At 33.3% G+C, this 135,665-nt stretch overlaps 7 protein-coding genes and 2 pseudogenes across 10 annotated transcripts; 4 read left to right on the forward strand and 5 right to left on the reverse strand.

The window, feature by feature from the left end:
• The first annotated feature begins 1,473 nt into the window (after window positions 1-1,473).
• On the forward strand, window positions 1,474-4,457 carry LOC120161909. Its single transcript, XM_039172116.1, has 3 exons — window positions 1,474-1,778; window positions 3,058-3,319; window positions 4,262-4,457. The coding sequence occupies exons 1-3, from the start codon at window positions 1,626-1,628 to the stop codon at window positions 4,327-4,329; spliced, it is 483 nt and encodes a 160-aa protein (XP_039028047.1). The 5' UTR covers window positions 1,474-1,625; the 3' UTR covers window positions 4,330-4,457.
• Window positions 4,458-4,658: 201 nt separating this feature from the next.
• On the reverse strand, window positions 4,659-7,865 carry LOC120161930 (annotated as a pseudogene).
• Window positions 7,866-8,395: 530 nt separating this feature from the next.
• On the forward strand, window positions 8,396-25,334 carry LOC120162369 (transcription factor IIIB 90 kDa subunit-like). The gene is made up of 20 exons (XM_039172527.1): window positions 8,396-8,538; window positions 8,743-8,807; window positions 8,906-8,987; window positions 9,359-9,431; window positions 9,693-9,781; window positions 9,878-9,954; window positions 11,226-11,282; window positions 11,404-11,516; window positions 11,625-11,704; window positions 11,797-11,883; window positions 20,061-20,141; window positions 20,610-20,771; window positions 20,889-20,993; window positions 21,372-21,423; window positions 21,527-21,645; window positions 22,518-22,598; window positions 22,928-23,065; window positions 23,508-23,597; window positions 24,428-24,481; window positions 24,854-25,334. The coding sequence occupies exons 2-20, from the start codon at window positions 8,746-8,748 to the stop codon at window positions 24,977-24,979; spliced, it is 1,728 nt and encodes a 575-aa protein (XP_039028458.1). The 5' UTR covers window positions 8,396-8,538; window positions 8,743-8,745; the 3' UTR covers window positions 24,980-25,334.
• Window positions 25,335-28,625: 3,291 nt separating this feature from the next.
• LOC120162372 (transcription factor MYB54-like) lies at window positions 28,626-29,977 on the reverse strand. Its single transcript, XM_039172529.1, has 4 exons — window positions 29,494-29,977; window positions 29,258-29,390; window positions 28,976-29,193; window positions 28,626-28,858 (listed from the first exon to the last, which is right to left on the reverse strand). Exons 1-4 carry the CDS (start codon window positions 29,828-29,830, stop codon window positions 28,626-28,628), a joined length of 921 nt encoding a protein of 306 aa, XP_039028460.1. The 5' UTR covers window positions 29,831-29,977.
• A 3,311-nt stretch (window positions 29,978-33,288) lies between these two features.
• Window positions 33,289-34,825, forward strand: LOC120162489 (probable arabinosyltransferase ARAD1). Its single transcript, XM_039172627.1, has 2 exons — window positions 33,289-34,200; window positions 34,301-34,825. Exons 1-2 carry the CDS (start codon window positions 33,289-33,291, stop codon window positions 34,823-34,825), a joined length of 1,437 nt encoding a protein of 478 aa, XP_039028558.1.
• A 12,384-nt stretch (window positions 34,826-47,209) lies between these two features.
• LOC120162370 (transcription factor MYB60-like) lies at window positions 47,210-48,555 on the reverse strand. The gene is made up of 3 exons (XM_039172528.1): window positions 48,337-48,555; window positions 48,111-48,240; window positions 47,210-48,013 (listed from the first exon to the last, which is right to left on the reverse strand). The coding sequence occupies exons 1-3, from the start codon at window positions 48,467-48,469 to the stop codon at window positions 47,371-47,373; spliced, it is 906 nt and encodes a 301-aa protein (XP_039028459.1). The 5' UTR covers window positions 48,470-48,555; the 3' UTR covers window positions 47,210-47,370.
• A 16,295-nt stretch (window positions 48,556-64,850) lies between these two features.
• On the reverse strand, window positions 64,851-68,820 carry LOC120161912 (annotated as a pseudogene).
• A 1,768-nt stretch (window positions 68,821-70,588) lies between these two features.
• Window positions 70,589-94,820, reverse strand: LOC120162569 (TATA-binding protein-associated factor BTAF1-like). 2 transcript variants are annotated; one of them, XM_039172708.1, is made up of 27 exons: window positions 94,499-94,820; window positions 94,279-94,373; window positions 93,119-93,336; window positions 92,921-92,975; window positions 92,658-92,739; window positions 88,717-89,054; window positions 82,577-82,679; window positions 81,886-82,492; window positions 81,570-81,713; window positions 81,401-81,464; window positions 80,689-80,900; window positions 79,063-79,303; window positions 78,639-78,812; window positions 78,052-78,477; window positions 77,531-77,971; window positions 77,320-77,439; window positions 76,771-77,238; window positions 75,354-75,892; window positions 73,763-74,255; window positions 73,608-73,676; window positions 73,061-73,396; window positions 72,698-72,961; window positions 72,553-72,602; window positions 71,754-71,863; window positions 71,600-71,682; window positions 71,073-71,285; window positions 70,589-70,923 (listed from the first exon to the last, which is right to left on the reverse strand). In XM_039172708.1, the coding sequence occupies exons 1-27, from the start codon at window positions 94,548-94,550 to the stop codon at window positions 70,753-70,755; spliced, it is 6,168 nt and encodes a 2,055-aa protein (XP_039028639.1). In that variant the 5' UTR covers window positions 94,551-94,820; the 3' UTR covers window positions 70,589-70,752. The 2 variants fall into 2 exon arrangements, with proteins under 2 accessions (XP_039028639.1, XP_039028640.1); XM_039172709.1 differs by having other exon boundaries at window positions 70,753-70,923; window positions 81,401-81,469; window positions 81,581-81,713; window positions 94,499-94,550.
• A 6,672-nt stretch (window positions 94,821-101,492) lies between these two features.
• On the forward strand, window positions 101,493-108,091 carry LOC120162265. 3 transcript variants are annotated; one of them, XM_039172435.1, is made up of 4 exons: window positions 101,495-104,908; window positions 105,595-106,772; window positions 107,184-107,295; window positions 107,675-107,719. In XM_039172435.1, the coding sequence occupies exons 1-4, from the start codon at window positions 101,567-101,569 to the stop codon at window positions 107,675-107,677; spliced, it is 4,635 nt and encodes a 1,544-aa protein (XP_039028366.1). In that variant the 5' UTR covers window positions 101,495-101,566; the 3' UTR covers window positions 107,678-107,719. The 3 variants fall into 3 exon arrangements, with proteins under 3 accessions (XP_039028365.1, XP_039028366.1, XP_039028367.1); XM_039172434.1 differs by having other exon boundaries at window positions 101,493-104,908; window positions 107,184-108,091; XM_039172436.1 differs by lacking the exons at window positions 107,184-107,295; window positions 107,675-107,719 and adding an exon at window positions 107,561-107,590 and having other exon boundaries at window positions 105,595-106,771.
• The last annotated feature ends 27,574 nt before the right edge of the window (window positions 108,092-135,665 follow it).

Raw genomic sequence — 135,665 nt, forward strand, 5'->3', positions numbered from 1 at the left:
AAAACCGGAAAGTCAATTATTGTTCAACAATTACGAACAAATTAAAGGGATTCTAATTACAATAAAACTGAAAGCGATTCTTAAGAAATTGGATAAAATAATCAATCCGATAAACTCTAAACTTGGTCGATTGAATTAAATGATTTAATAATGAGAAAAAAAAACCTAAACGTAAATACATATGAAATATGATAAATATTCGATGGGCTAATACCGTATGCATTTAAGTAAATTATATGATTTTTAATAAGTATAATGTTTAATTTCTCTTTTAATATTTGATGTTGTGGTTATTTTAATACTCATTTTTTAATCTTTAACAATTTAATTTTGGTCAAAGATCTAAATATTGAATTATTAAGGAAGACGGTCTTTAAGTTGAAGTTTTGATGAAGTCATTTGTAACCATAATATTGGATGTGAAGCTTTATAAAATATATTATACATCTAATAAAGATGCCGCGACTTGTTAATAAAAAAATGAGATGATTGAACATGCCCAAAGAGAAAAATATGAATTAAACAAAACGTGTTTTATAGTTCAGATTCAACCTGGACCGATTGAGTTTTCCATTTGAACGAAAGGCTGGACAAGAGCCCACTTCATTAAGGCGAACGATGTGGAATAGTCCAAATTTACCGGACCATACCCCAATTATAATAACGAAAAAGTTGTGGGGCTAATGAAAACTTTGGTTTTCCACTTGGTTAACAAATTGGATAATGCACGATGTCGTTTATGCTTAATATGAAGCATTTGTATCTGAATTTTATTTTTTAATACGATATTTTATTTTTAAATTTAAAATTTATTTTGACATTTGAATCAATAGATTTTTAATGTTGTATCGTAATTTTTTGGTTCGATTTGGATTCTTCAAAGAAATCTCGTAAAAAGGTTTTGTTTAATTTTAAACTAGTCCTATTAAACATATTTTAAACGGTTGATCATTTGTTTACAAACTTGACAAACATATTGTGTTGGATTGTTTAATAATAAACTTTAAATTTTTGTTCTAAACTAGAAACTGAATGTTGATGGCTTCGTACCGATTGATTTGGCATAAGAAATGAACATGAGATAGGAATACCAGTTTAGGTGAGATAAAGATCGGATTTAAACTTAAACAATCTTAAATAAGGTGATTTAAAAATTTAGGAGTCCAACAATCATTGATGATGATGATTAAAATATAAAATTAATGTCTATGTGGGTAAAATATTAATAAAAAAATCAAATATACGATTGAGTGACGAGAGCAAAAACAATTTAAAAGTTGGATGATATAATTAATTTTTTTTAAAGTTTAGTGATCAAAATTGGTAAGATAAGAAAATTTAGTGGTAAATTTATGTAAATTACCTGTTTTGAATTAACCCGATATCCGACCCATATAGGAAAAACGGATAAATCCAACTTCTTTCCCCACCAAACTTCGTTTACGACGAGATTTACCAAAGAAACCCTCGATTCTTCGAAGCTCTCTTTAAAAAATATATATAATTTACTTCAGAAACCCAAATCTCCGGTTCGCCAGTTTTCTTCAAAGAAACTCACTTTGTGTTTTCTTACTAACAATAATAATTATTTGTTGTTTAAATTTTGGGACATAATGTAGTCTGCCATGAAAGTTTCATCTCCAATAATATTTCCCATAAATTCAACACCAAAATTGAAAAAACTTAACAAAATTTCTTATGGTTTGGGATCCAATGAATACAACTCGATCTCTAAAATCTGCACTGTTTCATCTTCTTCTTCTTCTTCTTCTCATGAGGTTAGTTTTGCTACATTTCTTTTCTTTTACCCTTTTATTTCATAATATTTATGTATATTCATATTAAATGTGATATGTTCACTTAATTTTCTTAATCGAGAAATTTTACAATGAAAAGGGAACCCTTCTCTGTTAATTTTAATTTCAGCCATTTTTTTCTGTTAAAAAACCAGTATTTTTTTGCTATTTTAATTACAGTGAATATATCATTGTCAGGACAGGACTGCTACTATTATATGTGAATTCATTTACTAAGTTTTTTTCCCCTTGTCTGGTTCGTTTTTATTTGAGCTAGTTATACTCGTAAAGTGTTGAACTTTAAATTTCTCCTTTTTTATGCATTAAGAATTTAAGAAGTATAATGGTTCTCTTATTTACTCTTCATTAATCTTTAGGAACACTTTTACTATGGCAATTGTAGTGTACCTGAGCGACCAGCCAGTGAAAATTTTTATAAACTTATGAACGGTTTGGAGCTCTCATTTGATACTTGTTTTCTATTTCCGGAGTAAAACCTATGTTGCTTTGAATCTTTCAATTTTTCTTGACATACCCACGTCTGATACCGCGTTGGATGAATATTCGGAAAAAGGTACTCTGGTTATGTGGCACTTTCAAGGGTTTCTTTTATATACATGGTAAATGTTGGCATATTCGAACTTAGGTACCTTGGGAGATATGACCCTTTCAAAGGTTTTTCAAAATACATGAACTTTGAAAATTTAAACAAAACCGTTTCAGACTTGTATCAATATATGACACTCACACTCTAGTTTGAGTTACAAGGTTAAAAACAAAGGTACACTTTGCATACAGAAGCAAACAATATGCTTAAACGGTTAACTGGTTAAGAAATCCAATAGAAAAGTTATTTTTCTTTACTTTTGTATAGAACTATGTTAGAAATGATGTTACCTTTTAGTATTTGTTAATTTTAATCAACTTTTGAAATTTATTTGGACTGCTTTCCTTTTATTTCTAGAAGCTTTTACGAAGAATAAAACGTGAATAGTAGCAAAATGCAAGTAGCAATCACACTCACACCTATCAAACAAACCCTCGATTGTTTGGAAAGCCTTGTTGATTTTGTTTTTATCACGGTGGCTCGATTAGGTTTATTGAAAATCATTATCAGATTGCTTTCTTGTAATTGCTTTGATATCGGTACTGTTAAGATAATTTTTCTGTCAGGTTGTCGGACTAATTATGATTATTATACACCTTCAAAATAGGTTTGCTACGGTGTGTGTTATTTGAAAAGGTGAATTTGATGTTACAGGCTGAGTCAAGGGCAGTGGGAGATGCACACAGACGACGGAGCAGTCTTGAATCTTTATTTTGTTATGATAAACCTATTCCCGAGGAAAGAATCGAAGAACCAGTTGGGGTACATCTGGCTGAAAAAATAGTTGGAGATAATCCCTGTTGCATTGATTGTCAGGCCAAAGGTGTTGTCCTTTGTTCCACTTGCTCTGGTTGCGGATTATATGTGGACTCGATATTAGAAAGCCAGGGTATCATTGTCAAAGTTCGCTGCCTAGGTAAAGTTAATGCTTATTTTTATGTTCCTAAAAGTATTTTTATGCTGTCAATTTCCTACACCTGTTATGTATGATATAGACCCGATTCTGCATGGCAAACAGATGGAGGTCTAAATACGACCCTTATAACCTGTTTATGATGTGAAGAATCCTTTATGAAGTGATTAGTTTAGGGGTTTCCATAGCTTGCTCTCGTGCAATGCAAATATCATGATTTTTAGTGCCTCTTGCTGAAATGCATTAGGGTTTTACATTATCAAATCGAACAGAGTGACATATTATAGTCGATGCATATGAATTGGCTAGACTACTCTACCTATCAACACTGTGATTGTGATTCATGTTCTGTATTTTTGTCCAACCACGAAAGACATTTGTAGAATACAATTAATTGTCAAAAACTTCGTTTGTCATTGCTATCGCGTTGAAGGACACTCCAGTATTCTAAACTCTTAACATCACGAGTCCTAAGATTTTTATTTTTGCAACAACTGATTCGACGGCTTGGGAATAAGGCAAGAGATTGATGATTTTGGATTTGAACCCCAAAAATATGTTAGAAGTCATCTCTTAAAGATAGCTACTTGAATTAATTGGACAAAGCTCGGGGTTATATTTTTTAAAACGAAGGAGATTAAAGTCCGGAAATATGGGAAGGGATCACACACGTTGGATACAAACTCCACATTTAGTAGACATGACTTCGAAAAGGTGACAGCATGGTTCAACTGGACTAAGGTTCGGGTCCCATGTGATTTTTTTCTCTCAAAGATCACACAGTTTGGGAGTTTGGGAAGGGATTGAATACATGGAATTGAATCCTAGATTTTTGGATTAAGCTTTGGATTTCAGGTGTCCGATTTTGCTCTTAGTATGGTTTTGCTGTTATGTTTATATGCGGCTGATATGTTGTAATAAAGTATGGATTTTGTTGCTGTTCAGGTTGTGGAGGAACCGGCAATGTTATGTGCTCGGAGTGCGGTGGCCGAGGTCATCTAGGACCGAAATAATTTGACGTCGGCCTCTTTACCTCAGTAAATTTGTTTTGGCCTTTATATGTAGCATTTACACATTGGAATTTCATTTCTTCTAGTCATGTAGTTCATGATAAAAGAAAATTAATGATTTAGTTTGATTCGTGTCATTTTCTAATGATGTATGCTTTCGTTTCAAAATCTGTCGGTTACATTTACATGTCGGTTCACAATCGTTTATAAATATATTTATACCTTTATATTGAACTTACGTATATTATATAATGAAGATAATTGAAATGATCAAAGTAACAACCGTAATATCATATTTTAATTATTTTGAAAGAAAATGATTGACAAAGAGTCTACATGATTTGATTGGAAAGCGACGGTAGTCGCCAAACGAAGTTGATAGGAAGTGATGGCATGTCACCTCGGAACCTAGGGTGCCGGATGCAGTAAAATCCCAGCCCCAACACAAACAACTTGAATGGTACAAGGTAGAAAAACAATGAAGCAAATAGGCAAAACACCACAAAAATGCCACTAGCTCTTGGATCCCTCCAACTAAACAAGGACTCTAAACGCTCCCCTTGGACTGCGACATCACCCATCAGTGTTTGAGCTCGGACAGCGACTGCTCCTAAACGATCATATCGTATTCGTACGGAATCCGGTGATCTTGTGGTTGGAAATTCATCAAATTCTTCATCGAGCTCATCAAGACTTACACCATACACACGAGAGTTTCAAGTCCACATTGTATTGGATCTGTCGACGATAATCAGATCTTAACTTTAAGATTAAAAAGGCGTACAAGAACACGGTGGGGAGCATTAGATGCGGACATATCACCATGGCTATGAGCAACCCGTGAACCAAAATCGTAATAGTAGGGCGGGTCCATGTGCGAATCTCGTCTATCCAACGTGCCAAGCACCTCACAACCCTGAACCAATTTGCCTTGCTCCTCCTCATGCTCCACACGTGTGTATCATTGTCTAATATGAATTGAACTACTTTTCCGAAAACTGCCTCGGACCTGGCTAACCTAGTCGTCACTATGCGCATAACCGTGTGGCCCAGTGTTTCCTGTTGGACCGGACCCAATCGGCTAACATGGTGCATTCTTGGTAACATTGGACTCCCATAAGCTTGCACTAGGCTTAGCCATGATGAGCAACAAAATCTAACAGCTACTTCAATCTCACCCATTTTCTTAGCCCCATTGGGTGTCAATACGGTGAGGGTATATGAATTTTAATATACCGTATTCGTATCCAATGTCGATAACCGTATACATATTTTACCAAGACATACATCTTTCTCACCCTTGTACCGTCCATTATCGAATACACCTATGGTAAGTATCGTACATGGATCGTATATGTCCCACGTATATTGCTCGTTCCATCATAGATTAAACCGATCGAAAATAGCACGTGTACGGATCCACTTGGGCCCGTATTTGGCAACCACATAAGCATACGTCGTTCCACATGTACCATCCCTGGTCTTGACAGGTAACAAATTATTCGCCTCTCGGATCCCAACATCGAGCGACCCAATGGGAGGCTTAGCTAGCTGCTTAACCGTGGCTCGAACATTGCTAGTCACGTGAGCAGCTTCATCAAGCACGTGATACCCACCTTCTAAGCAGACTCTGACGTGGATTCTCCCTGCGTAAGGCTTATTTTCACCTCCATTCAAATTGAACCACCTTGATTTTACCTCCGTTTTATCATCTGTCCTCCTATCAATGCTTGACACGTGGATTTTAACCTCACCCACTACCTGCCCATTACTGGCATCTTCAACGCCGACCAACAAAAATGGCTCAAATGACTCAGCCGCCACTAATATCAAATCCTCGTTCCAAGCTGACCCAATTTGAGTCCTACTAGTTTTGAAAACTTGAGCGCCGAGCTGAGCCTTGACATAAATTTCGGGACTCCGAACCTTAGCAGCAACAACAACAATAACAAAATTATATTCTCATATGCAATGAGGTAAATGAATATATGGTAGTAGGCTGTCCTCAACACTAGGTTGAGAACAACTTTTGTGAAAGACCTTCGACAGTCAGAAAATTAAAAATAAAAATAAAATGCAATGCATGCATATATAAATAAATAGTTGAACAGTCTTCATATGTAGTCTTCATATGCGTATCTATAATGAGAAGTAATACCTATAAATAAATTATTAGGTAAAAATCTTAGTAGTCTTCATATGCATATCATAAAAATCTCTGTATATAGACAAAAATATTAGTCTTGGGTTTGGCAAACCGTTAGTATCAAATACCAAAGCTTTGTAGAGAGAGAAATCTTAGCTCGGGTCTCGAGTATCATCCCACCCGAATCCGATTGCCAAGCTTCCTGGAAGATCGTCTTCCTGAGTCCCGAACCAGACAGCAATCATCACATCATTTCCGGCTGACTTATCGGATTCAAGACTGTACCATTGAGGAGCTAACGGACTATCTGGCGGAACCCTTTTCGGCACTTCTTGCAAATCAAACGACACCGTTCCTAATCATGAAGAAGCTTCTTCTTTTTGTTCTTCGTTTTTGTCTTCTTCAATCCAAACTGAAACTTCTAAAGTGTTTGAGCTCAGTCCTTCTCTGTCGAATGCGAAAACTTGGTCCCAGTCTTTGTTGATTTGGGTTTTGGTTTTGATATTGTGAGTGGTAATGACTAGCTTTGCATGGAGGGGACAAGTCGCCAATTCTTTGTTGGCTAGTTTTGCTTTTACGAGTCTGACGTATAAAAATGGCATACGGTCTACGAGATCGTACCCGACACGGTTGTGATCACCTGAGAGTGATCGGATTTCTAGGTCGTTGATGATAAGTTCAGTGATTTTTCTTGTTTCAGCCTTGTCTTTATCTGTCTCTACCGGCGGCTCTTCTTTATTTGCCACTGATCGGTTCTCCATCTCTGCCGGCGCTGAATTTTCTATGGAGTGAAATTTGTGGCGGTCTCTTGTGGTTGTTGGTTACTTGTCTCCGCTGGTTTCTCTTCTTCTTTGGGTGCTTCTTCTTTCGGCTTTTCTTCTTCTACTTTCTTTTCCTCTTCTGGCTTTTCATTTTTGGGTGGCTTCTCCTCCACTGTCTCTTCTTTCTCATCCATGGCAGTCTCTGCGGACACCGGAGCCGCTTCCTCGTCAACATAATAAACTTTAACACCAATCTCACCTTTAACCTGGGAAAAAAACACTCCTTTTCTCCAACGGATAATAAACAAGACTTTCAGCTCCGGATTTCACAAAAGACTGCAAGACAACTTGATTTTCCCAAGAAAATTGCTTCGTTTCACAGTTTTCTTATCATTGTACAGATTGATCTCCAACATCTTCGACGCCATTGATTCAATATCATGAACCAGAAACTCCAGCTTCTCATCCCAGACAGGATTCAGATCCCTGAACTTGGTCTTGGTTCTCCTTCTTTGCCCATCGAAATCAACTATGGCATAAGAACTGGCTGTTCCTTGCCCATCTTTCGGCATCAGGTTATTGGCGTTGCAGATTTCAAGTATCAGCTTCCTGGTGCCATTTTCAGCTGCCATTCTTGTTCGTTAAACACTATAAAGAGACAAGTTCCGATCTGAGTTTGAAGAGATTGAGGAAATAAAGCAATAAGAGTGAGAGTGTGAGGAGAGATCTGTTGAGTAAAAGTGGAGGAGACATGGCGGTGGTGGGTTTTTTTTTAATAAAGGAATGCATTGAAAATTGAAAGCGAGTGGAGCGTGGAGGCTATAGGGACGATAAATGAACCGTATTGAATTGTGTTCTTCATTTAATTTAGAATTAAATAAAATAATAAATAATGACTACTGAATATAAAAAAAACCCTCCAAATAACCAAATTTCGTTAATAATTTACTGACTACTCAACAACCCAACAAAAATTAGAAAATTATTTAAAAAAATTACGGAAAAAATTCATTAATATTATATTAACACTAATTATTATTTTAAAAATAAAATTTTAAATTCATGATTTATATAGTTAGGATAAAAGTGCAATGCATAGATATCTTTTCGTGCGCTCAAATTCGTACTTCCGATTACACTATTAGCACAAAAAAGTAGTAAAACCCAACTTCTTTCTCCCACTTCCTCGGTGTTTACTGCTCCAAAAATCAGAAAAAATTAGTAATTTCCTTTTCTTAAGAAAATTACTTTCCTCCTATGGCCTAAACCCTAACGCCATCCCCTTAACCGTTCCCCTGATTCCCAACTTAGTCACTCACTTCCCCCTTTGCTTCTCAACCTCCGACATCTTCGTATTTTCTTCTTAAAGTTGTTCTTCTAAGTATTATTACTAACTTGTAAATTATTACTAACTTGATTTCATATTTGAAATTTGAAAACTTCATTTCGTTACTTACAAAAGGAAGAAGAAAAAATCGAGCTATTTTTTTTAAAAACTCGTAATTACGGAGGATGGTTTTCTGTTCTAGTTGTTCCAGAAACGTTGCTGGAGAACGCTTCAATGAAGGTGTTCTGTAAGTGATTTTCTTGCTCATAAACAGTGTTTATTTTTCCGGAGAGAATTTTGATTCTTTGTTTCATTATTTATTTTATTGATTGATTTTTTGTGTAGGTGTTGTAATTTTTGCGGGAAGGTATTGGAAGAATACAATTATGCAACCGAACCTCAATTTGTTAAAGATTCAGCTGGCCAGGTAATCTTTCTTTCTTTACATGTAAAATTTAATTTTGGGACTACTTTCTGCGATAATTTAGTGGAATAGAAGTGATATAGGTTTAAGCAAGTTGATATGTATTGTTTTGTAAATTTTGTGCAAAATCCATTGTTTTTAGCTATTTGTAGTATCCTAACCATGAGATTGGCTGGCCGAATATGCAATTAAACAAAAGAAGAAATTGTTTGGCTAATCTTATTGTCGGGTGTGTTTTAATTGTTTGAAGTGTGTTGAATAGGGGAGTTCAAGTTTCATTACCCTTAGTTCCGTTTGTTGATCATTTGATATGTGCTTTCATGTTTCGACTTGCATTTCTATTGATTTCTTTTGCTAATTTCATTTTGTTCCAGAGCAAACTGTCTGGAAATTTTGTAAAGTCCGTTCAAGATATTTCAGATTCACGTAGACGTACATTGGATAAAGGTATGCTTTGTTAAGTTGCATATATGCTATGGAAGATATGTTTCCAACTTTTGATAAAGGATCACCGATCATTTCACCAAATTCACTCTTCGTTGGTGCTCTGATTTCAAAAATTTTGACATTTATTATTACGGGTTCAACTTGAATTTTAAATGCTATTTCATTTTATTTTCATGGTTTATATTGTGATAGCATTTAAGCTCTTATTGCAATCTGACTTACAAATGTTTTGTTTCTGGTTTTAATTTCATCGTGATACAGCTTTTGATAATATAAACAGTCTGAGGATTTCATTACATATTGACGATTATAGTGATGAAGTTGTTGGAATTGCGAGACGCTTTTATGAAGTATGTTTTCTTCTGCCTAAGTTTCATTTAAATGCTTGGCATTTTTTTGCCTTTTCCCCCTCAATATTTTGAGCTATTCTTATCTGCATTGTGAAGATTGGCCTTGAACGGAATTTCACTAGGGGGCGCAGATCAGAGCTAGTAGAGGCCACATGTCTTTATCTTGCTTGTCGGTGAGGAATCTGTTCCTTCTTAAATTTGTAATTTGGTTACATGGAAATACCATTGCCTGAATTTGAAAATGGTTTGTTGTCTAAACATAAAATGTGATGATTCAGCTGTTTATATGTTAGTTTAATAACACAAACATTTAGGTGTCTGCTGATTACATTTGTAAGCACTTGCAAAAAAATAAAAAAATAAATTCCACACATGCTACTTGTTATCTCAGATAGGTATTTTATGTATTTTAGTTAGTTTTTGCAAACTCCTCGATTTTCTTGTCTGAAATTTGTTACTCTGCATATTTTTTACTAAAATATAGGGTCATGTAGATGGTGGTAATTTTTTTAGTACTTCAAATCTCACATTCTCATTTGTAAAATACCAAGGGTGATTCTTTACCATCTATCCTTTTTTCTTTGTACGGGAAGTGTTTGATCTTTGTTCCTTTCAAGTCTTAGTTTTTGAATTTTTTGTGGTATTGGCTACTTCCTCTGCAAAACACAATAACTTGCAAGTTGCAACTCTTTCCTTCATCTTCTTGTATGATAAATGATATTTTCTTTGGGATAGATTTATGCCTTTAGTTTGTCATGTCCTCATGTATGCTTTTTGTTTAGAAATTGCTTTTTGGTCCTGTAATTTGTGTTATTTAGGCTAAAGAAAAGGAGGGTAATTACATAATTCATATAGGTTTTTTGTTGGCTAGGATTTCTTGTACCAAGAACGAGGTAAGACTATTTTAGGGTTCAATATTGGTCAAATGGATGTATTGGCAGCTAGGGTTTGAATGCTGAAAGGTTATTGCTGGTTTTGGAATTTTGATAGAAAAAACTTTGGACGTGACCTCTTTCAGCTGGTTATTCACAACTTAGAAAACACCAAAGGTTCATGCTGTGTTTTTGAGAGTCACATCAAATTCAAATTAGCTCCACACTGTCTTGAACATTATATCAATGCAGAGATATATAAATCATTTAGTGTATGGAAGAGTCAGAGAAAGTTGCTGTAGAGCAGGGAGGGGAAGAGAGAAGAGGGAGGTATTATGAACAATATGATCCATTGTTATTTTAAACTATAGTTTGTAAGGGGCATGCAATTGAATTTACTTTATTGTGACAAAAAATGTGTTCTATTTCATCGTTTTTGTGGTGGCTAAATGTGGCATCAAAGGTATATATTAATGCCACGCTTGAATAATTTACCCTCCTTTTTATCACTTTTTTATTCCTTGAACTGTTGAAATATCTCACTCCTTAACCATATAAGTTATGGATTGCAGGCAAAGGAGAAAGCCGTTCCTTCTTATTGATTTTTCAAATTCTATAAATGTAAACGTGTAAGGAATTTCTTCCTTTTTACCCCTTGTAAACAAAATTAATTAGCTTGATAATCCTGTGTCTGTCTTGCATGGCCAGTTTCTTTTTTGTTTTGATCAAGTTCTGTTGTTTCTTCTTCAGTTATGAGCTTGGATCTGTATATCTCCAGCTTTGCTATGTGCTGTACCTTGCTGACATGAAAGATCTTCCTAAACTAGTTGATCCTTCAATTTTTATTCATAAATTTACAAATAGTAAGTTGCTTAATCAATTTCCATTCGCTGAGATTCTTTAATTGATTGTATGTTCCTGGTGTTTATGCTTTGATCTCAGACATGCATAATAACCAACATGCTTTGCAGCTTTGATTCCAGAAGGGAATGAAGAAGTTGTTAAAACAGTACGGGACATTTTAGCTAGTATGAAACGGGACTGGATGCAGGTGTGATTTTGTTCAAAGTTATTTATTTTGATTCTTTGTATTATTATGGATAATTTTTAGAGTTAAAATCTTACTGTAACACAAATTTACAGACAGGGAGAAAACCCAGTGGTTTATGTGGTGCAGCACTGTACGTTTCTGCACTTTCACATGGTGTGAAGGTTTCTAAGTCAAAAATTGTAAGTTATTGCTGAACTTTTCTTTGTTTCTTGGCCTCTTTAATAATCATGATTCATAGGTGTTTTTCCTTTTGCTCGAAAATCTTTTAAGTTTAAACTATTTATTTTTATCATCTGGCTGACAAACTTTGCAATTTTAAATTCATGAGTATGGCTTGATTAGATGTTTTAACTTCCAGCCATGCCATGATTGTGCTAGCAAAGATGCATGCTAAATAAGGTCCTAACTTATATTACGTGGTTTTAGAATAGGTTCATGTCTGGACCTAAGCTAGAGTAGTGATAGTTTGTATTGAAAGTAGAGCAATTCTTTATTATTTTCAATATATTAAAAACATGTTACACAATCCCTATATATATAGATGCTGAAACACCTAATTTCTAGGGATATATGCAACTTACCTAGAATAGGATCAAATCTATCTAAAACAAAAAGAAATAAACAGGAAATAAATATATACGGATATGGTAACAAGCTACCAGCATCCCCTAAAATATGGAACTGAATACTGATCTGTTTAACTCTAGATTTCCTTAATTTCGGCCCTCTAACACGCAGACAGATATGCATTCAAACTAAACTCCAAATAATTCTACACTCCCCCTCAAGCTGGATGGTAATGTTAATTAACCCCAGCTTGGAACTTAGATCATCAAAAGTCTTTCTTGGTAGAACCTTAGTAAGAATGTCGGCTATTTGAAGACATGTGGGTACATATAGCATTTTGATCATCCCTTCCTCTATCTTCTCCTTTATGAAGTGTCGATCAATCTCCACATGCTTAGTTCTGTCATGATGGACAGGATTCTTGGCAATGCTGATTGGTTATCACATAACATCTTCATAGGTTCTTCACTAGAAATTCTTAATTCCTCTAGTACCCTTCTTAGCCATATTCCCTCACAAATACCATGGGCCATTGCCCGGAATTCAGCTTTTGCACTGCTCCTTGACAGCACTGATTGCTTCTTACTTCTCCATGTGACTAGATTTCCCCACACATAAGTACAATACCCTTCGGTCTTGAACTGATCCTGCCCAATCTGCATCACTGAACACCTCTATGTCTCTTCTTTGATTCTTCTCAAAAAATAATCCTTTCCCTGGTGTTAGCTTCAGATACCTTAGGATTCTATACACCGCCTCCATATGTTCTTCATTTGGATTGTTCATAAACTGACTTACCATGCTGATAGAAAAACCAATGTCTGGTCGTGTGTGAGAAAGGTAGATTAGTTTACCCACTAGCCTTTGGTATCTTCCTTTATCCACCGGTGCACAACTTTCTTTAGTGCCTAATTTTGTTGTTGAATCCATAGGTGTGTCTACTGGCTTACATCCAAGCATCCCAGTTTCTTTTAATAGATCCAGTACGTATTTTCTTTGGGAAACACAGATTCCCTTTCTTGACCTTGCAATTTCCATGCCTAGGAAGTATTTGAGCTGTCCAAGGTCCTTGATTTCAAATTCCTTAGCTAGAAGACCTTTGGTAGTATTGATTTCTTCCTCATAATCTCCTGTTAGGATAATGTCATCCACATATACAATGAGGATAGCCAGTTTTCCTGCAAATGAGTGTTTGACAAACAAGGTGTGATATGATTAACATTGAGAATAGCCATGATTCTTTATTACCTTGGTAGATCTCTCAAACCAAGCTCTTGGTGATTGCTTGAGCCCGTATAATGATCTTTTAAGTTTGCAAACTTTGTTGTCAGTTTTCGGTGTCTCAAATCCTGGAGGGATTTCCATGTAAACTTCCTCAGCTAAGTCCTCATTTAGAAAGGCATTCTTGACATCTAGTTGGTGAAGGGGCCAATCAAGATTTGCAGCTAGTGATAGGAGAACCCGAACTGTGTTTAACTTGGCTACTGGGGCAAATGTTTCCTCATAGTCGATTCCATACGATTGAGTGAATCCTTTTGCAACTAGTCGTGCCTTGAAACGATTAACACTTCCATCTTCATTGTACTTGATTGAGAATATCCATTTGCATCCTACTGGCCTTTTTCCCGATGGTAATTCTGATATTTCCCAGGTGCCTTTCTTTTCCAGTGCATTTATTTCTTCATGCACAACAGCTTTCCACTCAGGAGATCCAAGAGCTTCTTGTATGTTATTTGGGACCTGAGTGTTGTCGAGGTTGGCAACAAACGACTTGAATTTTGGTGACAGGCCTTCATATGATATAAAGGTGTATATAGGATGTTTTGTGCAAGTTCTAACTGTAACATCCTCCATGCCGGGTTAGTGATTAATTTGTAAAGTTTCAGCATTTGGTGATTTAAGTAAAATGATGGAAGAGTTCAATGACCTATTTGAGTTATTTGGTGTAGGATTGAATTATAAAGAAGGAAAATTAAGAGGGCAAAAGAGTATTTTAGTAAGAGTAATAATTAAATATTCCTTGAGATGATTTTATAAATCACGTGGAAAGCATTTGAGATAAACAAGGTTCCAGACATTTCTCTTCTTCTTCTTCTTCTCCAACCGTGAAGCTTGCAAGCAAAGATGAGTTGTCTTCTTTTGGATTAATTCTTATGAGTTAAGCATGGGTTTGGTTAATGAAGATTTAGGAAATATGATGGAGAGAAACAAGGTCCTAGAAACTCAAAGAATTGTAAGTTAAGGGAGATTAAAGGTTGGGAGCCATTGAATGAAATCTTAGATTAAAGGTCATAATAAGAATTAGAAGCTGGATTTGACTTGTCATCAAGCTAATTAAGAAGTATGAGGTGATAGAATTAAAATTAGAACAAGTTGGGATTTGAGTAAGATTCTTAAATTCTATATAGAGGATTATTTTTTTTTAGTTTTAGAGGTATTGAATGGATAATAATTAGTTTAAGTAAGTGTATGAAAGTTAAAAGTATTAAAGGGAGTGAAATATGAATGTTTGAGCTGAAATGAGATGATTTTCGAGCTCAAAATAGGATTTCTAGGCTAGGGGAATCGGTACCCATTCAAGGGGAATCGATACCCCCTCAACGAATATGAATTTCCAAAATGCTAGAGGGGAATCGATACCCCCAGGGGGAACCGATTCCCCCACAATGAAAAAAAGAAAGAAGAAAGAAGAGAGACTAAACTATTAATCCCTTAAATTGGTAGGCAATTAGAGGTTAATTTCAAGACTTAGGCATCTGATAATCATCTTGAAAATTTTGCTTATGTAGATATTGAGCCTAATCGAGTTCCGGAACCATCGACAAGTAGGATCAATCGAGGGAAAAACAAAGAAATCTAGGTGAGTGCGTATGCATAGCTTGAATATATATTTTATTCAGTTCTAGACTTGTGATAAGTCTAGATTCAATATTTTGATACATGATCGTAGTTCATATGATGATACATGACATGAATCCATACCATATGCATTATGGGACATGAATATGAAAGAAAAGTTATATGAGTTATATGATAAAGGTATGGAAATAATATGTTTACGTGATATGAATTAGATAAATTGTGAAAGCCCATGTTATGTAAATGAGAACTATAGGTATAGTTGGCATGCCAAGAGTAGAGGGTCTATGTGGTCCTTCGGGATATATATGTATTCTTTGGAACATGTGTGAAGTCTGGTGAGACACATACTTGATCCTTGGCATATGTATATGATTCTTAAGGAATGATATGTTGTCCTTCGGGATATATATGTATTCTTTGGAACATGTGTGAAGTCTGGTGAGACACATACTTGATCCTTGGTATATGTATATGATTCTTAAGGAATGATATGTGGTCCTTCGGGACATATATGTATTCTTTGGAACATGTGTGAAGTCTGGTGAGACACGTACTTGATCCTTGGCATATGTATATGATTCTTAAGGAATGATATGTGGTCCTTATGGACATTATTATATGGCACTACGGTGCAATTCTACGCGGCACTCCGGTGCAATTCTACGTGGCACTTAGGTGCAATTATATGAGCTGTGGTGACAGCATAATGCACAACCTCACAATACTCACATACCTTAGGTTCTCTGTATGGTACCATGGGCTAATGAACTTACTAAGGCAAACTTATGAATGTGAATTTGATAAGTATATGTGTAAGAAACATGATTTTGGTTATTGCATTGGTTACATATATCTTATTATTGCAACCCATCTTATTTTGGCAATTACTTTATGTTTGTTGATATTATTATTATATTATTGCCTCACTAAGTCGGTGACTTAGCGTGTGAGTGTTTCACACGTAGGATCCGATAAAGTAGACGATCGAGGTTAAGCAGCTGGACAACATTACTCCTGCAACTATCAGATCAAAAGCAACTTAATCAGTAGGTCATTTTGTTATGAAAATGGATGTTGGCATGTAATTAAAGAGTTAAGTTGTGTATGCTCTGAATATTTTGGTAAACTTATATTACCATATGTATATTATTGTATTTTTCGTAATATAAGTTCAAGTATTTTACTATTATTTGTAATGAGTTGTGTTTTAAAAGTCAATGTAATATCTCTGACTCGTATCCGGGTTGGGATACGGGTTGGGGGTGTTACACTAACCCCTTTCCTCACGGTAATAGGATAGTCACTGTCATCACCAGTTATTTCACTCTGTGAGGGCACAGGATTAGGATTACCTAAAGGATCTTCACAAGATCTTGGACTAGGATCAGATTCTTGGTTTTGCTGCAGAGGTGCTGGTGGTTCCATCTCCTTTTGGTTCTTCCTCCTCCGTGAATAGGTAATCAACTCATTATTAGTTGTTGATTTACTAGTGACCAGATTTTGGTAAGAAGATTCTAGGGAGCGATGTTGTTGAGGAGAAATAGAGTTAGAATTTGGTAATGGGTGAGATTGGTCAGGATTTGGAGAGAGCTGAACTGATTCATCAATATCCCAAATTTGATATTCCTAGGTAAAATTGGTCTCCCCCTGAATATCAGATTTGGGGTAGTAGGGCTGGTGCTCAAAAAAGGTAACATCCATGGAGTGGTAGTACTTTTTAGTGACCGGTGAGTAGCACTTATACCCCTTTTGAGTTAGAGAGTACCCAAGGAAGATACACTTAAGTGCTCTAGGATCAAGTTTATCCCTTTTATGTTGATGGACATTAACAAAGGCTGAACACCCGAAAACCTTGAAGGGAATAGTGGAGACGAGTCGTGTATTTGGGAAAAACTGAAGTAAGGTTTTACAAGGACTTTGAAAGTTGAGAATCCTAGATGGCATCCGGTTTATGAGGTATGCCGCAGTGAGAATAGCTTCACCCCAAAAATGTTTCGGTACATGAGTAGAAAACATAAGAGATCTTGCAACATCTAGAAGGTGCTGATTTTTCCTTTCAGCAATTCCATTTTGCTGAGGGGTGTTGACACATGAGCTTTGATGAATGCTGCCATGACTCAAGAGATAATCATTGAGTATGAATTTGAAGTATTCTTTGGCATTGTCATTTTTCAGAATTTGGATTTTTGCTTGGAATTGAGTTTGTATCATGGTGTTGAAGTTTTTGAAAATCTGACCTGCCTCTGATTTTTCTTTCATGAGAAAGACCCATATAAGCCGAGTGTGATCATCAATAAATGTAATGAACCAACGGGAACCAGTCACATTTTTTAGTTGAGATGGCCCCTAAACATCGCTGTGAATCATTGAAAAAGGATGGGATTCTTTGTAAGATTGGTTGGGATAAGAATTACGGACGTGTTTAGAGAATTGACAAATTTCACACTTGAACTCATTTGGATTTTTATTATGAAATAGAGAAGGAAACAACTTCTCAAGATACAAGAAATTCAGATGGCCTAATCTATAGTGCCATAACATGATTGCACTATCATTATTAGAACAACTGACAGAAAAAGAAGTAGGATTACCAGACACTAGACAATCGGACTGATAAGTTGTGCCTTGAGGAGGATTTGTAACCTCGAGAAGATAGAGTCCTGAGCACATTTTAGCACTGTCAATCGTCTTCCCCGAGTCCAAGACCTGAAATTAACACATGGTTGAACCAAATTTAGTCACACAATTCAGGTCTCGAGTAAGTTTACTAATGGACAACAAATTGCAATTCAAATTTGGCACAAGAAGGACTGATTCAAGTGTAATATTCTCTGATACTTTAATAGAACCTGTACCAACCACTTTTGAGAGTGAACCATCGGCTATTCTGACCGTTAAGTGTTTATCACATGGACTGTAAGTAGAAAATAGGTCCTCATTTCCAGTCATATGTTTTGAAGCTCCAGAATCTATAATCCATGGATTTGACGTCTCTTTTTTAACATTGAGAGCACTTAAAAAATTACCTTTTTGGGCTAAGGACCCAGTACCAACCACAGTGGAGGTTTGGGCATGCAAAGGCTGGTTGAACAGCTTCTGTAGAACCTCTAATTGTTCCTTGCTGAATTGAGTGGGTTCAAATTGAAGGTTTGTCATCCATTGAGACACAATTGCCTCGCCCCTCTTTGTCGTTGGTAGACCGGGAAGACTTCTAATCTGCAGGCTTACCATGAATTTTCCAGCAAGTGTCCCTGGTGTGACCAGGTCGGCGGCAGTGATCACACCAAGGGCGTCCTTTCTTTGGTTTGGTGTCATTGGTGTTGTAGGAGTTCCCTCTAACAGCAAGGGCCGAGCTCTCAAGACTTGTCATTGGTTCTTGAGAGCCCATCATGATTTTCTTTCGACTCTCCTCTCTCCGGACTTCAGAAAAAGCCTCCCGGATATTAAGTAGAGGTTTGGATCCCAAGATTCTTCCTTTTACTTCATCTAGATTTTTATTTAATCCAATCAGAAATTTATATATTCTCTTCCGTTCAATGATCTGTCTATACCTGATTCCATAATTTAGATAGCTCCAATTGTGTTCCTCGAACAAGTCCAGCTGTTGCCAATAGCGGTTGAGTGTATTGAAGTACTGGGTTACTGTTAAATCTCCTTGACGAAAGTCATGGAGAACACTCTCCACTTCAAACAACTCAGATGTATTCTCATTGTTGGAATACGTCTCCTTTGCAGCCTCCCAGATTTCCCTTGCTGTTCTGTAGAGTAGGAAGTTCTCTCCGATTTCATTTGTCATGGAATTGATGAGCCATGACATGACCATATTATTCTCGGAATTTAAGATTTTGAACTTCTCATCATCCTGCCTGGGCTTGGCAGTCACTCCTTTGAGATAATCATCCTTTCCTCTTCTGCATATGAACATCATAACAGAGTGGGACCATTGGAGATGATTGTTCCCATTCCGTTTGTGTCCTGTAATGGGCATGAGATTGCTATCTCCACTACTATTACTGGAGGCCATGGCTACCTAGTTGGAGGTGATTTGGGACACGGAAGCAGTTGAATCACTTCTCCCGTATTTGGTCATATGAGGGATTTAGGGTTCAGAGAATGCTCTGATACCATATTGAAAGTAGAGGAATTCTTTATTATTTTCAATATATTAAAAACAGGTTACACGTTCCCTATATATATAGATGCTGAAACACCTAATTTCTAGGGATATATGCAACTTACCTAGAATAAGATCAAATCTATCTAAAACAGAAAGAAATAAACATGAAATAAATATATACGGATATGGTAACAAGCTATCATAATCCCCTAAAATATGGAACTAAATACTTATCTGTTTAACTCTAGATTTCCTTATTTTCGGCCCTCTAACACGCAGACAGATATGCATTCAAACTAAACTCCAAATAATTCTACAGTTTGAGATGCCTCACTGCCCTGGCTAAGATCCTCTGCAACCTGCCATTGTAGTAATATGCCTAAGTCCTTGATGCTATTTTTTATTTTTTTTATTTTTATTCTTTTTCCTTAAAGAAAACTTTAGCTTGATCGTACTAAAACTTGAGGCATAAAATCGCTGAAGTTTAATATGAAAAAAGTGAAAATGCAATATTAAAAGAAATCCACAACAGCCTTAAGCCTTAACAAATAACAAATACTGCATATATTACAAAAAACGCATATTTAGCATTTTCTTTTCCAGTTTAATTGATCTTATTATTATTATTGTTGTTGTTGTTGTTACTATTGTTATTATGGACAGCTTATGTTGTTTTATTCTTAAATGAGATTTTCCATGTTCCAGTTTCTTCTTTACTTAGATTCATGCTGATTCTTGTTGTTTTCCCCTTTTCTTATTATAGTCTCTCTCTCTCAAATTATCTGGTTAATTAAGGTCTCTGTTTATCAGATAGAGGTTGTTCACATTTGTGAAGCAACATTGTCAAAGCGGTTGATTGAATTTGAGAATACTGATTCTGGTGCCTTAACGGTATGTATCTTTCTACTTGTTCATGATAATATAGACGAACTACATGGTGCCAGGAAACTGGTAATGGGATGAGATTGCAAATTAGTAGTAACTATGAAACAAACCATAATCTTCCCAGTTTTTGTTTATGATAAGTTTGGATCATTTTGTATTTTATTTTTATTTTTTCCTTTTGATGTTGACGCGACTTCCTATCTGCTTAGGGTCCTAAGTAGAGCCTGTAATCTAAATGGCTTGCTGCATCTCGTGGGAAAAGAAGCTTTGTTGTTGTAATTGTAACTTGTGTCAGTGCTATTATTATAACCCTTATGGTAGAATTTGATTAGTAAAACTTTACTGCTGATTTTATGAAAAATTAATGCTGATTTTTATCATTACTGCAAGCATTATGTTGAATTGTTGTATTCTGCATCTACTTTTCCTCCATTGCATTGCTTGAAAATACACTGCATTGGTATATATGACCAGATGGAGGAGTTTACAGAAAAGGAGAGGGATCTTCGAACTGGTTCATTAACTAAAAAACAGCCAATTACTGGGTCAAAAGAAACAAGCTTAGATGAAGTTCTATGTAGGCATACGGAGAGCAAACCTTTTGCCTATGGACTTTGTAATGATTGTTATGAAGAGGTAAGCACCCGTGTTCTTTTTGTAGGCTTTCTTATCTTCTTTTGTGCACTACGGTTTTACTGCTCGAAACTGTTTTATCATTGAAGCTGAAGTTCAGGCTGTTACTGGATGGTGCAGTTCATGAAGTTTTCAGGAGGGCTTGAAGGAGGATCAGATCCACCTGCATTCCAGCGTGCTGAGAAAGAGAGAATGGCTAAATTAGCTATTGAGGAAAATTCTACTGTAAGTTCTGTAATTATACCCCTCTAAATGTTTAAGGACAGTGTAATTGCTTCATTTATTTTTGATTGCATATTTATTTTTGATTGCGGGATTATGCAAAAATTATTAACTTACAATGTCCCTTCTTCCCTTCCTCATGTGCAAACGGTCTTTAAATTTGGTGTTGCCCTTCTTTTCAGTTTAAACACTTTGCAATGAGGAGTTTATTTATGGTTATGTTGTTTAATTAGGAGAGATTAACCAGTCTTAGATTCTTGTGACTGGATGCATGGATCTTTTTAGTTTATTTAGTTATGATGTTATCTTCAACATTGTTTTAACTGTCATTCTTTTGCACAATATTTCATTGTTTTGTTTTGTTTTTTTAAATAATTCCAGAGTGTATCTAGCAGCACTTTTGCGAGTGGATATGAAAAACCTCAAATTAGTGGTAAGTTTTATTGTCACGAGTAACCATGCTTTACACTGTTTAGTAATAGGATTTTTTTGACTAAATGCCCAAGATTTTTTTATTAGAAAATGTATTGTTTCAGGGCTTTTAGAGTATGCAACTAACAAGGCAACTATTGACGATGGTGACAATAATAAATTACCTGGAGTTGATGCTAGTGATGATGAACCAGATAACTTTTCTCATATTGATGATTTTGAGGTGGGGAATAATTCTGTTTTCTTGTATTTTGACATTGCATTGTCCATATGAACTTCAACAAACAAAATACTACATGCTCAAGCTCAACTAAGTGCTAAACTAATTACACTGATTATATTTCCTAGTCTAAGTGAATATTCTTGTTAAGACATAGATAGATTCAAGTTTCTTGAGCTTTGACAAGCTTAGCTGTTTTGCTTCTTTTACTTGGATCAGTTCATCTTTTTTCCCTGCATCGATAAACCATCTAAGGTGTATACCCTTGAGTTGAATTCAACCGGACAGAAATTCAGCTTTCAATTGTTGCAATGAAACTAATGCTAAACATATGGTTCGGTTGGGTGTTTTATGTAATCAACATCACTGTTGTTATATTTTCTTCTGAGCTGCTCTGGCTCTAAGTAATGATTGATCTGTAAACTCAAGTCTCCAGAAATACAAAATCGCCAATTGAAAAGGAAAAAATGTTCAAGAACTGACCAAAATTTACCTAAATTAAGCTTATTGTTCGGGCCTGTTCTTCAGCATTTAAAGTTTTTGTTCTTCATAACTTCCTTAGGAAGTTTAGTTGGTCTGGTACAGAATCAACAAAGCTGACCTGAAATTTAGTCTTATAAATAATTCTTCACTGTATACCTGTTCTCAACAGTATTGGTCATGACTTTTCAACATGCCATGTATTTATTAATTCATGCATGCATTTAATATATAAGTGCGTGTTTATTGTTTGAGTGGCATGCATTGTGTTTTAAACTTAATTTAGAAAGTGTTGTTGATTTTATGTGTATGGAACAACACTATCTGTTAAGTTGCCTTACTTGGATGCCATTTTCTTATTACACTTGGGGATTACTCAAATATTACATTTTCAGGTTGATGGTTATCTTCACAACGAGGAGGAAAAGCATTTCAAAAAGATCATTTGGGAAGAAATGAACCAGGAATATCTTGAGGTGATCTGAAACGAGACTTTGTTGAGTGCAACTTTATTTTGGCCAACTCTAGTCTATCTCACACATTAAATTTAATATTCATGCCTTGGCACGTGCTTAAGTATGGACATTGGAAGAATCACTCGGTAAATCTTTCTGGTTACAAACTTCCGGAAGAGTATGATTTATCCTAGAAAAATACAATCTGAGTATTGAAGAAACAGACTTTTAGATGGTTTTCCTCATATTCTTATCATGTGGTTAAATTGAGCCCTGATTCCATTGAAATTGTTTGATATGACTCATTTTATATACGTTACAGGAAATTAATCATGCTGCAATCTTTTCAGGAACAAGCAGCCAAGGAAGCAGCCGCAGCAGCTGCTAACGAGGCTTTAATGGCCAAGTATGGTAAATGCCCAAAGGACCTCCAAGCTGCACAGGAGCTTGCTGAAGCCGCTGCTGAAGTAGTGGTAAAATCTAGAAAGGTGATTCTTGAATATCAAGAAAAGTATTAAAGTTATATCAAGAGAAAAGCAAGGCACCACGTTACTTCTAAAATTTTAAGAAGAAAATGCAAAACAGACTATAAATGGTACCATGCATAATAGCTTTACCACATGCACTTAATTCTTTATCTCTATTTCAGCGGACTATTGCCACTCTGGTTTGATTCAAAGGTTCTTTTTACTCCCTTCTCATTATTATTATTATTATTATTATTATTATTATTATTATTATTAAATATTCACACACATTTATATATGAGCATAGTTCTAAACTTTAGCTTGGCTACAATATGTTATTCTTATGTCCATTGATGATCGTCTTTAGATTATGGTACTTATCCTCTTAAGATATGCTTCAAGAATTCTTTCTTGTATCTTAACTTTTTATTTCTATTTTTGTTGGCTTTTGTTGTATTAACAGGAGAGGCAACAAAAGCGAGCTGCTGACGAAAAAAATGCAGGTCCTCCTCAGACTGCTGCTGAAGCAACCCGGCGAATGCTGGTCAAGAAGGTATCAGATAGGTTTTCTTTTTGTTTTGGCCTAAGGTGTACCAAGTGGCAGAATAGAGAAGCTTAGTTCTTTCTGATTATGATAAAACTGCACTCCCTTCAAAATGGGAACACTGTAGTGTTAATTAAGTCACTGGAATCTCATCTAAAGTAATTTTGAGTTAATGAAACTAAACTGATACTAATCTCTCTCCAGATGACTGTAAAGGATCTTCTTTATTCTGTAAATTTAAAATAACGGGCAACCATAAAATCAAGGGATTTACATAAGATTTTGCTGTAAAGAGCTTTATCTATCTTTGAGTTGGAAGGGTATGGTTGAACAAAATAACATGAAGTTCAGATATATATATATCTTTTGCACTGTAAAACATAATAATTTGTTAATAGATCACTTTCTTGGCACTTATAAGCCATATGCAATTCAAAAAATTTAGGATGCTTGGAATTTGTTGGTTGAAATAATGTGAAAATTGGCTTCTCATTCAATTCATTACCTAATTGAAGCGGAAACCTTGAACAAGAGATTAATCTGATTTTCCTTTTCAAGACAACCTCTTCTGTATTTACAAGTTAGTAGATGAATTTGCTATGCCCCAACAACCAGTTCCCGAGTCAAAACAAAATGATCCAAAAATAAAATGCTGGTTTTGCTGGGATCTGTTGTCATAATCATGCATTTGTTTAGGTCTTGAATTTATAAGTGCTTTATGCATGCATGTATGCATGTATACGCGTGAAACTACAAATTGAGTACTGTATGTAGATTCTAATAACCTCTTTGATTAAGTTTTGCCTCGACTGTATGATACTTAAATGGCCTCTGTGCAGAGGCTAAGCTCAAAAATAAACTATGATGCATTGGAGAAACTCTTCGATGATCCGGTACGTTTGTCTAATTTGCTTTAATGTTTCAAACTAATTGATAGACTGTGGACGCAAACAAACATATACACAGATAACTTTGTACTATCTTTTGTTTCCCTTTTTGTATGCGACACGAATTCTCTCTCATTCTAGTGGTATTATACCTATGTTATTCAGATTTGGGAGTGTTGAAAACAGGTATACCAGACATTTTCCTAGTTTTTCCTTGTATTTGAGTATCATTCCCTCATACCGATGTTTGAATGTGTCGAATATAAATACTTGGGCGTAATTGAAGAGTCGGAGTAACATTGACTACTTGATAGTGATTTTTTCCCCAAAAAACAAACTTCTTGAAGTAATATTAAGATATTATTTTTGGTATCACAGGTGACTGTAGAGAAACCCAAGAAACAAAGACTTGAATCAAAGTTTGAGGAGAAGGCTTCCAAAATTGGCAAAGAAGAAGGTGATTTGGCAGATGAATATAATGGCGATGATTATGATGGATATTGAATCATTACATACTCCGAGAGATTTGAAGCCTTTGAACAAAAGATGCTTATGGCATTAGTAAAAAGGGAGTTAAAAATGTTGTAGTAAGTAGTGTTCCCTTATCGTGTATATTGTGTTTGTAGATGCTCGATTTGTCCGGGGCCAAGTCGGAGCAAGCCCGGACCAATGGATTGGTTGGTTGTAGCTGTCTAACCATGCAACTGCTTTGATGTACTGCAATCAGAGAAAAAAGGATTTTCAGCCATGTATGATAACTGGTCAGTTATCAGCAGTTAACTAAAACAATTGAGGGAGCAGTTTGTAGAGAGTGGGGGGGTTTTAATTTTGATTTAACCACCAGAAGCATAAGAAAAAAGGGACCATCGGCAGAGATGGGAAAAAAGGAGGAGACCAACGAAAAATTTAAAAGGAAAGCATTTGAGAAGAGAGGACAGGATCAACAGGCAGAGAAAAGAGAGAGTTTTACACAGGAGAGAAAAGGGAAAGAAAAGCACGAAAAGAGTAGGGGCTTCTTCATTTTTTGTTCTTTACACAATAGAGTAACAAAAGAAAAACAGTGTAGAGGGTTCTGTTATCTGATTCGAAAAAAAACAGCGTGTAAAAGAGGTTTTTTTCCCCTCCAATTCGATGATTACTACAAACAAAAGGCTCTTTCTCTTTCAAAGCAATACCAAGCAAATCCAATACGTTTTTTTCCCTCCAATTCGATGATTACTACAAACAAAAGGCTCTTTCTCTTTCAAAGCAATACCAAGCAAATCCAATACGTGTAAGATTTTCCCTTCGTGATTACTTATAGTTGCATTTTTTATTGGTTTTAATAGATTTCACAATGAAAAATAAACAGAGAATAAAAAAACAAGATGGTAGAATCTAAACAACCCGATAGCAATAACAGAGAACCATAGAACCAACATCGAATCAAAGTACTAACTATAATAATGTTTGCTAATCACAATTTTAGAAGCTAAAGCCTTACCATAAACCTGAATTTAAGGTCTTCAGTCACCGCTCCATGCTCACTGTCTCTGCCATCACAGTTGTGTCCAGTGTTTCTTCTTCCAAAATTACCGCCATTTCCTCCGTTTCAGTATAATTAAGCTTTGTTGATAGCATGCTTAGTCTCCATCGGAAGTAGTTAAACCATTAAGAGTCGTTGGTGGCTATGGTAGTGGTTAAAAAGCATTGTAAGTGTTGGTTTAGAATCGTTGGATATGTATTTATTCGGCGATCATGGAGGTCTTGAGGGCTCGACCAAGGGTGATGAGGAGATAGAGGGCAGTAGCTAAGGATTAGGTTTAGAATAAGTTTAGGGTTGGGTTAGGTTCATTTTTAGGGTTGTTAAAATATTGGCCATGTATGAGAGGAGTCAATTTACCTAGTTGAAGAGATGGTCGCCGGAGTTGAAGTCGCCGGGGTGGAGAGACTCGAACAATAGAGAATAACAATGGTCGTTTGGCTTCGGTTAACAGTCCAATAGTGGTCGGGGTTTAGTGTAGTCACCGTTGAGCGGTGGTCGTGAGGTTGGTGAAGAAGAACGATCGGAGAAGAAAGGGATAGTGAAGAGGAAACGTGAGGAGCGGCAGAGTTCAATTTAGTTTAGCTTAGGTTTAAGTTTTACTTAGGTTTTATATTAACATTTTAGGATTAATTAGTGTTTAGCCATTGTAACTTTAGATGTAAACTATCTTTAGATCCTAAGTTTAATGTTTTTGTAATTTAGTCACCTTTAGGGCTTGATTTTTGATTTTTTTTTATGTCTTAACTTAGTTATTTTCTAGTTTTTGTTTTGGTTACTATTTTGAATTATTTAAGTTTAAGTTCCTTATATTTATATTCGTTTTATTTAAGTCTCTGTTTTGATTTTTAGTCAGTATGTTTAATTTTACGTATGTTTAAATTTAGTCATTGCTTTAATATGATGTATATATTTTTTAAAATTTATAGTTTAGTATTCCATTTTTATTTTTTGTATTTGAGTCACACTTGTACATTATATGTTAATATGCATGATTTATGATTTTTTTTAATCAAAATATATGTATGTAATTTTTTGTATGTTACATTGTATGATACTTTTAATGTTGTTTAATTAATTTTGGCATGACATCTACTTTTTGCATAATTTGCATGATAGCCTTACGCTCATAACTCGACCTATTACATAATCGGACTAAGGGTAATACCCTTTTAATTTAAAATTGTTTCGAGTGGCCTGTCTTAACTGATTAGAGGGTCGTTTTGACTATTTTAAATTAAAAGTGTATTCCGAAAGTGAAACCAAAAAAATTGATTCGTCACCTAAAATTTGAGAACGAAAGAAAAGGAAAATGTTCGTTTATTTAAATTTATCGAGAAAATGTTGTTATAATTTTTAAGATCTGGTATCGATATTTATAAATAATCGAACATTCTTCATTTTTCTAAAACGACTTGGTAATTTTTAATTTAATTATTTTGAATGCTTTTGAATGTTTTTAAATTTAAATCTTTGTTTTATGGGATCAAAAATCAAATTAAATTAGAATTTGTAAAGTACATTGTAAAGACATTAATTAATCGACTAGGTACCGTTTTAGGACGTTGTGGGGGTGCTAATCCTTCCCCGCACGTAACCGACTCTCGAACTTGGATTTTGGTAACGCATACATTAATCTGTTGTTTTAATTAAAATTAATTTTTATTTATTTAAAATAACAAAACATTTTTGGGTGCCCAATCACACCCTAATCAAAGATTGGTGGCGACTCTTTGAACAATATGTTTTTAACGTAAAGAGAATTTTAAAATTTTCGAAACGAGAGGTTTTTGAATCGCATTTGTTTTTAAATTAAAAATCAATTGAAAGAGATAAGTTAAAAATCGATGTAGTTTTCAAAATCTCGCTTCTACACGTTTAAAAATCGTTTCGACAGTGTTTAATATTTAATCTGATATTATGAAGCGTTGCGAGTGATGGTAGTATTAAAACAAGGATTAAGTAACGTAAGAATAATAAAATTAATAATAATATTGAAAACAAAGGTAAGATAAGATGATAATAGCCACACGTCTGCTTTTAGTGGCTTTCGATGAAAATCGTGTTAACATAAAATATTTTAAGAAATATTTTTATAAAAGATTAATCAATAAGTTGTTATAGATAGAATAATATAGTATTTACATAAAAAAAATCATATATTGATTAATGAATAGTGTTTAATAAATTCGAGAGAGCTTAAAACAGTTAATCAATTTCATTAAATATTTTTTTAAAAAAAATATTCGATTAAGGGTTAAAGATTTAAAATATATACTAAATTTTGTTTCAAAATATATATATTTATTTAATTAATGATAGTTTGATTTAATTATTAATAAAAACAACCATTGGAACACTTGATTATACTTTTAATCTCAAAATAGAGTGATTTAACTAAAAAAACTCAAATTTACCAATTTTTCTTATGTTCAGATTTAACAAATTTTATCCCTTACCAGTACATCACACGTCTGATTGAAAAACATAATAAATATTCCAACATAGAAATAAACTAAACATAAACGTATCAAAATCAAATAAGATATATGATAATATATAAAAAATATATATATATTATTAACGTATCAATTTATTTTCATAAATTTATAGCATCGTATTAGTGTTTTAAGGAGCATCTCCAACACCAAGGATATCAATGAAGGGCATCTTATTAATCTTCCCATTTCCACAACTTTCCCCAGAAATGGAATGGTTGCTCCAATTCGTTCCCACTGACTCAGCTGCCGATACTTCCAGTTTCGAGTCTGTTGAGTTAGCCTGTCGGTCTACTCCCATCAACCCTTGTTCGTAAACCACATCCCCAGTTCTCCTGGTCACAACATAATCAAACAATGTACCTACAACACAACACAATTTCACAAAATTTAATCTATAAATTATCCGCAATATTAATAAACACGACCGCCATATCCACATTATAAGCACAGAAGAATTCAAAAGCAAAGGATGACTACATCTTGAGGAAGCTTTAGCTGATGCATCAATGTTGCCAGAAATGGTTGGTTGATCACTGCCACCGCAAACACCATTTAGACCATTCAAATCCGAGCCTTTAGAGGCAAAAGAAGAAGGGCTTTTCATTTTGCAAATTCTTGATTTCTCTCTATATTTCCTAGCCATGATCACATGCCAATGGTTCTTCACTGCATTATCAGTTCTGCCACTGAAAAGCCTAACTAGCCATGATCACATGCCAATGGTTCTTCACTGCATTATCAGTTCTGCCACTGAAAAGCCTAACAATCATTGCCCATTTGTTACCACATAGCCTATGCGCAGCCAACAAGCTTTCCTCTTCTTCCTCGGTGAAATTTCTCTTGTTAATTCTCGGATCAAGCTGGTTAAACCATCTTAATCTGCAACTCTTCCCTACCAATCATGCAAACAAAATCCAGCCTTAGCAAACAAAAATAAAAATGGTGAAATACATAAAATGGTAATATTTCTTGTTTGACATGAAAATTTGGGTTACCTGATCTTCCTTGGAGATGTTGAGCTATCAACTTCCAATTTTGAGGACCATAATAAGTTACAAGCTCCATTAGCTTCGCATCTTCAGCTGGTCTCCAATGGCCTCTTGAACAAAGCTTAATGCGTCCATTTTTGCAACCAAAAGCAGCACCAGAGTTCTTATTGTTTTCATCATCCTCGCGATATAAGTTCAATGACAGTCCCTTTTGGTCAATACTCAGAAACCCATTTTTCCCATCAGAACCAGCTGTTCTCGTAGTTACCCTATTTTCTAATGGCTCAAAGCTCAAACATTTATTAGTTTGTTCCATTAAATGGGCTGAAATCTGAAACCCCATTTGAGACTTTGTATATCATGTCAAAACTCAGGATAAACCCTGAAAATGAAACCAAGAAAATGTTATTTCAAGAAGAAAGAAGCTAGCTAGCTAGATAGCTATCTTTCTCAGCTATTTGAAGAGAGTGTTCGGGAAGAAGGAAAGGAAAAGAAAGTAGGAGGGAGAGTTAAGAGCGTTAGTTTTTCTTGGTAAACAAATGGGTCGTTAGCTCTATGCACTTCTTATATCGGACTAAACCACAAATTACATCCTTCAACTTTGATCGTGCTTCAGTTTTCATCACTAATCCTTTTTTTAAAAAAGTTAATCCTTCAAATTTTGAATTGCTGCAATTTTTTTAAAAAATAAACGACATTATGATTGAGCATATGTTTTTAAAAAATTATGAAAAGGCTCTAAAATTTTCTGTCATTATTTTATGGAAAATCTTGATTTCAAATTCCTTTTAATTTCTTGATGATCGAACATTTTCTTCCAAGCTCCAATAGTTGATAAGTGGAGTAGGAGGAGACGAATTATATATTCTAATTCCATTCTGGTCGAACGATAGAAGATGTTTCTCTTTGAGTTTTAATAGAAGTATTATGAGTTTTTAAGGAATTTATACTAAAATGATCATGATATTTAACTAATCCTAAAAACAGATGAAATTCTATTTCTGGAACGTTAAATAATGATTTGACTAATCATGAAATAACTTTGTTCTAAGAACTTAAACTTCAAGGTTTGTTGCTAATTAATTAATTAAATTAACGAGAAACGAAAACTATATGATCATAGTTTCGTACTCCATGACGTTAGCAAAGTTGATCCATGTAATTTTGGAAGATAGCTAACTCTTGTTTCGTAGCATGCATGGACCACTACCCTAAAGAGACCAACTCACAACGTGCACAAGAACAGTCTTTATCTCGATTGTTATTTGTTGTATTTTTGCTCATCGTCGGTCAGAAGAGACAAAGCTCAACGTGGCACTTGCACCGGCCCAAAAATTAAATTATTCCTTCGATTTGTATAAGTTGAAATTCCGAATAAAATATTATAAATTTAATTAGCTCTACTTATATCATTATTCAATCATTTAAAAATAAAACACATTTTATGGATGCAACCTAATTGGTAGGAGACAATGTAACCTGATATGTCCCGAAAACAAGTGTACGTGGCATTTCCTAATCCAATATGGTCTCCATCATTAAGATGTGGGTCGTTAATATCCTCCATAGTGGGGGAGGCAATCGTGCGCAGCAAATAAATTTTAATTTGGATGTAATATGTTTAATGTCTCATCTCATCTTATATGCTATGAATGTAAACTAAAAATAGGTTTTCAAAAGAAAATTAATAATTGGGATTTTGATTTACAATTAATGTAATAATATATATATATGTATATATATATATATATATATATATAGTTTTTGGGTGAATCTCTACTGTACACAAAAAGCAATCTTTATTGTATTTTTAGAGCTGGAATGAATTTAATTGACATCGGCCGATGAGATGCTAGAAGCGATTGCATTATTTGAGTATTTAAATTTTTATATAATTAAAATATTCTATTAATAATTTAATTTTATACTTTTGACATAAAATTATACGTATTTCTCGTATAAACATCTTATTTATGTTCATATCGAATTTAAATTATTCGTGGACCTACTCTAACTATTGACATAGAGATTTAACCAATCCTAATTTCAACTACAAGTAGCCTAAAAAGACTAAAGAGGGCCCTTTATTCCCTAAATGTTTGTGAAATACATTTTTGTTGAAAGATTTGTTGGAGTTGTGGACAAAAAAAAAAAAAAAACAGGAGAGTTTAGACGTTGTTGAAAATGAACGAATGTCTAAGGGGGCATACATATCACTGTTTTTGCTTCTTTATTTGACTATGTTTTACTATATGTCCAATGACAATAACTGGCACGTTTCCTTTAATAATTGGAACTCTCTCCTCCCCCATAATAAGCACGTTGCTTTATATATATATAATACTTGTATTGTGTAAAACTCTTTCTATTTTGCACAAATTAAGGATCGTTGTATGAGTGAAAATAAATAACTGAAATTAATAGTAGGAAATGAAAATATATACACTAGAGAAAAAACACAAGAAAAAGATGTTATATAAAGATATGCTATAATAAAATAAAGGAAAAAAATAATGAATAGTAGCTATCGGTGTCCAACATCAAAACTGGTGACGTCGATGATCACAAAGATAAAAAAAGAAGAAGAGATTAACAGTGTCCAAAGAAAAGAGAGAATACTAGAATAAAGAAAAATATTAAAACATTTGTTATAAAATTTAAATCTAAATCTCTATAATCTAAAATTTAAAACATTAAACTTTAAATAAAATGCATATCATTAAAAGTAAGTATATTTATATAAATTAAAGTTCATATAATTTTATTACATGATTTTCTTTATTTAAAATGAAGTTTAGAATTTAATTCAAAGCCATTAATGAATGGGTTGGCAAAATTCCTCAATTTGGTAGCTTTGTTTCGGCCGTAAGAAATATTTAGGGAAGAAATCACTAACAGAGTAGTTAACAAGCATTTGAAATTAATGACAAGAAAACATAATATAAAATGAAAATTAAAAATATAGAAATAAATCTATGTCACGATTTAATCTATTTGTTAAACCCCAATGACAAATAGAAACCCATTCGAGTTACGAAATTGGTAAAACAACGTGTGGATACGTGTAGATGTTTGTATTAATTTTATGTAAATAAATTTTAGAGTATCAAAGTTATCAGCTAATATTTTTCTTTTTCTTTTATAAGTTCAATATTCATTATGAGCAAAAACCCTTTCTCCATTCCTTTAGATAAAGAATTGTTCAAAAAAAAAATCACCTTTATTGAATAATATTATTACTAAAGTGATTTAATCGATCTAATATAAAATGCGTTTAAATATAATTAATGCAATAAGTTTAACTTTTTTTTATTAATGCAAAAAGTTTAATTATGCTTAAAATTTTAACATATTTAATAATATAATAGATAATTTTTTTAGAGTACTATCTAAGGAATGTTGTCCTTGGAAACTAAAATATTTGTATTTTATTGAAAAAATGTCTGGATCTAAAATTACGTTCTTAATAGGCAGTTAGCTAGAACACCACAAGAAGTGTAGTGCAAAGAAACCAAAAATCCGCATCTTCCGAAGGACTCTATTATCACGTTGTTACTTTCTTTGAACTCTTTTGATTGCTTACTGAATCAAACACACAAATCTCGAATTTCAAAACAACAACTACTTCACATTGTTTCCTTTTGCCACCCGATTTCTTGTGTTTCCAAAGACAAGTCTTGGTTATGAATTCATGGCCTTGCATAAGTTGATTTGAAACCCTTTTATTCACAATGGGATTCGATTAAGACGTGATCAAGATTCTCGGGAAATCGAATACGTATTTTCTTGGATTTTTTTTCCATGGCTGAAAAGAGGGGATCTCCCATCACCAGGATATCTTTCTTTTGCTTGTTTTTAACCACCACGGTGATGTTCGTGTTAACTTCAAGAAGCCATCCGGGTGTCTTTGGTCGTAAATCTATGTCAGCCGAGAAGCTTCCCCTTGTTTTCAACAATGGCGATCCTCAAACATCTAATCAAAGCAACGTCGAATCTTCAAACGGATCGAACCGAGCAATCCTCGTAGACGACCAAACAAAAGGCGTGGAAGGAGGGTTCCAAGTGAGTTGCAATGGGAATGTGAAAGAACCATTAAAGATTTACATGTACGACTTAGACCCAGAGTTTCACTTTGGGTTATTGGATTGGAAACCACAAGGATACGAAATTTGGCCTGATATTAGAATAAGAATCCCACCATATCCAGGTGCATTGAATTCACAACACAGCATAGAATACTGGCTGACATTAGACCTTTTGGCTTCAGACTTTTCCGAGAATCCAAACACCCGAGAAGCCATTAGGGTGAAAAATTCAAGTGAAGCTGATTTGATATTCGTGCCATTCTTTTCATCGCTGAGTTACAATCGGTATTCGAAGGTGATTCCCCCTCGAAAGAAGAGCAAGAACTGGGAATTGCAAGCCAAATTGGTGAAGTTTTTGAGGAATCAAAAGGAATGGAAAGTTTCAGGTGGGAGAAATCATGTGGTTTTGGCTCACCATCCCAATAGTATGCTTCATGCCAGGATGCAACTTTGGCCTGCAATTTTCGTACTTTCCGATTTCGGAAGGTATCCGATCAACATAGCAAATGTAGAAAAAGATGTGATTGCGCCTTACAAACATTTAATCAAAAGTTATGTTAATGATTCATCAGATTTCGATAGCCGGAAAACTTTGCTGTTCTTCCAAGGTGCCATACATAGGAAAGATGTAAGTGCCCCTTCTCCGAACATTTTATCTGTTCTTTGTTAACATTATCCAAACACACAGTTGCATTTTGGTTTTTAATTAATGTATTTCTTGATTGCAGGGTGGATTTGCTAGACAAGAGTTATTTTATCTTCTAAAAAATGAGAAAGATGTACATTTCTCATTTGGGAGTGTTCAACATAATGGAATTCGCAAGGCAAGCCAAGGTATGCATTCATCCAAGTTCTGCCTAAACATTGCGGGCGACACTCCATCGTCGAACCGCCTTTTTGACTCCATTGCTAGCCATTGTGTCCCGGTCATTATCAGTGACGAGATCGAACTCCCTTACGAAGATGTTCTAGACTACTCTGAATTCTGCATATTCATCCGAGCTTCGGACTCCGTGAAAAAAGGGTTCCTCATAAACCGGATCCGAAGCATCACGAAGGATGAATGGACCCGGATGTGGGAGAAATTGAAACAAGTGGAGCCATTGTTCGAGTTTCAGTATCCATCGAAGGAAGGTGACGCGGTTCAAATGATATGGCAGTCATTGGCTCACAAGGTTGCTGGTGTGAAGATGAAAATCAACAAATCTAGAAGGTACTCTCGTTTTGTTCCTCGCCAGAGAGGACACCACTAAACTTTTGGTGAATTATAGGTGCTGCTGACTGTTAAAAAATGGGGTATATGTCTAATTCGAATTTAAGTTTGTTTTTGTATATTTTGAGAATTATATTTTTGTATCTGTTTCTAGACATACATCGATATTAATATCGAACATGAATATTTTTTTAAATAAGTATAAATAGCATACGTAGACACATAACCTTTCATTTGTGGCTTGAGATAACTTATGAGAATTGATGTCGTAAATTTTTGCTAATGAACTAAGTATTTTCAATTGAATCAATTTGATCTATTTTTGTTTTAAATGTTTTAAAAACTAATTTAATATAAAATATAATGGATAACTAATAAAAAAAATCATTTTATATAATAAAAAAATGCATTTAGTTCAATGGTTTCAACTCTAATATAAAATTAATATATTAAAAAAATTATGAATTACAATTAACGTTTTAAAATATATATACATAAAAAATTGAAGGTGTATTTAGTTAACACAGTGTAATTGCTCAAAAATATAATTAATATCTTAATTTTTATATATATTTGATTGATAGAAAGTAATTATATTATAATTTATTATATCAGGTTTGATAACATAAATTGTAGTTACACATGTATAAATAATTAAAACAATACTAAATTAAAAAATTAAAAAAATATAATTACTCGTATAATTATATTAATTTTTACCTCTCTTCTATTTATCCGGATCTATATGTTACAGTAATTATCTAAATCTATCTTAACAATATAATTATATCTAAACGTTAGTTACACGATAACTTTTCAAATACGGCAAAGAGTTGTATCTGTTTTGTACAAATGTGGAAGGAAGAGTGTACGAGGGTTAATATTGGGATAGCTCGCATAATCTTGGTAGGCCCAACTAAAGGTTTCACAAAAAATTCGAGCAAGCTCACCCCAACCTGGGCTTCAGTAAGACCATTATATATATATATATATATATATATATATATATATATATGAATTAATCAATTGCATCACATATTCTCTAACTATGAATCTCATTTTAAATTAATCTTTAAACTTTTAAACATTCTAATTATATCCTTAAATTGTGACTCTCTTTCTAAATTAGTCCTTAAACTTTTAAACATTCTAATTCTATCCTTAGACTATGCCCCTCTTTCTTAATTAGTCCTTAAACTTTTGAACATTCTAATTCCATCCCTAAACTATGACCATCTTTCTAAATTAGTCCCTAATAGTCCCTAAACTCTTGAATATCCTAATTTCATCCCTAAATTCATCCAAATATGTAATTAGTTCCAATCATAGTTTAACTTGCTTTTTTAAATCATATAATAAAATAATTTGACTTAATGATTTTATTAATAAGGGATGTGGTTAGTATATACATATTATTTGAGATGAAGTCATTATGTTAAAAAAAATTGGGAACCAACTTAGAATGTAGTTCGTAATTTAGGGATGTAATTGAATTAAAAGTTTGAGAATTAATCTAGAATGATCGTCATAGTTTAGGGGTGAAATTGGAACATTTAAATGTTTAGGGACCAATTTGAAATGAGGATCATACTTTGAGGGCATGTGATGTTAGAATAATAATTCCTAACTGGATTAAGAAAAAATAGTTAGTTATCAAATTTATAAGAATTTTCTGCATTGCCATTGGAGAAGTGTTAGGGCAGGCCTGATTTGGGCCAAAAAGCAAATGGAATGTTCAATGCAATTTCATTATCCCGCCATTAATAGCTTAAATGTTGATTTTCTTAGCCCATAGAGAGATAGAACATCAACCATGTTTCTGAGGATTGGACCTTTCCCCTTCTTTTAATTATACAACTAATATGAATACAAATAAATTTCTTAAATTTATACATATTTTTGTGTTCAACTTAATTAAAATAATGCTTCAAATTAGCCAGCAGATATTCCTATAAATTATCGTTATTGTTTGTCTTAACTTTTCCAAATTGTCTAGCATGAGATTGTTTTGTATGTTTTGGAGGACTAATGTTTCTTGTGTGATTCTTTATATTTAATGTCTTATGAACTAATATTTATAAACAAAATCAACTTTACAGTAAATTGATTTACTAGACTTAACAGTTAATTGGTCTAGTGGAATAAGGTATTAGATTTTTTAAGCAACATTAGAGGTTCAAATCCTAACATTCTAAATGGAGTAAATTGGATAGAAAGAGTCGTCCTCATAATAGGCATCTACAATACCCAACATGAATTAATTGATCAATAAATTAGATACCGACGAATATAAAAAAAACCCTAATACCATTAATCAATGAAATCAGAGTTTGAGTGATTTTTATGGGCATATTATTCATGAGGATTATAACCATATGTGGTGGCTCCTATCTCACATGCCTACCTTGCAAAGTTAGGTGGAGACTATAATAGTGCTTGAAAGCGAGCTACCAACAAATTAATTAATTTGTTTTTTTAAACAAAAAAACAAAAACAAAAAAGTACTAAGCTTTTCATTTTAGTAAAAAAGTACAAACATATCATTTACTAAAAGTAGTTGAATAAATGAATAGGTTAAAATACTTAATATAAAAATAGGTGTCTAAATTATATTTAAAGTTAATTTTAGATGTTTAAGATTTTTTTGGTTAAAAATAAGTATTTAATTTTTTTCAACATTATATTTTTAGGCGTCTAGATCGTTAATACCGTTAAATTCGGCTAAGTGGCTTACGTCAGAAAAATAAAATTTTAAATATCTTTAAATTTTTATAAGCCCAACACATGTCATTTAACAGTCGAATTTAACGACAGACACTAAAAAGTGTAACGTTGAAAACATTAGATAAATATTTTTAACAATTTTTTTGAAGTACATAAAATTAATTTCGAATATAATTAGACACTTATTTTCACATTAAACTAGTATTAAATCCAAATTTTAGTAACATCCTTTCAAAAAACAGCTTTTCGTTTGAAATAATATATATGTAAAATCGCTTAGAAACAGAGATATACTGACTTTGTCTTGTCCCTGAATCCATGCAAAAATGCACTTTTTCAGTACATATAGAATTATTGCACTTTTTCAGGGAAAGAAAATTTGCATGGAACATTTTCTATAGAGAAAACAATTAATTTCATACTTTAATTTTTATTCACTCATATAATATATAAAAAATATAATATAATTAATAAAAATAAAATTACAAAATAACTACAATGAAAGTACACCATTAATATGGGGATTTAAGTTTCTAACTGTTACTGCCATTGCTACTGTTGCATTAATATTTTACTGAAAATGATCTATTATTTTCTTTTATAATTTTAAATCCATAAAATTAATATTTTCCTTTCATTTTATTCCTTTGTTTTTTATTTAAATGATTTTTTAATACCTTAAATGAGTTAATGAAACTTAAAGACTATAAAGTTTGAAAGGGGGACCACACGACTTGTGGTTTATTTGGATAGGTGGTGGACTGGTGAGGGATCTGTGAATGTTCTCTCTGACGCGGCAGGGCAAGGTAAACCCTTCCCTCTCCGTACATCAAATTTAATTCCATTATTTTTTAAATATATATTAAATTTTAATATTTATATATTAAAAATATTTTAAAATTTGACACTGGATAAATTTATATAAATTATTTTTAAAAGATGGTATCTAATAATTTTAAATTCGGATCCTATCTATAATAATTTTATATTATAAAATTATATTCTCATCTTTTTTAAAAAAAAAGAAAAAGAAATCCTTCCTATGATAATGGCAGCAGTTAAGTTCAACTTTTCACACCGAAAAAAAGGTCAATAAATTCACAAGTTTCCCCTTATCATTTCTCTAAAACAAAACCATTTAGACTTATTCACATGCAAGACTTTCGTGATGCCAATCCCATCTTTCATTCATACGTAGATATATTCATATATAAGTATTAGATTTGTCACGTTTATGGTAGAAGAAATATATTTTTCGTAATTTAATTAAAAATTATTATGATTAGAATAACAAAAAAATTATTTACAAATTCATCAAGTACACGTGAGTGAAAAAAATGATTAACGTGTTTGGACACTATAATATAATTGCATAAAAATGTAATATAATTACTATCCTAGTAAATAATAATTACATGGGAGTGTAGCTACTATAAATTATGTTTAACGAGTATTGGTACAAGTGGTTGAGATTTAAGAAGTTGAACTTATAAGGTCAAGTTCGAATCCTACCATCGTGTCTCTTGGTAGACAATCTGTAAATCCTAATTGTGTATTAGGTATACTCTGGTTCAGAATGGAGAAACCAACCCTGACCTAAACTACTATAAATTATAATTATCTAGATATGTCTGACAAAGATAATATAATTATATCTTAATTTTTAATATCATATTTGATGTTATAAATTATAAATACACATTTATGTAAATTTGAATTCTATTATGGAAAGATAATCTTAAACCTAAAAATATTATGCAATTATTTAAGTACTCTAGAATGAAAATAATAATAAAAATAAAACTATTAATGTTGAAAAAAAGATATCTATAAATATAATGTAATAAATATTTTAAAATTCTAACATATAGTAATAATAATAAATTGTTAAGTTCCCCCTCTTCTAATACTGAATCGAACAGCAGCGGGACAATGTAGCGAGGGAGTTGAAGTGTATATAAGTAAAAATATACATACATAATGTAACATCCCAAACTAGGGGTTAGTGACTAAATTGTAAAGTTTAAGAATTTGATGAATTAAGTAGAAGAATGGAATAATTCAATGATTTATTTGGAAATAATTCCTAAAAGTTGTTAGTAATTATTAAAGTAGATGAAGGGCAAAATGGTCATTGAACAAAGATAATATTAAATATTAATAATGGGTATTATAATACATGAGATGTATGATTGAAGAGATAAGTTTTAGACTTATCTTCTTCATCTTCATCTTCTCTCAAACGTGAAGAGCCAAGCTTGCAAAGGTGAGTTTCTTTGTTAGTTGGTTATTTGCTAAATTTATGGTTGGGTTTTGATCATTAGATAATAACTAAGCTTAAGGAAAGCTTAAGTTATCTTAAGATTGAAAGATAAAGAAGTTATGAAATATTAAAGAAAATGAGTTTTTAAAGGAAATTCTGGAAAAGAGTTAATAAGAGATTTTTAAGATGGAATTTGACTTGTCATCAATAAGAATAAGAGATTTATGAAGTTAGAAAAGATTTATAACAAATTTGAAAATTTAGTGTAAGATTCTTAATTTTAAGAATCTTGATGAAATATGGAAGATAAATATGATTTATATGGACATAAGTTGGTTTCAATGATGATAGTTGAGTTTAAAGACATGATAGGGGATTAAAATAGAAGAATTGAATGAAGAATTGATGAATTTCGGGCTTGAAATACAATTTCTGGACAAGGTGCATCGATGCACATTCATAAGTGCATCGATGCATTCCTTTAAAAGAAGAACATCGAATGCCTTTGATGCATCGATGCATAGCTAATGCATCGATGCATCCTTTTAAAATAATAACATCGAATGCATTTTATGCACCGATGCACAAGTAGTGCATCGATGCATACCTTCATTGAAAGAGGAAATTGGCTTTTCTCTTAGCCTAAGAAGTGACAGTTTAGAATATATCAATTGAAATATTGATATGAATCTGTGTATTGTTATGTAGAGATAGAACGTGATCTGTTTCGGGACAATTGAGGAATTAGAATCGAATCAAAGCAAAGCTAAGGTGAGTGCAATTTATTTTGTACTTATTTTATTGAATTAACATTGGCTTGCGATGAGCCAGTGATGGAGTTACTATGGTAAGAAGTAACTTCTAAATTGTTATGTGATTACCATGTATGCATTAATACATAGAAATAGATGGATGCTATGTTATATGATTTATATGCTTAAGTGAAAATGCAACATATGATATATGTTATTTGACATGACATGCATGGTTACATGAAAGAAAGCTATGTGACTACATGTATATGTGAAAGAAGCTATAAAATTATATGCACATGTGATATATGTGATATGAATTACATGAAATGATTTACGTGAATACATGTATATATAATACATGTGATATGATATGAGATATATGGTTACACATACATGTGGTATGTGACAGAAGAGAAAGAACAAGTGATACGAAATGTATAAATAAATGCCCATAGTATATGATACGAGAGCTATAGGTATAGTTGGCATGCCAAGAGTCGAGGGTTTACCTATGTTGAAAGGAATATATGGATAGTTGCCGAGGATCTTTATGACCTCTGGATAGTTACCGGGGTTCTTTGTAACCTCTGGACAGGTCCTTCGGGACGAATACTGAACGAATGTTCGGTGCCCCATGAGGGAATTTATACGAGCTGTGGTGACAGCATTAGTGCACAACCTCAATGTACTCACATACCTCTATTCTCAATAATATACATGGGCAATGAAATTGAAAGACAAATGAAAGTGAAAGTGATACAAGAAGGTAAGTTGCATGTGTGCATGACCTGATTGTATATTGTTATCATACAATAGATTCATGCATATTGATATGTCATGATTCAATGATATGAATGCACATACATGAATTATATGATGTTATGTGTGTTTCTGGGTATAGTGATATATGTGTTATATGATGAGTATATGGTAAGTGGAAAGGATTATTGATAGTGTTTGCATATGTATGTCTTTTATTTATATGAAATGATATATGGTTATATTATATGTTTTATATGCCTCACTAAGTCTATGACTTAGCGTGTAAGTGATTTACACGTAGGTACACGAAAACGAGAAGTGAAAGAATAGAAGTGGCAAAGACAATATCACTACTAAAAGATCAGATCAGAAATATTTGACAAAGTATGTATTTGGTTATGTATAAAGTGTTGGCATGTAATAAGTCATTAAGTACAAGCACTCTGATAAAGTCTGTATTTTGTTTTAAATAAAGTTTTAAATTTCCCGGGATTTTTCTTAAGAGTCAAGGTTTGAAAAGTCAATGTGACACGTCGGACTCGTATCCGGGTCGGGTACGGGTTGGGGTGTTACATTTAATGGTATCAGAGCTACGGTTTAGCCGATTCTAGGCTAAAAACGAAGTCAAAAGTGTTTTAAAAAGTATACATGCCAACGAAATAGTGAAAACTTCTGATCTGATAGAAAGTAAGTATAATGTTTTGCTAATAGAATGATATGATTGTATTTTATTAGATGTCTGGACAAGACAACTCCCGAGACGTAGCGGGAAATGATAGATTAGCTGAATGTAGTAATTCACCTGCCCTTGCCAGGCAAGGTGAAGGACAGACACTTTCTGGAATGTTTGTGCAAGACCAAGAAGTTTTCTTTAGAACGTTAGACGCGGTGTTGATGCGTTTCCAATCTCCTGCTCCTTCCACTCCGAGAAGGAATATAGCAAAAGATTTAAAAGGATTAGGAGCTCCTGAATTCAAAGGTAAAGTTGAGGAGAGTCCTGTTGAAGCGGACTTTTGGCTCAATGACGTAAAGATTATGCTAGATGGACTTCATTGTTTTGATATGGAAAAGTTAGACGGAGCAGTCTCCTTGCTTCGTGGACAAGCGAGAATATGGTGGACGAACGTTACTCTGAGAATGACAAGTGACCAAGTGACCTGGTTCTTATTTTTAGAAGAGTTCAAACACAAGTATATAGGAGACCAGTTCATCAAGCAAATGAAACAAGAATTCTTGAATCTGAAGCAATTGGATCACACTATATATGAATATGAGTGTGAATTCAATAAGTTGAGTCGTTTTGCGGCTGAGTTAGTTCCAACAGAAAAAGATGCATGCGAATGGTTTGTGGAGGGCTTACGCCCGAGATTAAAGGAGATGTTGATTGTGTTAAATCTGTCCTCGTTTCAAGAGGTAGTGAATCGTGCAAAAGCTCTTGAAAGAGCTCAGAATGAACGTTATGGGGATCAAAGAGTTTAATATTTTAAAAGAACGGGGCCTTCATCGAGTTTAGTATCACCCAAAAGAACTAGAGATTCTGGTTTTTGATCTCAAGCACGGTCAGAGTCGATGACATCCTCCGCTAGAGGATCAAGTCAGATGAGAGATAGACAAACTCAATTTATAGAGTCTGGTGATGGAAGAGCACAATTGAGACATTGTCAGAATTGTGGAAGATATCATGGTGGGATGTGTAGAATTAAATCTGGAGCTTGTTTCCGATGTGGGGAAATAGGACATTTCATGAGAGATTTCCCATTAAAGGACAGAGAGCTTGCACAATCAGAACGATATGTTTTGATGTCTCAAAGAGGTAGGGTTAGAGGTAGAGAAAGAAATCAAACAGAATCTTCTACTCAACAGGAGATGCGCTCCACTGCTAGAATATATAATCTTAATGCTAATGAAGACCGTGAGGACCCAGAATTATTAGCAGGTATCTTTCGGTTGTATAGTAAATGCGTTATGATATTGGTTGATTTAGACTAGCATAATTACATTTAAACAGTAAATTGATGAGAGAAGTACTAATTTTAGTTATAAGTTAATTGTAGTAGTTTTATTAATATAAGCCCATTAAGGTATAGTGTTCAGGTAAATAAGATTTGTGGTTACTTGAGTGGATTAAATAGCGTATGAGAACATGAGAAAATATATGGTTTAGTTATGCTATAAGGAAATCTTGATAATGAGGAATAAATAGAGAAAGAAATGAGAATGATAGAGTTTAAAGAATCAAGTAAGATAAGTGTTATAAGTTGTGTTAGATTGTTTATAGCATGAGTGAAAGAGATATGTATTGAGTAATAAAAGAGGACTGTATATAAGGATTGCTTCATATTGTTATAAAGTGAAAATTCGAGGACGAATTTTTTTAAGGAGGGGAGAATTGTAACATCCCAAACTAGGGGTTAGTGACTAAATTGTAAAGTTTAAGAATTTGATGAATTAAGTAGAAGAATGGAATAATTCAATGATTTATTTGGAAATAATTTCTAAAAGTTGTTAGTAATTATTAAAGTAGATGAAGGGCAAAATGGTCATTGAACAAAGATAATATTAAATATTAATAAATGGGTATTATAATACATGAGATGTATGATTGAAGAGATAAGTTTTAGACTTATCTTCTTCATCTTCATCTTCTCTCAAACGTGAAGAGCCAAGCTTGCAAAGGTGAGTTTCTTTGTTAGTTGGTTATTTGCTAAATTTATGGTTGGGTTTTGATCATTAGATAATAACTAAGCTTAAGGAAAGCTTAAGTTATCTTAAGATTGAAAGATAAAGAAGTTATGAAAGATTAAAGAAAATGAGTTTTTAAAGGAAATTCTGGAAAAGAGTTAATAAGAGATTTTTAAGATGGAATTTGACTTGTCATCAATAAGAATAAGAGATTTATGAAGTTAGAAAAGATTTATAACAAATTTGAAAGTTTAGTAAGATTCTTAATTTAAGAATCTTGATGAAATATGGAAGATAAATATGATTTATATGGACATAAGTTGGTTTCAATAATGATAGTTGAGTTTAAAGACATGATAGGGGATTAAAATAGAAGAATTGAATGAAGAATTGATGAATTTCGGGCTTGAAATACAATTTCTGGACAAGGTGTATCGATGCACATTCATAAGTGCATCGATGCATTCCTTTAAAAGAAGAACATTGAATGCCTTTGATGCATCGATGCATAGCTAATGCATCGATGCATCCTTTTAAAATAATAACATCGAATGCATTTTATGCACCGATGCACAAGTAGTGCATCGATGCATACCTTCATTGAAAGAGGAAATTGGCTTTTCTCTTAGCCTAAGAAGTGACAGTTTAGAATTTATCAATTGGAATATTGATATGAATCTGTGTATTGTTATGTAGAGATAGAACGTGATCCGTTTCGGGACAATTGAGGAATTAGAATCGAATCAAAGCAAAGCTAAGGTGAGTGCAATTTATTTTGTACTTATTTTATTGAATTAACATTGGCTTGCGATGAGCCAGTGATGGAGTTACTATGGTAAGAAGTAACTTCTAAATTGTTATGTGATTACCATGTATGCATTAATACATAGAAATAGATGGATGCTATGTTATATGATTTATATGCTTAAGTGAAAATGCAACATATGATATATGTTATTTGACATGACATGCATGGTTACATGAAAGAAAGCTATATGACTACATGTATATGTGAAAGAAGCTATAAGCTTATATGCACATGTGATATATGTGATATGAATTACATGAAATGATTTACGTGAATACATGTATATATAATACATGTGATATGATATGAGATATATGGTTACACATACATGTGGTATGTGACAGAAGAGAAAGAACAAGTGATACGAAATGTATAAATAAATGCCTATAGTATATGATACGAAAGCTATAGGTATAGTTGGCATGCCAAGAGTCGAGGGTTTACCTATGTTGAAAGGAACATATGGATAGTTGCCGAGGATCTTTATAACCTCTGGATAGTTATCGGGGTTCTTTGTAACCTCTGGACAGGTCCTTTGGGACGAATACTGAACGAATGTTCGGTGCCCCATGAGGGAATTTATACGAGCTGTGGTGACAGTATTAGTGCACAACCTCAATGTACTCACATACCTCTATTCTCAATAATATACATGGGCAATGAAATTGAAAGACAAATGAAAGTGAAAGTGATACAAGAAGGTAAGTTGCATGTGTGCATGACCTGATTGTATATTGTTATCATACAATAGATTCATGCATATTGATATGTCATGATTCAATGATATGAATGCACATACATGAATTATATGATGTTATGTGTGTTTCTGGGTATAGTGATATATGTGTTATATGATGAGTATATGGTAAGTGGAAAGGATTATTGATAGTGTTTGCATATGTATGTCTTTTATTTATATGAAATGATATATGGTTATATTATATGTTTTATATGCCTCACTAAGTCTATGACTTAGCGTGTAAGTGATTTACACGTAGGTACCAAGAAACGAGAAGTGAAAGAATAGAAGTGGCAAAGACAGTATCACTACTAAAAAGATCAGATCAGAAATATTTGACAAAGTATGTATTTGGTTATGTATAAAGTGTTGGCATGTAATAAGTCATTAAGTACGAGCACTCTGATAAAGTCTGTATTTTGTTTTAAATAAAGTTTTAAATTTCCCGGGATTTTTCTTAAGAGTCAAGGTTTGAAAAGTCAATGTGACACGTCGGACTCGTATCCGGGTCGGGTACGGGTTGGGGTGTTACACATAAAACTATGTTGATATTTGTTATAGGATTTTAATAATAATAATAATAAACAGTGGGATGATTAATATTCATAAATAGTTAAAGAGTGTAATTATGTAATATTAATTTTCAATCATCTCTTAATTAAAATGAGTAGACGGAAGCTTTCAAATACATAAAATTCAACTAGATTCATTAATTATGAAATTGTCTAAACGCATTATAATTATATGATCACATATTCAAATCTAATTGTAAAATAACTTTCTAAATGTGCTCTTGAAAAGAGAAAAACATTATAACAATGAATGATAAATGAACAACTTATTAACGAGAGTGAATATTTATTTAGATTAGATTTTTTTTGGGTTGTCCTCCCAGTTTCTAAGGTTTTGTCCCAATGAAGAATTTTTACATATACAAGAACTCGAATTCCAGACTTGCTTAAGCAATATCAATATGTTTACCGTTTGAATCAACCCCGTCACTATTTAAATTAGATTTTTAAGTGAAATTATCAATTAATTTTCAAATTTTATTATCAAATAAGAAATATTTTTTTAAAATTCTAAAATATATTCAATAATATTCATATGATAAAACTCAAACTGAATGTAAATTTGAATTGGCATATTCACTTATAATATTTATGTATGATGAAAACTGAACCTAGAATATTAAGGATCCTAAGACCTCACTATGCCAAGATTTCATTGGCAATATATATGTTTAAGTGTCGTATTTTATAAAATATAAAAAGGGATAAATGTGGATGATAAGTTTAAATATGAATATTGATTAAATTTGGTCATTATTTTATTTTTCCAATCGGAACCATGGTTTACGTTTTTTATTAGTTTTAGAGTGATTATAAGGTAATGTTTATTTAAAAAATTTCTTAGTCATCGACAACGCATACACAATTGTTTGAATCCATAACGTCAATGAAAATAACTCTTACTTTATTCACTTAGAATCAATTGATGGATTCATAGTCTATTTTTTAAAAAAAAAATACATTAATATGATAATATAATTAAATGAATATTTGACTTGTGATCCATGCATTTGGAAAAGAGGAAGTCATAGGATTGGTGATTAATTTTATTCAAAACTGCAAAAAGAAAAGATTAAAAATAAACTGTAGTGTTCGTAAAGGAACACTCGAGGCTAATTACGTTTTGTTAATACTAAGAGATCCCAAACTTTTCCAGAATCTCAAAAAGGAAAAATCTAAACCCTACACAAATAACACAAACTTTATTTTACATTTCCCATCTTTCCCCGGAGAAAGCTTGAAATGAGATTAAGGTAATTAAATAAAAAGAAGAAAAAATCTTAGAAAATTGAAGACAATTCCATCATTTGATTCATGTCTTCTACTTGAGCTGCAGAACTCTCATCCAAAAACCACTTCTCAAGGAATGATAATGGAGGATTGTCGTTATCGTTATCATTATCATCATTATTAAGATTTTTCAGATGACCAGCTTTGGTCTTCTTTTCTGGGTTCAACTTTTCACCATCTTGAAAAGTAGCCTTTGAAGTAGAGTTCTCCATTAATGCAACACTGTTCATGTTTTCGAACGATAGAATCGTTTCCAACTGACCGTCTCCATGAGATATCAAATCACAGTTTGCAGGAGTTGAAGAAGAACTCCCAATATTGTCACAGTTAACCTTCGGTGACGATCTCATCCAACCTTGAAGAAGGCGAGAAATATTCTCAGTGCTCGAAGCATATGAAGAAGAAGAAGAAGAAGAGCTTTGGTTTAGCTTAACAGTACTCGAACCAGATCGAGTGTCGGTACCAAAATCTAAGCTCTTCCTCTCGTCCAAAACGATCTCATCAGTAGCAGCCATTGAAGAAGGCTCCAAAGCTGACTGAAACTTCCTTAGTTTTTTCTTCAAGTGAGTGTTCCAATAGTTCTTTATGTCATTATCTGTTCTTTGCGGTAAATACGATGCTATGGCTGCCCATCTATAACCAAAATAAACAAACAAAAATCCACATTATTGAAGGAAAAACGATCAAAGCTCGAAATCCGATTAAAAAAGGGAAAAGGTATGAGAATTACTTGTTACCCAATAATGCTTGCAAATGAACAATCATCCCTTCTTCATGAGGAGTGAAGTTGCCTCTTTTGATTCCTGGTCTGAGATAATTAGTCCATCTAAGTCTGCAACTTTTGCTGCATCTCATTAACCCTTGTTTTAATACAGAAACGAAAACAGATTTGGATCAGCCAAACAAACCTAGGAAAATCCATCAAATTCTGAAACAGATGAAGTGAAAATATATACCAGTATTGGTGGGGACTGATCTCCAATTTCCAGGACCATGTTCTTGAATGTAAGACACGAGGATGATATCTTCTTCAGGAGTCCATGGACCTTTCTTGATACCTACTTTATCACAGCAGGGTGGTCTACCCATGGCTTCCCTTTGCTCCTTCTCTTTCCCTTTGGTTTTCAGTTATGGAGCTTTCAAATAGTGCCATCACCATGTGAGTGGCATATATAAAGTAGGGAGGGAGATATTAATGCATAAATAAGATATTTGTATTCCAAAATTACTTTGAGTTTCACTAAAAGAAATAATTTTATTATGTCATTTCGAGCTTAAGTTTGAATTGTCAAAGAAATTGAGTAAATTAAACTTGAATTTTTTTCTTAATTAAAAGATGCTTTGTAAATTTAAACATCTTAATACACCTTGTTTCTCTTTAATACAGTATTATATTATTTTTCATTTAATATTAGAAGTATTAGATTGAATTTGATCTCAAATAATCTAGTTAGAATTGAATTGATTGGAGACCATTTTTACTGGATATATTTTTATTATTATTTTCGGGTTCAACATGTATATGATAATATTATATTATTTTTAAAAAAAAACTATGATATGAACCTTTATCATCGTATCATCTATAATTTTAATAAATAAAAATGATTACTTTCGTTTTTTCTATATATATATATATATATATATATATATATATAAAATGAATCTTCATCAATTTTTTTAATTCGTGATCATCGTTTATAGTTTGACTGTGTTTTCTTTTTGATTTACAATCTTATCAATTTTATTATATGTTCTAAATAACTCCTAATTCAATCAATCTATTCCACGTAAAACAACTTTAAATATAAATTTGAATTTAAGCCAAACAAAAATGTAAGCTTCGAATTTTAAATTCGATTTCATTTTATATTTTCTTTTTGTTGTTTAAACTCAAGTTAATCTAAAATACTTTGAAAAAGAGATGACTATAAAAGAGGTGATAAAAAATCACATCCAAATAGTAAGAGAGTCATCGTCTCCATTATATCATAATCATCTTAACGTTGTCATATGATTTGATCTTTTTGGGAGAAGGAACACTCTAAGAATCGTCCATCACTATAAATGAAAAAAGAAATTTTTTAAGAATAAGTATATAAAAAGTCCTCAAACTTTTAGGACATTTGCATTTTGGTCACCCAACTTTTGAAACTTACAATACAATCATCGAACTTTTAGTTCGTTTTCAGTAAGGTCCTTGTTGTTACCTCCCGTTAGTTTTTGCTGACATGGTACCTAACCCTCATCAACCCCCGTTAACCCTCTTATCTTTCTTTATTTTCTTCTTCTCTCACATCTCCGGTCAGCGGTGGCTCACAACGCCATCACCATCGTCATCGGCCGACCGCACACCAACACTCGATTAATACTCTTTATCCACCGTTCATCCCAAATTCGCAAGAAGATCGTTCGAACACCCATCCCTGATCTCTGTCACCAGTGAATGTCACCGCCAGTACTAGTAAGAATGTCGCCCCATTTCGACCAAAACCCTGCTAGCCACTCGTCGAGACTCACCTCCATTCGCCGTGGAGAGAGTCCCAAATCTCGTCGAAAAATCCCAATGCCCTTTTATGTTTTCATTGATTTTTGGCCGATTGGGCCATCCGTTTGCCACATTGCCATCACCGTTGGAGTCTTCACACCCTTTTGACCAAAACCCAGTTGGTTGTGCCTCCTCGCCGTCGTCCCTCCTCCGTCCGTCGTTGGTTAAGAAGAAGGAGAAGATGAAGAAGAAAATGAAGCATGAGGAGGTTAACGGGGGTTAAGTGCCACATCAACAAAAACTAATAAGAGGTGATGACATAGACCTTACTGAAAACAAACTAAAGTTCGATGATTGTATTGTAAATTTTAAAAGTTAAGTAACCAAAATGCAAGTGCCCTAAAAGTTAGGGGACTATTTACATACTTTACCCAAAAAATAATGAGCACGACAAGTAAAAAGATAGAGTCGTTTTAGGCTTTAGTTCTAAATTCTTCTCTAAAATTAACATTAAAAATCTGTGTGGATTTACTATGTGCTTTGGTCTTAATACCTTATATAAGGTCTTTATGTGTAGGGATCTGCACATAATTTTACGTCAGAAAGAATAAACTTTATATTTAGTATATTATAAATTTAAGATACACAATTATAAATTTTTAAAAGAAAAATGTATGTTTCGATCATTTGCTCGTTATTTTTGTTTTTTTTTCTTAAGATTGAATTTGATATCACCACAACTGATCAAGACGATATTTTTTGTTATCATGTTCATCTTTCCTGCTTTGGACCCTCGGATCAAATTTGGATACGTGATTTGCATTATTATATAGTTTTCTCACGTCACTCAATTTTGCTTTGCGGTTTGTCAGTGGTCTTTCAATAGCTTGATGTAACAGCCCAACCTGTACCCGACTCGGATACGAGTCTGAGATGTCATATTGACTTTTTAAAACAATATTCTTAACAAAATACATATAATTTGGACTTATATTAAGAAAATATGATAATATATTGTTGAATTATGTTCGTTATAATCAATTTAAGAAAATATTCGTTTTATGAATAGTACTATACAATATGAACAGTACCGTGAACAATAATGAACATTACCGTAAATAGTAATAAACAATACCGTGAACAGTACCAAATGCTAAAAATTTTCCAGATTGCTGCATGGGTATCAATACCCTGCTACAATGTACAGATACCCTTGCTACAGTAATTTCGTCCACTTATAGAAAACTCATAAAATTTAAACTTCCATTACTAAACATTTACCATTTACATAAATACATTTAAAAAATTCCAAAACTCGATCAGAGCACACATACTTAATTTAACGACTTTGTTTACATGGCAAACTATTTATCACATAATAATACATACTATTTAAGTTTCTTCTGATCTGGTAGTTGTATAAGTAATGTTGTCCCAGCTGTCTAACCTTGCTTGTCTATCTTCTCAAATCCTACGTGTGAAACACTCACACGCTAAGCTATCAACTTAGTGAGGCATAATAATAATGACAATGAAATATAATGATAATGCCATCATGAGATGAAGTGTGACAAAATTACATATTTAATCCATGCAAGTTACATAACCATATATCTTACATGTAATCTCATCAAATTAACCATCATGACTTCATATAAAAAGTTCACTGGCCCATGATATAATACTGAGAACCTGAGGTATGTGAGTACTGTGAGGTTGTGCATTATGCTGTCACCACAGCTCGTATAAATTTGCACCGAAGTGCCACGTAGAAATTGTCCCGAAGGACCGCGTAGAAATGCATTGTAGTGCCATATAAGATTTGTCCATAAGGACCACATAGAAATTCCTTAAGAATCATATACATATACCAAGGATCGAGTAGATGTCTCAAAAGATCTCATACATGTTCCAAAGAATACATATATATCCCGAAGGACCGCGTAAACCCTATACTCTTGGCATGCCAACTATACCTATAGTTCTCATCTACATAACATGGGCTTTTACAATTCACATAGTTTATATCGCATAGACATATAACTTCTTACCTTATCACATGGCTCATATAAACTTTTCATGCATATTCACTTAGATCATTTTCACATAATGCATATAATATGAATTCATGTAATGTATCATAATATGAAATGTAATCATGTACCAATGATATTGGAACTAGACTTATCACAAGTCTAGAGTTTAATAGGCTATGATAACCATGCTATGCATGTGCACTCACTTATATTTCCTTGTCTTTCCCTCAATCAATCTTACTTGCCAATTGTTCCGGAACTCGTTTAGGTTTTGTATCTACATAAATATAATTTTCAAGATGATTATCAAAAGCCTAAACCTTATACTTCGATGCTATTAACTTAAACAAATTTAATGAATCAATATTCAATTTTTTTCTTTTAGGGGGTATCGATACACCCCTTGAGGTATCGGTACCCTTACCGTATTCTGTTATTTTTCGTTCAAGAGAGTATCAGTACACATACATAGGGTACATATACAATCTGCTCAAAACATGATTTTTCACCAGAAAATTCATTAACTCTTCATTGAATTTCCTCATATAAAACTCCCTTCATACCACTAAACTCATCTACAACCATTTTAACTAACTTTTATCATTCTAACTGTAACATCCTCTATACCGGGTTAGTGATTAAATTGTGAAATTTTAAAAGTTATTGATCAAAGTAGATAAATTGAAAGTTGAAGGAATTGATTGAAATATTTGGGGTAGGATCAATTAGCAAAGCATGGGGAACTAAAGGGGCAAATGGGTCTTTTGGCAAGGAAATAAATTAAATGTTTTTTAAGGATATTTAAATCCATGTGGTAAGTTTATGAGAGAAACAAGGTTCTGGATATTTCTTTCTTCTTCCTTCTCATTCTCTGCCGTGAAGCCAAGCTAAAGGTGAGTTTTTCTTGTGATCAAATTCTTGATGAATTTAAGGTTTCTTATTGATCCTTAGTTGATAACTAAGCTTAAGGAAAGCTTAGATTATCTTAAAACCATAAGATGAGGAGTGTATGAAGAATTAAAGAAAGGAAGTAAAAAAGTGAAATTTTGGAATAGGGTTCTTAATAAGAATTAGAAGTGAAATTTGACTTGTCATTAAGCTAACTAAGAGGTATGAAGTGTTAGAATTCAAATTAGAACATGTTGGAATTTGGGTTAGATTCTTAAACTCTACATGGAGAATCGGATTTCTAAGTTTTGAAAGTATGGAATGAATAATAAGTAGTTTAAGTAAGAGTATGTAAGTTAAGGATATAAAAAGAGGGGTAATATAAAGTGTTAAGTAGACTAAGAAGAGATTTCCGTGCTAAAATGACAATTCTGGGCAATGTGCATCGATGCACATTCATTGTGCACCGATGCATCAATGATAAATCCCAGAAATTATTTAAGGTGCATCGATGCACATGAAGTGCATCGATGCATTAATTTAAAAAGAAAACATCGAATGCCATCGATGCACCCCATTAAATACAAACATCGAATAAGATTTATGCATCGATGCATGGTGTAATGCATCGATGCATACCTCCATTAAAAGATGAAAATGACTTTTCTTTTAGCCTAAGAATGATAGCTTAGAATATACTAACTAGTATACTGATAAGTATCAATGAATTACTATGTAGATACCGAGCCTAAACGAGTTCTGGAACCATCGACCAGTAGGATCAATCGAGGGAAAGATAAAGAAATCTAGGTGAGTGCATATGCATAGCATAAATATGTATTCTATTCAGTTCTAGACTTGTGATAAGTCTAGATTCAATATTATGATACTTGACATGAACTCATACCATATGCATTATGTGACCTGAATATGCAAGAAAAGTTATATGAGTTATGTGATAAATATATGAAAATAATATGCCTATACGATATAAATTATGTGAATGGTGAAAGCCCATGTTATGTAGATAAGAACTATAGGTATAGTTGGCATGCCAAGGGTAGAGGGTCTATGTGGTCCTTCGGGATATATATGTATTCTTTGGAACATGTGTGAGGTCTGTTGAGACACATACTTGATCTTTGGCATATGTATATGATTCTTAAGGAATGATATGTGGTCCTTCGGGACATATATGTATTCTTTGGAATAGGTGTGAGGTCTGTTGAGACACATACTTGATCTTTTGCATATGTATATGATTCTTAAGGAATGATATGTGGTCCTTCGGGACATATATGTATTCTTTGGAACAGGTGTGAGGTCTGTTGAGACACATACTTGATCTTTGGCATATGTATATGATTATTAAGGAATGATATGTGGTCCTTAGGGACAACTTTATATGGCACTTCGGTGCATTTCTATGCGGCACTACGGTGAAATTCTACGTGACACTTCGGTGCATTTATACGAGCTGTGGTGACAGCATAGTGCACAACCTCACAGTACTCACATACCTTAGGTTCTCAGTATGGTATCATGGGCAAACAATCTTATTAATATAAATTCATGAATGTCAAGATATTATGATGACAGGTAAAGAACATGATGATATAAATTGCATGGTTAAGTATTTGATTTTCATATCATTCCATTTAATTATAGCATCTCCAGTTCATTTCCTTGTTATCATTATTATTATATTGTCTCACTAAGTCGATGACTTAGCGTGTGAGTGTTTCACACGTAGGATCCGATAAAGTAGACGATCGAGGTTAAGCGGCTGGATAACCTTACTCCTGCAACTATCAGATCATAAGCAACTTAATCAGTAGGTCATTTTGTTCTGTAAATAGAGGTTGGCATGTAACTAAAGGGTTAAGTTGTGTATGCTCTGAGTATTTTGGAAAAGTGTATTAATATATGTATATAATCGTATTTTCTTAATATAAGTTCAAATGTTATGATTTTGGTAAGAAAAGTGTTTTAAAAATAATAATAATGTGACACCTCGGACTAGTATATGGGTCGGATACGGGTTGGGGTTGTTACATTTAATGGTATCAGAGCTATGGTTTAGTCGATTCTAGGCATAAACCAGAGTCTATAGAGTCTTTAAATGGAATACATGCCAACAAATAGGGAGAACTTCTGATCTGGTATAGTATGAGTATGTTGTTTTGCTAATAGAACAATGTGTTTATTTTTATTAGATGTCCGGACATCATAGCTCCCGAAGTGATGCGGGAGAAGATAGGCCTGTTGAAAGCAGTAATTCACCTGCCCTGGCTAGGAAAGGTGAAGAACATACATCTCAAGGAGTGCCTGTGCAAGATCATGATACGTTCTTCAGAACGTTAGACACTATTCTGACGCGTCTTCAACCTTCTGCTCCACTAACTCAAAGAATGAATGTAGCAAAAGAGTTGAGAGGCTTAGGAGCTCCTGAATTTAAGGGAGAAGCTGAGGAAGGTCCAGTGTCAGCGGATCTTTGGTTGAATGATTTGAAAATCATGCTAGATGGTCTCCATTGTTCTGAAGTGGAGAAGTTAGATGGAATTGTATCTTTATTGAGGGGTCAGGCGAGGATATGGTGGACGAACGTCACCATAAGGATGCCCAGTGACCAGTTAACTTGGTCTTTGTTCTTAGATGAATTTAAGAACAAGTACATATGAGAACAGTTCATTCGGCAGATGAAGCAGGAGTTTTTGAATTTGAAACAGATGAATCGCTCTGTATATGAGTATGAATGTGAGTTCAACAAGCTGAGTAGGTTTGCATCCGAGCTTGTGCCTACCGAAAAAGAGGCTTGCGAATGGTTTGTGGAGGGCTTACGCCCTAGATTGAAAGAGATGCTGATAGTGTTGAATTTTTCCTCGTTCCAAGAGGTGATCAATTGCGCCAAGGCTCTTGAAAGAACTCAGAATGAGAGATTTGGGGATTTTAGAGTTCAGACATCAAAAAGAACGGGCACTTCTAGCTCCGCACCCTCAAAAAGAGGAAGAGACTCTGGATTTCGATCTCAAGCTAGATCAGAATCAGTTGCATCGTCTGCTAGGGGAGCAAGTCAGACAAGACCTAGACAAACGCAGTCAGTGGGATCTGGTGTTGGGAGATCTACTCTGAGTCAAGCGAGATAGTGTCAGCACTGTGGGAAAAATCATTCTGGGGCTTGTCGGATGGCTGCTGGAACTTGTTTTCGATGCGGAGATGTTGGACATTTTATCCGGAATTGTCCATTGAGGGTTGGTGAGCCTACACCACCTGAAAGAATTGGTTCTACCTCACAAAGAGGACGAGGAAGAGGCAGATGAAGGAACCAGTCTGAATCCTCTACTCAACCTGAAGTTCGGTCAACCGCATGGGTGTACAATCTAAAGACAAGTGAAGACCGTGATGATCCGGATATTATAGCAGGTACTTTTCAATTGTACGATAAATTAATATTGGTACTGATTGATCCGGGTTCTAATTATTCTTATATTACAAGTAAGTTAGTAAAGGAATTAAGGATTCCCTTAGAAGCTACGAGTAATGAGATTATAGTAACATATCCTTTAGGCCATAGTGCTCGGGTGAACAAAGTCTGTAAGGGGTGTCCCATAAAGATTCAGGGAATTGAATTCCCTGCTAATCTGATGGAATTACCCTTTGACGAGTTTTAAGTGATTCTGGGAATGGATTGGTTGTTCCGTTATTATGGAGATGTTGATTGCAGATAGAAAAAAATAACCCTGAAAAGTCCATGAGGAACAGAGATAAGTGTGAGTAGTGAAAGGTTTAACCCTTTAGTAAATGTAATATCGGTAATGTCAGCTAAGAAGCTGTTGCTACAAGGATGTCAAGGATTTCTTGCAAATGTGATAGATTTACGAGCTACAGAGAAAGGATTGAATAAGATTTTAATAGTTCGAGAATTCCCTGATGTTTTCCCGGCTGAGTTGCCAGGATTACCTCCAGATAGAGAGGTCGAATTTCAAATTGAAGTAATGCCAGGAACCACTCCAATTGCAATGACACCTTATCGGATGGCTCCGAAAGAATTGCAAGGGTTAAAGAATCAATTGCACGAGTTGTTAAAAAGAGGATTTATTCGACCCAGTGTGTCACCTTGGGGAGCTCCGGTGTTATTTGTTAAAAAGAATGATGGATCAATGCGTCTCTGCATTGATTATCGACAACTCAATAAAGTGACAATCAAGAATAAGTATCCTCTTCCACGCATCGACGATTTGTTTGATCAGTTAAAAGGAGCTTCGGTATTCTCGAAGATTGACTTACGTTCCAGCTATCACCAATTGAAGATTCAAGAGAAAGACATTCCGAAGACAGCTTTTAGAACGAGATATGGTCATTATGAATTCATTGTAATGCCATTTGGAGTAACGAATGCACCTGCTGCTTTCATGGATCTCATGAACATGATTTTTTGGCCCTTCTTGGATCAGTTTGTTGTTGTCTTTATTGATGACATATTGGTGTACTCGAAATCTCATGAAAAGCATAGAGCACATCTGAAGATCGTCCTGCAAATTTTAAGAGATAAGAAGTTGTATGCTAAATTGTCCAAATGTGAATTTTGGTTAAATGAAGTAATTTTCTTGGGGCATGTGATCTCCGCAGACGGGATTAGGGTGGACCCTCAAAAGATTAAAGTTATAATGGATTGGGAAGTTCCTAAGAATATGTCTGAAGTTCAGGGTTTTCTTGGACTTACCGGTTACTATCGAAGATTCGTTAAGAATTTTCGATGATTGTGGTGCCTCTAACAAAGCTAATGAGAAAGAACGTACCGTTTAGTTGGACTCCTGAATGTCAAGGAAGTTTTGAAGTTTTAAATGAAATTCTAACAGAAGCTCCTGTATTAGTTCAACCTGAAACTGGCAAGAAGTTCATAGTGTTCAGTGACGCATCCTATAATGGATTAGGGTGTGTGTTAATGTAAGAAGGGAAAGTGGTAGCGTATGCATTGAGACAGTTGAAACCACATGAAAAGAATTACCCCACCCATGATTTAGAAATGGTTGCTGTAGTATTTGCTCTCAAGATTTGACGTCATTATCTATATGGGGAGCGTTGTTACTTATATACGGATCATAAGAGTCTGAAGTATCTGATGACTCAAAAAGAAATGAATTTGAGGCAACGTAGATGGGTAGAGTTCTTAAAGGATTATGATGTGATAATTGACTATCATCCCGGAAAGGCTAACGTGGTAGCAGATGCTTTGAGTAGAAAAACGTTTGCAGCCTTACAAGCTATGGATGCAAGATTATCGTTAACTGGAGACGGTGGTCTATATGCAGAGTTAAAACTTAAACCAACATGGTTGGATCGAATAGGAGAATTGCAAAGCCAAGATGAAATATGTTTGAAAAGAATAGAGCAAGTAAAGAATAAAGAGATTAAGGATTTTGAGGTGAAGTTTGATGGGAAATTGTATTATAAAGAAAGAATTGTGATACCAGACGATGAAGAGTTGAAGAAATATTTATTGGCAGAGGCTCATTGCAGTACATTGACGATGTACCCGGGTGGAACCAAGATGTATATAGATTTGAAGGATCGATTTTGGTGGCCAGGGATGAAACGAAGCATTACTGATTTTGTGTCCAAGTGCTTAACATGTCAGCAAGTCAAAGAAGAGCATCAAGTTCCATCAGGATTATTGCAACCGCTTTACGTTCCTCAATGGAAATGGGAAAATGTTACTATGGATTTTGTTTCGGGATTACCTTTGACTCCGAACAAAAGAGAATCAATCTGGGTAGTTGTTGATCGATTGACTAAGTCAGCACGTTTCCTTCCGGTTAGAACAGATTTCTCTATGGAAAAGTACGCTGAGCTGTATATTAAAGAAATTATTAGATTGCACGGAGTGCCTATTTCCATAGTCTTTGATCGAGACCCTCGATTCACTTCTAGATTCTGGAAAGCTTTGCATGGAGCGTTGGGAACTCACCTTAACTTTAGTACGGCCTTTCACCCTCAGACGGATGGGCAATCAGAGAGAACTATTCAAATATTGGAAGATATGTTGCGAGCATGTGTTATTGAGTTTAAAGGGTCGTGGGAGAAATATTTACCACTGGCGGAGTTCGCTTACAACAATAGTTATCAATCCAGTATTAAAATGGCACCTTATGAGGCGTTATATGGGAGGAAATGTCGTACTCCATTAAATTGGTATGAACTCAAAGATAGAAGTGTTCTTGGTCCGGATTTAATTCAAGATGTAGAAAAGAAAGTTTGAGAAATTCAGCATAACCTCAAAGTGACCTATGATTGGCAAAAGTCCTATTCTGATCTTAAAAGAAAAGAGATTGAGTTCGAGGTTGGAGATAAAGTTTTCCTTAAAGTATCTCCCTGGAAGAAATTATTACGTTTTGGTCGGAAAGGAAAGTTAAGTTCTAGATTCATTGGGCCATATGAAGTTGTTAAGAGGATAGGACCCGTGGCATATCAGTTATCCTTGCCACCAGAAATGGAGAAGATCCATAACATCTTCCATGTGTCCATGTTACGAAGATATAGGTCCGATCCCTCGCACATCATTGCACCAGAACAAGTAGAAGTCCAATCGAATCTGACATATGAAGAAGAACCAGTGAGAATATTGGCTTATGAATTCAAACAGTTAAGAAGTAAGACAGTTCCGTTGGTCAAGGTTCTTTGGAGAAATCACAAGGTAGAAGAAGCCACGTGGGAACGTGAAGAAGATATGCGACTTCAATATCCCCATCTGTTCGTACAATAAAAATTCGAGGACGAATTTTCTTAAGGGAGGGAGATTTGTAACATCCTCTATACCGGGTCAGTGATTAAATTGTGAAATTTAAAAGTTATTGATCAAAGTAGATAAATTGAAAGTTAAAGGAATTGATTGAAATATTTGGGGTATGATCAATTAGCAAAGCATTGGGAACTAAAGGGGTAAATGGGTCTTTTGGCAAGGAAATAAATTAAATGTTTTTTAAGGATATTTAAATTCACGTGGTAAGCTTATGAGAGAAACAAGGTTCTGGATATTTCTTTCTTCTTCCTTCTCCTTCTCTGCCATGAAGCCAAGCTAAAGGTGAGTTTTTCTTGTGATCAAATTCTTAATGAATTTAAGGTTTCTTATTGATCCTTAGTTGATAACTAAGCTTAAGGAAAGCTTAGATTATCTTAAAACCATAAGATGAGGAGTGTATGAAGAATTAAAGAAAGGAAGTAGAAAAGTGAAATTTTCGAATAGGGTTCTTAATAAGAATTAGAAGTGAAATTTGACTTGTCATTAAGCTAACTAAGAGGTATGAAGTGTTAGAATTCAAATTAGAACATGTTGGAATTTGGGTTAGATTCTTAAACTCTACATGGAGAATCGGATTTCTAAGTTTTGAAAGTATGGAATGAATAATAAGTAGTTTAAGTAAGAGTATGTAAGTTAAGGATATAAAAAGAGGGGTAATATAAAGTGTTAAGTAGACTAAGAAGAGATTTCCGTGCTAAAATGACAATTCTGGGCAATGTGCATCGATGCACATTCATTGTGCACCGATGCATCAATGATAAATCCCAGAAATTATTTAAGGTGCATCGATGCATTAATTTAAAAAGAACACATCGAATGCCATCGATGCATCGATGCACCCCATTAAATACAAACATCGAATAAGATTTATGCATCGATGCATGGTGTAATGCATCGATGCATACCTCTATTAAAAGATGAAAATGACTTTTCTTTTAGCCTAAGAATGATAGCTTAGAATATACTAACTAGTATACTGATAAGTATCAATGAATTACTATGTAGATACCGAGCCTAAACGAGTTCTGGAACCATCGACCAGTAGGATCAATCGAGGGAAAGACAAAGAAATCTAGGTGAGTGCATATGCATAGCATAAATATGTATTCTATTCAGTTCTAGACTTGTGATAAGTCTAGATTCAATATTATGATACTTGACATGAACTCATACCATATGCATTATGTGACCTGAATATGCAAGAAAAGTTATATGAGTTATGTGATAAATATATGAAAATAATATGCATATGCGATATAAATTATGTGAATGGTGAAAGCCCATGTTATGTAGATGAGAACTATAGGTATAGTTGGCATGCCAAGGGTAGAGGGTCTATGTGGTTCTTCGGGACATATATGTATTTTTGGAACAGGTGTGAGGTCTGTTGAGACATATACTTGATCTTTGGCATATGTATATGATTCTTAAGGAATGATATGTGGTCTTTCGGGACATATATGTATTCTTTGGAACAGGTGTAAGGTCTGTTGAGACACATACTTGATCTTTGGCATATGTATATGATTCTTAAGGAATGATATGTGGTCCTTCGGGACATATATGTATTCTTTGGAACAGGTGTGAGGTCTGTTGAGACACATACTTGATCTTTGGCATATGTATATGATTCTTAAGGAATGATATGTGGTCCTTAGGGACAACTTTATATGGCACTTCGGTGCATTTCTATGCGGCACTACGGTGCAATTCTACGTGGCACTTCGGTGCATTTATACAAGTTGTGGTGACAGCATAGTGCACAACCTCACAGTACTCACATACCTTAGGTTCTCAGTATGGTATCATGGGCAAACAATCTTATTAATATAAATTCATGAATGTCAAGATATTATGTTGACAGGTAAAGAACATGATGATATAAATTGCATGGTTAAGTATTTGATTTTCATATCATTCCATTTAATTATAGCATCTCCAGTGCATTTCCTTGTTATCATTATTATTATATTGTCTTACTAAGTCGATGACTTAGCGTGTGAGTGTTTCACACGTAGGATCCGATAAAGTAGACGATCGAGGTTAAGCGGCTGGACAACCTTACTCCTGCAACTATCAGATCAGAAGCAACTTAATCAGTAGGTCATTTTGTTATGTAAATAGAGGTTGGCATGTAACTAAAGGGTTAAGTTGTATATGCTCTGAGTATTTTGGTAAAGTGTATTAATATATGTATATAATCGTATTTTCTTAATATAAGTTCAAATTTTATGATTTTGGTAAGAAAAATGTTTTAAAAAAAATAATAATGTGACACCTCGGACTAGTATCCGGGTCGGATACGGGTTGGGGGTGTTACACTAACACTTTATAATCTCCCATATTTCATTCAAATTCTTAAAGTTAAGAATCATACCCAATTTTTTTTTTGTCCAAACTTTGATTTAACACTTATAACTTCTTATTCACACCTATGACAAGTCAATTTCAGCTTCTAATTCCATTTATCAACTATTTTCCATAAATTTATTTAAAAAACTCATTCCCTTTAATCTCTTATAACTTCTTCATCTTTTGATTATAAGACAACTTAAGCTTTCCTTAAGATTAAGTATCACCTAAGGATCATCACTCAACCTTTAATTCAACAAATAATCAACTAATTAAGAAACTCACCTTTGCTTGGGGCTTCACGTTGGAGAAGGGAAGAAGATGAAGAATAGAATTGTTTGGAACTTGTTTCCTAACACATATGCTCCACATGGGTATTATAATACCCATAATTATTATTTTATTCTTTCCTTTGTTCAATGACCCTTTTGCCCCTTTCCTTCTCCTTCATTTATTAATTCATCCTACACCAACATCTTTCAATTAATTCCTTCACTTTTCAATTTAACTAATCTGGTCATTGAATTTTTAAAATTTCACACTTTGGTCACTAACCCGGTATTGAGGATGCTACACTTGATCTCCTTTTGTTGTTTGTTTACTGATGTGATCGAATCTATTCGTATCTACTTTTTATTCGAGTTTATTTGGTTAAGTTTTTTAACCTTTTTTCCTTGTATATGATCCTTGTGTGATCTTAAGTGGCTAGTTTCACTGTAATTTAGATATTTGTCTATTTCTAATAAAACTAGCACCTTCTATCTTGTAAAAAATATTATTTTTGTTATAATATCGAAACAATTATCGACAAACAAAAAAATGATATTGAAAAATAAAACAAAGAATATCAAGATTTACTTGGAAAACTTAAAAGAAAAAAAATCTAGGACAGAAGAAAAGAATATCATTAATATTAAGAAAGAAAACATAACAGAATTTTGGAGAAAGAAAATTTTGATATATAACACTTACCCTTAATATCTATTCATAGAGATAGATACTTGATTACAAAAGAAACTAAAAAACGCTATTTTAATAAAATTTTCTACTTTTAATCAAACTAGATTTATTACTTTCTCAATTAAAATTGTGCAACTTTGAATTAGAGTTAAACTTTAACAAATCTCTACATTGACATAAATTCTAAAAGTGCAAAGGATTTGAGACAAAATACCCAATGAGACACCCAAACTCAACCAAAAACAATTCTTGAACTCAAAACTTTGATACTAGTTTGTTATAATATCGGAACAAATATCGATAAACAAATAAATACTATTGAAAAAGAAAACAAATAAAATCAAGATTTATGTGAAAAATCCAAAAGGAAAAAAAACCATGGGTAGAGGGGAAGAATTTTACTAGTACGAAAGCAGAAAATACAAGAGAATTTTGAAAGAATAGGATAGATATTTGATTACAAATGAAATTAAATAAAGTAAAAAATCCATTTTAATAAAGTTCTCAACTTTTAATTAAACTAAATTTCTCAATTAAAATTGTGTCACTTTAAATTTGAGTTAAACTTTAATAATTTTCTTAAATAATTATTCAGAAAATGGTGACATCTAAATAAAGGCTCCAAATTCATGAGGTGAGAAAAGTAAATTCCGAAGCAAACAACCCAACAGCCTGTGCTTTTATTTTTGTGATAAATGCTTCTATTTTGAGATTTTATTTGCAGAAATTAAATAGACATAGAGTTATTCGTATGGACAATATCTTGGGCCACTAAATTTAGCGGTTTTAGATCAGGTTGATTTAATTTGAGTTAAATTATTATATAATAATTTAATTTTTTTTTAGAGTTCATTATTAAAATTTTATATTATTTTTAAATAAATAGGCGAGTATGGCCTATAAAAATAGGTCGGGCCAAAGTGAGTTGCGCATAAAAACCAGTAAAAAGAAGAAGAAGAAGCGAAAGTCATAGTCGACTTGATTGGTTTCATAGATAAATCCAATTAGATGAAATAATTCATCTCCTTATATTATATACTTATATTTTTGTATACCATATAATATTTAATATAGATATATTTATATATGAATATTTATTATATAATTCAATATATTTGTACTCTATTACATTCTTGTTATTTTACGTATCGTATGGAGTTTTCAATTATATTATAGTTTATTCTCTTATTACAATTGTAAAATTATTGCATCAAGAAAAATGAATGACCATCACATAAATATTGGGTTTAAAGAGCAGACAAAAGCAAAGCTGTGGGCAATTGAGTTTTCAACCAACCTTTTGTACATATTTATGGGAAATTACTTTATGTTTTATGGTGGAGGCTTAATTAATTTTGTAATAAATGGTAACTCATCCATCTACCATATGGAAGATTTTATTATAATTTAATTGTGTACAAGATGATAATGATTGAGCAGGGCTTACAATAGCTTTAATTTGTTTTAAATCAAATTAAATTTGAATTATTATTGGTTTAATGTTTTTAAATTTAATATAAAATATAGTTATTTAAACAATAAAATTAAATTACAAAACTGATCCAAACTCATCTGGACCCATTTTCTAAAGCAAAATCTACTCACCATCTTGTTTGTCCATATATGACCAACTCCTCTATTTATTTACTTGTCTTATACGATCAACTCTTTATTTATTTGCTCGTCCAAGAACTCAAAATTGCAATTATTTGTACATGTTTTTAGTTTTCTATTGTTTTTAATTTTTTTCTAGTTCTTAATGTATTATCAATCCGAATTTATTGGGAAATAATACTTCATTTATATTTGGAGATAAAGTGGTATTTAGATCAACATAGCAGTAAGCATTACAACAGCTTTTTCCAAACCAATTTTGTTCACCAAGACAAAAAAAAAATTCTGTACTGACACTTTTCAAATCCTACTCTTATTGCCCACAACATACATTTAACCAAGTAAAACCAACCACAAACGCTGTTAACTGATAAATATTTTGTACAAGAAGCATGGGTCCTTCGCTTCTCAATTGGTGGCATGTAAAGGATGAATCTCATGTGGATCAGATGCGTTTCTCAGAACTCTCCCCATCTGAATCGAAACCGAAGGGCTTTCCTCCGGGTTTACTTCAGCTGCAGCCTGACTAGTAGCTTTTAAGCCTTTCTTTTTCTTCACCTTCTGTGCCCAGCCAACAAGACCTACTTGCACATGCTCATCGAATATCGCCTTCTTGAACGAGCTCCCCATCTTCAATTAAAAGGGACATGTAAACCAGAGTTCCGGATATGAAATCAAAGTTCAAAGTTATAAGAAACTTAACTAACCTGTGTGACAATAGCATAAAGTGGAAACGTGCTAAAACTGCAGAGTACCTGAACGAAAACCCTGAAGAAACCAACAAAAGAATAAAACAAATGAACCAAGAGCTCGCAAGAACTTAAACCAAATGGTAATAGATTATTACCCTATAACGATCCTAGGAATCAAAGCCATATCGAACCTACAGATGAAGGAAGTGTCATTATGTGGTTCATATGGCAAAATAGTGAACTAAAATATAGGCTTTACCCAAATCCAAAAGAAAAATGCAATCTCGAAAGCATTTTGGAAGAGGGTAAAATGGATCAAGAAGAGGACAATGCGAGGCCTGTTGAACCAAAAGTGATCGTCTGATGGTTGGACCACTAATTCCCCTTCAATGGCTACATGTCTCTCAACAACCTCTTGAGCCAACTGCGTAATCACATGCTCAAGCTTGGTGCCCACGGCAAGCAAAAGCTGGAAAAAATGAACCAAGTAAATAAAAAAAGCTGAATGCAAACAAAATTAGCTTTTAAATGTCGATGAATTTATCCCAAGTTCCCATGGTTGTCTCTCTTTGTTTATTTCTTCTCATGGATCTGTTAGTGACATGGTTATCAGTATTGAACTATTGATCTTTACTAGTAGGATGAAATTCTATCATTCCATTGATCAGTTATGTAAAATGGACTCTTTGTTTTCCCTCAAGTACCAATTCCAACACCAGTGTTTGATACATATTCGAACATAGTATATGTATATGATCATTCAAGTAAATGAAAAAAATTTAATATATCCTTGTATCCAAAACTCGCCCTGAGTCCAGATAACATAATTAATCAGTTTCTAAAAGATTCAATAATATGGAGTGGGGATTAGACCATGCAATAATCTCTTCAAATTGGAATTGATTAACAACGATTATGTCTATTTTGTGGATGTAAGGAACTGTATGAAAACTACTCAAAATAACAGGAATGAAAGCAGCCAGATATATGCATGCCAACCTGCAGAAGAAAATTGAGAAAATGTCATCATTGCAGGGTAATTTATTTTTCATGCATTATATTTGAAAGATTTAAACATGAACTAAAGTTTTGAACGCAGGAAAATTGATAACAGAATAATGGGACTAAAGTTTTTCTTTTGTTACAAACGAGACCACAGCTTGGGGATAGGGGAAAATGCTGAGATTCAAGCCTCAAGTCCAATGAAGCTTTAGTTTAATACCAGAAAACATAGTCATAATGATAGCAATGGTCAATGGTCTTACGTACCGTTAATATTCAGCAACATGAAGATGACCAAAAAAACCCAAAGATACCAACTACAAAACGATAAATCAAGACGAATCAGCAAAGTAAGCATGGCTCGAAGTGGGAACATACTCTTCACCAGGTGCAAGAAGTAGTAGACTTGCCTTATACCGACAACATGCTTAAAATCATCTTCTAAGGCTCTTATCATGTATTTGTGAAAATTAAACTTGGGATTCCCCCTGCAATGCATCTGCCATACAAATAATAAGTATTTGATAATTGGATATCGGAATGACATTTCAACAGTAGGAAAGTTCTTCAAGCTTTTCACTGAAAACATACCATTATGAAGCCTAGCCTTAGTGTCACGTAATCTGATTTGGTCACAGATGCATAGAATTGCTTAAAAAATGAATGCTGTAAGAAAACAAAGAAGATTAAAAGTCATGGTTAGCACAACATACAAACTTTTGCTTCAAAAGTATACATTTGAGGCTCAATCAAGATTGCTTCGTATCCAACGTCTTTTAGTGTGAAATTATGAACTAGTATGTGCATATTTCATGCCAATTCTTACATAAGACGAGCAGGGGCCATCGTTGGCAAAAAAAAGAGAAAGGAATTTTGGATCCAAGCCATTTCATTAAGTTCAATTGTTGTATAGGTGAATGGCAAAAGGATAGTTTTGTAATGAAATAGAAGCCTACCAACCATCCTAGCACAATCAAATCTTTTCCAAAACCCCGAAAATGCTCTTTGATAAAAGTATGCTGTTGGACTTGAGTGACTTTTTCATTCAACACTGCACTAACACAGCACACAAGTTAGAAGAACCATGGAAAAAATGAAACTAGCACACCCTCTTTTAGAGAGACTATTATAAGAAGGTAATCATCAAGGGTTTCTTCTTTGGTCCTATTTTGTGCATAGTCCTTAGTGCTTACCTTGCTCTGAATTATAATTCTCTTTTGCAATTGAATCTTCCTAACGTTTCCATAGGCGTATCTACATAAAATAAAACAATAAAAAAACTAATATTTTTATGAGGAGTTGAGAACAAACAAAGAAATGTACTGCAACCAGAAAACGGATGAAGAATAGGCAAAAGAACCATACTAGACTGCTTACCTTTAGCCCTCCAATAGAAACTGTGAGAACACAGAATACCACATGAACAATGGCCAGGACAAAGATAAAAATATGCAGATGATGGAGTGCTTCAACAGTCAACAAAGGTGCCTTACCCTGAAGCACAAAAATACAGAAACAATAAGTACATTAATCAAAGCCTTCGTCATTTTCAATTGAAAAAAATGAGCCAAAACCTGCAAAACTGCCATTAAATAAGATGCATAGGACCCTATTCAAATCCTAGATGCATTTCCTACACTACAAATGTCTCAGTTTTAACTATCAAAACCATAAGAACACTCTCATCATGAGTTCCTTCCTAACCATGAAAAAGGTTTCACTTATTCTTTGTTTTACCATATAAGGTGATAAATAACAGTAATAACCACTGATCTGGATAAGGATAGATATGCTACCTTCTTAGCACAATATTCCAGATGGGAAGAGGTAGATTCTTCGGCAAGTAGGTGCCTGATACTACCAGCCAGGGTCGAAACAAAATACTCTTGAAAATGTGATGTTGTTTCACTGTGATTGGAACCCTTCCCTGTTGCTTTATTGTCTTCAAGTTTACAAGGAATTATGTGAGTTAATGTATCCTTTGATACACAGATTTTAGAAATTGCACCTTGAAATACTGTCAGCAATAGTGATATGAACCCCATTAGCATCAACTCTGCCAAATAAAAAAGAAGACATTTCAATGTTATAATTTGTAAAACAGCCAAAACATATCCCAATATATAAACCCATAAAAATTAATTCTTTCACATAAACTTCAAAAAGTAAGCAAATTTCATATCCTTGCACATATAATCATAAAAAAAAGTAAATATTAACTCTATTTCTTTTCTTATAAATGTTCAAAGGATAAAAAATGGTATTCTCTTTAGCATTTCCAATCAAAAATGAAAATTCGGAGAGTAAAAAAGGAGATGGTTACCTTCTTTAACTTTCAAAAGAGCCTCAAAGAGTGGTTTCTGATGTTTCTTCTTCAAAACATTCCCAACAACATGAAGCAACCGTTCCATAGCCAAAGAAATTGCAACGATCACAGTGCAAACTACAGCAACAATCCATGTTGGCGTAAACTCCAACGTTGCTCCTTCTTCACCTCCAGCCATTTTCTCTCCTAAGTTTCTTCTCGAACTGTCACTGTTTTCAGCTTGGTTTTCGGTTCTCAGGATACACCGCCAGGTCAAATCCAATCTTATTCACTTAAATTATCTGTAAAATCATAGTCGACTCTTAAATATTTTGAAATATTTGAAATACACCAGACATTAGGAATTATATCATTTGAAATATTTTGATACCGACTCTTATACTCAGTTACTCATATCATATATTTCAAATGATACAATTCCTAATGTCATTGACATTTGAATATAATTCTTACCTTAAAACAAGAAATCAACATCACCAACGCTAGCCATTCAACCGACACACCACCATCAACAATTCGTTTTCATTTCCCTCCATATTCCTGTATTCTTTTTATTGATATATTGTATATAAATAATAAATACGGTTCAATTTACTAATTGTATAATAACAGTTATATTACTTATATATAGATATAGTTGATCAGTTACTGATTAATTCTCACTTTATTCCACTTGAATTATTTAATGATAATATTATACATCCAATTGGATAAAATGGATCAAAAATTAAAATTTAGTCAATTCAACTAATATTAATTTTATTATATAATAAATATTTACAACTGGTTAAAAATATAAATGTAAAACAACTAATATTTTAACATTATTATGAATTATGAACTTGCCGAATCCTATATGGGGGATGAATCGAATTAAATTTTAAATCCATCTCTTAGTAAGTCTAACTTCAATTATTCACTCTATCAATTTTATTTATTTATTTATTTACTGTAGTTAGTAAATATGTCAAAATTTGTGTTCTTTCACATTTGAAGTTAACTTTTGTTAGAAGAATAAAATACCTTGTGTTTTAATAGGTGAATTTTAAAAGGGGAAATTACAATTATGATGCTAATGTTTGGATGAATTTTTATATTTGTGACTAAAGTTTTTAAAGTCACATTTTGTTGACTAAAACATAAATTTTGAAACAACTAAAATAAAAATTCATCCAAACTTTAGTGACCATTGTTGTAGTTTACCTTTTTATAAACCATACACTTTTCAACTCTAATAGTACAAGATTCAACATAATTGATATTTTTGTTGACTATCATAAAACTTATTCAAAAAGCACGTGATGCATATATAATTATGGTGTCGTTTTTTATTACTCTTATATTTTAAAGTTATTAACTTGTGTCATTCCTTAGAGGAGAAAGCATAATATATTTGACCCAATCTATTAACAATTGTGTAAAATTAAATGAAATTTTTATACAGTTTCACACAGATTTTTAATTTGAGAAATATATTCTTACTCATAAAATTAAATGGCTTGATACAATATCTTTTAAATAATTAATTGAACTCTTAAATCAGTAACTGTAACATTCCAAATTTACCAACGCTAATCCAACCTAGCAAGAAGATAATGTTGATAAAGCGGTTTAAACAAAATAGTTGCTCTTACCATGTCAAATAATTTATGCTATGAAATTTCATGTTATACAAAATTTATCACTTTATTCTTGCCATGTTCGTTTTGTTTATCAAATTCATAGAATTCCAATAGTTGTTTTGGTACCTTTTTTTATATAAAAAAAAGGATCTTTGGAATATATCATACTTGAGATTTAAGAGAGAACAAGATGTATACAATAATTGGCTTTACAATTCTCCTGTAACTTCCGACCAACTTTCAAACTCCAATCTTCAGACTTGGGACCAAACCACTTAAAAACAAGCCTCCCCCCCCCCCCTTTATTCAAATAGGCAAAACTTTGGCAAAAAAAAATCCCAAAATTTGGGCAAAAATGTATATTAAAAAATTGACAGCTAAACCTAAGATTTGCCAAAATTAGGGTCCTAAATTAGATATATACATTTCTTTTTACATATGGGCAGCTGGCTTCGATCAGTTGGCTTCACTATGAACCGGCCGGAATCAAAATCTAGCATGTCATGATCCGAAAAGCCCGAGTGGTGGGTTGGGAATAATCTTTCAACATACTACCGCAACCGTTTATGTTCACGTCTTTGAACAGCTTGAATTCAGCCATTAAGTTTGTTTAAAAACTGGCTCAAATTGTATTCCTCTGTATATTGTGATTGATCCCAAAGTTCCTCCAAGCCACCAAGAATGGCTTTTAGTCCCTTCCCTGTACCCATTAATTTAGGGTCTGCATCGATGCTGCTGTCTGAACGTTTTGAAGCACTAGCTCCCTGCAAGTCAAATCATGGGTACGTGTCATCTCAAAAGATAAAAAGAGATCAGCTATGTAACTTGACACCCGATGTAAGTGCCAAATACATAAAAACGATTTTCAAATTTTTCTTCTATAACATGTAAGAAAAGTCAGAAATAAAAATACCTTTTTAGATGTTTCAGCAGAGGCAAATAGATCGAGCAACTGGTCAGTGTTCATTGTTTTCAAACTGGCATTATCGGCATTGATAACAGCGTTGGCAACCGATAGTTTGAACCGTTGAAGGCTCATAACTTTTTCCTCCAGGGTGCCACGCATGATGAGACGGTGGACATTCACAACTTTCCGTTGGCCTAATCTATGCGCTCTGTCCATTGCCTGAAATAGAATATAAGATACAAATCATCAATGAACATTAAAAAAATTCAGCAAGCTTAAGCAAAGGTGAAAAAGATTTAAGACGATAAATATGGGGAGCAAGCATATCCATTCCTATTGCCAAATAAGAAAAAAGATGGGATGTTGATAAAAGTAGAGTCAAAAGAAAACAATTACAAAACCAGAATGTTTCAGGCTTTTGATGAAGATAAATTTGTAAAAAGAGTTACTGGAGAACACCAGTGGGGGAATTAATTTCATTTTCAACACATGAATAGAAGATTCTATACAAAAATATGTAATATTTAAGTTACCTGATGATCACGCATTGGATTCCAATCGTGTTCCATAAAAACGAGTGTATCAGCGGATGTCAAGTTCAGACCAAGCCCACCAACTGCAAAACAGAGCCGAGAATTAAGTAAAACATCATAAATAAAATTTCCCTCAGCAACAAGAAAACCTTACCATGTGTTGTGAGCAGCAGGACATCTATAGTCGGATCAGAATTGAAAGCTTTCACAATGTCAAAACGCTTTTCTGACTCGACTGATCCATCCAGACGTAGGTATGTGACACTGTTTGATGCAAAAGATAAAAATTGATAAAATTTTCTAGAATTAGTGCAGAATAAGAACTGGATTATGGGAAGGTGAAATAAGCTTCAAGGAAGACGCAAGAGCACCAAAAAGATACATCAAAGCAAAGAAGAAAATGAAAATATCTTGAAGTTGGTTTATTGTCAATGCATATTCTACAAATCTATTACTAAGTCTACTCGCGCTATAACATTTGTTCTTACCGCTTTGGCAGCAACCTGAAAACGAGGAAAACTACGGAACAAGAGTAAAGTAAAAACCATATTTGATCTGGATCCAACAGATAATTGCCTAAAAATAGTGCAGAGAAAAAAAATATGCTTCTCCACTATGTTACCCGGACATGGGAGTGAATGTCGGAAAAATTACAATAAGACTTTTCAATGTTTTTCCACATATTTGGAGGATAAAGAATTAAAGACAAACAATTACTTAGATAAAGAATGAATAAGTCATTGCCTTCTAGAACTACAACACATGATTAAAGTAGCCAAAGCAAATGATAAAGACAAACCAGGAGAAAATTTCCTTTAAATCAACAATTCTAACATTACTTCGATAAAAGTTTCTTCAGTTGTACTAAATTAATAAGATAAAGAACAAAGAATATTTTCCTATACATGGACAATTTTAACATTCAGCTATAAAATGGTTTTAGAAAGGCTCACTTCTTCATGTGGATTTGAAACAAGTCCTTTTCGATTATATCCAGTAAGGCCTGCATGGAAAACATTGTTAGTGCAGTAATTCTGTAAAGAAGAGTCGAAGCTCGACTAAGTAATCAATTAGCAAGAGAGATAGGGTGATCATTACTTTATGTTGAGCAAATATCAGAACTCTATGCTGCCCAACTGTGACAGCGGCATCAGAAGCATAAGTATCCACACCAATTCCACACTCTTCCAAAATCTCCTGAAGGGCAACTAACTTGGGAGAGTGGTGGAGTTTATGAAGTTCAGAAATAATATCTGAACTCGTTGGGAAGAGCTCTGACAACTGCAATGTAAGTGACTCGGGAACCTTTTCTCCGACGACAAGAAGGGGATGGCTACAAAGTTTTAGCAAGTATTGCAGTGCCTAAAAATAACAAAAGGGACATTCACTCAGCCCATAGAAACTTCACACACTGGGGGGAAACAAATATAAAGAAGAATGAAGGGAAAAGAATAATTTCACCTGAAATACATGTGTAGATGCTTTTGGCGAAGTCTGCTTCTCCGCTGCTGCAACTGCGGAATCATCCGTCTTAACCATGCTTGAAATTTCTTGTTTCACATGTGAACCAGAAAATTGTTCATAAAGTACTAATTGGACAGAGCTAAGGTCACAGTATCTGTCCTGAATGATTTTCTCTGGCAGGTCTGACAAAACCTCGTCTTTTGTCCGACGAAGTAGGAAGGGCATGACCTGTTTGTGCAAAGCTTCCATAGCAAGTGCCCCAGCTTCAGCATCCTTTGCAGAACATTTAGGATCTCTAGCAGCCACTAGTGGCTTTCCATAGGTGGCTTGGAACTGCCAAAATAACATTAAATCAACAGTTGATAATAACAGACAACAGTTTTGTAGGTAAAAGCTCAACAAATAATCAAATTGTTAAAAGCATAGATCAAACAGGATTTTCCACATAACTCAGTTATCAGAACTTGTGGAAGTAAACTGAATAATCCAAACAAAAGACAGTAGATCTTACATGTATCTAAAACAAGAAATAAAAAATAGATACCTGTCTCTCCGTTCCAAGAAATCCTGGCATTAGGAAGTCAAAAAGGGACCACAAATCCATGATGTTGTTCTGGAAAAAATGGAAAAAATGGAAAAAGAAACTTGCTCAGGAAACTGCAAATTCTAATACATCAAGTAAATGGAATTCGACCTTACCTGGATCGGTGTTCCACTTAGTATTAACCTGTGCTGAGCTTTCAGCTGCTTTACTGCCAATGTTATTTTAGATTTAGCGCTTTTGATGATATGTCCTTCATCTAAAATACAGTAGTTCCAGAGATATTGAGTTAGATAATCGGCATCCTTGCGCACAACATCATATGATGTTATAACAACATTATGCTTATCAAACTGTTCTCTCAAAGCAATGCGGTCCTGAACAGAACCAACATATTGGAGCGTGGATATCAGAGAAGCATCAACATATTTTTCTATTTCGAAAGCCCAATGTCCGACAAGGGTTGATGGGCAAACAATTAAGGATGGATGAGGTTCTGTGTTCTTATTTGAAGCACGACACTCAGCTATCTCAGATGCTACAATTGCTGATGCTTGAAGCGTCTTTCCAAGCCCCATATCATCACACAGGATACCATGAAGCTTGAAACGTTTTAAAAAGGCCAACCAGTTTATACCTTCTTGTTGATACCTGAAAGAACACAAAAGCAAAGGGAAGACATAAGGGTAAATAAAATTGCACTAAACTGACTACTGAACCATAAAATCTGACACAAGCTGCATTCAGTTTGCAAAGCAGTATTCACCGGGCAGGGACTTTGTCTATGCTTGAGACTAACTGAATTAAAATTTGCCTTCCCCGTAAGAAGATAATAATACATATCAGGTGATTGAAAGAGCATTGATCAAATGATGTATTTCCAGTTTAGAGAAAATAACAAATATGTGTAAGATCTGCATAAACTCTGAATAATTGGCCAGATAAAATACAATCATGTCAGTCCCATACTGCGAACTACTTCTCAATAGAGAAACAACCAAACATTGTCAAGTGTTGTCCAGAATTGTTCCAAAGATTTTTTTTTTGATAGGAATTGAAGGCCTCATTAAAAACCTCCCTCTTGATTATAGAGACTTAAAGAGAAGCTCCTTAATCAGCGGAAGGAGGAAAAGAGTGCCTTAGGAATTGTTCCAAAGATATTTAATGTGAAACCATTAAAGAGTATTTTAGACCTCCAAGAAGATATCTATGATGCTACTTTCAGAGCTTCCCCAACCTAGATTCAACATACTGTAGGTTGTCAGAGCAGGGGAATAAAGGGCAATTGATAGGCCCCAGTACAACATGACCAACTTCACCTCCATTTCACACTTCAAAACATAGTTGTATATATGAATTATTAAAATGCAATCATTCCCTAGCATAGTATGGAAAGGGCATCCTGAACAGAATTTCCGTATTGGTTGATGTTTGAGCTTTATGGTTGTTTTGGTTTGTATTATATTTCGGACAGTTTATTTAGTAAGCTGCAATGTTATGTAAACATGGTTTTTTAATATAATGAGGTACTCTTTTCCTCCTTCCGCTAGTTGCCTCTTTCACAAGAGCCAACTATGAGGGAGGTTTTTAATGAGACCTCCTATTCCTATCAAAAAAAAATGTGACGAGAACATAAAAAAATCAATACAGCACAAAACAATAATGCATTTATACTCGATCAAGCCAAGGTAGGGAAGGAAAAAGAACCGGAAGGAAAGCAGCAAAGCTAGTCTACAGAGTTGAAAGTACCTCCTCAATGTAACTTTCAATTCAGTGAAGAGCTTGTAATCATCAATATGAGAACTATCAAGCAGTTGCTCCAAAAATTTTGCATCTTCAGCATTTCTAGATAAATCTTCACTTAGTCCAACAGGTGGAGGAAGACCTCTTGCTAATGGAAGAAGAGGTACCAGGGCAGCAAAACTACGTGTTACACTCTGTCTGACGGAATGATCACAATCACTCATACACCTAAGAAGTGGGACAACCAACAAGGGTGCATATGCAACCAACTCCACACACAACCCTTGAACAAGCAAAGTAATAAGCATGCCAGCACCTTGTCTGGAATGGACAGATGTCACATCCCCCAACATAGGAATGGCATTTTCAATCACAGCCCGCATTACATCTACAGTCATAGACTTGGCCATAGTCATAATACACCTTGAAGCGGCCAATCTAACTGCCACATGGGAATGACCAACACATTTGAACATGCAAGGAAGGAGTGTAAGCAGTTTAGGTTTTAGGGTTTCATCCAGCACTGGAGCAATAGAACGTACAACCTGCCCAAAATAAAGTACAGATAAAATAGAAATAAATTAATCATAGATACCCCAGGCACCATCAGATTTCAAACAACAGAAGTACTAGAAACAAGTATCATTTTACATCATTCGGTAACAGAGAGAAACAATGCACCTACAACATTCTGTACGAATATAGTGATGGTTTCAAGTTATTATGATGATTAAGTTGTTTTCCCACAATCAACATTAGCCAATTAAAAAGAAGTCAGTGAAACTAAAACCACATCTGCTTCCACCACATAGGATACTCATATTATTACCATGACAATAAACAGTGTAAGTGAGCTGATAATAATTACATAAAGAGATTGATTGATTATGATCACATCTACTTCCACCAGATAGGCTGCTCTAACTCAGATGTATTTCATACATTATAGCACTTCTTTTGGCTGCAATTTTTTTCTGGAAAAGTTTTGCTTCCAAAAGTAAAACGAACAGACATATCGAATGAAAAGAGAATTGAGCACCAAATCCAGTTCCTTGGAGCACTTTCATACATAATATCTAGCTTACGCACTTTACGATTAAACATACTTTGAGCCAGTGACACCAACAAGGTTCACCATAATGAGTTGACTAACAATAGATAAAAATCAAGGTTCCAAATTCCAATTAACCAGTAATGATGGAATGTCTTGCAAAATAATTGTGTGATGAATTTAATAATTCATCCAGCAACCAGTTTGTAATGGTATTAAATAGTATCTCATATGAAATTCCTAAACTGATGAAAATTTTAACCAGGCATGTGAGAATAAACATTCCATACCTAAGTTGTCCATCATAACAGGCAGAAGAATTCAGAACAAGAAATTTAAAAAATAAGAAATAAAAAAAATCAAGACACCAACCTGGATATTATTAATCAAGATCTGAGGATCTTTTATAGATTCAACAGCCTGCACCATTTGCTGATCGCCTGAAGGACTGCCAGGTATAAGAACTTCAGTAATGCAATCCCAGAGTTTGGGAAGCTTCGCAAATAATGTAGGACCAAACTTCTCACACAAATGTCTCAATGCTAATTCTGACCCTCTTCTGCTGATAAAACCTTCCACTCTTGACCGATCTTCACCACCAGCTAGCATGTGAACCTTCAATTTTGGTTTTCCCATACTAGTACCAAAGGAGAGGAAATTCTGGTCATCAATAATTTCCATGGAATTGATAACTGCAGCTTGAGGAGTCTCAAAAGGATCCGAGCATGTCAAACTACAAATATTCTTGATTAACTTATCATTTGGGCTGGGCTTACGCGCAATGCAATGATATATAAGCTCTGCAAGTGCCTCTGCTGCCTTCTGTTGCAGTATTTCCCCCTAAACAATGTTTGAGAAATTATCAAGACTAAAATCGGTTTGTGTTGTCTCTCACACAAAAAGTCATCTGGAAAACAGTACCTGTTCTCTTTTAATTGATGCCATTAAAGGCAAAATTATAGGATTAAGTCGTGCAGGAAGTTCTGACATCCAGACAACAGCAGCGGCAACCAAGGAGGTCACTGTAACATGCAAATTACTCTGGGAAGAAAAAGAAAAACCGAAAACTGTCAAGAAATATCAAGGGCAAAAAGCTACATATCACACATGAAAAATAGAATTGCAAACAAACCTGAACACATTTTAAATAGCCTGAAGTTGCTATAAGGCGTTGTTTTGTTGACTCTATATCATTAACATTCCTTCCCATTGATTCATTCCCAGCATTATCATTAGATAGTAATGGCAATTTTGAAGCAAAACTGATTGCATCATCTACACTTGCACTCTGCACATCAAATTTCCTAGCTGACAATATATCGCCAAACATTTCAGATGACTCAACAGCATGTAGTAACTGACTAGCTTCATTGCGCATCTTAGCATATGTCCTTGAGAGCTCGGCATAAGGTAGAACTGAATCTTTTGTGGGAAATGCAGGGTCAGAGCATGCTAGCAAATCCAACAACCATTTTCTAAGATAATCTGGAAAAGAATGCATAATTTCCTGGTTTCCCGATGAATCCTTGCTTTTGATCTCTTTGAACCAAGAAATAAGAATCAAAGATGCCACCTGAGACCAAAGAAAAAATTAATTGACAAATAGAAGATACCACTCATTAATTTTCCTGGTGAAATAAATTTAGAAGCTACCTGTCTTTGAACTCCTGACAAGGAGGATAGTGCACTCCACAGTGGACCAATTATGTACTGCAAAGAGTCTGCCTGCAACTTGGATGCAAATATCCCCAATGCTGAAGCTGTAATGACTCTAGTGTTGGTTACTGACATTTCTGCATCAGCGCCAACAATTATCTTCACTAAGCTGGCAGAAGAATCCCCATTAGTTTCCTGAGGAACAGCTCCTCTCCTAGAATCCATGACAATAGTTCCATAAGATTCATTCTCAAGCTTCACAGCTTTCATTTTCGCTGCGGCTCTATGGTGACTCTTTCGAGGAAGTGCTACTGGCCGAAACATTTTAGTAGAATCTAATGTTGAACCAAAAGTAGTTGTTGCAAGTTCTATCCAGGACAACATAAAGGATGCTGCTGCAACTTCCAAGTCCCCAACTGGGCACTAGAATAATTCAGAAAAATGAGGTTTTAGAGCAACAAAGAGGGAGGTAAAAATAGAAAGATATGCCCCGAAGTAAATAAAAGGCAGATTGCAGAGGATAAGAACAGAGTAAATAAAAGAAATCATGAAATTGCAACTTGTGATAATTTCATGTGAGATACCTGCACAAGCAACCTCCACACCCTCTCAGAACACTGCAGAATTTCCTGGTTGGATTCTAGAAGCAGGTTTTGGAATACAATCCTCAGGGTATCACCAAGAATATAAGAAGGCCAAAAGGAACTACCAGAATGCTCAGAAATGCTCCTTTTATATCCAGCTTCAAGAAGCCTCTCCTGCAAAATAAAAATTTCAGACTACTAATCCTTCAAAGAGTATGCTAATATTTATATTAAATGTATGAAAAAAAATCTTGCAATCGATTATATATCCTAGAGACATATCCATTAGTCACCAAACCAGATAATCCTAACAACCCAAATAAGCAGCCATCTTACCTAAAGAAAATTATAATAATTTTTTGCTTTGACAAAATTTATATGAGACTGATACTAAAAATTAGAACATTGTAGGTAAGCAGTTTACCAAAGTACGGATAGCTGAATGTCGAACTGATGTAATACTGTGCCTCATAAAGGGCCATAATCGTGGTGCCAACGTAGACAACATATAAGGATTTTCCTGCAAATCTTTTCCTTCTCCCACCTCATCAACACGAAGTACTTCATTTAGATCAAAATTCTGCTTCTCCTTAGCAGTTGATGTCCCAATTATCTTCGGCATCATATCCTCTTGGGAGTATATTTCAGCTAACAGGTTCATAACACTACAAACAAAAATATTCATGATGAGGATTAAAACAGGGTTCCACAACATCCTCCATACCTTACTTCTTAAAATCATACAACTCCATGAAAAATAATATCCAAATGAGTGAAGTCAAAATTGTAGTCATTATTCATATCCATGCATTAAACTAAGTGTTTTTGTTACAACTTCTAGCTGAAGAAAAACTAGGGAGAGAGGCAAGGGAAGTGACATAGCAGCATAAACTAAAAGAATTAAAATTTTAACAAAAGAAAAAAACCACACAGAGTACATCTTCTCAATTCTGTTTAACTACATAATATTCAAGTAAAAAAGACATACAAGTGCATGCCTCAATAAACAAAGAAAGAAAATGGATAATAGAAACCATCAAGCTAAATCTAAACTGTTAGATTTCAGGAGTATTTAGCATTCCTTTGGGTATCCAAAAGCTACTTTTCAACCAAAAGCAATGTTAAAAGCACCAAAATCTAACAGTTTACATATAGCTTGAAGGATATTTAGTATCCCTTTGCTTTCTTTGTTTATTTAAGTCTGCATTTGCAGATGTCTCGCATGTTCTGGAGTTAACCACAATTGAGAAATTGTGATCCGCATTGTCATTTTCTTTTGTTAATGTTTTCCTTCTTTCGGTTCCGGAGATTATACGAAATTGTAAAAGCCGGTTGCTATACATTTTCACAATGTACTTACAAATCCATTTGGAGTTAAGGATGAATTCAGCAGGCATGTGCAGTGAGTATCATGCAGTTACAACTTTTTATCATTTTTTAATCACTTTCTTGACCCTGCATTCTACCGTCTTATTACAAACTGTTACTGTAGGATAAAATTAAAAGGAGTTTCAAAATTTTAGGAATCTCAAAGGTCCAACTTCTTTAGTTGAAAAGTACTTTTATGTAAAGTCAGCAGTCAAACAATTAAGATAGGTTTTCAGTGTGCTATCATATAAGCCATATCAGCCAGATGTTTCTAATACAAAAACCAGCCGTACATTACAAGCCTCAGACAAGTTCAATAAAAAAACATGCAGTTGGAACAATCAACAAAAATGCAACTCTGTAGCCATGCCTTCAAAAGGTTACAATAAGAAATTCTACATGAGAATTGAATGTTAAGATAAGTATGATAGAAAGTACCCCAAGAAGTTCAAAGTTTCAAAATGTGTCATTTCTAACTTCAAATAAAATTTCATCAGGAAATGCAAAATTACAAAATCATATTAGTGCATCGACTCAAAAAATGTTACATTTGGTCCTTTTTCCTTTACAAAAAGCTAGATGTGAACAAAATTAGGAAAGCATATAGAATTAGTGTATTGACTCAAAAGATGTTACATCAGGTCTTCTACACTCTACATTAGTATAAGAAAATGCAAAATACCTGCTAGTGGATGGACTGAGGTCATCCAAATCAAGTAGTATATCCCAAAGCAGCATAATAATTGAATGCAGCAATTGACCTTTTAAAGCAACAATAGCAGCTGCAGCAGGTATTAGAGCATCTGCAGCCACAGCCCGCACATCATCATCAGGGTCCTCCAATCCAGCTTTACAAGCAGGAAGAACATAGCCAAGCAAATCTTGCAGCATTTCCTAGAATGCACAATGCAATGTAACAACATGGTTAATGAAAAGGTCAGGCTAAAAAAAATGTGCAGGTGGATGGGCTATATAACCAAAAATCCTACTATAAATAGTCTAAAAAGAAAATTGGTCATAAGTCATGACAAGTAAACTACAAGCAACACGAAATACAAGAGTAGAAAATACTAAGTTCTTATTACCATTTCATCTATTTTTCCCCAATCACATTACTATAAAAATTGTGGGTGGGGGGTGGGGTGATCATTCAGTTGGAAGTTGAAACACATTCATAATTTAAGACTTTGCAACTTCATTTCTTAACAGACAGCATTGCTTGCAAAGGCTAATTATATTATAGAGAAACAACTATGAACAGTTCATTTCTTAAAAGATCAGGCAACATGCTATCAAAGGCTAATTATGATAGAGAAAGCATTTATTTCCATAAAAAATAGAATTTGCATACTTAGAGCAGGCACAAAATGTACTCAGCATAACAAATTCTTTACCCGTCGAACAGCAACCAAGTATTTGATACCCAAAAGGCTTCCGTGACGAATTTCCCATTCTGGCCTACGCTGAACAAAGAAGTAAGACAAATAACAACCACCATACAAACAGTAAGAATGGAGCAATAATAGCCTTCATTGAAACATAGGTTATCGAACAAGAGCTTACGGGGATTTTACCTGCATTTGCAGTAAGACATTCAAAGTTTCATGAACTAATGAAGGGTGCATGTACTTAAAAGTAGCACCTAATGCTTGTGCACAAGTTTCTCGTACTGGAGCAACAACCTGATCAGATACATAGTCTCCAAAACTGCAGGATAGAGATATAAAACAATAAACATAAAGACATGATTTTTAAACAAACACCCATTTCTTATCCACTAACAATTAGAAAGTATTAAATAAATAATAATTTTCAACAAATGAAACCAATTAGAATTTTCTGCTATATAACTAGGCACCAAACGGGAAACAAAACATACCGGTCTAATGATAGTACACACAAGAAGCGAATTGCACAATCCTGAAGAAATTCACAATTCTTAAGCCAAGAATGTCTGGCTATCTTAACCAAGTTCCTAAGTTCACAATTTTCAGGGAGATCTTTCAGTACATCTGAATTTGCAAATGCAGCCTTATCTTCATAGTAACTCTTTTGCTCTTCCACTTCAGCTTCTTTAGACTGCCAAATCACATCATTGTCATAAAATTCGGTCTCCATCTTCATAGAACTAATATCAAGTTGACCATTAAACTGCCCTGAGGGCAAGGTCCATGCAGTATCCTCAATCTTAATTGCAACATCAAAGCCCCCATGCTGGCCAGCAGAGATCGTTTTGTCCTTCACCGTAAATGATCCATCTTCAAGCTTTGGCCTCTTCATATCTGGCTCCAATTCATCTGGTGAAACTTGCATATTCAAATCAATTTCTCTCTCTTTCTTAATTTTACTTGAAAAATCCATATCTTTTATTTCAAGAAACAGTGTGTCATCCGAGTTCAAGTCAGGCAAATATACTCCGGCAGATGCACCATGATGCGTTAAAATTTCTCTCAAGGCCATAACACTACCATGGCGAATCTCCCAAACTGATAGAACAGTGGAAATTACCATCAGACTAGAAAGGAAAAAATGAGTAATATAACACCTGAAGTTTACAAAAGAAGGCTAACCAGGATCAAACATATCAAGAATGAGTTGTTCCACAAAACTACGGAAAGGCCACCTTCCATCCTCCTCATGATCAGAGTTGTCATCATCAGTAACAGCATCAAACTGCACAGAAAATCAAGATCATTTGCTAAATCAGATAGCTTAAAATAGAAAAAACAATTCATCTTTTTTAAAAGCAAACAATGAAAAAAAATTCCTCCTAAATCCTATTTGTAACCTGACAAACTAATTTTGCCAGCCTTAACAGGGAAATTCAATTTTTTTACCCAAAACAATAACGGCACTTAACATCAACTATCTGATAGTTTTCTGGTTTGAGTTAAGGTTTTTCATCTTCTTTAACAGTTTATCTGGTAGCAGCAATAGGTTACAATCAAGAGACAGCAACATATCTGCAAGCTAAATTTGCCAGCCATTTAAGAGAGAGATTCCAAATTTTTTACCCAAAACACTGATGGTTTGCAAAATCATCTATCTGATAGTTTTCTGGTATTATGTAAGAAACTGAAGGCATTTTATCTTGATAGCAATAGCAATAAGCATCAAGCAGACTGTTCAAATTCAGTTCAAATTTTTTATTCGACTTTAAATTCTCAAAATTTTGACAAAATAACCTATTTTCATGTTAATGCCCAAAATAATGTGTGTGTGTATGTGTGCTCGCACGTGTAGAACAATTAAAATTAGTTCCTGGAAATTAATGTCAATGGAATCAAATAACAGCAGTTCCAAATCTAAAGTTTGGAGAGGTCTACTACCTCCAAGAGTAGAGTGTTTTCTTTGGCAGATCGCTCATGGGAAGCTGGCTGTTAGGACTGAACTTGTCAAAAGAGGTGTTCAAGGAATTGAAGATGTGTTGTGTCCCCTATGCAAGATGTCGGATGAGTCTCCCTCTCATTTGTTTTTCTCTTGTTCGATGGTGTGGTCCCTTTGGAATAAGATTTTAAGTTTTTGGAGGATTTGTTATGTTTTACCAGCGGACGCTAAAAGCTTCTTTCTAGCTTGGGATGGTTTAAAGTCTAACTCTTTGATTTGGCCTTTTATTCCAGGGGTCTGTTATGGAATGAGAGAAACAGAGAAAGATACGAGAAGAGAATGAGAGAATTTAGAGAAGAAAATAGTCGTTCATTCATTGCATGAGGAAGAAAATGCCTCAAGTCAGGTCTTATTTAGTTACAATGGTTGTACGGTAATTCTAATAATGCCAGGTGGTTGTCCTTTATAACAGATTCTAACAACTCTACTTATCCCTTCCTTTCTTTTGCAGGTATTGGCCTTTTGACTCGGACTGCTCCAACTCTTCCTGGATCCATTCAGCCTGCTCCAACTCATCCGGTAAGTTAATCATATGCCCTTCACGTGCTTCAATTCCCAATTTACATTTTCCAATCCCTAACCCTTGCGCATCCATTCCCAATTTCTCCCCTCGCTCGTCCATTCCCAAATCCTCCTCTCCTTGCCGTTCTTCTTCTTCTCCGACCATAACAATACCCACCCCACGAGATGATCCTTGTCCCCAAGGATCAAAATCTGAGAATTGTGTTGGAAGTACAATATAATTTACCACCGTAATGTTTTCCAGTTCTAATTTCATCCACGGTATCTGATTGTGCTCCTGCTCCCTACGTTTTTCGATCCTTACAGAACCATAGAACCTTGCTGCCAGCTTTAATCCCTTTCGAAGAGAAAGTGAGGTTTGATGGTAAGACTGAAATTTCAAGTAAACTCGCCCCACGACCTTCAAATTTCTATAAATTTCCATTTTGCTTTGTGCCTTCACACCCCATGCCTTTAACCTTTGATTCATGTTTTCCTTGGGTTTGAGAATGAAGTGAACCAGACTGCCCATGGTTTTTCCTTCTTATAATTGAAGCTAACAACTCCCATAGTGCCTTCCTGATACTGTCAAATTTACTCAATATGCCTACTGCAAGCAAAATGGAAAGAACAATATCCATCGATTGGCTTGCATCTGATGCTTCAGTAAGGGACACATCACAGAGCCTTATTGTTAGTGAGGCTACAGCACGACATAGTTTGTCACCAGCATTTCGCACAGTTTCTTTGATGTCATCCATAGCACGAAAAGCAACCACCCTTATTTTCTTCAAATACTTCCCAACCTGATCAAATTTTTGACCTTGGATAATATCTGCAAGGGCAAGGCACAATTCCTCACGAGAACGCCGAAGCCTTGGAATCAATACTCTTAAAAGTGGTTGAAGAGCATCACCAGCTTGCTTGGCTATCTTAGAAAATCCAAAAGCAGCACCTCTCTTGGAATTTAGTGAGGCTTGATAATTATCCAGATCCAAAAATTTATAGATTAAATCTTGATGTCCCATCTCATTTGCAAGATTGCAAAGCTCCTTGTAAGTGCTAAGTTTCCTCCCACTAAGGCTTTCACCAATAGTGACCTCTTAAAATGCCTCCGAGTATTCAACCAACTTGATCGCTCTTTCCCTCTTTCCAAAACCAGTCAAAGTGGTAACAAGTGCATCAACCAGGTTTTTCTTCATTGATGTGTCACCCAAAAGAAAATTTGAAGGCATGGAAAGTGAAATAAAGTTGGTCTTGAGAATCACATCAGAAGTTACAGGAACACCACCCCAGAGAAATGATAGAGCTTCTCCAGCTGCAATTAAAATATCCTCAACCTTTGAACAACAAAGGCTAAAAATCAAATCAAGCACAATTTTCATATTAAAAGCAGAAGTTTCTTTCACACACACATTCCCGATAGAGATAATAATTTTCTGGACTGCCTTAGTGTCATCACCAGAGAGTAGCTTACTTATCTTTTCATTCAAAAATTCCAGAATGCTAACACCCTGAGTTAAGGTGATGAACACATGAATCGGATAAAAAGCATCTGGACCAATTTCCCTCAATCGGAACTGGGAATTTTGGTGCCACGAATTATAATCTTGACAGTCATCGGCACTGTAACCACGCCATTGTCCATGGACAGAATATTGCATCTCAGGAGGATAGACCCGACATACATATATTGACCTGAAGTGAATTTGGAAGTCTTGCCATGACATCCAGAATATATCATCTTTTGACTGAGGAACATGCTTCAACTTGTACCTCATCCTATCCGTCCATTTCGAAGATGAATCAGACCAGGGACCATTCCATTCAACTTCATTAGCCCAAGGGTTTCGAATTTGAATAAGCTTGTGTCCATCCACCTCTCTTACCTACAGTAACGAGTACCCATGTCCTTGTATAATGCTACTGGAAAAAACCTTCACATCAGAGCTTGATGGACTTCCATCACCAAAAAGAATTCTTTCTTGTTTAAATCGCAACAACTGAGACCATAATCTACCACTGGAAAGATCCAACTGGGCCTGGGAACTTCTCATGTCGATCTCCTCACCAACACCTCCAGTAAGATCAACAAGTGCATCCTGAACAAGCCCACCTTCTAGTGCCTCATAAGAACCATGCAATTTTGCATATACCTTCTCCAATATAGAAACCCATAATTCATTAGCCTTCTTACTGGTCGTAAATGCTGGTTCGCCAGGTGATTCACATGGAATCCAGTCATCAACAACAACAGGGACCCATTCACCCTGTAAAGTGTTCATAACCATAGTATGCCCAAGGATTAATATGTCATGGCCAAGTTGGCGGGCTTCTTCCCAAGAAATTTCCAAAATACATTTGGCAAGAAAAGTAAATGGAATCTCCACAGCAACAAAACCACTTCCCTTTCCAATTATCTTCTTGACCTCTACTAGCGCATTAATTCCCATTAGCAACAATCTAAACTTGTAAGGGTCATCATCTTCTACATGGTTCTTTATAGTCTCAATGGCATTGAAATAACCTACACTCATTGTTTCATCATATTGAAAATCAAGTACCTCGCTTGTGGTTCCCGCAGAGACACTTTTGTCAAGGACTTCGCCTACTCCTTTGGAATTATCAGCAATCATTCGCCTGTGAAGCATGAGTTCTATTTCTCCATCTTTAATACTTGATCCTCCTGTGGCACGATCAACCAACATGGATAGTTCAAATTTCTTATCCACCGTATAAATTCCAAGGTTAATTGGATAGTAATTTCCTGCTACAGGTTGCTCTTTGTCTTTGTAGAGTCTGGTGACCTGGGAATCAAAATCACCACTGCTTGAACTGTACCACAAGTAGCTCTGCTGCACTGGTACATCTACCTTTGGTTTTGGCAATTTATCGAACACTTGATACCTATCCTTTGTATCTTCTATTGCCATATGTAACATCTGCTCAATTCCAGGGTTGTTTTGGACTTGCTCCTCTGTCCTCCCTGTCAACATCCCCAATATCTGCTCCATGTAGCTTTGAGTCGTTGTCATCCTAGACTCCAATGAACTGATACGTTTATCTTGTGCCTCCCACCACTTGGGAGGGTTGGTTTCCTCATTTGCTTGCTGCATTATTTTCTTTAAGTCCTCAATCTGCTTTTTGATGGCAGAGAGATCAGTAGATTCTACCATGGTGTGGTTCTTCTTTTGCATATACAATCTGCAATTTGCCTGGAATTAAGGCTCCTGATACCAATTTGTTATGGAATGAGAGAAACAGAGAAAGATACGAGAAGAGAATGAGAGAATTTAGAGAAGAAAATAGTCATTCATTCATTGCATGAGGAAGAAAATGCCTCAAGTCAGGTCTTATTTAGTTACAATGGTTGTACGGTAATTCTAATAATGCCAGGTGGTTGTCCTTTATAACAGATTCTAACAACTCTACTTATCCCTTCCTTTCTTCTGCAGGTATTGGCCTTTTGACTCGGACTGCTCCAACTCTTCTTGGATCCATTCAGCCTGCTCCAACTCATCCGGTAAGTTAATCATATGCCCTTCACGTGCTTCAATTCCCAATTTACATTTTCCAATCCCTAACCCTTGCGCATCCATTCCCAATTTCTCCCCTCGCTCGTCCATTCCCAAATCCTCCTCTCCTTGCCGTTCTTCTTCTTCTCCGACCATAACAGGGTCGTTCTGTGGACCACTTGGAAAATGAGGAATTTCGTGGTGTTTGAAGGGGGGAAGTTTGATAAGCCAGAATTCTTCTTTTTAGCAAGGTTTAGGCTTGCTTCTTGGTTCTTAGCAAAGTATAAAGAAGTGTATATTCCTAAAGACTCACTCATTTCCGATCCTTCTCTTGGGGACTTGTTTTCTCTTCGCTCTACTCAGATTTCTCCTACTTTACTTTGGTCTCCTCCTCATTTGGGTTTTGTTAAATTAAACGTTGATGCTGTCACTACAAGGGATTGGAAGAAAAGCGGGTTAGGAGTTCTAAAAGATTCCTCAGGTTCTACTATAGGCTATTTCAAGGAAACTGCTGGTCCGGGACCGCCTACGTTGATGGAGTTAAAGGTTATTCTTATGGGGTTGTCTTTCTTTGCAAACTATCGACAGAGGATCAAGGACCGTCTGATTATAGAGAGTGATAGTAAGGTGGCTGTGGATTGGATTAAGGGGGATGAATTATGTCCTGTTGTATATGCCTTCTTGATTAAAGATATTGCTCATAGGCTTAATGCCTTTGAAGGTGTTGTTAGATGGGTGAGTAGGACAGCCAATTTAGAGGATGATGCCTTAGCTAAAGAAGGCATAGGCTGAGTCAGTAAAGTTGTTGATGGCTGTTTAGGGTGGTGTCTGGATTTTATGTGTTTTGTAAGGGGATTACTAGTGTTGTTTTCGCTGATTGTGTTTTTAGTTAGGGTGTTTTATGGGTGTTTCCAGCTTATTTGGTTCTGTTGGGGTGGTTTTGTCGGTTGTATTGTTGGTTGTATCTTATGTGTTTTTATTGTTCAATAAAATCCTAAGGCACTCTTTTCCTCCTTCCGCTGATTAAGGAGCTTCCCTACAAGCTCCATTAATCAAGAAGGGGGCTTTTAATGAGGCCTGAAATTCTTATAAAAAAAAATCTAAAATTTGAGAGAAGTTGTCACAGGTGTCGAAGGAAACAAACAAAAAGACTTTCATTATATCTATTAAACAAAAAAAGGTGTAATACGAAATTGATATGAAGTTTGGCATAAACATATATGAATTAAACAATATATCTAACAGTTAAAAATCTCAGACCAAAACAAGAACTTGTCCATTAACTACAAAGTGAGATTTTCAAATACCTTACTCGAGCCTAAGGGATCAGGACATGTTCCTTTTGGAGTTGATAAATTATGAGCTGGTGATAACTCAGTATCTCCGTCGTCAGACCAACCTTTTGCTTGATCTTTCGAATTTATTTTAGCTTTTCGCTTTAACATATTCAACTCCCTGGCACTTGGCCTTCTTTTAGAAATAACATTGGGTACCATTCGCGAAACAAATTGCTGGATGTTATGTACAGATGGTGGCGTGTAAAATCTATTATCTAACCCATTTCCTTGGTGGTATTTTTGAACTACAAGGTCCTCATCTCTAATCATATCACTGACATCCATGAACTGCTCACACATATCCAAACCTGCCCATTACATCGGAGTCTAGTGTAAGGAAATCATGTGCATTAACAAACAAAACTTGGTTAGATCTCATGAACTCAATCAGAGAGAAAACTGAAGATAAAAAAAGGCATACATGCAAACCAAATTGACTATGCCTAAAATAAAATACAACAGTATAGCAAAGCATTAATGGCTACAAATTACAGAAAGGAAGAAATGTAAAAAATACAAAAAAGCATGTAAATCATCAAAGCTACAGCAGAAAGCCCTACACTTTACACAACGAGCATTCCTTAAGCATTTATTTTGCAGGAATGAGAATACAGTAACAACAAAAGCTTTGTTTGTCTTTATACTCATATAAAATTGTATTTTCAATGTTTTAGATATAAAAAGTTTATTTACTTCTTGATTTTTCCATGTGGAAAATCGAATAAATTGAAGCCACTTAACAGTAGATGGCAACCTTCAGTAGGAAAATGACCCCCTCCCACTTATCATTTTGACTTATGGGAGCATAAGAATATGGGAGTATCAGGGCCCTCCCACAAGTTATATTAATATAACATTTGAAGTTCTAAAAGGGTGAAGCATATGATAAAGATTAAAGGTATTATTACCTGACCAACAAAGTTTTCAATGACAAAAATCGAACTTCACTTGAGAAATGTATTTTCTATATGATTAGTTGTAGGAAAGAAAATAATAGTGAAATGTTTTACATCCAAATGAAAGACATGAAATCTATAACTGGGACATACAGTGCAGCAATCTATCAATGGTCCTCAGTATCTTATAGTTAATATTGAGCAATTTTGATAACTTCAGACTAAGGAACAAGGAACAAGGGTTAGTGGAGAAAGTCCGGAGGAACTTGCAAGAAGGAGGACTAGGTTAATTCAGGGGGATGTAGATGAGGAAGTTGTTCGAAAGCTCCAAAAGTGCATCGTAGGAACGATGGCGACGGTATGCTCTTCGAGTCAGGTGGATGACAGATTACAAGCTGGTGGTCTAGGAGAAATTAAGACCAAGTTCCTGGGAGGGAGAGATTTCTTATTGCAAATAGCTGAGGAAGAGTTATACAGAACCTTGAAGGAGCAGAACTGGTCGATTTTAAATGAAGTTTTCCAGGAAGTTCAACCTTGGTCAGAATCTTACAGAGCTTTGGAAAGAGTTACATGGATTAAATTGTTTGGAATGCCGCTTCACTGCTGGAATCATAGCACCTTTAAGAGGATTGCACAACAATGGGGAGAATTCTTAGCATTGGGGGAAAACGCACTTCAAGAATTAGTTTGCGAGGAGATGACTATTCTGATAGCAACTACTAGGAAGGAATTAATTGATGAAGTGGTAGACTTGGAAGCAGGTAGAGATTTATTTCGAATTAGAGTAGTGGAAGTTCCCACAGTTAGAAGTGATTCTTTGTTTCGAAAGCGGGAAAAAAAAGATGGTGCGATTGTAGTCGATTCTGATTCTCCGGCAGGAAGAAGTGTGGACTCATCGGAGGAGAAGAATTCCGAGAGGTGTTCTGAGGAAGAAGACAGTCAATTATTGTGTATGGGGATCAGAGCTGAAGGTAGCAACTTGTCGGGTAAGGATGAGGAGGAAAGGAACATAGGGGAGGAAATAATTATGGGTCTGAGGAATAATGTTGCTGGTCAGGGGAAGGTTCAAATGCAAATCGAGGAAGCGGTGGAACATGAGGAAGTGCTGGAAGCGGTGGAACACGAGGTAGTGTTGGATCACGTGCTGAGAGAGGCAGAAGATGACAACAGGAAATTTGGTAAGACTGCACGTGTTAACGAGGAGATGAAGGATAATTTAATAGATTTGCCCATCTTGGATGGTCGTTTAGAGTCAATGGAGGTGGAGGATGTGATTAATATGGGCCTTACAAATAATTGTGCTATCATAAGATCCAAGGGAGAGGAAGTCCAACAGGATGGGGCTGTGGTTGAACGGGTGATTGGAAAACCCAAATCAGGGATAGTATGTGAGGATTTGGACCAGAGTCTTGGCTTGTCAACACAATTGAGGGACGTTTCTTTCTCGCTCAATTCCAGGCAGAACCAGAGAGCTAAGGAGGGGATTAACAATAAATATAGCTCTCTCTAAATAATTGAAGAGAAATATTCGGCTCCCCGTAGGAAGACTAGACTCTACCGAAGAAAGATTAATCAGAAGAAGGTGCATCGCGAGGAAGAATGGACTGAACTTGAAGGCTCACAAGTATTTTTGATTTCGGAAAACTATAGCAGTGGAAGAATTGGAAGTTTCAGGTGATTCGCATTTGATTATTGAATGAAGTTGGAGGTTCGGATGGTCTTCGATGACAAGACGAGCAATAAGTGGTAGAAAGGCGGATAGAGTGATTTCGAAGCTAGATTTTTTTACTCTTATACTGTGGAAGCTCATGGCTTTTGTGTTAGAATTTGGCTTTTTTGGAATGAGTCAGTTGATATTGAGGCTGGCAAGATGATGGATTCTTTCATAGTATCTACAGATCCAGGCCCTCCAACTTTGCTAGAGCTTTTTCCTAGGTCTTGTAATATGGAGGTAGACAAGTTAGTTAAGGAGGGGATTGGTTGATTATTTCAGGCATTTGGTTGTACTGTTTTCTGTTGTATTCCAGGAAATGTTTAGCCGTTAAGTCTTCATTGTTGTTGCTAAATTGGTTAACAGCTCGGCCAAAATTTATATTGTGTTAGTAGCTTAGTTGGTTTAGGCTGAGCTAGTTCTGTTGTATAGGGTTGTCTTCGGTTCTTTTTTGGTTTTTTGGTTATGTTGGGGGTGTTTATCTGGTTGTATCTTATGCAATTTCTTTTGGTTAATGAAATCTTTAGGCACTCTTTTCCTTCTTTCGCTGATTAAGGAGCTTCTCTACAAGCTCCTTTAATCAAGAAGGGGGTTTTTAACGAGGCCTTCAATTCCTATAAAAAAAGGACCAAGTTTTACAACTTCACCTGAATGGAAACAAATTGATGACTTCCAAGCTCCAACATTATAAACACGATTCACATGTTCCAAGTTCTGAATGTAACATAATCAACACTTCCTGCTTAGATTACAGGAAGTGTAGAATAACAGACCATGTAAAGAAATGGTATACATGATCCGTCCCAATGTATTCCATGCAATGTACTTTTTCCAAGCAATCAAAAAAGATACATTTATGTGCATCAGTAAATCTGAGTACTGAGTACTGACACCATACCAATAAAGAACTACCATGCAAGATTGTTTCGTTCAAAACCAAATATTTGGTTTGAGAGGTCTATATTATATATTTTGAACCAGAAGATCATAAATGTAAAACAGAAATGACAATCCAGTAGCTCTTCACAAACCCTCACCAAGGTATAGAAGAATTAAAAAAAAAACAATAAATCATTCATCTCAACCTTACAGAGTAGCAAAAAAATTTGAACTCCTAACAACAATGCAAGCTTTCCCCTAATGGCAACACCGCATACAAACTTCTTTCCCGTTCTTTTTTTCATAAATTATATACACTTCTTTCTAGTACCATACAGTAATAAACCAAATGTAAAACAAAATAAAAATCTGAAAGTACCATTAGTTCATAATAGACCCGTAGAAGCAAGAAAAAAAATACTGACCTAGACGTCTTTTTAGATTCTGCTTCTGGCGAGCCAATCTGTCTTTAGGATTCTTCAAGTTATCGTTTGCAATATCATACTCCTGCATTGAAAATGGATTACCACGTTACTATTAGCCCATAAAATATTACAAACTAAAAAGAGGGTGCTGCACATTTACCAAGAAATTAATGAAAGAAGTAATTAGAAACTTTTCTGTATAGCATGTAAATTTTTTCCAAGGGCATTAAAAATTCTAATAAAAGAAAATGGAAATCATTAACCTGTCCACCTGAGGCCATTAAAGCACCAAATTCTAACACCTTGGTGATGTCAAAGCTGTTAAAAGAATTATTCAAAGAAATATATGTAAGTACAAAGATATCTAGATATTGTTCGGAAAAATACATACTTAGAAAGATGAAAAGTGAAATATTTTTTCCGCAGATAAGAGTAAAGATTTGGTAAATCTCATAAACAACCTTCTAAATGAAACACCAGATACAATTTTAGAATGTAACTCAGGTGACACCACCACATCTTTGACATTAGCAGATATCCCAGACCCCGTCATTTTTGTTCCAACAGAAGAGAACAAATCAGCCAGAGAAGTGTGCTTAACATTTTGAGCTATAGCACCTATGGCATGAGCAGCAGCAACCCTTGTTTCCCAGTTTTTACTATGAAGATATGAAGAAACCTAATTGCAAAAAAAATAATGGTTTTCAGATAGATGATAAAAAAACAAAACACCAAGCAACTGACAAGCCACCCAAGCGGATAGTCAATAATAGAAGGATTTCAAAACAACCCAAAGGAGAACAAAATGGTAGAAACACATAATTAGAAATTAAGTAAATAATCCTAACAAATGCTTAGGTCAATCTTTCTACTAATTAGTAAACACAGAAACTTGGACACGAATAAAAAATTTAACTCAATTGTACAGCATTCTGAGTATACAAAAGTTCAAGCAAAATACATTCAAGCTAAAATTTGACGAAGTATCATAAAATACAGCATTGATGATTTTTCTAGGTCAAAAACTTTATCATTTCATAGAATCTCGCAATCCAACAATTTGAAATAACAAATTTTTACAAATTCACAGTTTAAAAAGAACAATTGATGTGCAGGTGCTAAAAAATAAAACAAGAGGTATGAAATTTATGGCATTGAAATAGTGTTCTCCTCTATTGTCCTTGGAACAAGAAGAATATCCAAGCATTTTCCTGTACCAAGGTTAAGCCTAACACGTACACACCAAGATCCAAATTAAGGCAGCTAACAGATTGGATCATAGAAACATCTAGTATAAATTCTTTAGCAAAATTCAACTACCACACCCTTAACAAGTTAACTCTTCCTTACATACTGAACAATATACAATTTCAAGTTTTTCTAAAACTTGGAAATGGCAAACAAAAATAAACATTAAAAGAATGAAACCATTGCAGTAAACTAATAGGTAACTGAAAAATAGGGAGATATAGTTTCATTTTTTTCTTCCTCAAAATAACATAAATTCCAAAAGGCAGCGAAATCGGCCAATAAAGAAACCATAAAAACTCACTAATTACACTGTATTATTAGCTAATAAGAATGCATAAAAAATAAAAATCAGATATTTCGAAATCAGTACCTTCTTGAGAAGAGAATTCAAATCCTGCGGATGCGATTTGGCAATATCCCCAATCTGTCGTGCTGCAGTGAATCTCGTCGCTTGCGTTGAACCAGCTTTTCAAAAACAAAAGCAGTCAAAGAAAACGTTTCTTGAATTTCTCAAATGTTCAATCAGATCCAAAACGGAAAAGCAAACTTAAATTGTTCTAAAAATAAAAGAATAATTAAAGAAAGGATACTGTCCAACAGAGTGAGTAAACGGTTGAGACGCGAAGATTGTTGCTGAGCCATGTAACTGAATCTTTCGTTGGATTACAATTCGTCAGTAATTCTTCGGCATCGTCTTCGATCATTCAATTTGACAGAAAACAAACAAAAACAGAACAAGTAATTCTTCGGTTCGAGAAAATACAAAACGTCGAAAGAAAGGAAGTGTTGGATTCGACGTAGTTCTTTTCTTTTTTTTTTCTTTTTTTTTTGCTTTCTCTGTTGAAATCTGCTTGGCTTTCGTTTTCTGGCACTGGATTTCTTTCTGTATATGTATTTTTATATATATTCGAGATTTGGTGATAAACGATAAGAGAATGGAAGAAAGAGAGAATAGGGATAGATGGGTGAAGTTAGGGTTAGATATCAAACGACGCCGTTTTCATTATTTTTTAGGAAGAAGAACAAGATGACCATGCTGGTTGTCCCCTTTTTTTATGAAAATAAATACTATCAATATTTTATTTTTAAAACTAAAAATTAATTTTTAATTACTTATTCGTTTTACTTTCATTTATGGTTTTGTTTTAAAAAATATTCTTGAAGTGAATTTTACGTTAATGTAGGCTTTTATGGTTAATTATATGAAATGATTAGAAGTTAATTTTTTGTGCTTGTATTTCTTTTAATTTGGTATTATTATTACACCAAAAAAGTATATATTTTTATTGCTATACAAAATATAATAAATATAATTTCTTAAAGGAAATAGTGCCCTAGAGGCTCAAGTCAAAGGTACATTTTAACAACAAAGTCTTGAAACAAAGTCAAAATTATTGTGGATTGATTTATAAGCTCACTTGATGAGTAAAACATATATAGATTTTGATTTATCATTTAGTTACTGTTAATAAGAGAACGAAGCTTCTGCCCTCTTATGTCTTTCAAGTGATATGGTTGGACTTGTCTTATTATCTTATGTTGTAGGATTCAAAACATGAAATAATAAAAACATTCTTGCATAATATATTTCATAAACTAATAACTACTTATTCTCAAGTAGAGGATTTAAGCTTACCACTAAACCATCCATGTAGCTGTCTAATATCTTTGTGCTTTAAGCAATAATAATTTTCCTATGAAATTTTCAGCAGGAATATAGGGAACAACATTTGTGATTGGATCGCAATATCATCTCTTGCCTCCAAAACAAATTCTATGTGTCACAAAATATTCTTATCATATGGAAAACGTAAAACAGTGTGAGTCGGTGTCGGAATCGATGAACGGAGACTACTGGTGATGAAAAGAAGTAAACATGACAACGTATGTCTAACAAGCAAACTAAACAGAATGCCCATTACAACATATTGGTATTTATAGCCCGGGTTTACCAAACAGAAAGCCCAATAGACTAATCTAACCAACTAACAACAGCCCTTAACTACTATTTAACTACTCATTGGTCTAACAAGCAAAACAAACAACAGTGATAAACGAACCGATAATTATATAACGACATTAAGTTTTTCCCCACTGGATAATTATGTAAACATCGATGAGGTTAGTACATGTCAAATATAAGTTGGAATTGCATTTGCATGGATAAACAAATGCTTAAGTATCATCGTAAACTTTTTCTCAGCTTTGCATAGTTTATATAATCTTGAACTGTATTTACACCAAAATGGCTGGTCCATAATTAATCATCATTTATAAAGGAAATCAGATATAGATAGTGCATAATAAATATCAAACACACTAAAGAAATAAAGTCTACCGTTAGGATGGGTGAATATGAAAAATATTATATTATTACACAACATATTAGAAACACAAGTATAAATTGTCTATATCTTACAGCTGCATCAGGCAGCTAGCAATAGCATACTCTATTCATTGTCCTACGGCTTCTCACCTGCCAGAGGATTGTCGTACAGTTCCTCTTCCTCACCTGCTAAACGATCCGCGACATGATGAATTCGCATGTCACAATCTCCCTGCAATAAAAGTTTATATACAGTTACAACAAAACTTCCTAATAATAACCGAGAAAATTAATTCGACATATTTCAATGTTGAAGTGTAAATGAACAGAGCAATCGACGAATTATTCGTGAAATGTTCGCGTAAAGTTTGTTTATTAAGTTAAATAAACAAATATGAACAAAAAAAAATTCGTTTAATAAACGAACGAACACTAAACATAGGTGTTTTTAGTTCGTTTATGTTTACGAACAAGCTTATTTATAAGCTTGTTTTTGTTTATGTTCATGAACAAGCTTGTCAATCGACTCGCTCATTTATGTCTCATCAACAAGCTTGTTTAATAGCTCGTTTACTTTTTTATTTCTTTTACATTTTAAATATTGGTGAATATAAGGACTACATTATACATATAGTGAAATTTAGAATTTAAAATGCAAAGTTTAAGGAGTTTAAACACTAGTGACATTATTTTACCATTTTTTTAGCACTAGTTAATTTTGTTTAATTTTGAATATGTAAATCAACGTGTTCGCAAATGCTAAACGAGCATGTTCGCAAATGCTAAACGAGCATGTTTACAAATATTAAATGAACATGTTTGTGAACATGAATATGGTATTAAAAATTTAAATGAACACGAACCGAATATGAATATCTTTAAAAATAAACCAACGAACAATAACATTGCCTTATTTGTTCAAGCTCGATTTATTTACATCCCTAAATACCATTTGTTCTAACTTTATTCTTTTATGTCCCAATCTCCATGTGTGTGAGAATACATTATAAAATGTGTATAATTATATCGTAATTACAAAGTAATTTTATAAATTTTGTGGAAATTAAAAACATTATACATTTTATTTATTTATAAAAACATTGTTATGCTAGTGCATTTAGAGAGTGTATATATTACGTTATGGCTACTATTGTCTCATTTTCTTATTATTAAAAAATACATGGAAGAGAACTCATTGAACGACCTCAGTAGTAAAATAGAGTGTTTTTCTCCTTAGAAGTTATGTGTTCAAGCAGGTACGTCTATATGGTGTGTGTATCTTATCAAAAGGTTAAGAAAATTTTAAACAGATGCTACCTTAATATCATATTATTAAAAAAATACATGAATAATATTAAATTAAACCTCTTAATTTTTGTTTATTTTGCTTTTATCCTTATTTTTATTGTTGATTATATTTTCCCTTTTAATAATGATATCTCTGCCACCATGAACAGTTGTTTTTATTTTTTTGTAATATCAGTAAAAATATATTTTTAATTAAATTTTAAATTATAATAAATAAGATTTTCAGTAAAATATTGTGTAGTTTAACTATCTGATATTTGATCTTAAAAGTAAAAACATTAAATTAATAAAATACGTTGTGTTTTAAAAAGTAAAATGAACTTTAAACCTTATAATAGGCATTACAATTTGAAACTGAATTAATGAAATTAAGTGAAAAAAAAAGTGGGTGTGGAGTCCTAACATACAATGTTACACATAAATCATTTAATCCCAGCACAAGCAAGTCACCGTGCCGAACCCACCATTAATTAACCCAACCCACAATATTAACAATGATTCCATGGCCCGCTGATTTAAAGTTCGAACCTCCTTTAACAATTTCACATATTTAAGTTATTTGTTCAAATTTAAAAGTCCGTTGAGAAGGGTACTAAGCCTAAAAATGGATCCATCATTGGACGGCTGAGTACTCGGATGTTTGTAAGTGTTTTTAATATAAAAAATATATTAGATTTGCATTACCTTATTTTGTTTATTCGAGATGTTCCAAAGGATGATCATAAAACGCATACAATTTATCTTGTCCATAATTGTCATGGTAAACAGAAGAGATTCAAAAATGAATTAATTTTTTAAAAAGTAGTTGACTTTTTACAGTTTTTCTCTTTTATTTATTTTTTAAAAAATTATAGGAGAAAAAGAGATATGATTAACGTATATCATGTACCATATACTTATTAAATAATTTTAACCAACAACCTGAAAAGTAAAATAAAATGAAACTAGACCCATATTAAAAAACTTAAAATATTTTTAAAAAAATATAATCTAAATACTTGTTTTTTTAAATAATCTTAAGAGTAACAATAATAAAAAGGGCAAAAATTACGTGCAGTCCACTCAAATCAAGGGGAACTACTTTAATGTAGATATGGAGACACAATAGAATCATCCGAATTTTATATTTAATTATAAAAATAATTTTATTTAAATTATTACTTACAAAATGTTTTTTTGTTGTTGAAATTTCGCTAAAATGAAATGATAGTTTGGCTTTACATGTGCACTATAAATCGACTCGTTTCCTAAACAAAGAAATTATATTTTTAAGGTTAAATACGTTTTTTAGTGTTTAAATTATAATTTAAAATATGATTTGGTGTCTAAAGATTTTTTTACTAAATATATGTACCTAATGTTACAACTATCGGATAAAATATAATTTAAATAAAAAGTTTTATAATTGAAGAAGTTGAAAGTTTAATGATATAACGTATACAACACCTAAAGTTTAGTGATATTTGGTACTTGGTGTGTTGTAAACGAGTTGAATTGAGTTCGAGTATGTCGAGCTCGACTTGAAAAGTTTAAAGTTGAACTCAACGTCGACTCGAAATTAGAAAATTGAAGCTCAAACTCAAACTCAAACATAAATTTAAGTATATGAATATCTTATATTGTATTTTTTTAAAATAAAATATAAATATTTTAATTTAAAAAATTAAAAAGTATTTTTTAGGTTGTTCTTGAATATTTTGAGTCGGGTATCAAATAATTCGTTTCAGCTTTGAGTTTATTTGATTCAAGTATTAATTAAACTTTAACCGAATCAAACTCGAATAATTCATAATATATCTCGTTTTATTTACAATCATAGTATATGGCGAAGTTTATCCTATAAAAACATATAATGTTAATAATTCTATATAATAATTTGGAAAGCATTCGTCTTGTTTTTAATAATTTACTTTTTAAGCTTCAACTCAATATAAAAAAGCTTTATGAGATGTTGTAATCATATAGCGCAATCCACGACGTAAAAAGATACATCATGATTCTAGTTTATACTTTAGTAAGGACGGTGTTGGTAATAAAATAATACATGTTATCTGTAAAACATTAAATTATTGTTAGAGTTATGCTAAAATATCAAAAAGGCTTGATTTTACATTTAAAATAATTTATTTAATATTCAATATTTATTAAAAAGGGATGATTTTACGTTTAAGATAATTTATTTAATATTTTATCATATTATGAACTAAATAAATGATTCATAAAAAATGATTTCAAAAAAAAAATTCTCCCGTCTTCTCCTAACGGACCTTTTCGATTAACAGAGACATGCTAAAATATTAAAGAGGGTTGATTTTACGAATTAAAACAATTGTAAAAATATTTTCTTTTTTTTAAATAAGCAAGTATATTTGTTTAAAAATAAAACTATTTTTTCACTTAAAATATTATCGCTTTTGTAAAGGAAAACTACAAGCTATTTGCTTAAAAAATACACATTTGTTTCTAATGCACTGCAGTAATTAATTCCATACGATGAAGGTTATTCATTGGAAAAACTTTTAATTTATTAATGTTAATAATTATTTTGTTATTAGTTTTGGTTAAATGCTATTTGATTGAAAATATTAATATGATGAATGTTATTATAATACTAATCTTAATCATAATACTATATAATTATAACATTTAAAATATATTGATATAAAAATCTTATTAACATGAATATTATTACAATACTAATAATAATTATGATTAACTAGTGTTTATTCATGTGTTATTATTGTTAGTGACGAAATTATGTATTTATGTATGCATTAGGAGGCCCTAAGATTGTATAAGATTAAATAGTTATCGATTTAATAATTATCTCCAATTTTAGAATTTTTATTATTTAACATGTAATTATTTTTTAAGTTAAATAATTTGATTTTTCCTTATATTTGTTTTGGATTTATTTTATGATCATCATCGTTATTGCTAATATTATTATGATTCATTTAAAAAATTGTTTTAAACTTTTGGATTTTAAATTAATAATACATTTAAAAATAAGTTAATTAAGTTTGTACATGAATAATTTTTTGTGAGTATGAATTTTTATAAAATAATTATTTATTTATTTTCTTAAACATCAATTAATAATATATAAATGAAAGGAAAAATCAGTAGTACGAAAAGGAAAACCGTTAGAAAAACAAAAGAATAATATAATAGGAATTTTATTTTCATCCTTAATAAGAGATGACTATCTAGTTTAGTTGGTAAAACACAAGGTTCTTATATTTAAAATCGTAGGATCGAATTCTACGAAAAATATTTCATAATTCGAAGGTTTTCTACATAAATTATTCTCAATTTATTGTTGGGCAGTCTATTATCTTAATTCCCTTTACCCGAATCGGGGACAGCCATTTTTTTTATTTTCATCCTTTCTCTTCTTTTCGTGCCACCCCAATCCACCCTTTCTTCTTTATCTTTTTTTCAAAGCAAAAAACAATAGAGTTTCAGGAAGAAAAAGTGGAATCTAACAACTTATTAGCTGTTCTGCTAAGCCATCAAAAAGTAAGCCAGAAAGAAAGTGAAAAAAAAAACAGAGCACAAAAAGCAGGAAAAATAAAACAGAGGGTTCCATTTTTTTCTTTGTTTTTTGTTACTGATTGATTTATGTTTAACCCATTTTGAAAATCCCACGAGTTTCAATTTCTCAAGCTTCAAAGACCTTGGATTTTCTGGTTTTTTCAGGTATGTTGGGTTTTCTAGTTCTTGCTTGAAAGTTCTAATTTTTATGTCATGAGAAATTTTCAGCTTTGCTTTAAATTTCGCTTTTTTAGCAACTTCACCACTCAAAAACTCTTAATTGTTGCCTTTTTCAGCTATTGGATTGATATTCATTTGTTTTCTCTTTGTTTCGTTTAATTCTAGAAGGTGAGTTCACACTTAACTTTTGTGATAAATTTGCTTCCTTTGGATCCAATTGTTTGCTTTGTTTTTAATTTGTTCTCTTTTCCCTCTTTTTAAACAGATTGGAAATTGAGAAGAAATAAATTTATATATAGAGAGAGAGATGGGGCTTGAAAGAATGGACTTTGGAGTTAAAGTTAGGAAATATGTGGTGATATTAGTTAAATCATGTCATAGTTTTGTTTCTAACCATCCATTTTTGGTTGGTTTGGTTTGCTTTTTAATTTTTCTGTATAGATCATTTCCATTGTTGTTTTCCTTCTTGGTTACTGCATCTCCTGTTTTGGTTTGCACTGCTGTTTTGCTTGGTACCCTTTTGAGTTTCGGGTCGCCAAACATACCTGAAATCAACGAACTAGAAGAAGAGAATGTCAGTCATGAAGTTTCACCATTGAAAACAAGGGCTGCTGCTGCTGATACTTTTGTCAAAAGAGATTTTACTGATGATGATTTTGTTGTACAAAGACATGTAGGGAAGAGGTGGGATGTAGTAGAGAATGCTGATGAGAAATTTACTTTAGTCGATAATGAGCTCAATGGAGTTGAGGAAGGTGAAAATTCGGTTCTTTATAAGCCGTCAGTCAATGATGATTTGGATTCTAGGGATATTCATTGTGAGAATGGGGTGGTTGATGAGGTAGAGAGACTATTGCGTCATTCTTTGATGGAGAAGACGGCTGAAATTCGGGAGGAGATGCTAGAGAGTGAACGGGCATCAAGTATGAGGGAGGCTGAGGAGAGTCAACATCTTTTGGCAGATGAAGTAGGAGATAGGAATCTTGAAGTGGTTGATGGTAAACTCACATCCGATATTGATGATGGTCCTAGGGATAGTGAACTGGATTATTCTCTGATTTTTTCTTGGAAAGGTGTTGCGCGTGATGAGGATGCTGATGATGGTTGTAAGGATGACGACGACGAGGATGACTCTTCAGATTCTGGTTCTGATGGTGCTGAGAGTTCCTCTCCTGATGCTTCACTGGCAGATATAAGCCTGATGCTTGACGAGTTGCATCCGCTTTTGGGCTCAGAAGCTACACAGCCTGCTCATTTGTCTCGTGATGGTTTGGATGCTGCCTCGGAGAGTTCTCGTGATAGTAGTAACGATGGAAGTGTTGACTCGGATGAATTAGGAGATGAGGGAGACGGAGATAATGAAGAGGAAGGAGGAGAGAAGGGAGATAAAGATGATGAAAGTAAATCTGCGATTAAATGGACGGAGGATGATCAGAATAATCTCATGGATTTAGGGACTTTAGAGCTTGAAAGAAACATACGATTGGATAAACTTATTGCAAGGAGAAGAGCCCGCAAAAACATGAGATTGATGGCTGAGATGAATCTAATAGACTTAGATAGTGCTGATATTCCCTTAAATTTAGCACCAATTTCAACCTCAAGAGGTAACCCTTTTGACCTTCCATATGATTCCTACAATGACCTCGGGTTACCTCCCATTCCTGGGTCAGCTCCATCCAATTTGCAGCACCGAAGAAACCCTTTTGATCTTCCTTATGACTCGAGCGAGGAAAAACCTGATCTTAAAGGAGACAGTTTCCAAGAAGAGTTTTCGGGTTTTAGACAAAGGGGAATTGCTACCCAAAGGGACTCCTTCTTCAGCCTACATGAAAGCTTTAATGTTGGATCATCTCCTTTAGGTGTTCCTCGGCAAGATCTTAAGTGGAAACCTTATTTTTTTCTGGAGCAATTAGTACCAGAAGGAGCTAGCCCTTCCTTATTCCAGAGGCAGTCAAGTGAAGTTAGTGAGTCAAAGTTGAGTTCTGTTCCTGATACTGAATCAGTGAGTTCAGTTGTGGATGAGGAGGACAACAAATCAAATAAGCAAGATGTGTCTCGAGAAACTGAACCTATCTTGAATGAAGATCATGCTTCTGTCAGTGATGAACAGAAGAGCACTTCCTCTGACGATGTTGAGTCTGTGAATGTTGACCAAGTTGAGAATAGAGATGTTCATTGTGATGTGGTTGAGATCACATTAGGATATGGAGAAAGTCAGCTGGAAACTGAATCAGTGTCTGAAGCTGGTGCAACTACTTACTCTGAACACAATGATAGTGAAGCCAAGAACAGAGATGTTCATTGTGACGAAGTTGCGATAACATTTGGAGATGGAGCTCCAGCAACTACTCACGTGGAATTCAATGCAACTGAAATTCATCACAGAACTGAGCCAGCTGAGGAGGAGGATAGCAGTAGATCAAGTTTGTCATCATTATCAGAAATCGATGAAAAGATATCGGATGTCAAAGGAGAAGAATTTGCAGGTATTGAACCCAGAGATCATGAACTTAATGAATCTGGCATTTCTAATCAACCATCATTCGAGGAATCAGATTTCCATTTTACAAGTGGGGTAGTGGACGTTAATCAACATTTGGAGCCCTTTTTTTATTCTAGTTTTCACCCTCCATCAGTTGAGACGTTCCTCTCATTGTCGACCATCTCTTCTGACACTCAAGCTGAGATATCTGAAATAGGTTCACGCTCAATGCTGGTTGAATCTACGGATAAGAAATGGGAAGCACATTTTGAAATGGCTGAGCAGGGTACTTCTGGTTTTCAAGATATGCATGCCTGCTACTCAGATTTACTTAATGAAAATGAACTGAAGGAACAAGATCTGCCAGAGATTAGTGAGCATCATGTTACTTTTATTGGTTCAACAGGGGGTTCTTCCACTTCTTCTGATCTTAATGCATCAATGGTGCATGAATCTGTGGTTGAATATGTTTCAAGAGAGGCAGGGTTGTCTTCGGATGAGAGATTAGAGGAGGATGTGCCAAACAAGGAAGAAAGCTCTATCCAGAACTCGGTGGACTTATTGAGCATTGGTGAAGAGATTATTCTTGCCATTGACAAAGGAATGGGTGAGGTGTTGGATCCCTCACCTGAGGAACAAGAACATCAAATGCACCCCTATGAATCTCTGGAGGCCGAACCGGTGACTAGGTATGTAGCTGTAAAAGAAGACACTCCACTTGAGCAAGACGGACTCATTCAGACTGAATGCAATCAAATGCATTTGTCCAACTATGATTTAGATCTCGATGTTGATGGTCACCATGATAATCGTGAGTTGTCTTCAATGGTTTTAACATACCAGCATATGCCTTCCAATGATGTAATTTCATCCACAGCAGAGGAACCAGGTTTAGTTGTGGTGGCTCAACTTCAACAAGTTCACCCTTCAGAGGCTAACCTCCGGGAGGAGCATGAAAAGGAATCTGAAATGGATCAAATCCATTCACCATTTTATGATTCAAAGACTTGTACAGATCTTGACCCTGAGATGAATGTGGAGGGAATTCCTTCACTCTCTTGTTACCAAGACGTGTCTTCTAGTGATAACCCTTCATCAGAATCAAAGAAGCAGTTGTTGTTCGATAAAGATGAACTGCACATTGATGAACGTGATAAGCTCCAGGTAAATTATTCTATGACACTTATATTTGTTTAAATTTCCTTCCCTTGATGAATTGACATACTTCTTTGAAGAATAATATTATCAATTTTTTTTTATAAATTGTCTTCAATAATCTATTTAATTTATTCAATACAAGTGCTTATGTTGGTCTCTTTAGTTAAGGCCCTTATATTATGAATTTTCTTTTTCCCTACTCTAATTCCTGTATGAGTCAACTGATCATATGTCATATTCTTACTCTTCTTCTTTTTCTTATCCCCCTCTTTTACTATGGGATTAATGGCTGTATAAAAATAACCTTTAATACCGTATGTACCTGCAGAAAATAAGAGTCCAGTTGAAACAACAATACTATTTTTGTGTCAAACAATAATGTTGAAGTAGCTAATCATGGATTATGTTATATTACTTAAAATTAAGATTTTACTTCAATGAGTTGTTTACCTTGTTGGAAACGTTGTCACTGCATGTATGCGTAAATACGCATTTTAGATGATTCACTACATTGTGTATGAGTGAATTTCCTTGGATATATCTGAAACATATCAGGAGGTGATTTTTTTTACTGTTGCTTTCACACGCATTTCTTTTCATTTCAATCCAGGCATCTCAAATTTTATGTTTTCACATCTCCTAAAGATATTAAAATGGTGATCCTGAAACTAACTCGTACCGCTCTGATTTAGGAACCATCTATAATTGCAACCGAGTCTATAAGGGAAGCCAATGACAGTAATGTGCAAGAAGTTCATGATTCTGAGGATAAACTTTCAATAAATTTCTCTTCCATGACTTCAGAATATACTTCTTTGCCTTCTGAGAGTCCCGAACATACATTGCCAACAGATCGAGAAGATTTGAGAGAGAATATCCTAAAAGAAATTGAAAGAGAGGCCCCCGATAAATGCTATAGTTATGTTGACATATATGCCCCTAATAGTGAAGTCAATGAAATTAAAGAATTTGATGAAGCTATACTCTCTGAATTGGACACTGTTGGGGACTTCAATGTCGGGGAAATCGGTTTACCAGAGGGGTCTCATGTTACCTGTGCTGAATCTGCAGTGGTACCAGAAGATATTGGGACTGAAAACAATACCAATGTGGAACTGCCTGTTCTTGAAGCAACAGTAGAAGATATTGATTTAGCTTTCAAGAAACTTCATGTAGTGGATGTTGAGGAAGTAATTCTTCCGAGTATGATTGAGAATCAGCCGGATCATGCAGATACCAAGTCGGATTTAACTGTTATCGAGGCGAGATCTCTGGAGGATATACACAATGCTTTGCAACAAGGTACAGAACCTAATCCAGCTCAGCTGCCACAGTCCACAGACTTGAAGAAAGGATCATCAGAAGTGGAGCAGAATGTTGTAGTAGTATCTTCCAAAGAGATTGAAGTTAGCAATGCCGTCTCTGATATTCAAGAAAGCTATGATAATGCTGCTGGTGAACCTGAAAATGATGAAGAAACTGAAGAACGAAAGGCGGAGACCAACTTGAAGCTACCTGTTCTTGAAGCAAGATCAATTGAAGATATTGTTTTGGCTTTTAAGCAACTTCATGAAGCAGTGGATGCTGAGGAAATAATTCTTCCAAGCTTGATTGAGAATCAGCTGGATCATGCAGATCCCACTTCAGAATTACCTGTTGTCGAGGCAAGATCTCTTGAAGATATAAATAATGCTTTCCAAAAAGGACCAGAACTTAATCCAGTTGAGTTGCTGCAGTCTACAAACTTGAGGAATGGGTCAACAGAAGTAGAACAGCATGATGCGGTTTCTAGTAAAGAGATTGAAGTTGGTGAGGTGGTCTCTGGTTTTCAAGAAAATGAGAATGCTGCTGCTGAATCAAAAAATGAATATGAAGCAATTGAAGAAATAGGTATGCTGACCTATGTACAGCAGTCTGTCCGTAAAGCAAGATTGGTTGAAGATATTGATTTGGCTTTTAAGCAACTTCATGATGGTGTTGGTGCTGAGGAAGTAATTCTTACAAGCATGATCGAGAATCAGCTGGATCATGCTGATCCCACTCCAGAATTACCCGTTGTCGAGGCAAGATCTCTGGAGGATATACATAATGCTTTCCGGAAATGCCCAGAACGTAATCCAGTGGAGCTGCCTCTTTCCACTGACATGAGAAATGGATCATCAGACATGGAGCAACATGATGTGGTTTCTGGTGAAGAGATTGAAGCCATTCATGGCGTCTCTGGTATTCAAGAAAATAGTCTGAACACTGCCAGTGAACCAAAAAATGACTATGATGAAATCGAAGAAATGAAGACAGAGACCAACGTGGAGCTGCCTGTTCTTGAAGCAAGATCATTGAAAGACATTGATTTGGCTTTTAAGCAACTCCATGAAGGAGTAGATGTCGAGGAAGTAACTCTTCTTACCATGATTGAGAATCACCAGGGTCATGCAGATAGCAATTCTGATTTACCTGTTGTTGATGCAAGATCTCTGGAGGATATACATAATGCTTTTCAGCAAGGCACCAAATCTAATCCAACTGAGCAGCCACATTCATCAGGAGAAGATCATGATGTGGTTTCTATGAATGAGATTGATGGTAGCAATGCCGTCTCAGGTATTCAAGAAACAAGCCAGAATGCTGCTGGTGAACCAAAAGATGAATATGAAGATAAGGAAGAAATAGAGATGGAGACCAAGGCGGCACTACCTGTTCTTGAAGCAAAATCAGTTGAAGACATTGATTTGGTTTTGAAGCAACTTCATGAAGGAGTAGATGTGGAGGAAGTAATTCTTCCAAGTATGATTGAGAATCAGCAGGGTCATACAGATACCAATCCAGTATTACCTGTTGTCGCGCCGAGATATCAAGAGGATTTTCATAACGCTTTTCAACAAAGCCCCGAATCTAATCCTGCTGAGCTACCTAATAATTCCAGGAAGCATGATGGAGTTTCAACTGAAGAGATTGAAGTTAGTGAAAATGCAGCCTCCGGGATTCAAGAACATGAGAATGCTCCTGGTGAGCCTAAACAGAAACGTGAAGAATCATCTGAAAAATCAAATCTGAAACTTAAAGGTAAAAAGACAGAATCCCGTGACTCAAGTTCCAGTTCCAGCTCGAGTTCTAGTGATTCTGAATGAAAACAACAAAATATAGTTCAAAAAGAAAGAAAACTGTAGTTTGGGATTTCCAGTTTTCTTCTAAAAATGGGTTCTTTTTTATGTTAACTTTCCAGGACATTAGTTTTTTTCGGGTTTCCTAGTTTGGTCATGCTTTGTTGAGTTTTTTATTTATTGATTGAGTTCTACAATAATGAGTTTTGGTTTGATTTATTCTGTTTCTCCTTTGGTTCTTTTCTGCCCTTTAAGTCTGCAGTTTGAGGTATAGAAATCATTGTGAATTTGTGTGATCCTTGAAATATTTCTGTAAATTATTGTATTTTTTGGTTATGAAAGTGACGAATTGTTGAATTTTAATATATATTTGTGCAATGGATTTCCAGTTTCTCCTACAATCGTACGGAGATTCTTTTTTAATACTGGCATACAAATTACAGATAATTATTTTTTGGAATCACAGATTTAATGTTTTTAATATATTAATAATTCGAATTTATTGATATTTTTAAAATACAAATAACGGAATCTAAGTTCTCTAATAATATGCAAAAATAAATATTTTTCTATTACATTTATCTATATATACAACCACTATATAATATATCTATATAATTTTTTAAATAGGATTATTATACAATATATTTAGCTTCTGATGCTATAATATATCTATATATACCACAACTAGCATCAGGCCATCAACCTTTATCAGTACTATGCCATTAATACCCACCGATTGGAATAAAAGCAAGAAGTACATTGCAATCTTCTCCATCTTCATCTTCCCTGGAATAAGATGATATGTAATCAACCTCATCACATGTCCAGAGGACAATAGTTATGGTCGATATTGCTTTCATTTGCTATTGTTTCTCTGTGCTTCATTACTTTTCCGTTCTTTTTATTCATTTTTTTCTTGATAACAATTTCAAGTTTTTATTTTTCTCCCATCTATCTTCTTTTACCATTGTCTCAACATACTTTTATTTGATTTTTCATAAAAATATTTTTTTCCGATTTCTTTATTCTTATTTTCTTTATGTTTGTTTTTCGTTTGATTTCCTACCACGTAACTTGAATTTCTTTTGTGTTGAGACAAAAAAGTATGGTCTATGTATCAATCAGGTGATATAACCGACCATTTATTATTCAGACAGCATAGTCAACTATATATTAAAATTAACACAAATGAATTAAAAATTTAAAATGCACAAAAATGAGAAAATAAATTTGAATTTATTACTTTTATCCATTTAATTAAAAACCAATAAATTTTATTTATATTCGATAATTGTTAGAATCGAAATTAAATTAAATTAAGATAATGTATAAACTTCTGGAATATTTTTCTAAAGATTATGACTAAACTACATAATATGTAAACTTTAAAACACTAAATTTACTATTAGATAAAAAAAAAGCATGGTGGCGAAAATAGAATAACGACAACAATTTATCAATTAGAGTTTCTGAATTGATTTTTAAAATTATTACAATATCATTAAAATCTACTTTTTTATTCAAATATATCTAAAAATTTATTTATCATTTTAGCATCCATTCCAAATTATTTCTCAATCTAGTATTTTTTTTATGCCACGCAAGTGGAATGCACTTTCTGCATGAATGAAAAATAAGGGTTAAAAAATACAAATTTTATATAAAAAGAATAGATGTGTGTGATGCGTGTCAAATCCACGTAATTGCACTGTGCATGAACACGAATCGAGACATGCAATGACAATGATGCACGCGTATTAGCCCATATTATTTAAATATGTGAATTGTCAAATATTTAAATATAACATTTTAAGTATTTATTTATTGAATGATTAAACATATGATTGATACACATGTGTCGTCGTCGTCCAGCTCGACTCATGCTCATTCTCATACTTGTATATAATTACGTGTCCTTAACACAAACTGCTTGCGTTTGTTATTTTTGGACAAAATTCACATATTTTTTCGTAGTCCTGACCATTCTTTTTCATTTATGTCTTATCTAATCAAGATCAGCAAAACACGCCTTCTACCACAGCAGTAGAAGAACGCACCTTTACTTACATGGCAGAAAAGTGTGTTAATTCTAGATTTAATCGTATATGGATGCTAAAATGATAAAAAAAATCTATTGAATTATATATGAATAAAAAAGGCATTGAAATCTTTGATCCACGCCAAATCAAAGTTCAAATCATTGAAATCATCCCCCTAATTTCTTGACTGAGAAACTTTGGAGAAAAGGAACCGTTTCATGTATTGTACTATATTTCATTTTGGCTAGTCTTGCATAACTTTTCTGCTTTCTGTACTAGAAATTTAGTATCTAGTGGTGTAAACTTTTGATGCATTCTTCGGTTTATGAGTTAATGAAGAAAGTTACCCCTTCTTTTAGTTGATTTCTGAATTTGGAATGCCTTCTCAATTTGTGAGGTTAACCTAATCAGTTAACCATCTGTTCTCTCTACCAGACTGCAGAACACATATCCTTCTTTGTTCCATCTGAATTACCTAACTCCTGGGTTACCCAAATATTTCATTTCCCTCGATGCATTCAAGGTCGATATTTCTTCTCGATACATATTTAGATATGATTAGGAGTATGATTCCCCGAATATATGAAAAAAAACTTAAAAGCTAAGCCTAGTCTCTCACTATGTCTGAATACCATATATTTCTTCTGCTCCTTATCAAACATCAGGGAAATCCTCATTCGTGTCCGGATGATAGCCTTCTTGTTCAGTCTGCTATTGTTAGAGAAGATCTTTCCGTGCTTTAAATTTTCTGTCATATAGTGGATGTGATTTATCACTTGAGATGAAAGTATGAACCCTGTTTTGAACCTCAATCCAGCTGCAAGCTGGCTAGAAAGTGTAACATCCCTATGTTTTTTTAGCTGTTTACCTTCAACGAAATAAACTCAAACCTTCGTCAAACACAATTATTATGCGCATTAATCATAATAATCGAGTTTCAAAAAATGTCATTTCTTTTTTATAACAGATTAAATATAAGGTATACATCTTTGATACGAACACAATTCAAAGACACATCAATCATATTACTACTTACAAATCAAACGAACGTCTAACAATAAATGCATGAATCTCTCATGACATCCACATAGGACAAAACCTCAAGTTCCGGTTCCAGCTCGAGTTCTAGTGATTCTGAATGAAAACAATAAAATATATATAGTTAAAAAAGAAAGAAAACTATAGTTTGGGATTTCCAGTTTTCTTCTAAAAATGGGTTCTTTTTTATGTTTCCTTTTCAGGACATTAGTTTTTTCGGGTTTCCTAGTTATGCTTTGTTGAGTTTTTGATTTATTGATTGAGTTCTTCACGAATGAGTTTTGGTTTGATTTATTCTGTTTCTCCTCTGCCTTTTAAAGTCTGGCAGTTTGAAGAATAGAAATCATTGTGAATTTGTGTGATCCTTGAAATATATTTGTAAAAGGTACAACATATAATTTAAATAAAATTTAATACAACTCAATATTCAAACTTGACACACTGAAACAAATTATTAAGGTTTAAGCTTTTTTAATAATTATTAATATAGGATTTATTAATTAATTGATCTAAGCCATATATTTTAAATGTCTAGTATGAAATAATCATTTTAATTAAATTTATATGATTTATAATACTAAGATTCAAATACTAAAATTTATTTAATAAACTAAAGAATTATATTACTAAATAAATTTGTAATTATAAAACCTAAAATTTCTTTATTCCTCAAAACTTTTAATATATATAACCTAAATTTTAATATATATATATATATTATATATATATATATATATATATATAGTCATCCATATATTAAATAATATAATACATTAGTATTTGGTACTATATAATATGTGATTGAATAATTTTTAAACAATTATACTTTTAAATTTTATTATATCTGAGTATTTATGAATTATTATAATTTAAACTTAAATTATTTTGTTTGTCAGTTCATACATTTACATTTATCTTTATAATAATATGAAATATTTCAAAGGATATATAATTAACAGATTAATAAAAATATTTATGAACTTCATTAAAATCTTAACCCCTACTCCTACACCTATAAATATCCCATCCACACACCACCACATCATTTCTTCCTACATCCTCCCCGATCTAATTTTGCACATCTTCTTTTTTTGACTCATTTATCTTTTCTTCAATTTTCTAAATATTTACAATAATAATCTTTTATATTTTTCTTGTTATTTTTATTTAGATTATTTTTCATTATATTTCATTTCATTACGTGAACTAACAATAGATTGAGAAGAACTTCCTATGCAACCACGATGGCACTACCTATGACGTTAACAACCGATTCATCATCAGAATTAGAACTAGAATCGGAAATCATTATTTATGTTGAAGATGATCAACCATCAATTATAACGTTGGAAGTTGAGATATCGCAACATTCTTAGCCTCAAAGACTACCTAGGCAAAGCTCACGAATCTCGATATTTTGTAACAAAAAGGTATGGTTACAAGATTTGAGATTATAAAAGTGCTTTAAATATAAAATTGAAGTTTATTATAACCGTTTAAATCATTGCATACACTTTCTAAACTATTGCTATTTGCTATCAATTTTTTAAGAGTTCAGGGGTTTATCAAATTATTATATTACATACCTCACTATTTTTCTTTCCTCTTCTCTATCTCTATGATCTCTCTCTCTCATACATTTTTTGTATACTTTTTTATTCTACAAAAATGATAAATCTCACCCTTATTTATAAGATTTATTTGCCACTAAATTGGTGACACGTGTTAACATCTTAGTCATTACTCTTATAAATGTCTAAATTCTTCTATAGATAATCATAGATATAATATTAAATATTATAAATATCTAGATTTTTATATATATTTCTAAACATATATTTTTTCTAATTATTCTAAAATATTCTCAAGATATATCTTTAAAATAATATATATATATCTAAAAGTTGCATTGGCTTTCAACACTCTCCTTCAATGCGAACTTTTTTTCGTAGTAATTTGCAAATCATTTTGAGTGCTTCTATGAACTTCTCAAACTTTGATCTACTCAGGCTCTTCGCGAGTTTGTCTACAACTCGTTTATCTATCTTTTTTGACACTATCTTGATCTCCCTTCAAGGACCTTCTCATGAATACAATGATAATCTACTTCTATATGTTTAGTCCTTGCATTAAAGATCATATTCTCTACTAGATGTATGGTTGACAAATTATCATATAGAAACCTTATTTGACAGTCTATTGGTTATGAAGATCTTCTATTAGTTATTTCAATTAAATACTTTCTTATGTCATTGGTGTCGTGGATTAATATTTCGTTTCAGTGCTTGAGATTGAAATTGTTGGTTGTTATTACTACATCATGATATTACTCTTGATCTAAGACTAAATATGTTCACAGTTACTGACGGCTGGATATCATAATCTCCAACGTAGTCAGTAGTAAAATAAGCATCACAATTAAGGTTGTAAAATCAGGTAATCGGACAGGTTTCAGTCGGATCTTGGCAGGTCAGGTAAAATTGGGTACATGTCAACTCAGGTTAATTTGACATCAGATCCAGATCGGGTTCAGGTCAGGTCATTTTCAGTTCGGATCGATGTCAGTTCAGGTCAAAACAGTTCAGGTCTGAAGTAGATAAAGAACAGGTTAATTCAGGTTCGGGTGGACTTCAGTCGGATCTCGTTCAGATCGGGTCACATCATTGACAGATAAAATTCAGGTCGGATGTTTACCGGATACAGATTGAGTTCAGGTCGGTCGTTTCTATTTTTGGATTAATTATTTTGTCATCTTTCGTGATTGTTGAATTGCAAGTTGTAATTGTATATGATTTCGAGTAAATTATAACAAAAATAAATATTCATGGATCAATTTTGTAAAAAATATAAATTTAAGGACAAAATTGAAGAAATGTAAAATTACAAATAAAATTTTAAAAATATAAATTAAACAACACACATAGGTAAGGGACTAAATCAAAAATATATTTAAAATGTGAGGTTTAAATTAATATAAAAATGACTAAATTAAACACATTTAAAATTGTTATGGGCTAGTTACAAAAATATAAATAACAACTAACAATGGGGCAAATGAAGATGCAAATATAAATTTAAGGACTAAATTGAATACATATAAAAGTGAAAGACTCAAAATTGAAATAAATAAAAAAACACAAAAGGATTAAATTGAAATAAATGTAAAATGTGAATAAATAATGAAAAATATAGTAAATTGCATTTATTTAAAAAATTGAAAAAATATAATATGTATATATATATAATATAAGTTTTTATATAAATTTTATATATAAACTATATAATTATTATAAGCTATATATATATATTATGTTTATATGAACTATATATATAAACTATATATGTAAACTATGTAACAACCCATAATATTTGAAGAAAAAAATTAATTAATTAGTAATTGGGTGAAATTTGGTGACTAAATTAAAATTTTTGAAAATTTGTAGGTCATTTTAGAAGTAAAAGAAATTCAGGGACCAATCCTTGAATTTAACCAAGGAGTGTCGGCAGTTTTATTTTTATAAAACGTGTTTTCTGATTTTGAAATCAGAAAACACAGAACCAATTTCTCAAATTTCCTTCTCCTGCACCTCTACTTTCAAGTCTGATTCCGACGCCGTTCGACATCCGATCGTTAAATTGAAACCACCATAGTGTTCATCTTCGACCCATGAACAAAACCCAGTAAATCAATTATAGTGAAACGCTGCCAAACGACGTGAATTTCGAGTCAAAGTCTCGACGTTTTATTAGCACCACCGCCGAGAAAATCTTAAATTCATCTCCGATCGTTGATCGGTTTTCGACACCTCCAGCACCATCGTGTTCCTTGTGTCGTTCCGAGTCCGACGGTGTCCTCCTTGTCTCTGTAGGCGACGGCGCGTGAGGGAGGTGAAGCGGTCAAAGTTTCGATCGAGTTGAAATCGAGCTCTCCACCGTTCAAAAATTTGAACCGAGGTTGGTAAGTGACTCAAAATCGCTTAAAAGAATTTTTGGAATTTTTTTCAGGAATTTTTGGAGATAGGAAGAGGCTACACGCGCCGCCCCTGCGCGTGGGGAAGATTCGAAATGGGGTATATAAATGTTTGACCGGTTGGACCGGTCCGAACCGGGTTGACCCGACCCGATGATATTTTGGGAATTATTTTTAAAATGGTGATATTTTGGTAATTATTTCGGAAAAAATGTGATATTTTGGTAATTATTTCGAAAAGTGATATTTTGGTAGTTATTTTGAAAAAGGTGATATTTTGATAATTATTTTTAAAAAGGTGCTATTTTCGTAATAGTTGACTGTGGACTTTTGAGAACCTTTAACCAAAACTTTGACCGGCTTTAAACGACCTTTAATTTTGTTTGAATATACCTATTCTGATATTTTTCGACGTGCCGAATCAGTTTCTGAAGTCCGTTTTTTAAATTCGAACCTGAAGGCCTCCAAATCATCACTCAAACCCATTGACTTTGATTTTGACCAAGAATTTGAATTTTCGAAAAGTCATATTTTATGTTTTTCGATGTCCTGATTCTGATTTCGCAATTTATTTGGTCAAATTCAAACTCAAAAGCCTCCAAATTGATAATCAAAACCAAAAAATGCTTATGTACTTGAGAGTTTTAGCTTTGAATGATTGAATAAGACTTGAGATTGATAAATTATTAATGTTTAAAGGTACAAGAGACTCTTCTGACCGTTCGACAGCTCGACCTAGCTCCTCTAGATCAGTTAAACCACGTGTGCCATTATTCACTCGTATGACCCATAAATTTTTTATGATTTAAGAAATTAATTATATTACCAATTAGTAATATAGTGTTATTATGAATTAGGTTCGAAAACTGTAGCAGAGCGTGGCGAGGCCAGTACTCAGTAGATCTGCAGCTTGATCTCATTATCGAGGTGTGTTCCCTATGTACTATTTGATGGTTTTAACTGGTTTGATAAATATATATATCTACATAAAAATATATATATTTCACTGGAATTTATGATTCAATGGATGATGGTTCATGAACTATGATGAAACTTTATATATGATATTTGAATAATCGGTTTCAATGGACGATATTATTTTATCGGATAGGGATCATGGAAATCTTTACTTGTTATTTGAAAATTGTTATAGGGATATTATTTGGGTAGGCTGGAGTATGGAGGTACAACTCTGATCAAGCTGGTAAATCCTTACGGACCTAAGGCAGCATTTAGGTAGGCTTTCAAGCCCCAAAATGTTCCTTTAGGTTGCCCTTTTATACTAACGGGTATAAGGTTGCCCCATGGACACAGTTCTGAGAACTGTATATGGTGTACGGGATGAGGGTATATTATATGATTTAATATTTTATACTTTAACAGAATTTCCATGATGCTTGACATTATTATAATTAATGGTTTTTCGCATGATGCTTTGCTAAAATAATGGGACACACTGAGCCTAACTCACTTTTCGAAAATGTTTTCCCCTTTCAGATACTGTTGGTTAGATACCCCTGATCGAGCACTTGGAGGATCAACATATCTCTTGAAGTATATCTTATTGTAATGTTTTATCTTTCGAGTTGACTTTATTTTGATAACATGGGCCTTATTTTAAAGTATTGGATTTTATAATGTTTACTCTTTTGCTATTTATGTTTGGTTTATCGTAATTGGGATTTTTTTTAAACATGTTTTAAAAATTAAATTTTTAACTGTTCAGTTTTATATTCATGAGTTAGGTTTTATCGTAATATATTATATCCTTTTATAAATGTATTTATAATGTGCTTTTATAATTGATTGAATAAGAATTTCAGAAAAATGTCTTTAAGAATCATGAATGTGATCCACTAGACTTAGTCGAAACGCATAGGTCGAGTCTAGGGGGTTACAAACTATATATGTATAAACTATAAAAAGTATATAGTTTATAAACTATAATATATATATATATATATATATATATATATATATATATTATTCAAAGTGAGTGTTGGGAGAAAACTTTTTAAAAGAAAGATTTTTTTGTGATTTTTTTTAATTTTATTTGGGAATTTAGAAGGAAATTAAGAAATTTTGAGAATATAGGGAAATTGAGAATTTAGAGGGAAATTGAGAAATTTAGAGGGAATAGAAAAATTTGGGAATTTGGAGCCAAGGATATTGTCCAACGAGATATTTTGGGTTAATTAGGCTCATGCTCCTTCAACAATAATCATTTTTCCTCTTATTTTTGATTTTTGATTTCTTTCATTTTAGTTATGGTTTAATTGTAAATATCTTCTTGAATTTTCAATTCGATGCAATTTAATCTTGTATACATTCTAATTACTTTTAATTTTCTATATATATATATGTATATATGTATGTATGCATATATATAAACTATATATGTATAAACTATATAAAATATATAGTTTATAAATTATAATTTATATTAATATAGTATATATATGTATGTATAACTAATATAAGTAATCTATAGATTATATATATATTATAGAAACACTATGCATAAACTATATAAAGTAATAAAGTATATAGTTTATTTAAAAAAAACTAAACCCTAAACCCTAAACCTTAAACCCTAAATCCTAAACTTTAAACCATACACACTAAATCTTAAACCCTAAACCCTAATATAAATAGACTAGCACTAATGCATATATATTTGTAATAAAAGAGCGGGCTTATGTATTGGGCCTGTGTAAACTAATGTAAATGGATAAGCACTAATGCAAATGGGGTTTTATTATTACTTATTCATAAAAACAAAATAAATGGGTTATTAATGTGAATTAACCTAACATGCAACTAAAATACTAATTATGCAAATGAAATTAATATGACATGTAATACTATTTATGAACCATATAATATGCAATGTGACATACTAATTATTTAACACTTAATTAATCATGTTTTATATAATTTACATTTAAATAATTTTATTAATTTTATTAAATAATTTTATATAATATGTATGTATAAACCATGCGTGTGTGTGTATATATATATAAACCATCTAGATCAAAATGATGTTGTTCTGATGAGTTGTCTATGTCAACAACAGTTAGCCATGTCGGTAGCTATTAGCCATGTTATCGTGTCGTTAATGATTCAGTGATATAATTGAAACAAAAATAAAAGTTCAGTGTTATAATTGGTAAAATTAAAAGTTCAGTAGTATAAAAGATACAACGTCAAAAGTTTGGTGTTATATAATGTAGTTTACCCAAAAATGAAAAACGAATAAAATGTGGACCCCACGCGACGGCATTAACTCAAGCATGAAAAATGCACTTAAGTGGGAAAAAAGAAAAATTAATTGGGGAAAAAGTAAAACCATTCAAAACGCTCCAATTCTTGTTCATTTCGATGCGGAAAATTCAAATTTCCCAAACCAAATTCGAATCACGAGGAAAACCCGATCAAAAAACAAATCCGAACTCCCAAATTTAAATCCACTTGTAGTAATAAAGTAATAAAGGATTAGGTTTAAATCATAAACCCTAAAACCGATCAAAAAACTAATTATTTAACACTTAATTAATCATGTTTTATATAATTTACATTTAAATAATTTTACTAATTTTATTAAATAATTTTATATAATATGTATGTATAAACCATGTATAGTATATATAAACTCTATATATATAACCTATATAAAGTAAATGACTTATGTAGTTTATAGAAATACTATGCATAAACTATATAAAATAATAAAGTATATAAATTATAGAAACCCTAAACCCTAATTATAAACTCTAAACCATAAACTTTAAACCATAAACACTAAACCCTAATATAAATGGACTAGCATTAATGCATATATATTTGTAATAAAAGAGTGAGCTTATGTATTGGGCCTATGTAAACTAATGTATTGCCAAAATTATTTATATTAATAGTGTAAAACGTTAATATATATTACATAATAAATACTTTCATTATTAATATTATTTTTTCTTTATATAAATTAAACTATATTAATTTTCCTTTATTATTAATTATGTTTTATCTATTATACATTTAAATAATTTTATTAATTTTATTAAATAATTTTATATAATAGGTCTATTTATTAATTTAATTATCATAATAAATATTTTAGTATAACATTTAAAAAGTAATTATATAAAATTTTTAATTACATCATAAACTAAAAAACTCATAATTTTATTAAAATCTTATAATTTCGTCCATGATAATATATAAGTCAAGGTAAATATCAGATCAGGTTAAAAACATATCATGTTAAAAACATGTGAGGTTGAAAACAGGTCAGGTTGAAAACAGGTCGGGTAATACCAGTTATTTACCAGGTCAATCTCGGTTTCAGGTTCATATCAGTCGGATACAGGTCGGGTTCGGATCCACAATTTCTAGGTCCAACTCGGATTCAGGTAAATACCAGTTCCGACTCGAGTCGGTTTCAGATCGCTACGACGCAGGTTAAAAACAATTTTGACTCGAGTCGGTTTCAGTCAGTTTTGTAGGGCGGGTCAACTGTTTACACCCCTAATCACAATAACCAACCACTTAACATTCTTTTGTTTTCTTGAATAAAACATCAAAATTAGTGGTGCCTTTAAAATACCTCAGGATGGGTTGTACTGCATTAAGACGAGACATCTTTGGATTGAACATGTATCGACTAGTCATTCTAATTGTATAAGTTATGTCTGGTTAACTTAATGTGAAATAGATTGACCAATAGTCGATACATGATAACAACTTTCAATTTTTCCTCTTTATTTGCTCATAGTTTTATATTAGGATCCATAGGAATAAAGATGAGCTTGCAATTAAGTTTCTCATACTTATGTACAAGATATTTTGTATTTTTTATCTAAAAAATAATTATCCTTACGCGTTCTCCACCTCAAGTCCTAGAAAATGTTTGAATTTTTCAAATTATTTCATATGAAATTATATATAATAATTTTTATTGTTCTTTTAGTTTTCTCATAATAATCATTTGTGATTATTAAGTCATCCACATATACTAGCATTATGGTTAGTTTTCCTTGATTTTCTTTTTACAAATGAATTAGAATCCGAAGGAGCAATTGTAAAATCATTTTATATGAAGAACTCATCGAACTTTTTGTATCATACTTTTAGAGCTTGCTTTAAGTCATATAACGCCTCTAGTGTGTAGTCATACTCATGATAAATTTTACACTCAAAGTCTTTTGTTTATTTCATATAGATATACTTATCAAAATTTAATTTTGAACCTTTTAAGGTATATGAATAAAATCTCAAATTTTATTAAAGTACAAATACTAGAGACATGTTTTAACCCTGATAATTTATTAAAATTATAATTAACTTATTTTGTAAATAGTTTTAAAATTTAACTATTGGAATAACTTGAACTTATCAAATGGTCTCAGTGATAAAACAAAATATTGTTCTCCCTAAATGTATTGTGTTCAAACAACTACATCTGCAGGGTGTGTGCGTTGATAACTCCGTAAAAAGATTATGTTTTAAGTCTTTTTACTTAAGTTATTGATTGTCTAAAATCATTTCTATAACATTTTAGTTGCATATAGTTACATTTAGGACATTTCTGCATGTGATGGATAAGTTTTGTTGCGGCAAAGTTTATTTGAATAAACTGATGTTGTTGATTAGAAGGGTTGTGTGTTGGTTGTGATGATTCAAGTGATAGGATTTGTAACACCCCCGACCCGTACCCGACCCTGATACAACTCTGAGGTGTCATATTGACTTCCAACTCTTTGACTCTCTGAAAATTTGACTAAAATTTGACTTTTATTGGACAAATGAAAACATTTTTATAAAACATATCAGAGCATCTACAATTTAAACATTTATAGTACATGCCAACAACATTTCAAAGAACAAAACATATACAATTTGCATTTCATTGATCTGATAATCTCTACAAGTATGATGTCCTTCCCTTGCTTATTCGACTACTCCTCGAAGCTCTTTGCACCTACGTGTGAAACAATCACACGCTAAGTCTATGACGTAGTGAGACAAATACAAGTAAGATAAACATTATAAAATAGTTTCTTATTATTTTCGTAGAAATTTAGTATCTAGTGATGTAAACTTTTGATGCATTCTTCGGTTTATGAGTTAATGAAGAAAATTAACCTTTTTTTCAGTTGACTCCTGAATTTGGAATGGCTTCTCAATTTGTGAGGTAATCAGTTAATTCTATTTATCAATATACTCAACATCTGTTCCCTCTGCCAGATTGCAGAATACAAATCCTTCTTTGTTCTATCTGAATTACCTCAACTCCTGGCCTTTTTTTAGCTGTTAACATTCGAAGAAATAATCTCATACCTTCATCGAACACAACTACTCGAACCTAGGATCTTTAAGAAAATCAACACTCCTCTTGACTCGTGAGGTTGTTTAATGAATTTAAAAAGCACTTTTTATTACATGGCATGTAATAGATATTCTTGTCGAAAATACTTCCTAGCATTAATGTGACATGTGATAGATCTTTTAATACTACTATATATTTTTCATTTTCGTTAACAATCTATTCAAGTTGGTTGGAAAAAGAGTTTGCATTCAACTTGGTCACTATGCAATTAAACCCAAGTTTTCTTATTTAATTATGCTAATGACCTTTTCCATAGAAGCAATACTATACCTATCAAATAATATTTTTTATCGCTGTTATATATGTATTAATTCTTATATTTGGATTTTTAATTTATTTTAGTTTAAGCTCTATAATATTTGTGGGTTTTATCTGGATATATTTCTATAATATTTGTGGGTTTTATCTGGATATATTTCTATTAATTTTCATAAGAGTTAATAAGAGATGAATTATTTATAATTATATATAATTTTAAAAGTATTATATTTTCAGTAATTAATTGAATTATTCAAATTTTAAATGTAAATTCTATTATAGCAAAGATGAAAGTAAATATAGAATTCATCTTTTGCTATAAATATCTGCTAAAAAGAACTCCAAATTTCAGTTGCAAAGAATTCTCCAACCGAAGGTAAAAAAAAAATAGGATCTCTATCTTCCCCTTACCTATTTCCTTTCATTTTCAATAATATCTTTTATTTCTTTTAATTAAACGTGGCAAAGTAATGTTACATTCTATGAACCAAACGCCCCCTCAAAGGTTTGGAAAAACCCGTGGGCTCTATTTTAAATAATAAGCAAATTTTGGGCTTACGATATAACTCTCTTAGTGAATCACTTTCTTAGATTCGAAAAAGTTCTCGTGAAAGGTAGGTTTATTGGGCTTAGGGCTAAAGGCCAATTTTTTTCAAATATTTGGATAATCCAAAATTAAGATTTTCACAATCCGTATTCGATTCATATAGGATCCGATTATCTATTTTTTTTACTGGATATATGATCAAAATTATCCAAAATAAAAAATTAAATCAAATATTCGAATTCGATCATCGAATAAATGGATCAGATTATTCAGATCAAATATTTTTGTATACCCCATATATAATTTAAAATACATTCATAAGGAAGAAATGCCATGGAGGTGAGCCACTTAAGATTTGAGCTACTTTAAAGAAAGTGAAATTTTAGGATAATTCCTCATTTGGGTGCCCTCTATATCTAAACATTCATTCGCCTCTATTTATTTACTGAAGTTGTATCCATATAACCTTAATCATAATTTGTTAAGCCTTTTTTTATTATTTCTTTTCTTGTTATCATTTGTAACTTAATTTAAACAGCTAAACTCATATGATTATATATATAATATCAACATGTTGATGTTGGAGCTGCATATTGTGGTTTATGGGATGAAGTTGCACCATGTGGTTCATGGGAATTGTTTTTACAATTCTCACATCGTATGTTTTATGTATCGATAGTTTTATTAAAATTTTAGTCTTTAAATTAGTGTGTGATATAATTAATTATACAATGAAATTTATTTTAGTTGTCGAATATTTAATTAGATATTTAATTAATTCAAATAGTTAAATAAACTTCAAATCTTATGTATAGCTGGACATTAGGTTTACGTTTTACTATTTATCATATTTTAAAAAAAATTAATAATAAATATAAAATGCATATTGATTTTAATTTAATTATTGAGTTAAAATTGAGTCGATATCTAATTTGAATTAGATTTAGATAAATTAATTTCAGATTAATTTCGATTCGATTTGCTTTCCGTTCGGATTATTTTTGGTTGGAATTATTTTTTTACTTAAATTACTTTCAATTTAGATTCATATCAATCCAGCTAAAATTCAGGTTAGTTATATTTTAGGTGATCAATGTTTTTATTATAATGTTGTGTCAGGTATTATATGTAAACAAATAAAAAAAATATACATGTTATTTGATCTATCCAAAGTTTAAGTGATACATGTGTTACTAAAGCTAAATTGTTTTTTTTACAATAAATGTGTCAAAAATACATAAATATTTATTAATATATATAATTTAAACATGAAAAACAATAAAAATGAAATTGTAATTTATGGTAACAACTTTGAATTTTCAAAACTATGCAAATTATAAAATGAATTGACTTAAGGCAATAATAAAGCCTTTTGATTTTATGGTTTTAAAACAAAAAACTCTATGATATGAATGGCAACATATAGCAGAGGTAAGGGTTCCTATTACAAGTTAATAAGGCATTGGTTCATCCCTCCCACAAAATAACAAAGAAAGATCGAATCCCAAAACCTCCATGAGCTTCGTTGTAGTTTGGGATGGAATCGAGGCTAAAATGCGAAGCAAAACAGCCTGAAACCTCGGATGTTACGATGTGAAAAATTGCTCAAATTGATGTGAAGAACAAGGCATGCACAGGAGATGACATTGACCATCATACTTTCGTTTTACTAGACCTCATTATTATAAAAGGTTCAAAATGCGGGAAGTTAGCCTAGTACCTTGAAAATGAAAAGAGTGCAACTCAAATGGTATGCCCAACTTATCCCTTTCACTTTCATCTCTCACAATTAAAATGGAGGCTGTGCCCTAGCTTACTTGAGGTTTTTTTTTTATTAGAGAGGATCCAAATAACTTAACAAAGCTTGTTGGTCTGCTGCCATGATACAGGGAAATCAGCAAACGCATCATACATTCAATGCTTAAGATCATTTGCTCCAACTATGCATAAATTACTTGCACTAGAAACTAAGATGGTTTAAATTTTCAGCCGAAAGTAAAATGACTACGACTTTACCCTATAAGATATCTCCAAAGCTCGGGCTAGACTTAGTTTTTCTTGTATACGTTACTTAAAGACAACATACCATTACTCTCGTACTACTTTGATAACCACAACCAAAAGTACAAACTCTCATTCATTTCAAGACATATTCAATATTTGCAATATGATTGTTCAATATCAGTAAAAAAATGTCGAAACAAAGTTGTTTTGAAACTTACTTATGCCTGGAGTACTTGTACTGTTGGCTCCGTATAAAAATCTCTCCCCTTCAAGCTACAGTAAAGATAACCGAAAAGAAACCATTTAATCCAACAATAGAGACAGATGCAATAAAGCACCATGGCATCAACAACTTATTTTCATAAATAAAAGAAATACAAAGTTTCCAGAAGAATGTTATGACGATTGATTTACTACCCTGTATCTAAGCCCCAATAAGTCGTCGACAAACATCCAGGATTAAGTTGCACTTTCTGAAATTTCAACTAATCCTGTATGTAAGAGTATCATGCTTCTTTCTTACAAGAACTATTGAAGCTCATCAAATAAACCGTCAACAACGAAACTATCACAAGGTCTACACTTTAGTATCCTTGAAGAAATGACCAATGATCGAGTGTCCCTACAAGTCCTGATACAGTGCAGCCACAAAACAGATGTTGCGATGTGAAAAATTGCCCAAATTGTTGTGAAGAACATGGCATGTTGGAGACAACATTGACCTGAACATAAAAGAAAAGGAAGATAGGGGATATGTTATGGGAAAGAATGGGTGGAAGGAGGGGTCACAACAAAAGCAAAGCAAAGTAAGATAGGGGGAAGAAAAGCTGACAGTACTGAAACTGAAGAAGAGAGAACTTTAGAAGAAAACAAACAATCAGATCAAGGAAAAATGCCAAGAAAAGCGGAGTTACCTCACCTATGCTTTCCCACATTGACGCTCTTCTGGTTCGTAACTGGAGCGTATCTATTCATTTTGTTCCCCACGGGTGTAAAAAAGTGGACGATGACGTGCTAAATTGGCTTGGAAGCTCCTGGATGGCATCCATAGGCTCCAAAATCCACCGGATAATATTGCTGTTTTACTGCAAGATGATAAACGAATGATGAACACCTCGACTGGAATCAGAGTCTCAACGCTTGGGACTGTTTTAGCTGGGGAAAACACTCATCAACGTTTATTCTTGTTTAGCTACATTCAAAAAAATAAAATAAAAAATGAAAGACAGAGTGGGATATTCAAGAGTCACAGTCAACGTCTTCTCATTTTTCAATATTTCTTGGTATCTAAAACTGACAATGGATTTATAGGTCACATCAATTGTCTCATTAGTTAAATAGGGTTGTGATTAACCTATTTTTAAATGCTCTAGGTGTATGTTGCATTTTAACTAAACTTAATTAATTCTTATTATCTTTTTAACCATATTTCTTTCAAAATTTTAATTTTCATTAGCGATCAACCATTATAAAAAATATATAAATCCTTAACCTTAATTAAAAATAATAAAAGAAAATATATTTTCATTCATAAAAGGATAATACAGAGAATGAATGTTAATTTATTCTAATAAATGATAATTAAGTAGTTTCTAAAATCTAAAGTAATATATATATGTGTGTGTTTCTTTAGATAATTAAATTTAATAATTTATTATACACATTTTTACGGAACCAAATTTAATAATTTAATATATATGTATGTAAATATATATATATATATGGATAAACTTAGACATTTAGTATTTACTTTCACTCTATTTTGTACTTAAATTTTATTGTTTTTAAAAATCAAATATAATATTAAAAGTTTTACGTTCTACCAAATGAACTAGACAAGCAATCCAAAGCAAAACAAAGTGATCTTTTAGGTAAAAGGAAGAAAAATCAACATTTTATTAAACCGTTTCAATGCATGCACTATAATTTTTTATATGATATTTTAAAAATAAAGCGATCTTTTAGGTCAGAGGAAGAAAAATTAATCGTTAATATTATTAAAAAATAAACTTTTCAAAGTTTCCTTAAACAAATAGAGATTGTTGGAATCATATAATTTCTATACATGTGTAGTAATATTAAAGGGATTTATATGATATTGTGACATTTTGATAAAAATAATAGGCAGTAGTAGTACTTCTTGACAATTTTTTTTTTCCAAGGTGGTGGAGATGGCAGCTGCCTCCGTCTTCGTAGTTGCGTAGTTGTGGGGTTGATGAAATTTAATTCAATTAAATTATTTTATTATCAAAGTAATAAAATGTATAATACAAGAATTAAATAGGTAACTATATTTGGTTTTTTAATTGTTAAGTCACCTCTTCTTTTAAAAGTTAACAATAAATAATTTGATTTTTAAATAATTAGATGATATGATTGATTAAATTAAAATATCAATAGTTAAAATAAAATCAAACAATAATTAAATACTCACTAATATAATTTACACTTAATATATTTCTAACTCGATAAAAAATGACACATGACATCCTCCTCCTCATTAAGTGAAAAAATAAATTGAAATAGCAACACACCACCCCATGGAAATTGAAGCAGGATGAAAAGTAAGGCATGCCTCAACCTCTAGGTCAAGCTGGCACTTTAATTGTGGATTACATCAAATTTTATATAACCTCTTATTAGTTATTATTGAGGTGTACCTTATCCACCCAGTCAAACCATATACTTGGAAATTTTATGCAATATTATTTATATATCCTTAATGTTATATAGTCACATACATTTTAGACACTTATTTTACAAAATTCCTTATTATCCTTAGTATATTAAGAAGTATGTAAGAATCATATTTTTAACACCATTTATTTAATATTTATATAATTTAATATTTTATATTTTTAAGATTTAGAGTTTAGTACTTTAGACACTTATTTTATATATTTTTTTATAACCATTGGTTTTCAATCTATTGATTGACTAATTCAGATCGGGTACTACAGAGGCAAGGACAACCCTCCCAATCCAATTTACACCATTTGCAAACCCCTGACATTAGTTAAGATACTCAATTCCAGTAAAGTCAATTTTATATTTTTTTTCTTCATTATTTATTTAATATTTTAAAGATATTTAATATTCTTTTTAACACCATTTTTAGAATAAAAAATAATTAATGTTAGATTTCTCCTTTGAACTTTTAATTAAATATATACTATGATAATTGTAAAAAAATTATATTAGCACACGTACCATTCCTTAGATCTATTAAATATTAACAAAAATATAAGGATATGTACAACATTTTAACAAAATTATTAAGGATATATACAACATTTAACAAAATTCCATTTTTGTTATTTTTAGAGCATAATTTAAAGAAATCTTTTGGGCCAGAGTAAATATGTTTATCTTAAATATATAATAAATCAAATTAAATTAAATAGATTGATCTATTTTTAGATTGAGTCGGATTAATTGTCACATACTGATTTTAACATAAATTTTTTTAATTCAAGTAATAATTTGAGAACTTTAATGGAATTTCAAAATTTATGGACCAAATTGTCATAATTTTAGTTTTTGGGAACCATTTGTGTGTTTTACCAATTTTCCCATAGCTTTCAAAAGAGATGAATTATGAGAAAACAATCTTAGCATGAAACGGGGCAAAAATGCCCAGATAATGTATGTGGGAAATTCCCCCCCCCCCAAGTAATCTTCTTTGCTTTTTATTTCCCCAAATGGGGTGATATATACAGTGAAACCATGAATTGCTTGGATTTCTCGGCGCCTTCAATGGAAACAAAATGGCTTTAGATTTCTAGGCATCTTTAGGTTTAGGACAATTTGATTTCTAGGCGTCTTTAGTATTAGAATAGAGATAATGAATAGACAATATGTTAAATTTTTCATCATTTTATAATCAAATTTTACCTAACCGTCTATTATATATTAATTCATTCTGAATTGGATAGTGAACGAATAGCATAATTGTGAGCATTTGAAGCTCTAATTCCCTGGCATTATTTGCATTATAGTAAGGTGAATGCTTTGGGTTTTATCAATGAGAAAAATGCGCCGAGAACCATTGAAGGCTCCAAGAAATCCAAGCAATTCATGGTATTTCCCTAAACCTAAAGACGCCTAGAAATCCAAAACCATTCTGTTTCCATTGAAGACGCCAAAAAATCCAAACAATTAATGTAACATCCTCAATACCGGGTTAGTGATCAAATTGTAAAGTTTCAGAATTTGATGACTAAAGTAGAAGAAGGAAATAATTCAATGATTATTTGAATATATTGAAGGTTATTTAGTAATTATTAAAGGAAATTAAGGGTTAAATGGTCATTTGATCATTCAAGGAATGATATACACGTGAAAAGGGAGAGAACTCTCCAGAGTGCTCTTCTCCTTTCTTCTTCTTCATACGTGGGAGAGCAAGCCAAAGGTAAGTTTCTTTGTTTATAAATGAATTGTTGATTTTAAGGTTGAGTTTTGATTATTAGATGATAACTAAGCTTAAGGAAAGCTTAAATCATCTTAAAAACAAAGGATGGAGGGGTTAAGAGAGATTAAAGATTTGGAGTTTTTATATGAAATTTTGGAAAGGAATTGATAAGTAGAATTTGAAGTTAAATTTGACTTGTCAATAGTTAAATTAAGAGATTTGAAGTGATATAATTGGATTTAGAACATATAGAAAATTTGGTATGATTCTTGAATTACATATGGAAGATAGGATTTTGAGGTTTAAGATGAAATAAATGAATATAGATTGGTTTAAGTATGTGTACTAGAGTTAAGAATGGAAAGGGGATGATATATGAAGTGTTTGAGAGAAAATGAAGTAATTTTCGGGATGAAAATATGATTTCTGGGCAAGGGGAATCGGTACCCATTCAAGGGGAACCGATACCCCTTCAAACGACATAATTCCAGAATGTTCAGGGGGTATCGATTCCCCTGGGGGGTATCGATTCCCCCCTAAATGAAAATATAGAATTTGATTCATTAAACCGGTTTAAGTTATTAACATCAAGTTTAAAGTTTAGGCTTCTGATAGTTGTTTTGAAATGATATATTTATGTAGATATTAAGCCTAAACAAGTTCCGGAATAATCAAAGGATTATAATCGAATCAAAGCAAGGCTAAGGTGAGTGCATATTCAATAGTATATGATATGCGATGGAAATAAGACTTGCGATGAGTCTATTTCCGGAAGTGTTACACATGAATTCATGATTAAAGGCATGAGTGGGATATGCATGTATGTATGCTTGATTATATGAATTGATCTGTTCTTTTATGTGCTCTAAGTGATATGACTTATAGGTATTTCTAATATAATGTTACATGATATGTTATGTATGTTAAATGGATTATGTGGTGGTATAAGAAATGATATGAAATCTATATATGTGAAAACAAGTATATGTTATGAGATAAGATCTATATGATTACATGCAACATATGATATTAGATATATGTTTACACATACATATGGTATGTGACAGAAAAGAAGGAACATGTGATTATGAGATCAATGATTACACGTACATGTGATACGTGACTGAAAAGAAAAGATATGTGTTTATAAGAGAAAGAATATGAATAAGTAATGTGAACTGTTATAAATGATAATGCCCATGTTATGTGATATGAGAGCTAGGGGTATAGTTGGCATGCCAAGGGTCGAGGGTTACCTATGTTCTTCGGGACATATGGACTGTTTACCTATGTTCTTCGGGACATATGGACTGTTTACCTATGTTCTTCGGGACATATGGACTGTTTACCTATGTCCTTCGGGACATATGGACTGATTACCTAGGTTCTTCGGAATCTATGGACTGGTCCTTCGGGACATTGATCGAGCTGTGGTGACAGCATATGTGTGCACAACCTCAATGTACTCACATACCTTAAGTTCTCACTAGTGTACATGGGCTAATAAAGTGATTAAACAAGCATACTGAATGTGATATGTATACGATGGGTTTATAAGTGGTTTGAAATGTGTTCCGTGAACCATATGATGTTGGGTGTGTATAGTGTTTGATTGAAAAGGTTAACAATAAAAGTATGTGATTACATGATAAACTGTTAATGATGAATTATGTGTATGTATGTATTTACTGTAATTAATCTGATATGATTTTATATGATACGACGAATGTATGGAATTGGTATAACATGATAGAACAGAACATGCATGTATTGATATATGTTATGAAGTGCATTATAAGTCGTTATGCCTCACTAAGTCTTCGACTTAGCGTGTGATTGTTTCACACGTAGGTATAGAAAGCGAAAAGAGAAAGAAAGAGGAACAAGGCAGGTCAGTTACTTCTTACCGAAGATCAGATCAGAAAAGATCTCTTGAATTAGATGTATTCTGTACATTGCAAATAGTTGGCATGTAATTAATGTTTTTGAATTGTATATGCTCTGATCGGTTTTGTCAAAAACATGTAAATTCTGAATAGTTCGGGAAATATTTTGAATAAGTTACATGTACAAAAGTTTTAAATTACTCACTATTTTATACGAATAAATGTTTGAAAAGTCAATGTGACACTTCGGACTCGTATCTGGGTCGGATACGGGTTGGGGGTGTTACATTTAATGGTATCAGAGCTACGGTTTAGCCGATTCTAGGCTAAAAATGAAGTCGAAAGTGTTTTAAAAAGTGTACATGCCAACACAAAGTGAAAAAAAAATAATAAATAAAATTTCTGATCTGATAGGGTAAGGAGTGTGCTGTCTTGTTAATAGAGTTAAATTGTTATGTGATATAAGATAAGTGAATACTGAGAATGAGTTATGAGATAAATATATGTGTTTATATAATATGATAGAGGATATGTGAACATATACAAATGACATATGTTATATGATATGAATTGGAGGATCATATGCACACGTGATCTGTGTAGAAGTAATGATATGAGCACATGAATATATGAGAGCTTCCAAAGTGAAGCACAAGGCGATAGACCTGAAGGTAATAGCATTCACCTGCCCTGGCCAGGCAGGGAGAAGAGCGAAAACCTCAGGGAATGCTTGTATAAGATTAGAGAATGATTCATGATGTTGAATGATATTCCGAAGTATTTTAAATTGTATACTTTGTTAACTCATAGAATGAATGTATCGAAATAGTTAAAAGAGTTATGAGCACCCGATCTCAAGGGTGAATTTGAGGAAGGCTCTGTTGTTACAGACCTTTGGATATGTTATGAAGATAATGCTAGAAGATGTTCATTTCTCCATAGTGGAGAAATTAAATTGAGAAGTTTGTTATTATGTGGATAAGATAGAATATGGTGAACGAGTGTCACCATAAGGATATTAAAAGATCAAGTGACGCGGTTATTGTTGTAAAAGAGTTTGTATTCTAGATGGAAATAGTTAGCATTGCTAACAAGAGTATGTGATGAAAATGTAATGGAATTATAATATATTGATAGGTTATGATAACCAAAAATGAAGAGGATTTGGATACAGTTGTATAGTTTGATCATAGTAAGGTGTTGTGGTGAAGAAGATAAAGATTTGTACTTTAGAATGAAAGAGTTAGCGTTGACTAACAAGATTTTGTGATGAAATTGTATTGGATATAGTGGTATATTTTGATTACGTAAGTGTGATAAGTGAATGAAGTGAGGATTCGTATGGAAGTGTAAATGATAAGTTCGATATAGAAACCCGAAAAGTGTGCAAGGTGATGTGAAAATATTGTTTGACTCCTTAAAGTATATGTTTAATCACAATTGAAGAAGATTTAAAGTTGAGTTTTGGTCAAATGATGACGAAATACAAGTTTGGTATGGTTATAAGGTAATTAGAGAGTTATGAAGAAATAGATGGATTTCTGATATAGAGTGATGAGATGGATGTTACTGTCAACGTGATGAGTGACATTATATGGAATTTTAGAAAGGTCAAAGGAAAAATGCATAAACGAAGGAGAGAAAAGACAACAATGGATTGGTATTACTGGTTATTGTTTATATGATAAGCAACAGAAGATGAATGTATAAACGAAAAAGATAGTTGGAAAACTAAAGGATTGAAAAGTAAGTTTCTGATGATGACAAGAAAGAATAAGTCAGGGAAGCAACATAAGAACATTAGAAGATATGTTCCTATTAAGATGTGCAGTGAAAATTCGAGGACGAATTTTCTTATAAGGAGGGGAGATTTGTAACATCCTCAATACCGGGTTAGTGATCAAATTGTAAAGTTTCAGAATTTGATGACTAAAGTAGAAGAAGGAAATAATTCAATGATTATTTGAATATATTGAAGGTTATTTAGTAATTATTAAAGGAAATTAAGGGTTAAATGGTCATTTGATCATTCAAGGAATGATATACACGTGAAAAGGGAGAGAACTCTCCAGAGTGCTCTTCTCCTTTCTTCTTCTTCATACGTGGGAGAGCAAGCCAAAGGTAAGTTTCTTTGTTTATAAATGAATTGTTGATTTTAAGGTTGAGTTTTGATTATTAGATGATAACTAAGCTTAAGGAAAGCTTAAATCATCTTAAAAACAAAGGATGTAGGGGTTAAGAGAGATTAAAGATTTGGAGTTTTTATATGAAATTTTGGAAAGGAATTGATAAGTAGAATTTGAAGTTAAATTTGACTTGTCAATAGTTAAATTAAGAGATTTGAAGTGATATAATTGGATTTAGAACATATAGAAAATTTGGTATGATTCTTGAATTACATATGGAAGATAGGATTTTGAGGTTTAAGATGAAATAAATGAATATAGATTGGTTTAAGTATGTGTACTAGAGTTAAGAATGGAAAGGGGATGATATATGAAGTGTTTGAGAGAAAATGAAGTAATTTTCGGGATGAAAATATGATTTCTGGGCAAGGGGAATCGGTACCCATTCAAGGGGAACCGATACCCCTTCAAACGACAGAATTCCAGAATGTTCAGGGGGTATCGATTCCCCTGGGGGGTATCGATTCCCCCTAAATGAAAATATAGAATTTGATTCATTAAACCGGTTTAAGTTATTAACATCAAGTTTAAAGTTTAGGCTTCTGATAGTTGTTTTGAAATGATATATTATGTAGATATTAAGCCTAAACAAGTTCCGGAATAATCAAAGGATTATAATCGAATCAAAGCAAGGCTAAGGTGAGTGCATATTCAATAGTATATGATATGCGATGGAAATAAGACTTGCGATGAGTCTATTTCCGGAAGTGTTACACATGAATTCATGATTAAAGGCATGAGTGGGATATGCATGTATGTATGCTTGATTATATGAATTGATCTGTTCTTTTATGTGCTCTAAGTGATATGACTTATAGGTATTTCTAATATAATGTTACATGATATGTTATGTATGTTAAATGGATTATGTGGTGGTATAAGAAATGATATGAAATCTATATATGTGAAAACAAGTATATGTTATGAGATAAGATCTATATGATTACATGCAACATATGATATTAGATATATGTTTACACATACATATGGTATGTGACAGAAAAGAAGGAACATGTGATTATGAGATCAATGATTACACGTACATGTGATACGTGACTGAAAAGAAAAGATATGTGTTTATAAGAGAAAGAATATGAATAAGTAATGTGAACTGTTATAAATGATAATGCCCATGTTATGTGATATGAGAGCTAGGGGTATAGTTGGCATGCCAAGGGTCGAGGGTTACCTATGTTCTTCGGGACATATGGACTGTTTACCTATGTTCTTCGGGACATATGGACTGTTTACCTATGTTCTTCGGGACATATGGACTGTTTACCTATGTCCTTCGGGACATATGGACTGATTACCTAGGTTCTTCGGAATCTATGGACTGGTCCTTCGGGACATTGATCGAGCTGTGGTGACAGCATATGTGTGCACAACCTCAATGTACTCACATACCTTAAGTTCTCACTAGTGTACATGGGCTAATAAAGTGATTAAACAAGCATACTGAATGTGATATGTATACGATGGGTTTATAAGTGGTTTGAAATGTGTTCCGTGAACCATATGATGTTGGGTGTGTATAGTGTTTGATTGAAAAGGTTAACAATAAAAGTATGTGATTACATGATAAACTGTTAATGATGAATTATGTGTATGTATGTATTTACTGTAATTAATCTGATATGATTTTATATGATACGACGAATGTATGGAATTGGTATAACATGATAGAACAGAACATGCATGTATTGATATATGTTATGAAGTGCATTATAAGTCGTTATGCCTCACTAAGTCTTCGACTTAGCGTGTGATTGTTTCACACGTAGGTATGGAAAGCGAAAAGAGAAAGAAAGAGGAACAAGGCAGGTCAGTTACTTCTTACCGAAGATCAGATCAGAAAAGATCTCTTGAATTAGATGTATTCTGTACATTGCAAATAGTTGGCATGTAATTAATGTTTTTGAATTGTATATGCTCTGATCGGTTTTGTCAAAAACATGTAAATTCTGAATAGTTCGGGAAATATTTTGAATAAGTTACATGTACAAAAGTTTTAAATTACTCACTATTTTATACGAATAAATGTTTGAAAAGTCAATGTGACACTTCGGACTCGTATCTGGGTCGGATACGGGTTGGGGGTGTTACAATTAATGGTTTCACTGTATATATCACTCCATTTGAGGAAATAATAAGCAAAGAGGATTACTTTGGGGAAAACAAATTCCCACATGCATTATCTGGTCATTTTTGCACATGAAACGGGGTTTGAACACGCGTCATAACCCTTGACGTGCTTATGCTTTGTCATCTTTGTAGTTTACCGTATATTGCTATGGTTGAATCGAAAAGCTTTTTAACTTATTCATTTAGAACCCTCAAACACATGGTATAAATACCTTACTTTAAATTATGAGTGATCAAAATTTGATTTTACTCGATTAAAAAAAGGGTAAAGTATATAAATAGTCCCCAAATTTTTAGGATGCTTGCATTTTGGTCAACCAATTTTTAAAACTTGCAATACAACCATCAAACATTTAATCGTTTTCAGTAAGGTCCCTGTCGTATTCTCCCATTAGGTTTTGCTGACATGACACTTAATTGCCGTTAACCCCCTTTTGTTTCTCCTTCTTCTCATCTGCCTTATTATTCTTTGACTCTACGGAGGAGGGACGACGACGAGGAGCCACGACCGACTGGGTTTTGTTCGGAACGATGACATGACTTCAACGGTGTTGGTGATGTGGCGAACGAACAACCTTATCAACCAAAAATTGATCAAAATAGAAAAAGGGATTTGGGGTTTTCCAACGAGATTCAAGGCCCTATCCACGGTGAACGAAAGTGAGTCTAAGCGAGTAGCTAGCGAGGTTTTAGTCAAAATGAGGTGGCGCTCCTACTAGTTCCGGCGATGACGATCATTGACGACTGACAACGGAGATTGGGGATGGGTGTTCGAACGGTTTTC

Source organism: Hibiscus syriacus, unplaced genomic scaffold (assembly GCF_006381635.1).
Source record: "Hibiscus syriacus cultivar Baekdansim isolate YM2019G1 unplaced genomic scaffold, ASM638163v2 tig00111402_pilon, whole genome shotgun sequence".
In the NCBI taxonomy this organism is placed as follows: domain Eukaryota; kingdom Viridiplantae; phylum Streptophyta; class Magnoliopsida; order Malvales; family Malvaceae; genus Hibiscus; species Hibiscus syriacus.

Excerpts from the sequence above, each read along its gene's own strand:
- LOC120161909 (XM_039172116.1), top strand. The coding sequence starts at position 1,626 with ATGAAAGTTTCATCTCCAATAATATTTCCCATAAATTCAACACCAAAA. Across the intron at positions 1,779-3,057 it reads CTTCTTCTTCTTCTCATGAG|GCTGAGTCAAGGGCAGTGGG; the intron begins GTTAGTTTTGCT and ends TTGATGTTACAG. Across the intron at positions 3,320-4,261 it reads TGTCAAAGTTCGCTGCCTAG|GTTGTGGAGGAACCGGCAAT; the intron begins GTAAAGTTAATG and ends GTTGCTGTTCAG.
- LOC120162369 (XM_039172527.1), top strand. The coding sequence starts at position 8,746 with ATGGTTTTCTGTTCTAGTTGTTCCAGAAACGTTGCTGGAGAACGCTTC. Across the intron at positions 11,705-11,796 it reads TGAAACGGGACTGGATGCAG|ACAGGGAGAAAACCCAGTGG; the intron begins GTGTGATTTTGT and ends ACAAATTTACAG. Across the intron at positions 21,424-21,526 it reads TGAAAAACCTCAAATTAGTG|GGCTTTTAGAGTATGCAACT; the intron begins GTAAGTTTTATT and ends GTATTGTTTCAG.
- LOC120162372 (XM_039172529.1), bottom strand. The coding sequence starts at position 29,830 with ATGGGGTTTCAGATTTCAGCCCATTTAATGGAACAAACTAATAAATGT. Across the intron at positions 29,391-29,493 it reads ACATCTCCAAGGAAGATCAG|GGAAGAGTTGCAGATTAAGA; the intron begins GTAACCCAAATT and ends CATGATTGGTAG. Across the intron at positions 29,194-29,257 it reads AAATGGGCAATGATTGTTAG|GCTTTTCAGTGGCAGAACTG; the intron begins GCTTTTCAGTGG and ends ATGGCTAGTTAG.
- LOC120162489 (XM_039172627.1), top strand. The coding sequence starts at position 33,289 with ATGGCTGAAAAGAGGGGATCTCCCATCACCAGGATATCTTTCTTTTGC. Across the intron at positions 34,201-34,300 it reads GTGCCATACATAGGAAAGAT|GGTGGATTTGCTAGACAAGA; the intron begins GTAAGTGCCCCT and ends TCTTGATTGCAG.
- LOC120162370 (XM_039172528.1), bottom strand. The coding sequence starts at position 48,469 with ATGGGTAGACCACCCTGCTGTGATAAAGTAGGTATCAAGAAAGGTCCA. Across the intron at positions 48,241-48,336 it reads ATCAGTCCCCACCAATACTG|GGTTAATGAGATGCAGCAAA; the intron begins GTATATATTTTC and ends TATTAAAACAAG. Across the intron at positions 48,014-48,110 it reads CAAGCATTATTGGGTAACAA|ATGGGCAGCCATAGCATCGT; the intron begins GTAATTCTCATA and ends TTTTGGTTATAG.
- LOC120162569 (XM_039172708.1), bottom strand. The coding sequence starts at position 94,550 with ATGGCTCAGCAACAATCTTCGCGTCTCAACCGTTTACTCACTCTGTTG. Across the intron at positions 71,864-72,552 it reads TTTCAAATCCACATGAAGAA|TGTCACATACCTACGTCTGG; the intron begins GTGAGCCTTTCT and ends TGCATCAAACAG. Across the intron at positions 71,286-71,599 it reads ATCCAATGCGTGATCATCAG|GCAATGGACAGAGCGCATAG; the intron begins GTAACTTAAATA and ends ATTCTATTTCAG.
- LOC120162265 (XM_039172434.1), top strand. The coding sequence starts at position 101,567 with ATGGGGCTTGAAAGAATGGACTTTGGAGTTAAAGTTAGGAAATATGTG. Across the intron at positions 104,909-105,594 it reads ATGAACGTGATAAGCTCCAG|GAACCATCTATAATTGCAAC; the intron begins GTAAATTATTCT and ends GCTCTGATTTAG. Across the intron at positions 106,773-107,183 it reads GCTGAATCAAAAAATGAATA|CGAAGAAATGAAGACAGAGA; the intron begins TGAAGCAATTGA and ends CTATGATGAAAT.